Source organism: Solanum verrucosum, unplaced genomic scaffold, assembly GCF_900185275.1.
Source record: "Solanum verrucosum unplaced genomic scaffold, falcon-dt-bn FXZP01000102.1, whole genome shotgun sequence".
Classification (NCBI taxonomy): Eukaryota; Viridiplantae; Streptophyta; class Magnoliopsida; order Solanales; family Solanaceae; genus Solanum; species Solanum verrucosum.
The window spans coordinates 3,533,096-3,658,241 of NW_026019930.1; the positions used below are offsets into that span (position 1 = coordinate 3,533,096).

Genomic DNA, 125,146 nt, shown 5'->3' on the forward strand with positions numbered 1-125,146 from the left:
TTTGTGGAAAGTTGGCAAATAACTTTTTTTTATCAAATTTATCGTCACGATAGTAAAAAAAATTGATTAAATTATATTGAAATTGGATTATTATTATTTTTTTATAAAAAAGATACTTAAGACAACAAAGAAAATGAAAAGGCTTTAAGGGTAGTTTTGTAATTATTTAATCTAATGCAAGTGTTAAAATGCTATGTATTACTAAAACCTAGAATTCCTTGGTATTAGTAATACACAACTTAATACACAATAGAGTGTTTAGTTATACATGGCATGAAAAAGTGTACCAAACAACGTACTACTAATACACACACCTAATGCATGCATTATGTTTTCTAATACACTCTACCAAACGACCCCTTAGAATTTACTTGAAGCAAAATGAAACAAATGTTTTTTTTGTCTTAAATATGACTAAGTAGAGACAACTTCTAAATATTTAGAAATCAATTGAAAAAGACAAGTATATACATATTTAGATACACTTTAGTTTGCAATATTACGAATCTTACCGACTAATTATTTAGATATACTTTAGTTTGCAATATTACGAATCTTACCAGATTTAGTTACATTCAAATACGTCAAGATACATGTAGCTCGGAATACATGAAGTTAAAATTAAGTGTAATTTATTCTGGATAAATTGTATCCAAGTGATATATATCTGAGATACATAGATAATATCACTCGCCTACTTATGTATCTTGTATACTAGATATATGTGAATCACACCATATACTTATATCTAGTGTGATTCACATGTAACTGGGATACATGACTATCTCCCTTCTCATCACGTTCGTCCCCTCGTAATCTCATTCATTTCTCTCTATTTAATATATCTAGTAGGAAAAATACATATATATTTAAGTATATCTTCGTTTATATATATATATAACTCTTAATTAGTCGTAAGATATATAGTTATTTAAAAGTGTAGATAAAATTAATATATATATATATATATATATAACTCTTAATTAGTCGTAAGATATATAGTTATTTAAAAGTGTAGATAAAATTAATATATATAGGTATGAATGCATGTCTAATAAGGTAGTTTTCCTTGGGTGATTTGAAACTAATTTTTTTATATATAGAAAAATCAACCGAAATATCCTGTGTGAGTCGGATCTTAACGACCAATGAACCGGATCGCATTTCGGATCCGAAAGTAGTTTATCATCAGAGTCTCGTCCACACACTTCTTATCAGCCACAACAATGGCTCTCACAGGAAATCGAATTCTCTGCAACAGCGCATCAACAAAAATACCGTTTACCCAATTCCCTCTTCGCCGTCCCTTCTTACTTCCATCTCAGGGGAGAAGAAGTCAATTCACTGTATTGGCTGCAAAGAAGTTCACTTCAGGGAAGAACAAGAGAAGTTCAATTTCAACTAAAGAGCCAGTAAAAGAAGAAGAAGAAGAATTCCAGACGATCAATATTCGTATTGGTAGTGAAGATAGGGTTTCTGCAACTACAACAACTGGTGATGCTTTTGTGATTCCGAAGCTTCCTGGAGAGGAAACTGACTTTTGGGAAGGACCTCAATGGGATGGATTTGGATTCTTTGTTCAGTATATGTGGGCTTTTGGCGTTCTCTTTTCGGTGCATCCTCAACCCCTTTGCTAATTTATCTTCGTATAATGTTGGTTAAAAGTTAATGTTGATTGGTATTGATTTATTTGTGTTGAATATGTGTGAATTAGGCGGAGCCAGGTTTTGAAGTTTATGCATTATGAACTTGCATGTTTCATGAATTTCCTAATACTAGTGTCTAAGCAAAAGCTATTGGGTTCGTGCGAACAGGTAATTAATACTCTAGCTCCACCTTGGGTGAAATAGGTGTTTGGTTTGTATTCTACATGACATACCAAAAATTAGAGAAAATATTATAGCTGAGTTTATGTCAATAGGTTATAACAGATCAAATGACTATAAAGAACAACTTTTTCATGTTCAAAATTTCTTTTCCCACATTTAGATATTCAGATGTTCCACAATCTTGTTCACACTCACTACCACAGTGCATAAGATACCAGTCCCCGGACCATGCTAAAGTGGGATGCTTTGTGCACTGGACTAACATTAACTTTTATGAAAGGTTAGGATTAAAACTAAGTGGTTTCTTTTCTATTGTCATATATGCAAAACATGATATTTTTGTAAGATTTTTCGATATGGACAATATTATGAGATGAAAGGGAATAATGGAAAGCTGAAAAATTACATTGACCAGGTGAAGTTACCATTGGTTCATTCTTGATTGTGTAGTTAGCTTCCTCTATAAATTTTTTTTTAAAAGATTGTGTAGTTAGCTTATCCGACTTTATCGGGTTATTTAATGATTGGTGCACTACCCATGACGACTTGCTGTTGGTCATGAAAGTTATAAATAAGTCTCTTGTTTCTTCTTGTTGCTACTTTAGATTAGTTTGGATTACCAGCAACAGTTGTTTCTCTCTGACCAAAGAAGACAACCAAAATGATGAGCCATGTCATTTAATATTTAGAAATTAGGATGGGTTTTGGTGTAATCTCAACTAGAGGAAGCCTATGCCTGTTTTCCATAATGGTTCTGTTTGGGTATCACAACCATGGAAATGGGAAAATGGAACAACTTGAGACACCTTTTGCAGTATGTTATGTATTGAGAAGTAATGCAGGGAAAACTTAGTATTTGTTTTCTATTTTTGCATCTTCTTTTTCTCTAAGGTGGTGTTTTTAATATCCTTTATAGGGTTCTTACCCGTTTGATTTTGGCATCTTTATTGGCAGCTAATTGCATGTGGTATTGCTGTGGCCACATATAACGATGGAGCTACAGATTTCAAGGCTACTCCTGTGTATAAGGAAGCAATGGAATCACAAGAACTTCTTGAAGAACCAGAGGCTTCTAACTCGGATGTGTTCGAGTCAAATCCAACTGAAGAGGCACCTAGTTTGGAATAGATAAGTTTGCTAAGTTCACTTCTAATGAAGAATTACGTCTTCATATTGTGATAATTATGGGTAAAACAGAAGTCCAGCTAAGAGTGCCCAACTTAGATTCAAAGTTACTCTTACAAGCTGAAATGTAGACGTTTTTATACTTTGTATCCATGTGGAATTGTAGTGCAAAATATACTGATGAAAGTATGGAAGTTGATTCTTTATTTTCAACTACAAGTCAAAAGAATGCTCACAGAGTGATTCTCATGCAATTTTCGTTTCATCTTTATACAATATTGTGTTAGTTTTAAGACTTTTGTCGCATGGATGAGTTGGATCATGTATATTACTGCAGAAAATACCAAATTGTACGAGAAAAGAACCCGAAACACCTTATTTCCAGGTGTTTGTCATGCTGAAGACATGAACTATCATTTATTTCAACAAAAAATTGTACTCACCATGGTGCTTTAAGAAGTGAATTCGATTACACTTGTTGCTTTTGAGCTAACAATGATCGATGATTTGGGGTGATTGCTTCCCCGGAGCCCTTCTTTGTCTATAGGATATTGATGGAGGAAAGGGATAGACGATTGCACTTGCAGGATATCATGTTTAACACTATGTTCAATTCTTTGGTGTGCTTTTTATTTCTGGTACTTTTCGAGATTATAGTGTGTCTGAAAACAGAAGATTACTAGCTTTGTAGCATTTTTGTGATGTTAGTACAGCAGAATACATGCATCAATGTGTAGATGCAGTCTTCCTTCAGTTAGGTAGAACTTGAGATTACATACCTGAACAAGTAGAAATGCCAACCTGCATGATATATGATAGTCCTTTGCGTCGATAAATCACTCAATGTGTTTCACCAACTCGATATACATTTACACTTTAACTATCAGTAACCGGGATAAATTTATCAATAGACAATAATCACGCAAGATAAAAGGAAATATGATGATAGTCCTTTGCGTCAATAAATCACTCAACTTCACGCAAGTATCAGAAAAAAGTCACTATGAGAAAACAAAATACATTTTACTTGGGCAAAGTTGAAAGCTTCTTGGCCACAAAAATAAAAATGTTTGGTGACCTTTGTGATACTTGACAAACTTCACCAGTGAAAAATAATTTAGTGGCTTCCCAGATTAAAGCAAACAGACTCTTTGGTAGGAAAAAAACAATTTATTGATTTTGGTGCAATAAATAGAAGTTGAGTGACCTTCCTGAAATTAATACTTTAAAGTTTAAATTGCGATTATAATTTATATATATACTTTTACTTTCTTTTATGAAATTAAACTAATTATTCTTTAAGATTAATAAAACTTGTCAAGGAATGCAAGTCAAGTGGGGATATACATTACCTCATTTTCTGCTTACGGTTTTTTTTCTTTTTTTGGTCGCTATCTTGGGTTTCTCCATAATTTTAATGTCGTTTTCAAATCAACAATAAAGAAATGTACAAAAAAGTGAAGATACGGGAATAAAACGATGTTCTTTGCTCATTTACTAAATCAAATTAATTGATCGTGTAAGTTTGATGCAATTTCCGGCAACTAAAAATAATTGTATTCAATCAACTTACTTCAAGAATGTTCTTTCTTAAAAAAATACTGACGATCATTTTTATTTATATAGTTCAATATACTAAAAATATATATTCAATTTTAATTGTTTAATTTAAGAAATTAAAAAATAACTTACTACTTACACCATGTTATTTCCAAAATTCATTTTAAGAAACATTAAATTTAGTATATTTAAAGAACGAATGACATAACTCATACAATAAATTTATAAAATAAGAAACAAATTAATTCTTACTAATAAAATGTACTGTGTGTTGATTGGGAATGACTTGAAATATATATGATTTGGTTCATTCCGTTGGTAAATATTTATGCACAAGATATATTTATAATAAATTTAATATAATTAATAATTTAATGAGATGAAAATCTATACTCCATTAATGTGAGTTTTTCTCTTTCGCTTTCTTCTTCTTTATTTTGGTCATTAGTAATTTAGTAAAAGAGGTTTTCGGTATTAGGAAGTCATTAAATAATTAATTACTCTAAATAAATAAATAAAAATAAAGGGAAAGAAAATATAAATAATTTAAAATCCCAAAAATGCCAATAATAAAAGGAAAAAAGGAAAGAAGAAGAAGCCAAAAGCACCGGAAATAGCAGATCCTTCTCATCTTCTCCGGCAATAGATCAGTCTTCTGATCAATTTCTGTTGCTCTCATTCCGTCTATTGCTTCTCAGGTACGAATCTCTCTGTCACACACAGAGAGGATACAGTCTAGATGCCTCGGCTTTGATATCTCGGTTTTCTAGAACCTTCTTTCCCTATTATTTTCTGTATCTTAAGGTTCAAGCTTTCACTCAACCTATAAACTAGACAGACACATAGTCGCTAAAATTATGTTGATTTTTTCTGTACGCTATCGAAGTCAGTTTTCATTTTATCTGAAAAAACTGCTTCATAAATATGCGCATTAATTACAAGTTACTTTTATGCTTCCGATCACAAATGTAGAGTGGAAAATGCGAAAGATCAGTAATTTGACCGATTTTTTTTTGTTGTCAGTTTGATTAGTTAATTTCTTCTATGGTAAGTTGTTTCGATCAGATCACTTCATTATTCATGCAAATCTTTCATGTCTTTAATTTATAAGTGAGTAAGATTTGTTATACCGATGGAAATATTGTTTAATGTTAAATAGTGCCAGCCATAGTTAATTTACTGATGTGAATGAATATTTTTCCGGACATTTACTAATTGTCTTCTATTAAAAATAATAAAAGAATGAAATCCCAGCTATTGATCTTTCGAAATATCTATTGTTCTTGTACAGTTAAATAATTTGAGTTGTCATGAATATATATAGACAGGTATTTTCACATTGCGAGAAACCATGTCGGGTATTGATGAGCCATTGTATCCTATTGCTGTTTTGATTGATGAGTTGAAGAATGAAGACATTCAGCTAAGATTGAATTCAATCCGGCGATTGTCTACCATCGCCCGTGCTCTTGGTGAGGAGAGAACACGGAAAGAGTTGATTCCATTTCTAAGTGAGAACAACGATGACGATGACGAAGTTCTTCTTGCAATGGCCGAAGAGTTGGGCATGTTTATTCCATATGTTGGAGGAGTTGAACATGCGCATGTATTGCTTCCACCCTTGGAAGGTCTTTGTAGTGTTGAGGAAACTTGTGTTAGAGAAAAGGCAGTTGAGTCATTATGCAGAATTGGGTCCCAAATGAAGGAATCGGATTTGGTGGAGTCATTTATTCCACTTGTGAAGGTTTGTCGATTGTCCTAATATCTTTGAAATGCTGCTTGACTCTATTTCTATGTTTGTTATACAGCTCTACAAAATCTGTAAGATTGGTAACTCCTATATTCTAGTATAGCTGTATAGGTCAGCCTGCTGTAAAATAGGGTTATTCCTTTTTCTCATTTTTGGTTGGTATTGTGAGCTTTTGAGACCTTAAATTAAGGCTGCTGCAACTTCAATATGGTAGGTGCTGATTTCAATTAGTTTAATAAAGAAAACATATCTAACCTTTTCAGTTTTTTTTTTTTTAAAGAACAGAAAAAGAAAAAAAAACACATATTCTCCGGCTAGTCAGAGGATGCTGAGATAAATGCTGAGCTAACGTTGTTCTTGGTATTTCATTCTCTGTCTCACGTTGACTATTGCAAAGATGGTAGAAAGAAATGAAGGTTCACGGTTCATTATATGAGTCAGCAGGAGAGATCTTGTAAATAATCCTTGAGCTTTTAAAGATGCTCCCTTCAGGTTATCCTTCTCTAATGAGGTGCAGAATTTGAGGAAACATATAAATTGGTTACTATATTTGGTATGCACTGTCCCTTAGAATAGTTTGAATTGGTTATGAGCTAAGTTGCTTGGACTCGGGTATGGGTTTCCGATATGGGTATGGATAAGGGTGCGGGGATTCGGCATAAAATAATTCCAATATCTAAAAATAGAGTTATAAAACCTAAATTATGAAATATTATGTGGAGAACATGAGGAGAAATATTGATCAAGAGGAGAATCCCGAAAGGAGATAAAAGGAAAGGGAGTGGCAATAGAAATTTATTTATAAAAGGTATTTCATTTTCTTCAATTTCACCTTAGTTTTTGTTTTGATTATAGAAATCATCGAATCTGTCCGGATTTTCTCCCTCGAATTTGGTCAAAGTACCCAAAACTAGTTGACTAGAGCGGGTATGGATCCCGCACCCACACCCACACCCACATCGTGTCGACACAGGTGCGGCACCCAAAGTGAAGAGTCCGAGTAACTTAGGTTATGAGGAGGATATTGTGTGTGATTCAAACTTACGATGTAATTTACTTGATGTAAATGTTAATTCTGGGAATAGATAATACACCACCTGGTAAAAAGTTTTCTTATCTTGGCTTATATGAAAAAGAAAGGTCACATAAAACAAGAGCGCTTATGTATTTATTGAAGATATCGCCTAAATACAGATGGTGCACGCGTGTGTGTTAGTTTAGGATCTTGGGACACCTGAAATATAGCCAAGTCCATGCTAGATTATTACTGCTTGTGTTTAATTTTGTAGTTCCTTCATTGGTTGGTGAAATAATAGATCAGTGCTCGTATCATAGATATGATCCTTCAAAATTGATCTTTTGAGATAAAGTTACCAAGTTCAAAAAAAAAAAATTTATCTTTTGAGACGTAGTGTAACATCTCTGTGGTTTCTTGTAACCAGAGACTGGCTGCTGGAGAGTGGTTCACTGCTCGAGTTTCCTCCTGTGGATTGTTTCACATTGCTTATCCTAGTGCTCCAGAGCCATTAAAGAATGAACTGAGAACCATATATAGCCAACTTTGCCAAGATGATATGCCTATGGTGAGGAGAGCTGCTGCTACAAATCTTGGAAAGTTTGCTGCGACTATTGAACAACCCCATCTGAAGACTGACATCATGTCAATGTTTGAGACCCTGACACAGGATGGTATGGTATTTTCATTATGTACTCTTTGTATTTTATCTTTTCTTTGGAATGTCGAAATTTGCTTTCTGAAAGTGGTCTCTTTTTGGAGCAAAAATCTTTCTTGACCCTGGAGTCCTTGAACTCCTGTTAATTCTGTTTGGCTCTTTATGGTTCTCTTTAGTCTTTAGGTTAACATAGTGTTTGGGGATAACTAGTATGATTTTTGAGAATTATTTTGGAATGAGCATTTCCAAGTTGGCTCTGCTTTGATGTTAGGATTGGTTCTAGCACTTGGGCTACTCAATATGCTGTCTGAGTAAATAACAGTTCAGAATTATTTTACTTCATCATTTCTGTTGACTCTAGTAGCACAGCTCATAATAGTGTCTAGGTATGAGAGAAGTATTGGAAAGAATGGTAAAAGTTAGTGTTGATACACCCATCTTTATTCAACAGTTAAATGAACATGCAAAAAGGTCAAAGTCATTTGAAATACAGCACACGTTTGGTGCTCTTTATCTTACTAAAATATACCTTCTCTCAAAAAATTCTCTGATTGAGGTTCTTTATTTGTGTGCATGTTCTGGTACATCTTCAAGGGTCCTTTCTTGTTCATTAGATTTGAGTGCATACACTCATCTGAGATAGAGGAACAATTATCATAGTCTAATTACTTGGACTGTTTCATTTTGTCTTAATATATCAGTTCATGAGTGTGGGTGATACTTCAGTATACACTAAAACTTGATAAATGTTGAAGCTATCCATTATCAAATCATGTCTACCCTCCCCTTTTCATAGGAAAAATTTAACCTGATCAATTTCTATTTGTCAAGGACTAGCCTGACATGTGCGTTATTTAAGAATTGTTCGCTTTCTGTTGACCATACCAATATTCCATTAGTGGCTAATATTTGATGTCTTTGTTGAGCTCTATTTGGTTTACTTAATTTATATCAGTCTGACTAAGGAGGAATTGGTTCTATTCAGATCAAGATTCTGTCCGTTTATTGGCTGTTGAGGATTGTGCTGCTTTGGGGAAGCTGCTGGAGCCTAAAGACTGTGTAGCACAAATTCTTCCCGTCATAGTTAATTTTGCGCAGGTTGGCCACCAGCTTTACATTGAACTTTTATTTGCATGCAAATGCAGTTTATGAAGATTTCTGCCATGTGGTCTTTCTGGATATCTTATAGTAATATTGGTGCTGTATTTCGTTTGTCCCGTGTGACTGTAGCTTTGCTCAGTCCTGACACTTTAAGCTTGACGAGGTATTAGGCGATTGTCTGGGAGTTCTTTTGCTGTTTCACATTTCCCCAACACCCCAACTATAGCTGGAGTGAAGCTTAAATTGTTAGCATGAGCTTAAAGTATATTCATATTGATGCATAGGCTGAAAAAATCCTAATAAATCCTTTTTTATCCATTATGAGTTGTGCAGAACTAAGTTTTTGCTCTGCCATGGAAGGTAGTTCGAAAGGATGCAAACTGTTTCAGGCCTTGAAGTTGTAGAAGAGGATTTTAAGTGCTGAACTAAGTTTTTCCTTTTTGCCATTCTTTACCCTGACATAATCGATGGGGTGAGGGGTGGGGTTAGTTATTGTTTTGTCAGTGAATTCCAACAAATGACATTGATGATATAACCCCTATGCTGATCTTTTCTTTTTTCCTTTCTGGAATTTGGTTCTTTTGCTTATTTGTATGATCAACTAATGTGATATTTTCATGCAACCAAACAGTGCTGCTTTGTCAGTTTATAGTGTCATACTGACGGTAGTTACTGATGTTAATTACCTGTTTATCCATTTGAACAGGATAAGTCTTGGCGTGTTCGTTACATGGTTGCAAATCAACTTTATGAACTTTGTGAGGCAGTTGGACCGGAGGGTACCAGGTAGATATTTGTGATACTGTTCATTTCTCACGTTCTGTAATCTGTGTTACGGTTTACACCTTTGATAACTCAACCTTGCCAGTCAAATGAAGCATGTCTTTTTCGTTCCTGAATCTTCTGTTCTTTCTTTTTCATGCTCGGAACTGAACATGATGTGGATATGAATATCACAAATTTTGCTCACCACAAGGATTTCTTTTTCTTTTTCTATTTTTGGTTTTCTAGCAAGTTCTCTCCCTTATGACTAACTTATGATCATCATAAAATTCATCAGGACGGATTTGGTCCCTGCCTATGTTCGGCTACTTCGTGATAATGAGGCTGAAGTGCGTATAGCTGCTGCTGGCAAGGTGACTAAGTTCTGCCGTATTTTGAGCCCTGAGATAGCTATCCAGCATATCCTTCCTTGTGTAAAGGTAGAAACTTTATGAAGTTCCTTCTCTATTTATCTGTCCCATATTCCTATCTTTTGGTTTCTACAGATAATGTCTCCTTGTGTGATTCCTTTTCCTAGTACATTTAAGTATCAATCATCGAATGATCCTTAATGATTTTTGTAACTTTAACTAAAGCACATTCTTTTTTCATAGGAACTATCATCAGATTCATCCCAGCATGTTCGTTCTGCTTTGGCTTCAGTTATCATGGGATTGGCGCCTATTTTAGGAAAGGTATAAATACCCTCGTCAGTGCACCAAAATATTGAGTTTGCTCTCTAATTATGGTATATATTAGTACAGTAAAGTTCAGGTTCTGTCCAGGTTGCTTCTTATTGTTGTCCTATTATAACATGCTCATTCCCTTGTGCTTCTGTCTGCTTAGTCCTTCTTTAACTTTTCTTACCTTTTCTCGAGTCCAAAGTTGGAAACATATTTTAGCAGTATGTTATTGATTACTGTAACCACATGATTAGCAGCTTATCCTGAAGAAATTTTTCCTCGGTCTTACAGCCAGTATGGCGTTTATGTTTTTTTGACTTTGATGATAGTCATTTACAATATCGTTCTCAATATAGTTTTTGAACCCAAAATAATACCTTTTCCTGGAATACGCTCGACTTTCTTTGCGGCTTTGTCCAATGTTTAGTCAATTATGTCTCTAACAGGAGTTTAATGTTACTGTACTTGTTATTATAGGATGCAACTATCGAGCAGCTTCTCCCAATTTTCCTCTCTCTTCTGAAGGATGAGTTTCCTGATGTTCGTTTGAATATTATCAGTAAGCTTGATCAAGTGAACCAGGTTAGCTATAATTAATTATTATAACTCTGTACTTGAAGACACTTTGCCTTATTTGAGGCTTGATGGCTTCTGAATCTACGTACCTATATCACGTTTTTCATGTTCTCCTATTTCAAACTAAATCAATGTATTGCAGGTAATTGGAATTGATTTGCTCTCCCAATCACTGCTGCCAGCAATTGTTGAACTTGCAGAGGATAGACACTGGAGGGTTCGGCTTGCTATAATTGAGTATATACCTCTATTGGCAAGTCAGCTGGGGGTCGGTTTTTTTGATGACAAGCTTGGTGCTCTGTGCATGCAATGGCTAAAAGATAAGGTTTGTATGAAGCTTTCTGTTACTTGTTATGTCTGCTGATGCTTTAGAAAGAAAGAACTGTGAATATTCTAGTTTATGTCTGGATAAAGTGATTGTAACCAAATGCCTGTTCCGTGGACTGTGGTATAAAAGCATAAAAAATCACTATGGACTGTTTTCTGGGAAGCAGCATATGTTTTGGAAGAAAGAAAGTCAGCATGTCAGTAGGAATTGGTCACATGATAGGCATATCCTGACAATGAGAGACACATTAATGTCGTAAAGTTATAAGGAGCAATATTACATGACATTTTTTTTTAAAAGTTGCTATTGAGACTGCCTCTTTAAATGGCACTTCTGGAAAGAGTTCTGATGTGATGTCCATGTTAGACCTTCGCATACATGGATGGAAAGCCATTATTCGACAGAATGCTACATGATATGAATTATGAAATACCATTTCTTGATGTCCTGATGGAGGATGGGATTTTGCTCAGTCATAATACAGGGAACTTGCTTACTCAGGAAGGATCTATATTTTAGGTCACTGGCTTACAATGATGGAATAGTTCTGCTATCCTGATTCTTTGGTCTCAATTCAACCTTTTGAGATCATATCTTATGCTGCTTCTTGTATTGGCCACTTAGTATCTTGAATATTACTTGTGCATCCTTCCTGACTTCTTTCAGGAGATACCCAAAATGAAACAAATTGCATGGCGTTGTGCAACTCTTTGTAATGTTCTTGTATTTCTCTTTTATGTCTTCCTTATTATCACTTGTCGACTTGCAGGTTTACTCTATTAGAGATGCAGCAGCAAACAATGTTAAGCGCCTTGCTGAGGAATTCGGTCCAACATGGGCAATGGAGCATATAATTCCACAGGTTTTGCTATTGCCTTTAATAAGCTGGTTGATAGTTGGTGCTGCGATAATTTAGCAGTTTCTTCTTCAAGCAAAAAAAAATTAATGCTATTGTTCTCTATTTCATACATTGTTTATCACTGATCATGAAGAAATCATTTCTTGGTCTGTTCTTTGATGAGTCGTGATATGTGGAATATCTTTTCCAGAATCAGTACATTGCTGTACAATGTTCCAGAATCAATATTTTTTAGTGGACATTATCTGACTTCAGTTTCAACTATTAGACCCTTTCACATTTCTTTTGGTTGGGGGGTGGGAGTCTTAGGTTTTCCTCTTTAAATAACTTGACTGATTCATATTTCAGGTGTTGGATATGATCAATGACCCACATTATCTTTACCGGATGACCATCCTTCATGCAATTTCTCTTCTTGCCCCTGTCATGGGCTCAGAAATTACTTGCTCCAAACTTCTGCCAGTTATAATTGCTGCATCAAAAGACAGGTTAATGTTCAGTATATTTATGATCTACCATTTTGTTGGGTAATTGTTACACTTACAGGTCTAACTTATATGTTCCAGGGTACCGAATATCAAGTTCAATGTGGCTAAGGTGTTGCAGTCTGTTATTCCAATAGTTGAACAATCTGTAAGTGTCAATTTACTTCTCCCTGGTTTAAAGGCTGACATGCGTGTATTTGTGTATTTCATGCATTTCCTTTATTTTTGTAAATTAGACCGTCTAATGAGCAACTCCACCTACACTAATTAGCCTATTTGAACTCCGTATAACTAGTCCCAAGTCCCGACAAAGTAGGAGAGTTATGCTAGGTTGAAGGTAAGTATAAAAATAGGCAAATTATGATGATTGTTTGTATTAATGAATGCATTTGGTCGCACTCCGCTTGGCACGAGTTACATCAGCATCCAGGTATAACAATAAATGAACAAAATGGACCCGTCCGAATAGAGCAGAATGGAAAATAAGGATTTATAGCCTATCCAATCATTTTGGGATGATGTATAGTTGATTGATAGACTGTCTACTGAGCCTTAGTAATAATGTAATGACTAATATATTCATGAAAGTTAAAAGTGAAGATTTGGCTTGAAATGCTTGATAGGGGCCTTTTTTTTATCACCTCACGAATTCTGCGAGATGAGTTTTTATTGCTGGAAGTGTGTAAAGAACAGAAATTTGAGTGATGACTTGCCAGTCAAATAGTTTCGCCATTTTCTTTTCTGTCAAATTCTAATCTGGTATGATAATCTTGGTAGTGTACGTTTAATAGTCAATCAACTTCTAAACAGTGAAATTTTTTATTTTAAGGGGGTGGGGGTGGGTTTGCAGGAGTAAGGAAAAAGAGGAAATCAAAGATTTAAAAAATGAAAGAAAAAGAGGAAAGTTTGGATTTCTAATTTATGAGTCTGCCAATATTAACCATGAGTCTTTATGTACAGGTTGTGGAGAACACAATTCGACCGTGTTTGGTTGAACTTAGCGAGGACCCAGATGTTGATGTTAGGTTTTTCGCCAACCAAGCCCTACAAGCAACCAAGTGATGATGTTGTCTAGGTTAAAGGAAATTGAATAGTTCAAATGTAGTTTTCTCCTTGTCTATTGTCAAGTGTGAACGAAGATGTACAAGAGCTTTTGTCGTCTTTAGATATCAAATATCATTCTTGTCAAGCATATTTGGACATCGTCTAAGAAAAGTTACTTCAAGGTATGACCAGCATTTTTCTTTCAACCCACCATAAAAGTAAATACAATAGAACTTCAGCACAGGTTTTATGTTGTGTTGGTGGTTTCTCAAGGAAATTGCTCATGAATTAGAACTAGTAGTATTGTGGAATCTGGAGAAAGAGTGACTTACATATTGATTAGAGTTGCCGAGGACAGATTTCTCTGGGAAAATGAGAAGGCCAACAGGGAAAACTTAAAAAGTAGAATGAGAGGCAAGTGTTGATGCATATGTTTTCCCCGTCTTGTACACATTGACTGAAGACATTAGCACCTCAATTATTCTACTCAACTTACACGCATCTCAATTATTTGACTAAATACCTTCAACAGTCCACCAGCACAAGTACTGAGTAATTTTGTCGCTAAGGTGACAACCATTAGGAAGAATTCCCCCCTTCCCCCCCCCCCCCCCCACCCCTTTTTTTTTATCTCGGCTAGAATTTGAATCTATGATTTCCGCTCTTTGGTGCTTACAAATTGTCTTGAGGTCGCCACAAAGTACATTACCAACGTACACCTCCCAGCCAAAAAAAAATGGAAGATAACATTACATCCGATTTCGTCTAGTGGGGCAGTAGTATTATTAATGCGGTTGATTAAATTGGAGAAATGGGATTACGTGTTTTACATGAACAATCTGGTTTTAAATGGTACAATTAGTGGGATAACTTAATAGACTGCTCAAAACATTTGGTTGGACTGTTCAAATTTTGTACTACAAATACTCGCGATTTCATTACCATTCCATCAAATAGAAGAAAAAAATGAAGCTTAAAATTGGATATGCACACTATGACCATAGCTACATCAGAAAGCAGAATAAATATATACAGCCTCTTCCCAAACATATAGAATAGGAAGATTAAGAGTGTGCGATCACTGCAGAAATGACGTTATACTGTTCTCTATCAAAAAAATGGAGGGCTGGGAACTTTCTCTGGCCGTTCACAATTTGATCTAATCCACCCAATCTTCTGGTTAACGTTGTCATACACAAACAACTGGCCACGTAGTGAAATATCTGCAAGGGGTGACAGAAGTAACGGAATAGTTTACTTTAGAAGAATCAAATGATAGCTATAGTTAAAACTCAAACCAGAGCACATGAATTTCCTATGTTCAAAGCTTATGGACTTTTGTCATCAGATTCATTGGTTGTGCAATTACCAGGAGGCTAACAAGTCAATAGAAAAAAGCTTTCATCATAACTTTTTAATGGCTCAAATCCATCATAGTCCATTAAAACACTACTGATCATATTCAGAAAGGATTATATATATATATATATATATATATATATATATGTCAAATCTAGAAAAGCTCCAAGTCCTACTGACTAACGAACTGCTCGTGAACATCTATTCAGCTAAAATAAGTCTATAATGACCTTCGGTCAATTTAGGAAACAATACCTCCAAGTATTATAGCAGAACCATCGTGAACGTTGCTTCCATCAAGTATACCTAAGCACACATTACCCTTTTCCTGCAGTATAATAGTTCTCCATTGTTGGGTGAGAGAGGAAGCAAAAGAGGAGGGGGAAGGGGACGGCAAAGTACCAATGACCTAGAAAAGTAAGACGTTTCTCACACTTATAGTCAAAAACCCTTCTGCCGGAATCCAAAGCTTAGTGGACACGATACGCCACTTGCTTCCGAATTGAAGGTTCAGAGGTTTGAAGAATTGTCTAACCTCTTCAATGGATCTGCATGCAAATAACAAAATAGAATAATTATACAAGTAATGAGTCAACAGAAAAAGAGAAACGGGAATGAAGAAAAGGGAATTCTTCTTTTTCGATCAACATTTTAGAGAACAAAGCAGATCAATACTGAAGCTGGCTTGTAAATGTAACTCAGGCTTCAAGCAGAAATCATTTCCATTTAGATTTGGTATCAAAAGTTACATCACAAAGTGAAGCAAAAGGTTTTGTGCTGATTTGAGGATCTCTCAATTAATATTATTTCCTGTATCACTGTGCTAGCCCTAGAAGAAAATTTTCTTGAAAACACTAACAACTAGCATAAACAAACCAGAGGAAACACTGAAAAGTACTATAAAACTTCCGAATTTAACTGTCAACTCCGCCAACCAATCATTAATTAACAGGTATTATTGTTCTACCTTACTGGAAATTTAGCTCGCCAGCAAATGGGTAATGTCGTATCTGATGCATCCTTGATAAGATCTTCACTGGAAATCTCTTCAAGCTGCAATCATCGTGAAAAATAGTGCAAATAGTTGGTGAATAATCATCAAAGAAATTTGTGATCTTCTGAAGGAATGGATTTCTCAGCCTGACTTACCATGGAAATCAAAGCTTTGTATGCTTGATCTGTAAAATATGTATAAGTACTGCCACTGTCAAACACTACTGTACCTTGTCCATAGCTTGTGCTGCCTAATCGAAGTTCTTTGCCTCCATAGTTCATTTTCATCAATTGTGCTTGATAAAGATTACTGAACATAAAGGATGAGGGTTAATAAGGACCTGAGAATATACCCTTAGTCAGGACACATACAGGGGCGAAAGTAATCAGAACCTACAGAAACTGAAAAGAAGATAACTCAGACAAGTAAAATGATACAAGCATGATATGGAAGTATTTCTGTCATTCTTTTGTTTAGCTTTTTATAGTTTGGACATTTGTCAGCATCTCTTCTTAAGTAGCACCAGAGGATGACGAAAATTCCATATACAGAGAAAGCAGTTTGCAACCTTTAAAGCTTATGTGAAGAAGAACCAGATATATAAATTGGCGATCTTATTATAACCTAAAGCAAGCAAGAAATAGAACAAATAAGGCATCTCAAATACCAAAAAGACAGAACCAGACCTTAATTATAAGCAAAGCTAAAGGAGGAGTAAATATACTAGTACTGAGAAGGAATAGGACAGCCACCAAAATACTTTACTCACGGAAAAGGGTTATTCAGCATAGAGACCCATGACATCCGCCACTGTGGGACAAAGTCATTGCCTAAGAACAAGTAGCCCCCATTTGTATCAGTGCGAAGACAATGTCCAATAACATTGTTGATTAACCCATGACTCGCTAGCTGAGAAGGCAAACTGATTGGAGCTCTGCTAAGTCCAAGGATCCCATCAGTGCTTGCTAAAGTGTTGAGAAGTGTGCCTTGCTGATCATATGCACAGCTGACAAACACAAACCAAAACTTACAACTTTATAAAGAAGTAGTATGGCCAAAAAATAAAGGGTCTGAATTAACGTTTACCCGAAAACAACATTTCGCTTGGTTCGTGTCCCATTTGCAAGCACCAATTGAAGTTCATCCTTTGCAAGAACCCCAACAGAAGAGCTGCGGTCAGCGTATTCTATCTCATAATCACATTGATGGCAGTTATCACAATACTTGGATTTCAGATTCTCTTGAACCTCAACACAATATGGGTTTTTGGGAGGTATCATATTGACATTTCTGGGCTTGTACAATGGGTGGGCTCCCTGAGAAAGCTTGTAACGTTAGAAACTAATATAGGATCACAAGTTTGAAAATAAAGAGCAGACTTTCCAACTATGCTTGGGCAACTCAAGTGGTGGAGAAAGTGTGATTGGAGAGGCCAAGTACCCCGTCCACCACTACCTAGGTGCAATATTAAGGTGTATAAGGCATGTCACACTCATCAACCCCTTTCAAAGGGTCCACAAGTAAGACATAGACAGATGATTTCTGACAAGAGCACTTCACCGCAATGAGAGGACTAGACCTCAGAAAAAGGAGGGGCGAGCATAAGATGGGGACTCCAAGTTCAATACCAATAACAGAACAACACACTTTTATCACATCATCATCCTTCATAATGAGCTTTGTTTCTGAACCAATAAAGACGACATCAACAAGAAGTATAAAAATACGAAAACATTAGACCATTTCTCACTTGAATTAGAATATCTTAAAACTTTGACCAAAACTCATCTGGTTATTTGGGAAAAGGACGTGTGGTCTTTAGAGCAATAACAATCTGCAGTGTGTCTGACTAATGCCATGGTATATGGAACTACATGTCATTATTAACTAAAAGCATCTTTGTCAATCTTGTTTTCCCCATCTCCCTATCAAATAGTAGTATCATAGCTTGCACCTTCTGGTTATGCTAGTGATAATAAGAGGAACTAGAAGAAGCAACTAGTAACAACACAAGCAAGGTCTAGGCATCACCTTGGCACAACTAGTGCATGGAGCATCACATTGGATCCACATCAAGTCACTTCCCGTATCAATATCAAGAAAATAAGGCCTAGGAGGATTCCCAACACGCATACATGTGTAGTACAACCTATACAGGAAATGATGTTAAAATCAACTTTGTACTCCAGTTGAACAATTCATGACCCAATTACGGCTTATAGCAACAAAATCACTTAGAGTGCACTGCAAATTTCAAAGATGAAGAGTACGGGGAATTATTAATAAATCGGTTATTCAATTAGAGAGACCTGGCATCCTGAGTTTAACCTTTGAGATGAAAATTCTATAGGCACTTTGGAGAGTCAAGTTATCATTCCTGTTCTCCTTGGCAGGCAACAGTTGAGCAAGTTAAAAAAGGTTTAGACTTTAGACTGAGAAGAAAATGTCACTATAGGCTGATAAGGAAAATGTGAAAACCTCTCTCATGAGTTGTGACTCAAGCAATATATAATCTATGAATTTGAAAGACTAACTCATATGATCACTTTGTCAACTAATGAGATTCCTATCATCATGTTCTACAAGTCCTAGTCGACTACAATAATTTGACTTGATCATTATACAGATGCCATGAGACAGCAGCTTTTCCTTTTTCGCAATGCGCCCTGATATAATTCTGCCAGTAAAGGGTTATTAACTCTTTATCTTGTTCACATGTAGAGTGTTGACAACCAGCTAAAAACAGTCAAATTGTGTGACAAGACTCTAAATATGTAAAGGACCTTAATGCAATGGAATGGATATGGAGAATTCACATAACAGGCACCGATTAGTTAATGACTTCAGAAATAATCATGAAATCAAATATACAAAAGGAAATTCAGTTGGAAACTTACCCTTCTGAATGAATATTACCCCTAACAGGAAAATTAACAGAAGAGTCCAACTTAGTTGCAGCAGAAAGAGACTTGGCAATCTTTTCTTGATCCATAAAGATATCCGGTTTGAAATCCACAAACCTCCCAAGTTTGATTTCATCATCCGTCCTTGAATTCCAGGCACCACCACGCTTAGGATACAAAGGAAGAATAAACGAACTGTTGGAACTCTTATGATCGTGTTCCACATCACGTAATTCGAAAACGGTCTCTTGGGTAAGTGAAGACCAGAAAGATAAGGCAATCAGAGAGATACCCAGAAGTCCAAAAACGATTTTTGGGCGGAAAAAGAACGATCTTTCTAAAGAAGCACGAAGAACGCCTGTATTTAAATCTTGGTTATGCGGTTGGCTTTGTTGTGGTGGTTCTTCTTCTTCTTGTTGCTGATGAGTGGGTGAATCGGAGAGTGTAAATGCTGTTATGGTTTTGCCATAAGAAGGGTTGTCAGGAGGTGGTAGTGTGATTATCACAACCCCCTGTATTGGAGGAGAGTTTTTTGTCTCCTCCATTACTGTACTGCTCTGAAGATAAAGAAAAGTGTCCTTTTTTCTACCTGCTCCAGTCTGCTGCTAGCTCTATATGGAACACCAAGTCAATGAAACTGAATAGAATAATGGATGATGACTGACGACTGGTGAAACAGTTAATTGGAAGATACCAAGCACTTTCTGGGAATATGACTTTTTCTTTTCTTTAATGGGAATAAGATTGCTCTTTGGATTGGATTAAAAATTGGTCAATTTTTTTTATTTTTGGAAGTGTTTGATAAATATAAGAATAATAATTTAAAATAAGTCACAAATCATAAGTAGGTTTTTTCTATTTTTTATTTTCTGACTTAAAATCATTTAAGTTTGACTTTTGATTTTTTATTTAAAATTATTTTTTTAAGTCAATCCAAACGGGCTCTAGATATTATTATTATTATTGTTATTGTCGGGATCATTAGATATTATTATTTTGTAAAAATATTACTATAATTATGTTTTCGACATTTATGAAGCCTCAAAGAATTTAAATGGATCCATCTATGAAAATGACAATTATGAATTTGAAGTCATGAGTAATGATTTCGATTACCGCAATAAAGTAAATATCAATAATCGATTACATGTTTAGAAGTCACGGTTTAAAAGAAATTGTAGATATCATAGGAGAAAACAATATTATTGATAAAATATTTTTGAAACCAATTACTCGTAAATAAGTATTTATCGCATGTAGAACTCTTCACTCAATTACTCGTAAAGAAGTATTTTATCGCATGTAGAACTCTTCACCATTTGTTTGTGCAGTATGAGAAACAAAACCAAAACTTTTAAATCCAATAAGAAAATGTCGGGATGAGCTTCAACTAGATTTAAATTTTAACATAAAACATTAGAATCATATTTTATTAAATTATCTTAGATATATTTGTAATTTTAAAGAATTGTTAATTTATAATACTAATTGGACCACATATTTATATAGGGGCTATCATTGGCCCAAATCAGGACCGGAGAAAACTACTCTTATTATCTTAAAGTGTTTATTATTTTACCAAATATTAATTTAGAGAAGTTCTATTGTATCTTTCGTCCAAAATGAGGGGAATCTTAACAAAAATCACATTTATTAAAAACTCAATAAATATAATAAGTGATTTATTAATTATCTATTTATTAAATGTCTCATGAAAGTTGAGCGTTATTAAGAATATAGAATATAATAGTATAGTGGAAAAATAAAACTAATTTTTGTTTTAGACATCTATCAAGGGATTTTTTTTTCTTAAGATAATACTTATTTTGGGATGAAGTGAGTACATATTTTTATATAGTTTAGCCAAATATTATCCCTGATGGCTTACCTAGACAAATTTGATTCATTAAATATTTTTTTTGAATGTATATATTTTTTTAATTTATTACAGTGGAGCAACTTTGATTTAACTGGTAGAAATGAACTTAAAAGCTAATGACAATTATTAAAAAAAGCATATCAATAATTGATTGGAAAAATCATTAACTTTCGGACTGATCATAGATTGATTTACTTGGCCGGTTTATTTTTTTGATTGATAATCGACTCAGCTCAAATAAATTTTTGGAGCTAAAAAGTGGAAAAATAAAATTTGACTGAGCCAAGTGAATTCTTCAATTAGTTTATTTGAAAATTAATGATCATAAAGTGGATCGAGCTCTACCTGTTTAAAAAAAACAATTTATTTTTTAAATAAAATTGATTGAGCCTAATTGGTTATACTAATTGCCAATACATATTTTTTTAAATCACTCTATCGTGATAAATTTATCGATTTTGATTTTGATGCAAGTATTTGATGTATTTAAAAAATGAGAAGCTTTCGCATATAGCCAGTAGCCACTCAAAAATAGCCCAATTACGCTCCATAACTATAGTTTGTTAATTATGATTCGTAGCTACGTGTTATAGGGAGGAGAGTGGCGAGTGAGATTGGAAGAGGGAGGAGAGAGGCGAGCGAGAGAGGGCAGAGACTGGGAGAGAGGTGAATTGTATATGTATATCGGTTAGATAATTGTATATTATACATATGTATTTGTATGGGTGTTCACGGTTTGGATAAAAACCGATCCAAACCGAAAAACCCAACCAAACCTATTAAATGAACCGATTTATTTAGGGTTTGGTTTGATTTGGTTTTTAGATTTTAAAAAAACCAATAGTATTTGGTTTGGTTATGATTTTGTTCGAAAAAAATCGAAGAAATAACCGAACAAAACCGATAAATAATATACATAAATTTTATTATTATACATACATAATATACTATTGTATAAACAATTTTAAAAATCTTATATATGTATTCATCAAAATTTTATTTATAATTTATTTATGAAAGTAAAAAAGACCAAGGTAAGAACATTTATCTTATTGGTTTCATGTATATGAATGTCTATGACAATTTTTTGTAGATTGAAAATATCAATGTTTCTTCCTTCTAGGACAAAAGTAATGAACTTTGAAGCTTTATTCATTGTAAATTCAATGATCGAAAGTTTCGTAATGTCAGTCATTCTAACTATTTTTCATTTTGAATTGTTGTCACTTTTTTTTTCCACATTTTGAATGAATTATTTGTTTTAATTTTATGTATATGGTTAATAACCGAACCAAATCGAACTGAAACCGATAACAACCAAACCGATAAATGTATATTAGGTTTGGTTTGGTTTGGTTTTGATAATTTTAAAACCGATTAAGTTGGTTTGGTTTTGGTTTTGACCAATAACCGACCCAAACCAACCGGTGAACACCCCTATGTATTTGTATATATGACAAGCGAGATTGGGAGAGGGAGGAGAGAGACGAGCGAGAGAGGGCAAAGAGTGGGAGAGAAGTGAATTTTATATGTATATCAGTTAGATAATTGTATATTATACATATGTATTTGTATATATGGCAAACGAGATTGGGAGAGGGAGGAGAGAGGCGAGCGAGAGAGGAAAATAATTTGTATAATTCACATCTCTTTTGTATAATTCGCGGGCACGTTTGTATAATTCACGCGTTTTTGTATAATTGAGTAATTATAAAGTCTGAAATTGTATAAATATGATAAAACTCGAAATAACGAATTGATACAAACATAAACATATAAACTTTAAATAGTTATACAAATTACATTATATAAATTATATTATACAAAACTACACGTTTATACGAACTTTAAAAATTTATACACAAAAAGATTGAATGTATATGGTGACAAAACTGAAAAATCAAAGGAAATCATCGTCATATACAAATACAAACCATCATATACAAATACAAATCAAACGAAGAACTGTTAGTTGTGAATTATACAAATGTGGCGAATTATACAAACGTGACTAATTATACAACTCGAAGTCAGCCCACGTAATTAATAGTAAATATTAGTCGTAAGTAGTAATTATAGCAAACTATAGCTATGATGAATAATTAAGTAGTATAAGTTTGTTTAACCAAGTAATTTTCCATTAAAAGAAACATATTTATCATGCATCAATCCATAATTTCCTTCATTTAACTAAAATCATTTTCTGGTGATTCCTCATCGTTTAGTTTTGTAATTATTCAATGTTTTAATTCCCAAAATTTTTTACTTATGTACCAAACAAGGTCCGGAAAAAGACCCGATGAAAAATCTGGGTGACCCGGAGCTGTTTCTCCATCGAACTCCCGTCTCTCTTTCATCATATGCTGCAACAAAATTAATTCCGAAGGAACCACAAAGCTCGAGATCTGTGATCTATCAAAACCAGTAGAACTATCGTTTCGTAACAATTTCTTCTCATTGAGTAGAGAAATAGACAGATTGAAGTTTTTGTAGAGCAAAAGCTGAATTTGTGGCGGATCAGCAATGGATTCCCCGCGAGGAGGACCGGAGAGAGACAAGGCGAACTCAACTTCTTCGTCTACTCCCCTCGCTGCCGTTGCCAGCTTCTGGAAAGGTATATCTCCGGCTGCAATTATCAAGTCATAATCTTACTCTTTTTTTCTGCGAATTGCATATCTGCTGTCGGTTTTTGTTGCTGATTATCATCAAAAGTAAAATCAGGAAATTCATCACTTCAATATGTCTCAAATGGAAATGTGAGTTCACCTTTCATTTCTAGGAGTATAAGTTTGGTTTATTTTCATTTTGCAATCAGATTTTTAGGTTCCGAATACTCAATTTCCACTGCAATATGCAGATTGAGTTATTAACACCTGCAATCTAGCAGTGTGGATATTAGTTACTTTACGATTTTTTCACTATAGCATTTGAAAAGTCAATATGAAAACCATGTGAGGAACTTCATTTATGATCACAGAATAGTAAGTTAATAAGATGACCGATAACATGCTCCATTTAACAGTTTGAGATTATTATTCTCTTTGCTATATTTCACTCTAGCATTTGAAAGAGCTAATATGAGAACCATTGAGTGTTTGAGAGGTCTTTGATTAATGATTACAACCAGGATTGTTAGTTTCTGTATACTTAATTTATATAAAGTAGCATATGGTTTGAGATACAAACCAAAGAAGACCACAAAACTTGACTAATTTCGTAATTTACAGTTATGTAACAGAAATACGCGAGCCTGAAATATGTATTGTACTTCCGTTGCCAATATGATCAATAACTTTTCAGCAGACTACTTGAATAAGCGGTTTACGACGAGAAATTGGTAACAAGATGTAGTTGTATATTGTACTTCCGTTGCCAATATGATCAATATCTTTTCAGCAGACTACTTGAATAAGCGAATGTAATCCGTGACCAGAAATTGGTAACAAGATGTAGTTGTAGGCATTTTTCTTTTGGAATAGCATGTCTGAGCAAATTCTTATATAATGAAAACTCTCCCAATCTTCTCAGACACTTAGTATCAGCGAACTAGTTGGCTCCTTTTCAGATGTAGAAGCTATTGAATACAAGGGACTGCATGGCTGTGTTCACTGTCTTTTGCTGGTTGGCTTTGCTAATATGTGTTCTTAAGTTCTGTTGAACTGATTGGTCATGAGGAACACCTGTCTGTGATAGAATCCCTCACCGGTTTATTACTATTCAATTGACTAATTATCTAGATAATTTCCATTGGACAAGATGAAGTAAAACTGTGGGTATATGGAGAACACAACTCAATCTGCTTTACGTGCTTCATTGTGAATTTATTTTTGACACGTTTTTCATGAATTCTTATGGAGTTAGTCCTTAGCCTAGAACCTTGTTTAAAAAGATTGGTCTGTGTATAAATTTATTCTTCTCGTGATATCTTTTGTCTTGTCTAAGAAAATTTAATTTTTTCTACACATTTAAAGTGTATCTGATTTTTTCCTTCCAGACTTTGATTTGGAGAAAGAAAGGAGTACACTAGATGAGCAAGGTCTTAGGATTGCTGAGAATCAGGAGAACAGTCAGAAGAACCGACGAAAACTTGCAGAGAGCACGCGAGGTGCGATATGTACCTTTCCTTCTGCTGCTGTTTAACATTAATAGTAAATTGCATTTACTTCGACTTCTATTTAACCATTTATTTTAAGCTATGTCTATCACCTCTTGACAGATTTTAAAAAAGCTTCAACTGAAGACAAGTTGAGCTTGTTCAACTCTTTGCTCAAGGGCTACCAAGAAGAGGTTGACAATCTTACCAAGAGAGCTAAGTATGGGGAAAATGCTTTCCTTAACATTTATCAAAAACTATATGAGGCACCAGACCCTTATCCAGTCATTGCTTCAATTGCTGTAAGTTCAACTTTGGCCTTTCATATGATCACCTTTCTTACAGAGTTGTGGAGTAACTGCATTGGTGGCCCATGGATGGTTTCAGCATGCATGTTAACTACTATTAGTGTAATTAGTAGTAGTTAAGAATAATGGTAACTTCAAAGAAGATATGTAATTATCTACACCACATGAACTTTGGGATATGGCGTCAGATTGTGGTGTACGTGGACTGGAAATGCTTAAATCTTTTGCTGATTAGCAGTAGGAAAGCTTCACATTCAGATTATCCAGACATTACTTGTCAATTTTAAGGGAAAAGAGGTAGTGATTCAGTTTAAGAATAACGGTGACTTCAAAAAGCTGTATTCCGCAATAAGATGGTTAGGAAAAGAGAGAAATTTAAGACGTTTAGGAGGTTCGTTCCATGTTATCATTTCTTTGTTAGGATTTTTACTAGATGTGCTTACACAGCCAACTAGGAGTTTTGCAATTTACAGTTGCACTCATTGCAACTGCAATTTGTGAGGCAGATGGACCACCTGGAAGAAGAATGCTCTTTCTCATAGGTTACCTTTGACATATCATGCATGATAGCTGCTTCCACCTAAAATCTTCATGGAATGTTGGTATCGAGACTTATCCAGCCAGATATTGCACAATTGTAATATGCCAAGTTAAATGGAATTGGACAAATAATGAAGAGAGGGAAAAAAAGCTAGTTGGTTTTTAATAGTTTGTACCTGATAAACTTGTTTCTTTGAATTTCTTATTGCTGAATGGAATTGGAGTTAAATGTCCATTGATAAACATACATGAAGTGGCAGTGCACGGGTGGTTAAGGCCTTGAACGTGAAGATCACATTTCTGAATTACTTTCGCTTCATATGTAAATGTCCATCTATATACATACACGGAGTGTTGTATATTGGATAAGATCTTTCATGACTCATATGAAGCTTGTGACAAAATATCGTCAGATATGAAAGGGATTTGCGGGTCTATCTGATGAGAAACTATTTCAATATAGAGAATTTTCAAGATGGCGTTCCTTATAAAAAAATGGAATTTTCAGGATGTTGTGTTCAAAGCATATATGTGACGTTCCACTAGAGCTCTGGAATTGGATTTCAGCTCAAAAGCATGTCTAGGATATTAAGTTTATCTTTTTCCTTCAACTTTTAGGTTCATTTTTTTCGTATCTGATTGTTCATGTCACTTTACAGGAAAAGGACTCAAAACTATCAGAATTAGAGTCTGAGAACCGAAAAATGAAGGTTGAACTTGAAGAATTTCGCATGGAAGCAACTCATCTGAAAAATCAACAAGCGACAATAAGAAGACTTGAAGAGCGGTGCCGCCAGTTAGAGCAACAGGCTAGTATATATTGTAATTCCATCTATTTATCAGTGTGTGCACATCAAGTGTATTCCCTTCAAGAATGACCCGAGAGAACACTGACAGTAATTTTGTTGAATCTTCTGCTGTCCCACTTCACTATTTTGGTGTTTAAATGTGATATGTGAAATTGTTAGATTCTCTCTGTTTCAATACTCTGTAAACGTTACATTATCAGGTTGAACTAGATGAGTGAAACCAGGCTGAGCAGAACCAATTCCATCCCTGGCTTATACTGGATTTACAAACAAAATGGGAAGTTCAAGCTTGGTATTGCTGCAGTCCTTACAATTTTCTAAACCAGAAATGTTCACAAGGGAATGGAAAATTCCATTAGATCTGACAACAGAACATCCTTCTTTTCTGTTTCAAAATTCTAAAACAAATAGTCTTAAACTGCCATTGATATCAGAAGCTAGAGACTAGTCTCAACTCTCAAGATATTTTTCCCCTTAATTGACTTAGGAGCCTTTGTCGAAGATGTTTTAGTGGTGGTTGTGGCAGGTGGTGGCTAGGAGTAGAAGAAATAGCTGTGCAAACCAGCTTGAATTAGAAGGGAGATGGGGCTTCAAAAAACTAAAAAGAGAGAGTTTGGTGATGTAAAGGCATAAAAAGAGACATGCAATTCATTTTGTGTGTCTTTTAGGTTATGCCAATGCTTACTGATGTGCAACAGAGCAAAGCAGTTATTTTATTCTTTAAGTCACTATGGACAAACACAGATGCAACTGTAGAATCTGACGAAGAGCTGGGTAGTCATTTGCTTGAGCTTGGCTCATATTTTGGTTAAGCTTGACTCAAACTTAAACAAAAACTTAGCTGTGTCAAGCTGGTGTAACTGAGGAATAAGTTTCTCTTGTGGTCACCCCTTTGATAAGTGGTTTTTAACTTTGAGCCAATGACCAAATTTCTCATCCTGTCCATGCTTCCTTTTTCTTAAAAAAATATTTCTGGGAAAGGGTGCTGAGGCATTTGAACTCTCATATGAGCTTCTCCAAGCACTGACTTATGGAGAAAAGTGCATTTTAAGTTACGCTGAAAGTTTGAAACAGATAGTTGACAGGTTCATTTTGGTTTCTCCTCTAATGTTTCTTCTCTTGTGGTTTAGATGGAGGAAAAAGTCAAGGAAATTGTAGAAATCAAGCAACGCAGTTTGGCAGAAGAGAACCAGAAAACACTTGAGGTTTTAAAAGAAAGGTATTTTACATTCTATTGGCAGAAGAGAACCAGAAAACATTTGGTAGTTGCATGTTTTTAAAAAATATAAAAATGAAATATACACTTGGTAGTCGCGTGTTTTTTGCTACGTTAACATAAAACTGTTTATGTCTTTTCAGGGGGTATTTATTGTGTTTTTAAGAAGTTCAAGGGGGTAGTAGGTCCCACATAAAGATAACGTGTCAATTAGGAATTCACTATAGTTCAAGGGGGTACTTATGCAGTTATGCCTTCTCCCAAAATATTTAGCACAAAGGCTGTGCTAAGAGCCATCTTTACAACTTACAAAAGCCAACCAAAACTCCGAAAGTATATTTTGTTCTTTTATCTTTTGACAAGGAAAAGTAAATCTTTGTTCTACTTGCAAAGATTCTATAATGCCTGCAGAGATTCTGTGTCACTTAAAAAATCGCCATTCCACCAAAAATAAACAACTTCTTCAAGACATCTGGAGTTCCTTTCCTTCCAAATTATCCACCATATGCACCCACATATGTTTTTCCACTATCTTTCCTGATTTACAACTCCTCCATTGAAATTCCAACAAGCTAGTAAGTCTCCAGATGTCTTAGGCATGACCCACTGTAAGCCTTTGATATGAAGAAACAAACTCCATAACATCTCAGTCATTTTACAATGAGCAAAAGGATGATTATTTTTCTCTGATTCTGTCCCACATAAATAACATTGGAACAAAGTTGCATCCCTCTTTATTTTAGTATATGTTTGTGGTGTAGTATGTGTCCGGATGGAATTGGCATATCATGATTTGCAGTGCTTCTTTTTGATGCAGGGAGCAATTACTGCAGGATCAATTACGACAAGCTCAAGAAAGTGTTTCTACCATGCAAAAGTTGCATGAACTTGCACAAAGCCAGTTGTTTGAAGTTCGTGCGCAATCAGGTGATCTACTATTCTGGACTTATACTGTTGTTTGTTGATATCATGTTTCTGGAGTAAGTCTGCAGCTTTAAATAAAATTCGCTAAGAACTTTTCTCTTTGCCTTTTCTTTAACCTTCTCATAAACATATTGATCTCCTTACTTGATTACTCTTTTGACTTCTTAACTCATATGATCTTCTAGACTTCTGTTCATGGAAACACTTTTTATGAATAACTTTACCCTTTTTATTTGTAATTTAGAGGAAGAGAGAGCCGCAAAGCAATCGGAATTCAATCTCCTAATGGATGAAGTTGAACGGGCTCAAGGTCGCCTTCTTAGTCTTGAAAGAGAAAAGGTAGGAGGATTAAATTAGCCATTACCTTCCATTTTATTTTATTTTTAAAAAAAGGCCCTTACCTTCAGTATTCCCCAATGTCTCACCTTTATCCTCCACAGAGAACGTTTTAGCTGCAGATACTTTTTGGACATGATTTTGCTCCAGGCTAAACCCGGGACAACCAAAAAAAGGATCTTGAACTTAGGATTTATATGGAAAAATGTTTGTGGGTTAAAAAGCTTATTTAATGTATTAATAATCCTTAGCTTTGTCTTATGTAGGGATTGTTGCGCTCACAATTACAGACTGCAAACGAAGATAATGATCACAAGAACAGGTGTCTTCTCTAGTTTGATAAGTTGATCTTATTCCCACTGACCTCTTAAGTATGTATATTTTATTTTTTTTGAAACTGGTAAGGTTGTATTCTTCAGCATTAAGGGCATGCTGGCCACCACCAAAAAGTGTCAATTACAAACTTCCTATCAAATCTACAATCTGATCTGTATCTACTATACACAACTGTTTACACCAAAAAAGTAGAGATACTATACAATTCCATTTGACCTTGTGTATGGAATTGGATCTATTGTCAAAACATCTACTGTTCCTTTCCTTCCAGATTGACCACCATATACATGATGGTATTAACCTCCACCATCTCTTCTGGCTCTTTGTACCCCCTCTTCTTACCCAGCTCTTCAACACGTCTGATGTACGTTCTGGCATTGTCCAATTCAGATTTGAGATGCTAAGGAACAAATTCCAGATTTGAGCAGTGTAATTACAGTGCAAGAAGAGGTGGCTGTTAGTTTCACTTGTCAAATTGCATAAAAAACACCTAGGGACCAGCTGTCTACCCTTCTTCTGAAGTACTTCTTGTGTTAAACAAGCTCTCTTTATCACTAGCCAAGTGAAGCATTTCACTTTTGTAGGAATATCCCCCTTCCAAAAATAGTTCCAGAGGTGTGTTGGTCTCCCTGCCATCACCTGGAGACCTCTTCTGTAAGCACTGTTGACTGAGAAGAGGCCATCTTTGCTGTGCTTCCACAACATCCTGTCTGTGGCATTTGCATTGATGGTCACTCCGCCTAGCATCCCTAATATCTCAGCCACCCTTTCCACCTCCCAATCATTGAGAAGTCTTCTAAAAACTAGATCCCAGCCCTGTTCAGTCCAGCAATCGCCAACATTGGCATCAGGATTTCCACAAATTTGAAAGAGATCTGGAAAGAGATCTCTAAGAGGGGATTGGTCTATCCAAACATACCTCTTAAGTATGTATATATGCACCTATACATCTTGTGATGGTCATCTGAGTTCATTCCTACTGACCAATGATCTCTAGTAGTCAAGCTTGGACATCTTTAGCATTAAGTGGAGGCTGGGGAAAAAGATGTTCTTGGCTTGCCATATAGTCTCCTTAGAAGTTTATAAATGAAATTAGGAAAGGAAAAAGAAACTTGTTTCACATAATTGAGTACAGTTATGCTTTTATTGAAAAGAAAAATAGAGTACAGTGATGCAGTTCAATCTGACGATCATGCCAAGCAGAAGGCAAAGAAAGTGTGAAATTCTGTGTAGAGCAAATGAGCTTGTGATGAAGAGTAGCCTAAATACTTCACTAGCTGAAAACTCAAGTCCTATTGGAATATTTTTTAAATTGCATGCAGTATGATGACAATGACACACTTCCATGTTCATCGTGTATCTCTGTTATTCTTTTACCCTTTTGAAATCTGTCATATATTGTTTGTGCATGGTTTTAGATATATTGTCCAAGTCTAAACCGTTTGCTTTCAGTGATAATCTGGATGCAGATAGTGCTCTTGAGAATTCTCTGTATGCCAAAGAGAAGATAATCTCTGAACTAAATGTGGAACTTCATAAGTTGGAGAACACCTTATCAAATGAGCGAGAAGAACACATCAATGAGATAAAGAAGTTGAATTCTCTTCTTAATGAAAAGGTATATTCTCTCAATATTCGTTAACTGATAGCATGGAGGATGCACAAAAACGTTCTCATACTCTTTTTAACAATGTAGATACATCTTTGTCGTCATAATGATCTGTTAAATAGCACCCAAAGGGTGTAGCCTAGTGGTCAATGACTTGTATTGAGATCCATGAATTCCGAATTCATATTCCAGTGGAGACAAAAATACCGTATGATTTTTTTCCAACTGTCCAAGCCTTCGTGGACAGAGTTATCCAGTATTTTAATTGGTGGTAGGTAGCAAGTAGGCGGTAGAAATAGTCGAGGTGTGTGCAAGCTGGCCCTGACACCATGGTTAGGAAAATAACATAAAATAATGATCTGTTAAATGAAAGTGAAGACAATTTTTTCTTGGTTAGATATTGGTATAAGATGCCTATGCTTACTTTCTTATGTGTGAGAATCCGTCCTTCATTGATTTTACTTATCAAAAGGTATACTTGTGTTGTCTTTAACTAATGAATGTAGGACCACTTTCTTAGTGCCTGCTATTGTTTTCTCTCTTAAAAAAAGGATATCTGCAGTACCAAAAGAATATGGAATGCCCCTTAATGAATATATCTTGTGTTGAAGTCTGTAATCATATCATCTAAAAACTTTACACACTTCAACATGGTATCTAAAGCAGGCACAGGTCCAGGGGTTGAATCTCAACATCACCCATCACCAAAAAGAATTTCCACATACTTAGGCCACGAAAAAGATAATCAGGTCTGCATGTGATGGGGCGGTTGAAAATATAATTAAATAATAAAAATGTGCTCTCTCTAATAGTTTAAGCTTTTAGATGAGATGGATACACACTTCAACATTCTAAATTTTGTTTTCTCAAAAAATGGTACTCCTTACTGTTGTATTATTCCCTCTATTTATATTCACCAAAACGATATATTTTTCAATAATCTAGACAACAACAACAACATACCCCGTGAAATCCCACAAAATGGGGTAATCTAGACTGCTCTGAATTATTTTTCAACATTTCTTCTATCAAGTACTAGTAACTTCCTTATGTAGTTATGCCACAAATTGAACTCAGAACTTCTAAGAGCCTTTATGCTGAGAATTTTACACTGGTGATGCTTAAAATCTGGTGACATTTCTGGTTTAACTCCATAATCTTGCAATAGACAATGTAGTTGTGTTTTTTGTTGGGATCCTTTCAAGATCTTTCTTCTTTTCTTTCCCCTAATTTTTCTAGCTTATTTACATACCTCAGGAGGTTGCTCTTGAAGAACTAAAGAAGGAGCTTCAAACACGGCCTACAACGAAGCTGATAGATGATTTGAGGAAGAAAGTAAAGATCTTACAGGTATGTTTTCTCCCCCTGTGTCCTCATTCCTAGATTCAATGCTGGCTCTACAGTTATTTGTTAATCTTCTATTGTCTAACTTCTCAAAAATAGCACAGAAAGCTTTAGAACTGATTTTGGATGTTCTAAGATCCTCGGCTCCTTCCCTTTTTTTCCTTTTCAGTATTATACCAATTGTCTCCAATTAATCAGACTCCTTTTCTTTCTTCCTTCCTTTCTTCATGAGTTCTTTGTTTTTTGTCCCTCCATGATTCACAATGTATGTCAAGAATGTTTCTGGTGTGTCTTCATTTAGTTCTTTTTTTGTTTTACGTAGGCTGTGGGTTACAATTCAATTGAAGCTGAAGATTGGGAAGTTGCTACCAGTGGGCAAGAGATGAGCAAACTTGAGTCATTACTTCTTGACAAGAATCGAAAAGTGGAGCATGAGCTAACACAATTAAAGGTAATTAGTACTTGTGCCCTAATTATATGTCTGTTGTCATTTATATTCATGGAAAATTTTTGAAGTTACTCGGCTGATCATTGATAAACAGAGTATGATGATTTAAATTCATCATATCAGAGAAGTTTTACAGAATATGCTCGAAATAAATCCATTATTGCTATAATTTGTATACTATTTCATGGCTTTCAGGTCCAACTTTCTGAGAGGACTTCTTTGCTGGAATCAGCAGAAGCAAAGGTTGTAGAGCTGACTGCCAAGGTTAATGACCAACAAAGATTAATACAGAAGCTAGAAGATGATATTCTTAAGGTATGTTCAAAATCTCTCTCTCTCTCTCTCTCTCTTGTTTGCTGGAACATCTCTCTGCACATAATCATTGTATGTTTTTGTAGTTATATCTAGTGCAGAAAATAGTTATATTTCTCTGATGGTTATTGAATATGAAGTGCCTGAAACAAGATAAATGTTGATCTGAACTTGCCTAAGTAAATCTGTTTGCTTTTCTTGAATAGGTGGATTTTATGGTGCAGTTTGTTGCTAAATTAATTTCACTTTAACTTTTTTCAGACTAGTTTTCTTGTTTTTTACACAGGGATATAGTTCTAAAGATAGAAAAGGTACTCGATTTGATGATTGGGATCTATCAGAGTCTGGTGCAACAGAGCCTTCAGAGGTGAGTGTTCTTCCTTTCTTGCTTCCTTATGTTTCTGCCTCCTCCTTATAAACAAGGTTGTTGATTCGTTGGAAGTGAGTCCTTGCTCCTGTATATTGCTGATCTTCCGTCAGAACATCTTTATCCTTCATTGCTGAAGTTTCCAATCTTTCAAATATTGTAAGTGGTAGAAACTTACAGTTTCGCAGGTGGTGATTCTCCATGTTATCCTTCAGCCCAGGGATTTGTTACTATATCCCTGCTGGCCTGCCAGTAGAACAATTAAAAGAGGAAACAATGATTTAATAAAATGCTGAATTTTGGATCAATATTTTTTGTCTAACACTATCTGAAGTCTAACTTTTGTGATTGAACGAAATCACTTCTTTTCCATCATTCAAGAGAGAGGAAGATTTTCTGAAAATGAGGAAACAACTGGTCATATTCTAAAATCTCTGTTTTTGGAGCATATAGCAACATGTAACTTGTACAGAAGAGTTTCATGTGTTTTGAGCTCCTTAGTGCTGTGATGGTAAAGTTGTAGGAAAAGATGTATAATGTATATTTCCCTTGGGGTAAAATTCTATTTATGAGTACATGATGACTTTGTTGAAAAGAAAAAAAAGCAACTGTTCATCATCTCAGAAGTCCCCTGGTGTAGAAGTAAGTCATGGAATAACAGCTCTAAACCATAAATGGTGTTTGTTTTAGCAAGTAAAATCGGTTGGGAAAGCATACCAGATACAGATAATTTAGACTGAATACAAGTGTTCAAATATACTTGCCTTTTGGTTTGAAAATGTGTATGAAGGGAATGCGCCGATAGATTTTGTAATTTCACTTCTAGAATAGTCTGCACTTGTTGATAGATTTGTAGTCACAAGTGTGGTCTTGGTGTTGGGACTAGATTTTATAAAAAAAAAAACTCTTAACCTTCCCCCCAAGTAAAAAAGAAAAAGAAAAAAGAAAAAAGAATAACAGATTTAGTAGATTAAATCATCATCTGTTGATAAGTAACCATTGCATTTTGAATTGACTTTTCAGTAGATCAGTGCATCCAGTTAGTATATTTGAAGTTCTAGAAACATTTTCGTATCTCCTGTGTTTTTTATGAATATGAGTTTTCTAATGGGAGACATCCTTTGAAATAGAATGAAGAGCAGAGGCATGTTTCCTCAGACCAAGATCAAAGCTCAATGCTTAAGGTGATCTGCAACCAAAGAGACCGTTTCCGTACCCGTTTGCGGGAGACTGAAGAGGTTTTTCCATTGAACTGTTTTCTCTATATTTCTACCTACCCACAGTAAGACCTTATTTTGCACGTCATTTTACTGGCAAGAGTACGTGATTCTTGAATTGTTGATCTCTCTAGGAAATTAGACAGCTGAAGGAGAAGATAGGATCACTGACCTCAGAACTTGATAAAACAAAAGCAGATAATGTCAAACTTTATGGGAAGATCCGTTATGTTCAGGATTATAATTCTGAAAGAGTGATTTCAAGAGGATCAAAAAAGGTTGGTCTATCAGGCTCTGTTGTTGATTAAATAGTTGCTCACTTTTTATTGTTCTCAAACCCCACCCTCTGGCTCTCAGTATGTAGAGGATTTAGAAGGTGGTTTCAGCTCTGATGTGGAATCCAAATACAAGAAGATGTATGAGGATGACATAAATCCATTTGCGGCATTCTCGAAGAAGGTTCCAGCTCTTTTGCCACATCCTTAATTAAGTTTCTTCTCAGTCATTTACTTCGAAATTGGGATTAGATACTTCAATAAATTTCAACATATGCTTCTCCTCGGTTTTGCCAGGCTATTAGGCCTTCAAAATTCCATTTTCAGAGTCATTAATTGTGCTAAGAGGAAAAACTATGCATGTTCTGTTACTACCTTTAACTGAAATTTTATAGACATCTAACTTCAATCTAAATTATTTCAATACATTCTCATTTCTTTTTGTTTTCCCTATATTTTCATTTTTAATATGGATCGATATCTTTCCTCTGTAGTTTTCCGTGTTACTTTTGTTTTGATTGCTGAATCTGTAAACACGCCTGCCTGTGTCTATTGATATTGTTAGATATCGTTGATCCTCATTTTACCGAATCTTTTTTTCCCTTATGACAGGAAAGAGATCAAAGATACAAGGAATTAGGTTTGAGAGACAAGATTACTCTCAGTAGTGGCCGTTTTCTTCTTGGTAACAAGTAAGCTTCGTTATCATGGTTTCTTTTTCAGCTTGACATTATTTATCTATTCAGGCTGGAATTGTGTTACTTCTGTTCCATGATAATTTAAGACTAATCTCACTGATGCAATGCTTTATCTAAGTCATCTTTATTTCCTTTAGCAATCATGCTGATCGTTAACTTGTTTTATGAGTCGCTTGTTTTACTAAGGATTAGAGTAATTTTGTGACTTACATGCAAGGCCGTCTTCAATCCCTTTTCACATGGGTCCATACATCGTATGTAGGAAACTTAGCTACTGTTACTTAACAGCTATCACGAGTTAAAAGAAGAAGATAAGTTACTGCTTAAAACAATGATATCAGACGGATGTACCAGCTTTCATCTTGGTTCTTAATATGGACCTCTTAACACCTTAGAAATTGCATTTCTGAATCTGATGAAACCAATGAACAATATAAAGTGTAGTGCTAATTAAGCCTGGAGATGAAGACAGTCAAGTTGCATTTTCTTTGATTGAGATGATCAAACTATATCTCAACCCCAGTAGCTAGGATGATTTGATCTGTTTAGATCTTGTGTTTCTTGCAGTTTATTGTTTCTCTGCATAGATTCATGAGTTGCGACCATATTTTTCTATTATTTCTTTCTGCCATATCCTTAATAGCAGGTTGGTTACACCTACAACCGAAATGGAAACTGAGGGTTTTCTTGTTCAAAAATGCTGAATCTCGTCTGAATCATCATTTAGCCTATGCATTTCACGTCTTTAAAACAGTAGCTAGTTTCAGTATGCTGCGATCAGTAGATGTTGTGATAAATAGTCACTGTAGGTGCCACTTTTTATCCAGCACAAAAGGATTAAACATTTGAAGTGTTTTACCTATGAAAAAACTATGATTAAAAGTGAGAGGGTCCTCCGGTTTAGAAGAAATATGATGTACAATATGTACCTTTAAATAACAATTACACACTTTAAAACCAAAATTTACATGAGCCTGTCAACTACTCTGTTGATTGGCCGTCTTGAACTTCTTCATGGGTTTTAAAACTGTAAGCAGAGCGCTCTCTCGCTCTATAAACAATATTTTCTATACTTGAAATGTCATCGGGTCTTCAATCAACTCCCCTATATGAAATAAACTGAAGCGATACTTGATGTTGCAGATATGCTCGGACATTTGTATTCTTCTACACCATTGGATTGCACATTTTAGTATTCACCTGCCTATACAGGATGTCAGCGTTGAGCTACCTCAGGTACAATATCTCATACCCCCCCCCCCCCCCTCCATCTGATGTGAATTTATCTTGTACAGTGTTAACTAGTTCATATGAGATGTTTGTTTACTAGCTTGAGTGAATTTTCTGCAGCCATGGCGAAGAATCTCTTGTCGGTGATAAGAATCTCAATCTTCCTCATGCACTGTAGACTCCTTCATTGTCTCAACGTTTTTGCTAATCACAACGGAACAACTCAACCCTCCAGATGATGTAAATAGTTGGAAAACAATGCATTGGTTGTTTCATTCAAGTTTGATAGTGCGAAGAAAATATAAAAACTATTTATCATAGGGTTTCTTTCCTTGTTTTTACTATTTTTGTCCCTTCCTCTGCTGGTGGTTATCCCAGTTTATGCGCAATATACAATTGAAAGGATAATGCGAAGTCTGAAATATAGACATTTTCTTTGAATTTCAAAATTCATTTGTCCTGTATACTTGTTTGTCATTTCCCTTTTTTTTTTTTTTTAATCTTATTATTATTCAACCCACGATCGCGAATACTCATCTTTATTTCGATTAGGGGCGTGCACTATTCGGATTAAACCGAATAACCAAATCAAATCAAATCAAATTTTTATTTGGATTGGTTTTTTGGTTTTTCAGATTGGTTTTGGATTAATAAATTACTTTGTTTGGTTTCGGATTTTAAAAAATAAAAATCGAAAAAACCCGAATTACATCTATAATAGGCAGGGGCGGATCTATTAAGGCCCGTGGGGTGCCACGCCACCCACAAACTTTGACGGAAACTCTATTTATATATAAGTATTTATATACAATATATGTATAAATAAGAAATGTGCCACCCAGAGAACAAAAGTACTCTTTGGCGCAGTGGTAGACCATCTACATAATGGATCTTAGTTCGTGGGATCGATTCCAGCTAGCAGTTTTGTTTTAATCTTTTTCAACTGCTGGCTGCCTTTTTCTGGTTTTAATTCTTCTTTTTAACTGCAGGCAGCGTTTCTTTTTTAAACTACAACACATTCTCTTTTGTTTTTTTTTTGTTTTTTTCACTTGTTAACTTATTATTAAGTATTAATCTATAATTATTTGTTAACTAATTTAATTCAACTCTTTGTCTTTTCTTTTATATGATTAAATATGGAAAAAAAAAAATCTTCACCGTTGAAATTCTGGCTCTTCTTTTAAATTTTTGAACAACAAAAATATGTCATTAATTAAAGCTTCAGCCTTCCGTCCGTCGCCCAATCCCGCTCTCCCATCCAGCCACAAGACGAATAATTCTATCTGAATCTAAAATTGATTTAATCGATGAGTTTACTGGGCATTAGAGGCGAATTCAAAATTTAAAAATTTCGATGCACCAATACTATCTTAATTTAGGTAGTTAACGAAACTTTACTACAATTAGCGAATAATGTAGTATTTGGTTGGTAACTAATGGCACAAATATGATTTCTAAGCTAAACTTAAAATAAAAATAATGAAATAAGACTCTAGCTAGATTTGAACCGTATTCTCGCGAGTGGTTCCTCTGGCTTGTTCCAACTAAACAAGGGCACCCCTACACTTCTTATGGGTGCACTGTTGATTATATCTTACTTTATGTCAGTTTCTCACGATAAATATACATATATACACATGATTTTTTAAAAAGTTAACGGATGCACGTGCACCCCTATCAAATCATGTGGGTCCGCCTCTGCTTGGCACCCAGTGACTCTAAATCCTAGATCCGCCTCTGAATTAATAGGTATACTTATAAGTATTGTGTTTTAAGTTTTACTTATGATTTATATTAGAAAGTATATTTAAGGGATTAAATATTATTACTTTGGTTATGTTATTAATTATTGACATAACCGAATAACCAAACCGAAAAAAGTTGAACTGAAAAAAGCCGAACCGAATAGAGGAAAACCAAACCAAATCAAATTTATTTTGGATCGGATTGGGTTACACTTTTACAAAACCAAAAATCGAAAATTCCAAACCGAAAAACCGAATGCATACCCCTAATTTTCAATTATTATGTGTTTAACGTTATAGAGAAGTCGGTTTAAAATAATAGATGGTTCAATTGCGAGATCAAGCTTATTTGTAGTTTTTTGCAATTCTGCATTCCATTCTAGTGGAATACTTCCTTGCAGTTTGTCAGAAAGTAGTCAAAAGTAAGCTTACACTTCTAAGCCTGATATTAAATTGAAATAATAATTATTGTTGTGTTGAACTCACTAAATTAGTCATTTGTCAAAAGTGTTCTATAAAATTACTTTGTTGGTAAATTTACGGTTTCTGAAAACCATCTGTATATTTTTATTTATTTTTCAATTCTTTAACTTAAGCAAGCTCCCCATGTTTATGTTTTGTGATCTTTCAAGTCTTAAAATTCGTCAATCAGCCTATGTTTGGAAGCTGAAAATTAGAAGAAAAAAAAAAGGAATGTTGACAAATGAATAACTACAAATGCTTGTACTTAAAAGATGAACTTTTGTATAGCTTCGACTAAGTCGATCTCGATTAGGTAGATAAACTATTATCGATAATACTAGTTTTATCATTGGAGAAATATATGGAAATCAAGCTTAAAACTGATTTATGGTATAATAACTAAATATAGATCATGTAATAATGACATCTAGTTTTTCCCAGAGGCGTATCTAGAGGGGATGTCGTGGGTTCACGTGAACCCATGCTCCCCTCTCTAGATCATGTATAGTAGTGTTATATTTTTTATAAAATATTTAAATATAGATGTGTGAACCCATGTTCAAAGTATATCATATAATAATGCGATGATGATTGGGTGCACCTTTCTAAGTGAGGATATAAATTTAAATCTTATATCTATCTTGTCTCTGTGAGTAACACCTTTCCAAGTGGTTATCAGTTACACTTTTGACGTTTCAGCTAATTTTGCTTTTGTTTTTTTCCTTTAATCCTTCAAAATTTTCAAGTGTGTTACATTGAAAATTCCTAAAAAATTTAATATTGTAAATATTTGATATAATTAAATCAAATGTGTATATTAAAATTTAAAATTAGTAGTATTATACATTTTGAACCTATAATTTTTAAAATTTAATGATTCATATACGAACTAAAAGTCAAATTGATCAAATTTATATTTAAAATATATTTTTTCGTAATCGTGCACCCATCTAGCTGAAATCCTAGATACGCCTCTGGTTTTTCCTACGAAAATAGTCGAAAGTCAAAAGTAATTCAAATCTTCATTAAGTAAGTTTTTCTCTCTAAAAGAAGTATCAAAGAAAATAGATATGCCCAGCTCACTCGTAGTTCAATCATGTCTTCCTTTTGAGGAAAGGCATAATTGTCTTTGAGCCATTTTGAATAAATTCATGAAGATAATGCTTTTGGTATTGTCTTCAATAAGTTATCTACTTAAGATTTTGCTCTATCACCTCTTTCATAAGCTCTCTGGTTTTTAAAATAAGATTTGGTTTCATAAAAACTACTATCACTTCACGATCGATTTATCGATTTAGTTAGGGTTATCTTTTTTAATGTCATAATGCATAATACCCCTATCCCATAAGCCTTTCACTATCTCAAGTACAACAATTAGCATTTTTAATATTGTGGATCCAGAAAAACTAAAGTGATATAAAGTTTTGGTGTTGTTGCATGTTGAAGACCCAACATTAAAAAAAGCTGACTACGTGTTAACAAGCAAGTCGTTGTAGTATAGTGGTAAGTATTCCCGCCTGTCACGCGGGTGACCCGGGTTCGATCCCCGGCAGCGGCGTTCTACTTTTTTCCTTTTGTCAGCTGTTCCAAAATTTATGACCAGCCAAATTTACATATTTCCACACATTCAAGTTAGGAAAAATTATCTAACTACACACCATTTATTATTATATTTTCTTATTTTCTCTATCATTTCAAAAAATATCAAAAATTCCCACTTTTGCTCCCAATAATCCATTTTTGAATTTCAAATCTTTTCTCTTTCCAATTAATGATTTCAAGTTATTCAAGAGATAGATTTCTTTCCATCACTTCAATTTTCAATTTTTATTTTTTTTTAAATTAGTTTTTTTTTTTCATCTTAAAAACTAAAACTAAAATAAAATAGTGATTGATTAAGCATTGACAAAAGGATCTCCTAAACACATGTGACGAGGAGATGTGGGAAGGTAATTGTGATTGCTAACATAATGCTTTGTTGTCAGTTTTTCATCTGTTTATTGATCATCAATCTTATGACATAACTCACAGTTTTTTTACTGGAAGAGGGGTGGAAAACGTTGCTAATGCAGAGAGTTCATCTTGGAGTGCATTTGAAATTGTTCCAGGAATTTCTAATGGCGATCTTGATACACTTCATTCCATTGGTTCGATCTTTCAGTATTGGGCTTACTCAATTCGTTGCTTTCCATTGATTAGATTGTTGACTTTTTTTCGATTTTTTGGTTGTTCATCTTTTCTGATACATATAGGTTCAAATTTTTAATGTATCTAGTTGATTTTGTTTCTTAAACTAATGTATATTGCCTTCTTTTCAATATCATGATACATTATAATTCTATCATGCACAATGTATCGTGTTCAAATATTAGTTTTGATACATAACCTTAATTAGTATTGATACTTGATACAAAAATTCTACCAAATGTATTATTTATCATATATCAACCTTTTCATCTACATATTCCTAATACATATGGATTCTGCTCTCAAACAAAATAATTTACATAAATAATAATGTATCATGCACTATTTTTTTATGCATGATACGTAAATTCGAATATATACTAAATCTATTTGATACATAACAATTACCAAACAGTAATGTATCGATCTTAAACCTAACATCTTATGGACAACAATTTCTTATTTAATGTAACTAGTAGAAATACAACACTTATCAATTTAAACAGGATACATAAATAGTAATATATTGATAAATCTATCAATCTCGAAAATGAAATTCAAAAAACGATTTCACAACATTATAAAAGGTATGAATGATCTATCAAAGTTATGCATCTCTTCAGCCTTTTTGTTTGTTGTATCAATGCATAACGGATACATTAAAAATCCAAACTCTTGTTTCTTCACCTCAACAATGTATCAGAACTCCAATTTTTTTCTCAACTCATCGATCTCTAATTCAGTTGCAATGACTGATTTGAGATTCACAAACTAATATTTGACCAACAACAATTCCATCACTTTTGTATCGTTCATACCTCACCTCACTTTCTCAGATTCTGGAATGTCTCAACAAGATCGACATGTTCATGTTGTATTAGTACAATTTGTCGACAAGTTTGATTTAAAAATTGAGAATTTTTTTGAAAGAATGGCAAGAAGAATTTTGGGATCTAAAAACACATTACATAAACATCAAACTAGTAATGTATCACGACTTATATATCAATATACAAATTAAAAAATTAAAAAACAGAGGGTATACATAGCAAATCCAAACAACTTGAACCAAAATTGAAAACATCTTCGATGACTTGAAGATTCAAAAGGAAATCGTTTGTCCAACAACAATTTCATCACTTTTGTATCCTTCATAACTCACCTATCTAACCCATAATTTCGACAAAGTTTTTGAATCAAATATGAAAGGTTTCTTCGTTGAACAGGGGGGAGCAATTTCAAATTTTGAATTTCTTCGTTCTGGATTTGCCTATGTATGATTGAGAGTAAGAAGAAATGGAAGCGTAATTTATGGATTTAATTAGATTTTCAGATTTTATTCCCTTTTTAGCGCAACAGAAGGATTCTTCTTCTATTAGAATTAATGTATGCGGATGGTGAATTAAAATTTATGACCAGCCAAATTTATATATTTCCACACATTAAAGTTATAAGTTCGAGCCTAGTTCATCACACCAACATGTTGCGAGTTTAGCCAGTCAAATTCATATATTTTTATGCATTGAGGTTGAGTCTAGTAGCACACCAACATGTTATGAGCCTTGCCAGCCAAATTTATATATTTCTATGCAATGAAGTTAAGTTCAACGCTAAATATGAAGAAAATTCTATTGAAGTTCACCACACCAATATGTTTTGTAGTATCGTTAAAGTTCAAGCTTGGATATAAAAAAATTCTATTAAAGTTTATCACACCAATATATGTTGTGGTATATTTAAGTTCGAGCTGGGAGTTGTTATGCCCAGAAACCTAGTCATCACACCATTCAGATGATAACAAAATTATAGCACACCAAATATTTTATTGGGATCAGTTCTTCGTCTGTTTTCCTCTTTCTTACTTAAAAAAGTCTTTTTATTTTAATGCAGCTTTGCCACTGCTAACATTTATCAAGACTAAATCCAACAAGGTTATTAGTCAGGTCATAACTGACACGTGTCCCCTGCTGCTGTACATTTCCGATTATCGATATTGATTCATCCGTCGGAGCAAACGCTAAGCAGTACTTCCCCGACGAGTCTATCGGGACCACGGTATTCTGCGCGTGCAACGGCAGCGTTCGCCCACCGGAGAAATGAAACGCCACCGTCGGAACGTTCGCCGTACTCATCGACGATAGATCAAAGCAAGTATCAAACAACTCGAATTCCCCGGCTGACGGCAAATTCTGAGCATACTTCACGAACGTGTCACGTAAAGCATTGTAAGCACTGCTCTGCAAACGAGTCACCGCTGTTCCAGAATCCACGATAATTCCTCCCCTCCCATTATCATCCATCTGGAAAATACTCGCCGGAACCTGCAACATCTCGCCGCCGACGCTGATTCCTTCGAGACCTACGTAGAAAAAAGTATCCCTCCTCGAGTTACGAAGCAATGGTGCAAACACCGAGTCACTAGGTCCGGCGGAATTGAATTCCAAAGTCGATGAAGAATCAGAATCACGATCTACAAGGCAGTAGGAAAACGACGTCGCTTTGACTTGAGATGGAAGAGATAGTGAGCCGCCGCCGAGACCTAACAACCCAGCTGACCCGGTAAATAACCCTTCATTATCATGGCCACATCCTATAGCAACATTAGGGAACGATCCAGAGTCTCCAAACGACACCGTTTCAGTCGCTAATTCCCCTTCTGTAAATGAACCATCTCCATAGGAGACTTGATACATACAATTATCGGTATAACAGCCCGAGAGTTCAAGTGCCGCACACACCGGTGAGTCGCATGAGAGCTGATTGTATGTGGAGGAATCAGACGGATTGAAAATAGGATCAGTTTGTTGGTAACATTCGTCACAGGGCTCACATTGAAGCCAATTAATATCACTGCCAGTATCAATAGCCATGTAAAATTCCTTCGCAGGTTCTCCAACTCCTAGCCGAGCAAAATACTCGCCACTGCCTTGACTTGATCCAGATATAAGAGGGGTCTGAAATTCTTCAGGTCCCGACATGGTTCTAACCGATTTGAGATGAGAATAAGTAAAATTAGAGGGAGAAAGTTGAAGCATAGCATTGAGTGAGGACACTCGTGCTGAATCACGAGCAAGTCGGGAGATAGTGAGAGATGTATAGTCTGTGTGTTGGGGTTTCACAATAGAAGAGCGAGGATAGATTGATACAGAGAATGCAGAGGAAGACGAATAAAGCGGTTGTTGTTGTTCTATTGCTTCTTGTTGTTGGAGAGATTTGATATTGGGAGAGAGTACTTGAAGAGTGTTCTGAGTGGATTTTGAGACATCGAGGATTTGGGAATGTGGAAGCGAAGAAGTTATTGATCGACGACAGAGAGCATTAGGAAGGAAAGAAACAGAGATGATGATCAAGGAAAGGAAATTGGAAAATGACGAGGCCATTATAGTTTGTTGTAAAGAGAAATGATGAATGTAAGAAGTGAAGATAGGAATGGATATAAATAGGAGGAGAAGGAAAAGGCGAAAGGTGAGAAAAGAGAGAAAGGAAAGGAGCTCACGTATAAAGTTTGAATAAGAAACCATGCATTAATGGAGGGAAGCAAGCTTTCATACATAGCACTCACCGGTAAAAACTAACTCCCACTTATTTGTTTGTATGTATGTATACCCCTTTACCTTTTTAAAAGTCGTGCAAAATTCAAAATAGGCAAGTAAAAGTGAACGAAAAATAGTACATACATTTTTATCACCTAATGACAAGGGTACGTAAAGCTTGATTGTTTTTTTAAGAGAAAAGGATCAAAAATGCCCTTAAACTATGTGAAAGGAACAAAAATTCTCTTTGTTTATAGTTTGGTCCAAAAATGTCTTTACTGTGTCAATACTTTAGTCCAAAATTGCTCTTGTTGTTTAATGGGTCAAAAATGCACATTTTCCAAATAAATATATTATTTGTTTTCTTTTTAACATATTTCTTTTTCTAATAATATTTTTAAAATTAGGAAATGTTTATCTTACTTCAATTCAGAAAAAAAAAAAAAAAATATTTCTTCTTATATAAATATAAATTAATGATGGATATATTATGATATTTTATATATGACATATATTATATGTCGAAATGGTACACAAAATTATTATATTTTAATTGATAAAATGAGATTAAGAAGAAAAAAATATTTCCTACATTTTTATTTGTTAAAGTGATTTTAAAAGAAAGAAAACGAGAACATGATTCTTTAATAATATTTTAATTAAGAGGACGAGATGTTTAAAAGGAGGGGAAGAAATATATTTATTCAAAAAAGGGCATTTTTGATCCATTTAGTAACTATAGGGGTATTTCTGAACCAAAGTATTGACTACAAGGCATTTTTGAGCCAAACTATAAATAGAGGACATTTTTGTTCCTTCGCATAGTTTAAGGTCATTTTTGACCCTTTTCCCTTTTTTTAATATATAAATAAAAAGTAATTTACTAAATTATTTAATTTATTAGATTTTTTAATTTTTTTTTAGAGTAAAGCCGTTTTTAACATGAAAGCACTTGACAAGAGGGAGTTGCTCGGATGGTAAACACTCCTCACTTTCAATCCGAAGATTGCGAGTTCGAGTCATCAAGGGAGCAAAAGGGGTGGGAGCTCCTAGGGAGGGTAAAAAAAAAAAAAAAAAACATGAAAGCACTTTGTAAAGTAAAAATTATTTTGGGATAAGATTTTTGAGTTAAAACAATAGTTATATGAGAAGTGTAGGGAAACAGAGGGACTTGTTACTACAAGTGGCTTTTCCCCTAAGTATATATCTCCAGTAATCACTCATTGTGTAAATTCTTCTATCCGAAAATTTTATCTAATTAGATTAATTAAGAATAAAGGCAGATAAGTGTATATTATTAACATTTGTTTGTAAGGGAAAAATGGATGAATACTCTTTTAAAACTGGTCAAAATTAGGTGTGGGTGTTCGGTTCTTCAGTTTGGTTTAATCAAATTTCGGTTCGGTTTTTCGGTATTCGGTTTTAGAAAAGTGTGCACCATATTTCAAATCAAACTAGATCGGTTCGGTTCGATTTTTTCTACTTCGGTTCGGTGTTTTTAAATCGGTTTTTCGGTATCAACAAAAATAAAGAGAGAATATGATAAAGTAACAATTGTTATTCACTTCAAACTTCAAAGTAACAACTAACCGTCTAACAATAAAAGGTAAGAACATCAATTTGTTGTTCTCACTTCAAAGTAACAACATAAAATGATAAAATCATAAAGTAGAAAGTAGAAACACCAAGTTGCTGCTCAAACTTGAATTAAATTGAGTTTTGTTTAGTTTAGATTTTAGGTCTTTATGGTTTACTATTTTGTTGTTAAGATTTTTGCTATTTAAGTTTAGGATCTAAATATAAAAATTGAAATGGGCCAAGTAAAGTTAAAAATTAAGTAATATAATAAATACTTTTAAATTTATTTAATAAAACTTCGGTTCTTCGGTGCACCGTAGTTTCGGGACCCTTACACCGAACTCCGAACCGAAGAACCGAAGTTCCGAAAAAAAAAACCAACACCGAAGAACCGAATTTTTTCGGTTCGGTTCAATTTTTCGGTTTTTCGATATTTATGCCCACCCCTAGTTAAAATTGCACCAAATAATGTTATCTGAAATCATCTGCTCATTCTCTAGATCTTTCTTCATTCTTTATTATTTTGACAAAGGAACGGAATGAGAAAATAAATTTTAATTCTTTGCTTTGACACGAACTTCTTTTTTTTCCCGTTATTCGGTACTTCCAACGTTCTACTTTGTTTAATATTATTTTTTTATTAGTATATTATAAAAAACGGTACATTCTTCTTCTTTTTTTATTTTCCACCCGATGTCTGGAGCCCACATTGAAGCTCCGATTAAATTCGGATCGCGCTCTGCAGGGCTCATTCAAGGGTGGCGCTCCCAACAGGATTTTCTCAATACCCAAGGCTCGAACCCGAAACCTCTGGTTAAGGGTGAAACACTCTCATCAGTGCACCACAACCCATGTTGATGGTACATTCATATATTAGTATGATATATTTAAGAAAATATATTTCAAAACTCCAATTGTCTTCTATGTTTATTTGGTGTGGCTCAATCAATGCTTCATTACAAGATAATCTATCAATTTCCTACCAAATTTTCAACAAGGAATATCTGATTTAATGCCTCAAATCTCAGTGACCTTTTCCTGTCAAAGTCACAGACAGAGACATTTTCTTCTAGGATTTAATTGCATTATTAAATAATCCATAAATTTAGTGGCACATTAATTATTTTCTTCTCCTATTACTTTTCCTATCTTCTTTCTCGTCCACTATCTTTTCATTTACAGAAGGCATTTCTTGAGTTTTAAGAAAAGATGTTTTTTCCCTCCCCTGTATTTACTCTTCATTTAAAGGTTAGTACTTGTTTCTAGTGGGAGGTGGGAAGTGACAGGTATTTCGTAAAATTAGTATAAACTGGTGCGGAAAAAAGACTTCACACATGGAGTATATTTCTTTGGTTAGTTGCAAAATTAATGTCAGGATATTTATGGTATTGTGGGTAGTTTAGAGCAACAAAGTAAGAGTTGACCTGCACTTAATTAAATACTGGAGTAATGGTTCCAGGTGCAACAAAGACTTAACTACACTAGAAAACTTACTTTTTTCTTGTGTGTTTATTCAACTACCAGTCAAATTTATGTCCACTTATGCTCTCTCTGTAAATACTACTCTATTTCCGAGAGGGGTTGGTTTCCAAGTTCACAGTTATGCTTAAATTTTTGTGCAAACAAGAATGGAGAGAAAAAAAAAGAGGAATTTCAAAGTCTGACATTAAATTCAATATATCACCGAACATTAATAGTGTTCTTCATAAGAAAATATGTTTATAATATTATCTCTCCTAAATGTTTCACTTCATTGTTCTATTTTGCCAGAATTAGATGTAATTGGATTTGATAACATGTTAAATATGAGCTGAAAGTAGTTAGCTAGGCTTGTCCAGCCTAAGTTTGGATACCGTCTGAAAGAAATCACTTAATCTCTAATATTACAGTAGTAAATAAAAAGAGATGCTAAATTTCAAGGTAGAAAGCATGAGTTATTAAATATGATAGGGATCTTGATCATGTTGTCACAAAATGTTCGATAATTTAAATGGTAATGTCATGGATGCTGGATCTTCTTGTACCGCCATTGTTGGGGTTTAACGTAATTCTTTTGGATGACCATAACATAACATTTACTATAAATAACACAGGGTGCATACAAAAATATACAGAGGATCATGTTCGGGGGTAAGGATTTAAATACAGCTTCAAAATTTGGCCCAAGTTATACACACAAAACCAACAGTATTGTTTTCCCACCCCAGGCTTCATAGAGTAGAAGATAGTTCTAATCTGAAGAACTAAAGAACTGCTGAAGCCACTGACTGTCAACTGCATTCTTCTCAAGGTCGGTCTTCATTTGGCTCAACTGTTGCAAGGCCTGCTTTAGATCCATCTTATCCAGAGGCAACTGAGTGAAATCCTGTAAGAATTGACGAGCTCGGGCAGTACCTCTAGACACATCATGTGGGTCAAATTCCCTCTTCCGCTTTGAGACTGCCTGGAAGAACAAAGACAAGATTATACATCCACAATAACTAAAAACTTGAGGGTAGTACTCTCGGTTGGTATTTGAACTAAAATCTGGTTACATGTCCCCTGCCTCGAAGAAGACATGGGGAAAATAAAGTTACATGTGATAGTGCCACTATATTGTTTTCCAAGAGGATATTACAGCATGCAAGTGCACAAGTGCACCCTAATACACACACCTAAAAGCAATAAGCAACAGAGCAGAGCAAGATGCCATAGAAGTTTTACTATGACACCATTGACCATTCAAAAGCATCAAATGAGATCTGAATGATTAAGATCACCAAAAGCTTAAATAACAGAACGACCATTTTTACATTATCATATAGGTAGACCAGACCTATTTAGCAATCTTGCATATGATTTTGAAACAAAGGAGATTTAAGAATGCATCTAGGCAGGGTTGCCAACAGCCAAACATGATCCTAAATTTAAATGAAAGGACACTGATTTTTTAATGATATTTGTGATGAGCATAGGAAAGTAACCAAAGGAAAATACCTCTTTACTGTCAGTTGGCATCATAGCATTAGGAGAGAAATCCTCCAACTCAGAAGCCTTTTCTCTGGCCAGGGCCACAACACTTTGTGGAAAATTGGCAAACTCTGCAACGTGAATACCAAAACTTTGATCACAAGCACCGGGTTGAACCTGGAAGGGCACAACAATTAGATGCTGAGCAACTGCTCAAAATCTAAAAAGCGCAGGAAACTAGTTTTTCAGTCCATGTTTACAAGAGTTCTATATTAAAAGTTAAAAGTTGTGAAATCAACTACTTCAAGTGATGTTTTGGTGCGGTCATCAAATAAACTTCAGATTGCATGTGAAGCCATAACATATATAAAACAGATTCTGACATAAATAGGGTACAGAGATATACTAACTAAGCAATTAATGGAAAGTGCTCACTGATCACCATAAGCTGAATTCAATCAGCTATGAAGCAATGTTGTGAAACCACATGTTTATAAAGCATAACAAGTGCGTTTTCTATCATTTTTTTATGATATCCATATTAGCTGCTACTCCACTTATGTGAGTGATACAAAAGTTCCCTGGTTATATATTAAAAATCATCCTAAATAAAGATCAAACTTTCTCAAACCTGACAGTTGCAAGTTGATCAGGAAAGAAACTGTTTTAAAAAAATTAAATTTAACTGAAAATAAACTACTCATAGCACATCAAAATTATGCGATGAAGATGGTACATGTTGTTTATGCGATGGACAACTGATAGAAACTACAAAGCATTTATTTGTTGAGAGTGACTGATTCAAGCAAGTGAAAAAATACTGACATGGGCTGATGTGCAGCAACTAGCAGGTGAAGTTAAGCAAGTGCTGAAAACTGAAAAGTAACAAAGCTAAGCATTGGCAGCAATTCAAAAAAGAGATAGTGGCTGCTATATGGGGAGCTGTTATATATCACACTTGGAGAGCTAGAAACTCGAAAAAATTTAAGCATACAATTGTACAGGCAGACAGTGATAGTCCAGATCAAGGAAATTGTAGAGAGATTAGACCTTCTTAAGTTGTCTAGGAAAGCTCATAGGTGTCGAGGATACATACAGAAATTGACTTGTAATTAGTTTATTTGATTTTGTTGAGGCCCCTCTATCCTTTACACCCTTCCTAGAAGGTGGTATTGGTTGTTAGGTGCTCTTTAGTGTGTATTGTTACTTTGTTGGTTATGGTAAGTTTTTCACAGTTTACCAAAAAAAAAAAAGGCACTTCAAAATTACTGGGACAAAACGAGAATGAGCCAGAAGTAGCCAGAAAGAGAGGAAGATAAACATACCTTGTAAAGCATAGTTAGCTTGCGACTAGAAGAGTCAATGTGTGCACTGACATGAAAATTTGCCACACCACCAATTTGCTTATGTCCATTGTTTCCATTCTCATTGGCCAATGCAGTCAGCTCATGAAAGTGAGTTGCAAACAATGTTGGTGCTTTAATTTCTTCAACAATGTGCTCACAAATAGCCCAAGCTAAACCTGATAATGTGAGTAAAATACACGAAACAGTTATGAAGTAGTGGTGAAACAACCTGATGACTTAACAAAGTTGCCAAGGAAATAAACCCAAGTTCAGTAATGTTCACTCTCCAATGCAATCCTACTATTTCAAATGTTTGTTTGCATTACCTTTGCTAACGTGCATCAGATAGCCAAAATCACATTTTAGTATAACTCACTTTAAACTTCAATAAATCACCAAATTATAGATTTCTTGCAGACAGATTATGAGTACTGCCCTTATTCCATGACAAGAATATTTACCAGAAAGCATATTGGGAGACGACACATATAATGGTTTTTACTCTGCTTGTGTATTCTTTCCCATGTGGAAAAGGATGTTTGCGCAAAAAATCTCATACCAATCAAATTAAAGGGGAAGCTTCACATGGGTTACATGACAGGTCCAGGACATCTATATCATGTAATGATGCAATACAAGAGAGCAAACCAAGTCCAGAAAATACAAGTGTTGAAATTTCTAAGAAATGATGTTTATATAAATTCACAAATTAGAAACTCACCAAAGCCATCATAAGTCGACGTCCCACGGCCCAACTCATCAATTATAATCAATGATCTATTAGTAGCTCCTTTCAAGATCGATGCAGTCTCAAGCATCTCTTGCATAAAAGTAGAAACCCCCTTCAGCTGATTCAAAGAGGAAGAAGGAAAAACACAAGTCTCTTAGTTCCTTTAGTTATTCAGGAAACCAACAGAACAAAATAGTGACAACTATTAAATAAACGAACAACACATAAAAGAATACAATTTATTTTTGGGCAAATGGAAGATTATGAAATACCAGCTGTTTCTAACCTAAATATCTAGTCCCGAACACTTCGTGTATGAAGAGGCAGGGAAAGACATTGGTCATTCTACTACAACATCAAAAAGTAGGACAAATGTGGTGAAATTCAAGGCATTATTGTCCAATTGGTGTGGCAGGTAGGATCGACACTATACCTGATGTACTGATGTTTAATGTGTTTAGTATGAGTGAGCTATGCAACAGGCAGTTGAAGATGTGTTTTGCACTGTTGCAGCAAGTAGTCAGAAGGCTTAGGTGTGGATTAAACCAGTGGCGAATTTAGAGCCAAAAAAAAGGGCAATCGCACCCGTGCTCTCTTCGTAAAATTAGATATTTTATATGTATATTTTTTAAGATTTTGTATAATATTATATTCTTGCACCCGTACTACAAAAAGTCTAAACGGTCCACATGGTTAAATGTTGAGCTTTTGACCTTGAGGATTAGGATCAATTCTCACTTCAATACATTTTACTTGGTGCACCCATGTTCGAAAAATCCTAGATTCGCCTCTGGATTAAACAACACATTGATAGTTCCCGCATGCATAGTATGGGACTATTTGGAGGGCAGAGGTTGTAAAACTTTAAAGAAGCTGAATAAATTGAAGTTCTCCATTCCTTTTGAGTACATAGGAGAGCCAGGAGCGCATTTGATGAGATTGTGGAATCAAGTACTTACTGAAGGCAAGACCATATACAAGGCTTCCCTTTTCTTTTGGAGATTAAGATCACTCACTTAGTAAGGAAATACATAATTTTGTTGAGCAGTAACACTGAATGCAATTCAACTTTATGTGCAAAGACTTCAGATTTTTTTTTAAAACCTATGCAGACACAACTTCAGCTCCATAATCAAGCACAGCCTTTTCACTAAAAAGGCATAATACCAAAAGAGAAGTAGAAAACATCTACAACACAATGAACAAGCCAGTTAGATGAAACTTATTTAAGCTAATTTAACATGTAGATCAACTATTTTTGGAAAATGAGACACTTAATCAGAACTAGAACGGGGTGGACTTTTAAGACATCAGTAGATACTTTAGTATCTAGATATTCAACAAGGATATGTTCTCACCTGGCAATCTCCAGCGCCAACACGAGCAAAAATGCAATCACGAATAGAAATGGTAGCATTGTCACATGGAACAAATGAGCCAACTTGGGCCATCAGGACATTCACACCAACCTATTGGTGAAATTTGCCAAATAATTAAGGTACTTTTTAGAGAGACGGATTTAATATAGGAATAACGCATGAATACTCAATACAGAAAAATACTGGAATACAAATAGAATCAGATCTTCAAGCAAATGATTATGAATTCTGTAAATAACTGAATATACAGAAACAGCCTCACAAGCAGGAATAGCCAAAAAGCAATTCCTAGTTACATCAACATTTATTTGATGGACAACTTGTCCCTCACATACCTAGTGAGATTGTAAATAAGGCAAAACGAAGTTTCAGCAAAATACTGAACTCACACCTGACGAATGTAGGTAGACTTTCCACCCATGTTAGGGCCTGTGATAATCTGAAACCAACTTTCTCCCCTAACCTGAGAAGACCAGAGAAGTATGTTATAATGCTGTGAAGAGAAAATATCAGAGACCAGAACATTTCAACACTATAGGACACATACTAGTCTACAGTCATTAGGGATGAAGTTGACCCAGTCTTGAGCTTCCACACAAGGATGTCTACACCCTTCAAGTATAATATCTCCCGTATCCTATATGGCAAATCACCAAATTTAGCTGTATATAATTTATTTAACATGGCATCAGTATCATCTTACACAGGAAGAGAAAAAAATGTCCTTACTGGTGGACTGATATTTGGTCTTGAGTAGGCAGTTGGGCAACTGGAAGCCAAATCTGCAAAACTCAGTAGCACATCCAACTCAGAAAGTGAACCAGCTAAACCTTCAAACACCTGGAAAGCCAATACTTGGTAAACTCAGATAAATGCGCTGGGGAAGAAGAGGAGGCTCAACAAAAATATATCAAATATATACACACCTCGGAGAAACTCGCAACTGTTTGAACTACCCGAGCTACCAGTTCTTTCTGACAGCTCTTATACTCATCTAAGATCTTCTGGTACCGATCTCCTAGTTTTTTGAGTTTTGTATTGGTGAACTTTACCCCATCCTTACGTGTTTCAAGAACAATGTAGTGAGAATTAAGCTGTCTCCTGACTTTTGGTTCTTCTTTCTTGGTAATTCTGAAGACATGTCCAAATTGTGTTCCTTTATCTAATTTAAGAGACTTATCAATAGGTAGATCAAGATCATTGGCAGTTTGTTTGTGCAAATTATGAATCTGTTGCTCTAATGTCTCTTGCTCATCCTTCAGAGCAGATAAATTTGAGTCATATGCAGAAGAAATCATGTATTCTCCATTCTCAAGTTGATCAAGGTCAACAGCAGTTTCCACAAGAGCAATGAACTTATTCAGATGATTATCATCACTCCATTTCTCAAGAGAATCAATATACCTTTCCCTGATTAGTGGTGCAAATTGCCCATCATAACGTTCCAAAACACTTTTGATATATGGTATTCTGATGCCTGACTGCACATGAAGAAAAGAAAAAGTTATGCCAGAACCTGTGCATTATTTAGCTAAGAAAAGAGGGGATTAAAGCCATTTGTACTTCTCTCTGTGTAGCTGATTGAAAACTACAGAGTCAGGCGAACAAGAGGGAGATGGAGAAAAGGAGAACAGAAAAAGAACCTGATAGAGTTTTACAACGTGCAGTAAACTGGCTCTTTTCCTCTCAAGATTGTGTGTCAGCCGCTCAATATCTGAAATTCTTTTCAGATGCTGCCTCAAATCTTGGCGAAGTGCAGCATCCTCCACAAATGCTTGAACTAAATCCAGTCTACAGTTAATCTCATCTACATCTAGTAACGGCTGTTTCAGCCACATGTGCAATAACCTTTTACCCATTCCAGCAGTACAGGTTCTATTCATGAGACCAAACAAGCTAAAATTTTTATTAGCATCTGATTTGCTCTCCATAACATTCAGTGCTCTCATAGCAGCAGAATCTAATCTCATGTAACTATTGAGGTTGTATTGTTTGACTGTGAAGTTTCCATAATTGCTCTCATCCGCAAGTAGTTCTGCATAGGAAAGTATGCACCCCAAAGCACCTGCTGCACATTCAAAACTAGAGACTAGATCTCGAACAGGTTCTACTGAACCCTTGACAAGCCTACCAAGATCCTGTACCAAATCCCTACCTTTAAATTCAGTTTTCTTTCTTTCAGTTACCATCACCCCGCATCTCGATATTGCATCATATAGAGGCCTGCTCTCACTGGATTTCCCAGTCTCTGTTGGTACAAGACATTCTCTGCAACCAAGAGCAACCAAAGCAGACTCCAAATTGGTGAAGTGGCTATCATCTAGAAATTCTGCTAAACCAAGGACTCTCTTAGTAATATCAACATAGCCTAACCCAACTGTACATCCATTCTGATCAAATTTTGGCGCAAGAGCAACAATCGCAGGAGAATCTTGCATTTCATTATTAGCAAACAGAATATCCTCAAAACTTCCAAAATTTCCTGGGGTTCCACTTTTGACCAGTTTCCAGTTTGAACCACTTCCCTCATACAATTCAAGAGTACGATCCATCCTCTCCAAGAGAATATCACGAGCTATTGTTTCAAACATGTTTCTACTCACACTAACACTGGAAAGAGCACCAACTCCACTACCCAACTGCCGTAAAGCAGTTGTGGTATGGTAATATGTCTTTGCAATGAAAGTTGCATCATCTCCATGGGCAGTATAATAGTCCTAAAAGGAAAGGATACATTATATTTTATGACAGAAGAAAATGCACACTGGAACAAAAACAAAAACAAAAAAGGGTTTCTGGTTAAACAATGAAAGGACCAAAGATCACACACATGCATGAAGGTTTAGACTTCACAGAACAAATTTCTAATAGCACCTAATTACCAGACATAAAACAAGACACAGAAACAGAAAGAAGTTTTAACAGGCTATTCAACCAGCCAACAAAAACTATAGGTAGCAGAAAAGACGGAATGTTTGGGAATGCTGCACAACCTTAAAGGCATAGTATGGCAAGCATATAAAAAAGAGAAGGAAATAACTATCAGTTAATGGAGATAAGAAAGAAAAAGTGAGACCTACCTAATTCAGATGGAACTATTAGCTTAAACAAAAAACATACTATGACAAGCACAAATGAATGTAGTCTAACAATATAGTTGCAAAGACAAATAATAATGGCACAAATGAATGTAGTCTAACTATATAGTTGCAAAGACAAATAATAATGGCAAGCACCAAGAGACCCAAGCTAAAAAAAACCAAGGAGACGACACGATTATTCCCTAAAGGCTTCACGACACTAAAAGTATCCAACACCTTATAAGTAGCTTACTTTCTTTTCAACTACCAATGTGGGATTTTGTTCATACACATTTAATAAAATTGTGTCCTAGTTGAAACATAGACCACAAGAGACCAGGGTTAGAATCACATTAGAACCAAAAAAAAAAAAGCTACGCATTTCTTTCCATCTACCTAAACCACGGAGTGCAAGTTGGTCCCGACAGCACAATTATTGCAAAAAGAGAAAAAGAGCGCAGAGATACGAAAGAAGGCTCACCCGACGATCGAAGAGACGAACTGCCCTAACATCCTGCAACAAAGAAAATAAGAGCTCTCCATTAAGCGAACCCTCTAACCATACAAGCAGAATAATTTTTGTTTCTGCTAAGGTAGAAATAATGAACAATCTGAATAAACGTTTACCTTGGGTAGGGTTTTGAAGAATGAAAGAAACCCTTGAGCTTGCCTCGCATCTAAAACGAAACCATTCACATTAAACACATATCAATCAATCAAACTAACTAAAATTAAAACCCAGAATCACTATCTATTTAATAACACACATGATGGAAGATTTAACAGATTAGGGTTTTACCAAGTTTAAGCTCGGGAAGCTTGCCCTGTTCCTCAAATTTTTCATCCATTTTTTCTCGAGTAAGGGAGAGATGTAGATTGGCGGGAAAAAATAATGGCGGGTATCCAGATTCTAGACATTCTTTATACTAGTAAGATGAGATTCTTGATTCTTGAGCTAGGTTTATATGGGCCAATATTCTTTCGAAGAGATGATATACATGCGGATGGCAAGAAGGCCCAAAAATAATAGGTTGGACGAGACTTTCCTTTTTGCCCTGGTCTATAGAAGTGTGCATTTGGGACAAAGACTACGGATCAAAATACTTTGATCAACTAGTTTTTAAATGGGAAAATCTCATATAAAGCAAATAGATTTTTTTAAAAATAATGTTCTATGGGTATAATTTATATAATTACATTTCATAGGTATGATTTAGTTTGCTATTAAGCATTTATTTTGTATATAACATTTTTTTGGTTAAAAATTTATACAATATTTTATTTTTTAAATAAATTGAATCATGAACGCTAAAAACGGCAACAAGAAATTTACATAATCCTATGATTTAAGCTAAACGTCCAAAATCAAATATTTTTTTTCAAAAAAGAATTCTACAGCGATAGAAAGTCCATAACATCTTGTCTCCTCAAACGACTAAAGCATCCCCTTAATCAATAATTTCGTATATTCAACGCCAGGTAATCGTTTCTTTCAAGGAAACTTCATGTTTTGAAGCGGCAAGAAAGTATACGATTGATTTATATAGTATATAATTAAAATTTTGAATAACGAATAATTTTTGTTTTATTGATTCGGATGTTTCGCAAAAAATTGTATTTGTTTATACAATATTAGAGAAATCGTATATTAACAATTCTATTCTTTTTTTTTGTTTGAAAAAAAGTTGAATGATACGATTTGTATATATGTATTGTATATGATTCGAATGCAATTGTGTTTTTTAATGCGAGTAATTTTTTATACTTTTATACGATTAGTTATATGTATACATATATACTTCAAGCAAATTGTATAAATACATATCAATAAACAAGTGTGATTTAGGCAGAAACTATACATAGACTTTCAAAATAAAATTTGTATATAACTAACAAAATATACAAATATCAATATACAAAACTGGATATTTGCGCATGAATCTAATTCCCTATAAAAAAAATTAAAGATACAAAATGTTTCAGTTAAGTGTTGCACACTATTTTATGCTTTTAAACAAAACTAAAACATTTGTATAAATAAGCTATATTTGTATTTACATTTTCTTTGTATGTTACTATAAATTTATATGTATATGAGTATGTGTATATGAATATAGTACTTAAATATACAAATACCTCAAGCAATATTTGTATATATTAACTCAATATACAAATCATTATATGCATATACTTCAAACAATTTATATAAACACAAATCAATATACAAATGTGATTTAGGCAGAAACTGTACATAGACTTCAAATAAAAATTTGTATATAACTAACAAAATATATAAATATCAATATATGAATGTGATTTACGCAAAGAATATACATATATACTTCAAGCAATTTGTATAAATACATATCAATATACAAGTGTGATTTAGGTAGAAATTATACATAAACTTCAAAATAAAAATTGTATATTAACAAATTATACAAATATTAATATACAAAATGTGATTTAAGCAGAAAATAAACATACACTTCATGCAAATCATGTCCTGATGTTCTTCCGATTTGTCAATTTCTGATAAAGCAGATCCACTCTCCTCTGAATTAATGTTTATGGCTTTTCTCTTAAACCCATTAAAAACGAAGGTGGGTCGTCAACAACACTGACATGCAATGACATACCTCTCGTAATCCTCATAGATGGAGATGAATCATCTAATTTGATTTTGAAAAACTTATAATCTGATAAGTAAGAAAGATTTTTTTTAAAAAAAACATGAAAAAATAACAAACATAATACATATACAATTGTTGAAGAAGGAAAAAAGAAAAAAAATTGGATCACCCACGATTTTGGTGGTTACCTGAGAAAAGTGAAAGCACGACTGGAGGGAGAAGGCGGAATTCGAAATTCAAATTAGAAGTGGAAGAGTGATTTTAGGAGAAAGTTATGGAATGGGGATAGGAGAGATAAATTTGATTTTGTATAAAATTATATACAAAAGCATATCAAGGACTTTGTTGGTTCGGTATACAAAGAGGTGGTGGGTCCCATTAATTATGGCAAAAAAACTGAAACTATATTTACTGACTGTAACTAAATTAAACTATATCCTATTAACTAATTACTTAGAGATGTTAGCCAACTCACGTAATTTTTTCTTTCTAAATTTGTATATATACATAAACACAATATATACAATCAATGCATGTGTTGATATTTCAAACTAGTTAGTCGAATAGTATATATTTGTAATTTTCCAAGTTTATAAGTATGTTCACTTTGAAATAATTGTAGATATGCGGTGTATGAGATTAGGCTTGACAAAACACAACTTTAGGTGAAATGCCTAAAGTTTCATATGATTGAAGTTCAGTTATTTTTGGCTAAATTTATACGTACATTTGGTTGAAGTTCAATTAATTTTTTCCTTGCCAAAAAACTATTCTTTCTAAACTTCGGGCACATATGGTTAAAGTTTAACTTTATTTTGATTAAACTTTAGTCACACGTTGGTTAAATTTGATCATTTTTATTTGAACTTTTGTCATATAAAATTTCAAATACTCCATATCGATATAATATTATTCAAAAATAAATAAGTATGCGAATAAAATAAATATATATATAATAACAATGTCCAAATAAAAAACCCCTAAAAATTCCCGTGCAGTACTTGGATGGGATTTTAGTTGAATTTGAAAACACTGATAATAATTGGAACATCTTTCATTTTGGGGAAACAATGATTATATGTATAGAAATGAATTCGTTTACTTTTATAAAAAAATATTTAGTGTAATGAAATATTCACCTGATTTAATTGTCTTTCTTTCAGTATGGTGTAGCCACATTAATGGGAATTATAGGTTAATAGAAGTCTGTAATTTTAGCTCAAATCTTGTGTTTTTATTAAAATAATATATATATAAAATTTATTCAAAATTCAATTAAAAAAATTATAATTCAAAACTTCTAAACTAAAAAAATTCAACTCGTCCACCTTTGAATAGTTACTTTTAGTAAACGTATATTGAAAAATACATATCAAGCGCACATTATACAGAAGAAGAAAGATGACACGAAGTTTAGGAGGTATGTCAAATATATGGATTTATTTTTGTGCAAAGAGCAAGAACAAACTCTACTGTGAATTGAAAAAAGTCAATAATATTCCATAATCACTAAATAAAAATACAATTGAACTTTTGGATTGAATGACAATTCGAAACAAGTCACTTTAAAAGAACTATTAGCTAGTTTCATAATGTTTAATTTACTTCTTGTCATTATGCTGCAAATTAAGTAAATTATTATTATTGATATGGATTGAAAAGAAGAAAAAAGACAAGGATAGTATAATCATTCTTGATCAAGATGGCTGTTAGCAAAAGGTCTTTTTTTCTAAAGTACAATATCACTATAAAACAAAAGAAAAGGCTGTTAGAAAATGAACAACTGCTTTCCTGTATATACAGATCAATATGTTGGACAGACAAACTAATTTATATCCTTTTTATAGTCTTCTTTGTTTTTTCAGGATAGAAATCATAATCGCTATCATTTGAGTGCACACATGGTAAAAACTAAAATCCTCATTTTCTTTGTAATAGTGTGCAAACCACAAAAGAGAGGTTACTCGCAGTAGGCAAGCCCTATGCAACAACTTGTTTTTTTTTTTTTTAATTTCTTCTTCTTTTTTGTTGTAAAAAGCACACAACAGTAATTTGAGGAAAGATCAAATGAGAAATTGGAGAACCTTGTTAAATAGTATAGCTATCTATCCCCTTTTTGGGGCACATTTTATTACACTTAATTTGGACGTACAACTTATTGTTTGTTGGCTCCGTTAAATTTAGGCAGAAAAATTTAAAGTTACTTCATATGTTTCAGTCTATGTTGCACAAATTGATTTTTGAGAGTTGATCTCCTTTGCAAATATTTTATTAGCTTACTTTATATGTCTTAATCTATGTGATATCGTCTGAATTTTGAGAGTCAACCTATTTTTCACTTACAAATATTTTATGAGTTGTCAACCGTTAATAACTTTAAATTTAATAGTTGAGATTTCTATACAATTATGTTTTAAAAATTAAACACTCCCTCAGCTTTGATTTAGCCAAAGTTGAATAACTATTTAAGCTTCTAACTCTATTCAACTAATTATATTTTAGGAAGTCATTTTTCTTCTGGATTTCAAATTTCTTTTAACAAAAAAGTGGTAATGACTTTTGAGATAATAATTTAGTTGAAATCAATTCTATATATTAGCAACACTCCGTTTTCTCTTTGTGCTCCTTATATGATTAGTCATTTTCTAAATTGAGCCAACTCAACTACAGCACTGCAGCTACAACAAATGTTTGAATGTGCACAAAAACCAAGAAAAATGGCATATATTGACCAATGCTGTAAAACAATAGTAATATATACCAGGTCTTCTAGCTGAAGAAATCTTTTACGTGTGAAAAAGAAGGATATATAAATAAATTAATTCTAGACAATATTGAGCTGACAAAAAAAAAGATTATTATTAAAAGCCACTCCATTTATTATCTGTTACTATTATGAAGCACTAGAGTATGAGAACACTTAAAAATATATGGACTTTATTAAAAACCATATGTAGGAAATGTAGGAGACGTTTGTGGAAATTTTTTGATGCCTTATAGATCATCATCTTCAATCTTTATATACAAGTATTCTGTGCAGGAAAATAAGAAAAAGGAAAATACAGAAAAATCACAGCTATACACTTGTCTAAATCTTGTAGAAATATTCTAACAACCTAACTAATTTTATTCCCCCCTATGTTGATATAGTGTGTTGCTCACGTGCTCTTCTTCATTTCTTTCTTTCTGCCACTAATAGATGAGTGGAAATTATGTTTGCCAACATACCCCCTCAAGTTGGAGGGGAGAGAAGAAACCCCCAACTTGGATAAAATGCTATGATGGGAAGTGCCAGAAAGAGGCTTTGTGAAAATATCCGCGAGTTGGAGCTTTGAAGGAGCGAACTGAAGAGAGATCAACCCAGATGCATATTGTTGTCGAACAAAGTGACAGTCAAGTTCCACATGCTTTGTCCTTTCATGGAAAACAGGGTTGTGGGCGATATGAATCGCAGTTTGACTATCGGAGTTAATAAGAACATGTAATGATGGTGGGACTGAAAGATCCTCTAGTAAACAGATGAGCCAAGTTATCTCGGCAGTGCCTTTTCTCATGGACTTGTATTCTGCCTCTGCTGAAGAAAGGGAAATAGAACCTTGCTTCTTTGATTTCCATGAGATGGGGAACCACCAAGGGTAATGAAGAATCTACTAATCGACCGACGAGAATCCTTACAAGATGCCCAGTCGGCATAGCAAAAAGCATTCAGAGATGGGGAAGGAGCAGACGATAAGAGAATCCCTTGCCCTGGACCCAAAGCCAGATATTTCAATACACGAAGAGCAGCAGAGTAATGAGAGTGGCATGGCCGCGACATAAATTGACTGAGTTTCAACATTGGGAAAGCAAGGTCTGGACGAGTATGTGTCAGATAATTCAATTTCCCTACTAAACGTATGTAAGTGGTAGGATCAGAAAGAAGTATGTCAACATCTGCATGTAGTTTGATAGAAGGAACCAAAAGAGAAGTAACGGAGGAAACATTGGAAGTATCAAATTCTTTGAGAAAGTCAAGAGCAAATTTGCGTTGACTGATGATAAAACCTTGATTCTCTCTAATAATTTCCAGACTAAGAAAGTAATTAATGTCCCTTAAATCCTTTACCCTGAATACAACCTTGAGAAAATACATGATTTCAACAATTTCATGAAGATCATCACCAGTTAAAAGAATATCACCCACATAAATTGCAACAATAAAGATAAGGCCTATGGATTTTTAAAAAAATAGAGAGTAGTCATTCATAGATGAAGTGTACCCCTTGTAGCTTAGAGCACCAGCAAGTTGAGAATACCACTGTCGAGAAGATTGTTTCAAATCATACAATGATTTTTAAGGAAGACAAACATGGGTAGGTGATGGAGGAATAATCCCGGGTGGGAATTTCATGAAAACTTCTTCCTCTAATAAACCATGTAAGAAGGCATTATTGACGTCCAATTGTGAAACTTTCCAATTAATCTTTCTTTACTTCCTCTGCTAAGAGACACTTGATGGTTGTCATTTTGACAACAGGAGAAAAAGTCTCATTGTAGTCAATTCTCTCTCTTTGAATATCCCCTCTTACCACCTATTGAGTTTTAAATCTTTCAATTGAACCATCAGAAAGAAGTTTAATCTTGTATACCCATTTACAAGGTAAAGCCTTCTTTCCTAGAGGAAGTGAAACAACTTCCCAAGTGTCGTTGAGTTCTAGAGCTGCAATTTCTGCAGCCATAACAGATACCCATTCAGAGTGTGCAACAGCTTGAGAGTAACTAATGGGTTCAGTAAAATTGGTGCTGATTAGGAACATACAGAGTATTAAAAGAAATACTTGAGTAGGAGGAAGGGAAGAAAAGCACGAGTCAGTAAGATTAGAGAGAAAAACACTATTGCATATGAAATCCTTAAGATAACCTGGTTTGTGAGAAAGCCTTTTCTGATATTCTAGGAGAAGGGATATGAGGGATGACAGGGTCTGGTGAAAGAGGATGAACAATGTTAGAAGAGGAAGGTGGTGGTGGAACAGAAGAAAATATGTGATTATTGAAAGTGAGAGGAGAAAAGGGTTGATCTAGAACATTAAAATAAGAGGGAGACGGAGTAAAAAATTGAGAGGATGAGGTAGAAGATGTAGCAAAAGAGAGCTGACTTTCATAAAAAATGACATCCCTGGATACAAATGTTTTCTTAGAGGTGAGGTCCATGACTGTGTACCCCTTTTAGGAATGAGGGTAGCCTAAGAAAACACATTTCGTAGTTCGGGGATCAAATTTACTCCTTCCTTGAGATAAGGTGGAACAATAACAAAGACAACCAAAAGTTCTTAAAGAAAAGTATGAAGGTGGCTGGTGAAAGAGGATTTCATAAGGTGTATTGCCATGTAAAACCTTTGAAGGAAAAACGTTGATTAAATGTGTAGTTGTTAGAACACACTCACCCCAATAAGAAATGGGAACATGGGATTGAAAAAACAGACCTCTAGCAACCTCCAAAAGATGTCTATGTTTCCTTTCTACCACCCCATTTTGTTGTGGGGTGGCTACACAACTTTGTTGATGTAAAATGCCATGTTCTTGCAAATAAGCAGCTGCGAGGGTTCCTTTGCCAAGTTCCAAAGCATTATCAGACCTGATACACTTAACCTTCTTGTTAAACTGTCTTTCGACCATGGATAAAAAGGTCTTTAAAACCGGAAAAAACATTGTTTTTAGTGCTCAATAAGAATGTCCAAATTCCTCTACTATAGTCATCAACTATGGTAAGGAAATATTTGTAACCATTATGAGTAGCATGTTTATAAGGACCCCAAGTATTAATGTGAATTAAGTCAAAAGTTCCTTTAACTTTGACTGAACTAGTTGGAAATGAGGACCTAGTTTGTTTAGCTTGAGGACAAATATGACAAATAAGAGTAGAATCAGAAGAATGCTTGATAAAATTAAACAATTTCATTGCTGATAGGGGAAAATGCTCAAGTCTCATATGCCAAAGGCTTACATTTGAAAGAGCATCACAAAGAATAGGACAAGAAACATGAATAAAACTGGAATTGCTTCCTTTTGAAAAAAAGACAGATTGCTTGACAAAATTTAATATGACCTAAAATTAATTGGTTGTAGAAGATATAATCCTTCTCAAAGTTCACCAAAAGCTACCACTTTCTTCATTAGAAGGTCCTGCAAGAGACATGCACTAGAAGTAAACAACACATTCCAGTTGATTTGATCACACAACCTATGTATAGAATAAAGATTATATTTAAAATCAGGAACATGAAGGACGTTGGTTAGAGTAAGGTTAGGCAGAATAGAAACACTACATATATGTGTGACAGTTACCTTGAAAGAATTAGATAAACTAATGTTAATGGGAACAAAAAGGGATTTCATAAAGGAGAAAGAAGAAACTTCAAAACACATGTGTTCTAATGCTCCTGAGTCAATAATCCAAGTTGCAGAATTAAAAACTGAAAAACATGTGCCTGAGTATTTAAGGATGGTACCAACTACACCATTGACATTTATCTATGTTGAAGGCATTAATTGAGACATCTGCATTTTCTTCGCCATTTGAGTGATTTCTGCCATTTGTTCCTTAGTAAAGTGTTGAAAGTTAGTTGTCCCTCATTCCTTAGAAGACTGATAAGAGTTGTCCTCTCCTGCAAAAACTACAATCCCTTTGATCATAGAGTTTTTCCCTTTAGTGAACTCGAAATCCTAAAGGTACCCATGCAGTTTATGGCAATCATCCATGACATGTCCAGTTCTGAAGCAATATGTACAGGTAACATTTGGGTTGTACTTGCTTTTCTTCCCTCTGGTTCTTTGTGTATTGATGCCAGATCTTTGAGAAAGAAAATCAGGTTTCTGAGGATAGACACCAGACTTCTGACCACTATATCCATTTCTAAAATTCTGATTACCATTTCCATTTCTAAGATTTGGAGAACCAGAACTATGATTATGATTTCCATGATTTACTGCAATGAAGGAAAATGAGTCTGGAGCAGTTTGAGTATGTTGATAGATTTTCCTCTGATTTTCATCCTGTAATAACAGAGAATATGCAAGATCCATCCCTGAAAGTGGATTTATCATTAGAATGGTACCTCTGGCTTGACCATAGGTGTCATTTAGACCCATTATGAACTGACTAAGTCTTTGATCCTGTAAAGACTTAGAGATTTTGGATTTTCCATTACAAACGCAGACACAAGAACATGTAATATCTGCATTTAAAGAGTCCAACTCATCCCATAAATGTTTCAATTTAGTGAAATAACATGATATATCAGAATTACCTTGCACTAATCCATTAAGTTCCTTTTGAAGGTGAAAAAGCTTAGTACCATTAGACTTTCCAAACCTTTGTTCGAGGCTATCCCAAAGTTCCTTAGCAGAGTTGGAATAAATGACACTATCTTCATTCTCTTTAGACAACGAGTTGAGTAACCAAGAGGTTACCATGTCATTACAACAATTCCATTGAGAAGAATCAGAAGCATCGGAAACTAGTGCTTGACAGGTGCCATTGATGAAGCCTAGCTTCCTCTTAGCTGAAAGAGCTATCAAGATCGATCTCCTCCAACCAGGAAAACCTCGTCCATCAAACACAGTGCTTATGAGGTTCATTCCAGGAGAATCAGAGGGGTGAAGATAATAGGGGTGACTGGAGTCCATAGCAGATGCTGCAGGTGCAACAATGGTTCCAGAATTATTAGAGGGTGATGAAGAATCTCCCATTGTAGATGATGAGTGAATGAGAATTGGACCGAGCTTACTACTCTGATACCATGTAGGAAATGTAGGAGACGTTTGTGGAAATTTTCTGATGCTTTATTGATCATCATCTTCAATCTTTATATACAAGTATGCTGTGCAGGATAATAAGAAAAAGGGAAATACAGAAAAATCACAGTTATACACTTGCGTAAATCTTGTAGAAATATTCTAACAACCTAACTAATTTTATTCCCTCCTATGTTGATATAGTGTGCTGCTAACATGCTCTTCTTCATTTCTTTCTTTCTGCAGCTAATAGATGAGTGGAAATTATGTTTGCCAACACCATACATTTAATATCATCTGTCGCTAAGCAAAACTAAAAATCCGTCGCTAAGTTTATTTATGAATGGATTAGCAACAGATTATCAAAAACTCATTTTTTTTGTCCTAATGTTTATGCTATTTTTTACTTTTTAGTCGGTTAAAAAAAACATCTTTTAATATTTAGTAACAATTTCATTTTAAATTTCTTAATTTATGCTTAATGAGATTATTTATATTATATCTACGTGATCTATCACTTACTTTAGACCAAAAAATCTTTAAATCTTTCCTTTTTATTCTATGTCAATAAAAACCTTATTATTGAGTGTTCTAGAAGGATGCAGAGTGTGTATTTGTCAGGTTAAATTTACTATTTTGCCCTTGATCGTCCTAGGCTTCATTCTTCTATAGAATAGAAATATCAGTTGAGACGGAATAAATATTAGCAATAAGCTATTTAGCGACAAGTTAATGATAAATTTCACATCAAAAGGGTGGGACATAAATTAAAGACAAAAGTAGAGCCGTAGACGTATGTCTCAAAGCAGGTACTAATTCTACACCAATCAATATTGGCTTTTGGTAGAATCTAAGAGCAAAAGAAAGGTACTATAGTCTACAGTAAATGTAAAAGAACAATGCTATTTTAAGTTTAATTTATTTCTTTATCCGTGGAAATGAAAGCACTAAAGGGTATTCTCTATCGTTAATGATTATAGTTAGGTAGGTATTAATAATGTAAAGAATAGTTATGAAGGGATTTGCTATGCTAGATTTTAAATAGCTAACCAAACACTATATTTGTTGTGTTTTTTTTTAAATTTATAGCAACAATTCCAAACATGGTACATTAGAATTTAATACATGAATAAATCATCTTCTAACCAGCTATCAAGCGACCTCTAAATATATATATATATATATATATATAGGCTTCATAGGCTCTCATTGTCACGCCAGTGCATTTCATCTTCCTCATTTTTTTGTTCATAGTTATCTTAAATTCTGAACAATAACCCCACATTTTCTGTGGTCCTATAACTGCTGATCAATACACATATACTCTAAACTATAAAATTGGACAAATAAAAACCCTTCCCCTGGTCTGCCCTATTTTGGGCTTGTGTGAAAAGCGATGGAAGTGTTTACAAATGCGGCATGTATATATGGAAAGTAGAGTTAAAGACACCAACATGGTTGTGGTCCACTGGTGAAAGTGTTTCACCCTTAATTAGAGGTTTTGAGTTTGTGTTTTGGATATGGAGAAAATGTTGTTAGGAGCTCTACCCCCGAATGGATCCTGCAGTGCGCGATGTAAATTTAATCGGAGTTCCAATGTAGATTCCAAACACCAAATGGAAAACCAAAAAAAAAAAGAGTTCATGCCGTGCTAAATGGATTCTTACACTTGTGGAAAGGACTTTCACCATTTGAGAAAGGACTTATTGGTTAGGGTTTCAAAGGACGACTTGTAAACATCTTTGACAAGTACAAGCACAAAGCAAATTGATGAACAAAAAAACAGTTTTAAGTTAATTATCTAGTTAGAGATGTACGTCACTGCTAAAAAAATCACCATTTTCCTTCTGCAAATGGTTCAATGGCAATTCCTACAAATACTTTAATTGAATCGGTAGGAAAGGAATAAAAAAAAAGCAATGTTTTCATATGAAAAAATTAGGAAGATTTTCATTATTTTAGTAAGAATCTGTTTTTTTATCATGCATTTTCTCAGAAAGCTGATTCGGTGGGAAAATCATGTTTTATAGCACAAATTTTTAGGTTGCCGATCCAGAGAATTTAAATATTAATGTTGTGAATTCTAATACTCCACCTGTTTTAAAAAATGATCTAGTTTGACTTGAAATGGAGTTTAAGAAAAGAAAGAAGACTTTTTAATCTTGTGGTTCTAAATTAAAGTTATGTCAAATGTATCAAAATACCCTTTAATCTTGTGGTCTTAAACATGTCACGTGAAAAATTGAAGTTAAAATGTTGTCAAAAAAGGAAAGGAGCCATTCTTTTTGAAACAAACTAAAAAAAAAAACTATATCATTTTTTTTTAAACGGAGAAAGTATACTAAATTTATATATTTGGTTCTCGCAAACCTGCAAATAAGGGCGGATGCACAACAGAAGTTACGAGTTTGATTAAATCTACTAATTTTAGTTTAAACTTTGTATATATGTGTAGAGGAGTCATAAAGTTCAAATACTGAATTTACTGATTTTATCAAAGTTGTGATCTACTGCTAATTAAAGTTGAGTGGGCAGGTGGGGATGCCCGGTATTGGGGAATGTAGTATACTGTACATCTAAAAGCAATTTTGGCAAAACCATCTCTGTCACTGATCTCTCACTTCACAATACTAACATATAGAGTTGGGGCCAAAGAAGTCATGTAGTTGATGGGAAGAGATAGTACGGAGGAATGGAGAAAAAGGTAGGTGGGTGAGTTGGGGGAAGAGATAGGGTTCTCTTTTTAGTGAAAGTGACATGCTCTAAGGTCAAAAGTTGCATTCTTCTCAAAGGGCAATTCAGACCTTCATCACTCCCTAGTGAGGGCGCGGAGCTAGATATGCAAAGGGTTTATATAAATTTATATGTGATACATTTTTTTTAGTTGATCTAAAAAAAGAATAAAAGTTTTTTTTTTTACCAAGATTAATTTGAAATCACACAAATATTTGTGAATTTAGATCATAAATTTCAAAAATCTTTTAATAAAAGGTTAGCTTCTGTTCTTGGCCTTTTAGAGGTTAGGTACATGCTCCATCCCCTCCTTTCTTGTTGTTACTATTTGTCATGGCCGGTAGGGATCAAGGTCAAACCCCAATGCATCACAAGTCAGTATAGTCCGACCGTGACAATTTTCTATGGGGGATTGTGTAGAATCAAATATCTATTCATAAATTGAGACATTGAGACGAATATTCTTCTTTACATTATTGAGACGAAAAAAATATTAATTTTTTTTAAAAATAAAAATCTTAGCTCCCCACTATTTAGTCTAGGTTTCATATTCAATGAATTGCTGGGGTTTATGTTATTACTCAACTGAAATAAAAAGAGAATTGTCGTTATCCAGGTTAGACAAAAGCACGTGTAGTTTCAAACGCAGTAGCCATTATTCTCCTCTCCTTTACAGGTGAGATTCAAGGGCAGAAAGGTACCATGCAAGCTGTTATTTAAATTTACTTATTGATTATGATCGACGACTTTGACAGAAAAATGATGATGCTTTAATTTTGCGACCTAGCCTTTCTTTTTAAGAAGAATAAAAAACATACCTCGATTTGGTATAAATCAATAGTTTCGTCCATCTTAAAAACATTCTTTTACTTGAGTCACTAAATTTAGATATTTCTTTGATCTGCCACATAACATAACAAATGATTTCAAACTCTTGTCGGAACATATGACTCTTAATAAAAGGTGGAGAAGGGTTGAAAACTTTACTAAATTTAACAAGATCTTAGGTGTGTATTTGACTCATGTTGCAAGATTGAAGTGTATTTAAGTTTAGTTAGTCAAGTAAAACGGTATTTTTAAGAATGTCAATATATAATTCGGAGATAAAACTAATAATTCACACTGAATTTAGGGAGTGTTTTCAATACCTTTCTTTTGTTTCATTTCTTGAGTTTAAAATTAAGTTGATATGAAACAACAAATAAATTGTGATCCCAAGTTTTATATGAGCAAAATAAAATCAAGCATTGTATATCTCTCTTTTATTTTTCTCCCTGGTGTCCGCATTGGAGTCCGACTATATTCGAATCACACTATAGGCTTCATTTTTTTCATACTCAAGGCTTAAATCTGAAACCTATGGGTAAGGGTAGAATATCTTATATCTCTTTTTTTTTTTTTCTTTTGGATTTTCCATCCAACGTTTGTTACCCACATTGAAGTTCAGTTAATTCAAATTTGCGCCGAATAGGCTATGCGGTTCCTACCAATGATCTTTCCATACTCAGGGACTCGAACGCAAAATATTTATTTAAGAAATAAATTGTCTCATCCGCTATACCACATCAGTTGATAGTGTGGTATATCTCATTAAGATACCACATTATATCTATTTAAGGGGGTAGGGGGGATGGGTCTAGCTAGGGTTGTGGAAATGAGGTTAGAGAGAGGGTGGTTTTTCAGTGTGTGTGTCAGGTGAAATCACGTGAAGGGGCACGATAACAAGTTGTTCATATCCATTCACTTCCAAGAATACCGCTACGTACAGTCACTACTGCTTTCTTCCTATCCCCATCTTTGTCAAATTTCCTTTCCTTTTCCAATTACTTTTTCTTTAATAGACATGGACGCAATTCTTCCTTCCTTTCCCCTTCCCCTATATTCTTCCTTTATCTCTCTTTCACAATAATAGCACCATGCCTGTAGCTTGATGCTTAGACGGGTGCACACGCACTCTCACTCACACAGCTAGAATATATATATATATTATATATATTCATAGTTAGCAGAAATACTTATCATATACCAAAAACCACACAAATACATTGTATCAAGTGCTGTCATACTCAAGCAAAAAGAAAGAAAAGAACAAGATATAGTACTACTGTTTTCATCACCATTTTGGTCAATCATGATGATTCTGAACAAAGATATAGTACTAGCTAGGTAGAAAATAAATCTACCAACTTTAATTTTCTTCTTATTGCAGCTAGCTTTGCTTAATTAGTAGCAAAATCAAAAGAGGTTTTAGCTGTGTTTATACTGTCTTTCTCAAGATCTAGACCCACCACTTAGACCATCTCAAGCTACAGCTACTGCGCAAATGTATCCTCCAAGCAACAATAACTGCAACTACAGCCCAATTTTGTCTTCTTTCATATGCCAAAATATTCCATCTTCTCCTTGTATGCAATACGAACACGAACTATACTTTCAAAACTTCAATCATGATGACCAATATTATTTTCAACTACAGCAACAAGTTCCCTTGATAGATGACCTGAGTCCTCACGTCTTAGCTGACAGCTGCACTGAGACTGTTACTAAGCCTTCAAATTGCAATCACGTACTAGAAGGAATGGAAGAAGGCCGAGGCGGAAACAAAGGAGATGATGTTATGAGTAGCAGAATTAGTATTATTAGTGGACGGATCTCGAAAAACAATAAGAGATCTTCCAATAAGGATCGACACAGCAAGATCAACACGGCTCGTGGTCCAAGAGATCGAAGGATGCGACTTTCACTTGATGCTGCTCGCAAGTTTTTCCGTTTGCAGGACTTATTGGGATTTGATAAGGCCAGCAAAACTGTAGAATGGTTGCTTACTCAATCAGATTCCGCAATTGAAGAGCTCGTCGCCGTTAAAGGCAATGATGCTCAGGTTCCTCAGCAAACTAGCTGCAATACCCCCACTACCACTACTGGAATTGGTGCAATTTGTGCATCTAATTCTATTTCTGAGTCATGTGAAGTTATATCAGGAACTGATGAAACATCCTCTAATGACAAAAACAAGGAAACTACTGCTAAAGATGAGAAGGAGAAAAAGAAGAAGCCGGTTAACACAGCTCGTAGAGCTGCGTTTGAACCTCTTACAAAGGAATCAAGGAATCAAGCAAGAGCCAGGGCTAGAGAGAGAACAAAAACAAAGAAAATGAGCCAAGTTGGAAAGTCCAAATCCCCAGCTCATGATTTGAACCCTTCAGGATCTCGGAGGCCGGCTAATAGAACTTGTGAAGAACCTGGTACACATGAACAACACACCTTCCATCATGTTGATGACAGTAATTTTGTGGTTAATGGAAATTGGAATCCATTTACAATCTTCAGCTCTCATGAACAATATGCTGGAATTTCCAATGAGGTGAGGGCTTCAATAATTAAATCCAGTAAACTTCTATTTATATATATATTCTTATCAGCTTCTGATTTTTTTTGAAAAAAATTTCTTATTTCTCTGCAGCATCAATTAGTTACAGACTTGCAATTTTATGGAAAGCTGTGGGAAAGCTAGGGCAAAGAAATTCGAAGCGGACAAAGTTCCTTCTTCATTTTGTGCTTACTCGGCCGAGCAGAAGAACGTTTCCGGCCTGTATCTGTTGGTAAATGTAACATACATTTCTACTTTTTAAGTGTGTTTTTCTTTTGTGAAAGAACTTCATGTGCACATAGCCTATGTTTTTATTTTTTTGAATAAAACTATGATGGAGTTCATTAAGCAACATATTCGGGAGAAATGAGAGTGTCTCAATTCTTTAATTTTTTCCAGCCTTATGGCGGTGTTGAATTTCATACCAAAAAGTTCAATTACAACATAAGTATAGAAATTATTATCCATTAAAAAAAAGAATGGGACTAATAATAATATGATAACTTTTTCATTCAAGTCTTGGCACATCATCTTTTGGTGTCGTTGTCCTATAATCTTCTCGTCGATTAATTAACTATATTCATCTAGGATATTATAAGAATTAATTTCATTCGAAAAAGAGTTCAAAGACTGTTTCATTGAACGATCATCTTCTACTCTATAGCCATATATATCATGGTACGTATGAAAGGTGGTGATGATACGTTTATTAATCTCTGCTTGCTTAGTATTCTGTCTAAAAAAGGCTTCAAGTATGCTTTTTAACTTCACCTTCCTCCTCAGCAGGAGCACAGGTAGGCTTAGTTTATGAGTTTGCAGAATTCAATAGTTTTGACTCATATTTTATATTTACGTTTGTTGAAGAAGTCCAGTTTCGGTGAGATGTGTGGTCTTTTTATATGAATTAGACAATTCTAGCTTCTTGAACTAATTTTTGGAGTTGAATTAGGCCCAAGATTTATTTTATTAGCTGGTATGAGAGCATGACTCATCTCAAAAATTCCCGTTCACTATGTTGGGATATTAAAATTATCCACACTCTAGATATCTAGCCCCGGGCGTGAAGGTGTGTTATGAAGAGTAGTCCCATATCAGACAATTATGGGATGGGTGATCTAGGTTGAACAATCCTCAACTTTTTAATTCTTTTTTTGTCCCAGACTATCTGGGAAATATTATATATCATGAGGCAAATACAAGAAGAAGGGGTTTTTGGCCTTACTTCCAAATACAACACAAGGATAAAACATATCCTTAACAAAAGGAGGAAAGGGAAGGCAAACATAGACATTTCAACCCTCGCAAAAAATCGTCAACTCTTGAACTAATTTTTTGATTGTTTTAAGCCTAAAATTCATTTCTTTACCATGTTAAAGAATTTATTAAATATATACAAAATTAAAGTTAATATTCAATAGCTAGCTAACAGTACTTGAGGTCATTGACCTGAAATTTTGAACCCATAAAGTTCAAAATTTATAATCCGTCTGGTGTTCCCCGACACTCCCCTATCCGAACCCTGTTTATACATAACTTTATTAATTAAGAACCACAAATCGTTTATTTTTGATGTCTAACCCTGTTCATTTTCATAGTTAATTAAGGGGTGTCCGAAAAATTGCTATTAGATTCATTTTAGTGCACAAAACTGCTGAGGCATATGTGCATGCCTGAGCCAAACAATAATTATACAGAAAATAAAAATATAATGCAACAAAATGAAGTAGAAAACAATACAGAATTTTATATCAAAATTATTTGCATATAAGCAAACGAGCCATAACAGTTTCACCAAAAAGAGATTTTTGCCATGGAAACCTATGTTTTGATTTTTGCTTCTTGGACATGGCAAAACAACTATCTACTTCTTTGTTCGTTGTTTTGGGCCCAATTTTAATATGACTGTGAAAACCCTAGCTAGCTCATCCATAAGTTTGTAAGAGATGCATTTAACATACAAATTAAGAAAGGTTTTAGGACCACCAAAGGATGTGGTGCAACAATTAACAAAGCTACCTTTAATCAGAGTTCTCGAGTTTGAGCCAACTTTGGTATGAATCACTAACATTTACAATTAAATCCCATGCAGAAGAAATGAAGGATGTGATGAATTTATTTTTTTTACAAAGAGCTCAAACGTACGTCCTCTATTAAGGGCTTGGGACATAACTTTGTGAAATATTACAATGCGAAAATATAAATTTGTGACTCACAAAAAAGTTATTTACCAGCACAAAATAGAGGCAAAAGTGCAACTGAACCTGTACCTACTAGCCAGTAATCCCCTTCCTCATTTCGTTCTCAGCTTGATTTGGTCCACTTAGATAGATAATGAATTTTTCTTTTTAGGAAAATTTTGGTGCTAATTTTGTATCGAAAACAGGCCTTAAGGCCTTGAAACGCTGTTGTCGGTCTTTGTCTAAGTCAATTTACCTAGAGAATTAATCTTAGTAGTCACAAAAAGAATCTTAGGTAGCACGACAAACAAAACAACATGAGTTCTGTAGCTTGTAATGACACACACACACAAAAAAAAAAGCCACTCACAAAAGCAAGAAATGCGAATAAATTAGGCGGTCCTTCAAATAGAACCCAAGTAATAAGAATATAGTATCTGCAAAAATGATTTCCTTGAAGGAGCGTGAGTGATGAGAAAAAAAAGGGAGACTCCTAAGGCATGTAATATATATGATGGGCAAGTTAAATGGGCCTATAGAAAAATAGTATAAATTAAAGTGGGAGCAAGAAAATGAACATACACAAGCAGAATAGTTCAGTTGATTGGTCATTTAGAAATTGTCCGCGAACATTTGATTCTCTTGTAGTCCACTTCCCTACTTATCCTTTCTCTAATACCCCTTTTTTTTTTTTAAAAAAAAGAACATATTCACACAGGTTTCATGTTACTAATTGAATCTTTGTCACACCTACTTATATAGCTTTTAATAACTCTGATTCAATCCTATATAAGTTAGGTAATAAATCTATATAAATCCACATTAGTCCCCACCATCCTAATCATCTTATTCCCATTCATTACAATTTTGATTGCTTTGACATTTTTTTAATGATGAGGGTTCTTATATTTTTTAGTGACAAGTTAATCTTTTTATATTTTATTTTTTCCAATTCATATTTCCTCTTCTCAGTTATTTTCTACTTGGAATTTCATACCCGTTCCTTTGTTTTTCCTTGTTTGAGTTGTGGGGGATGGACAAGTGAATTTATCTGAATGTGGTCAAATCCGTTCATTTAACATCCTTACATTTGTGTGTGGGACCTTGAGACAAGTTATATGTCCAAATAACAATATAGATATTTTGTGTGTGAAAAATGTATATGGAAAGTGTAATAATAATAATGTATATAATGTGTATATATTTTGTGTGAAAAGTGAATATGAAATGTAGGATGAAATGTCTAATAATAAAAACATATATAATGGGTATTGTGTATATATATAGTATAAAAAGTGTATAGATGAAGTATATAATAAATGTACATATAAAATATATTTTCAACTGGTGCATTTCACATTTTAAAAAATGAATAATGATACATATATCTTGGTTATAAAATGCCAATAAAAATCTTATGATCAGCTTTTGGAGTATTCATAATTTTAATAAAAATCGATCCAAATCGGAAAAAACAAATCAAACAAATTAAATAAATAATTTTTTTTGGTTGGTTTTGACATTTTCTAAAAATTGATAATAATTGATTTGATTTTGACTTTTTCAAACGAATGGAAGAAATAACTGAACTGACAAATTATATACATATTTTTTTATATAATTATATATACATAATATATTATTTTTATGAATAATTTTTTATTCAAAAAATGCAACACACTAACGAGTCTTTTATTTCTGTAACAATATCGATAGCTTATGCATTTTTTCAGTAAATTTATGTTGTTTAGTACATTGAATTAGCTAAAAATATAATTAAGCAAGACGGTTAAACATTATTGAAGTCCTAATATAGGAATTGCAAATGACACGAAGAAAATTCATTTCCTTTGAATGAATTGTAGTACGTTCTTTTCTCTTTTGAATTAATTCTTTATTTTATTTTTGTGTATGGTTAAGAAGTAACAGCCATATCAAATCTAACCGATAATAAATAAAATGATAAATGTATATCATATTTAATTTGATTATAATAATTAAAAATCAATTAAATTAGTTTAATTGTAATTTTAACTACTAATAATTGATCCAAAACGACCCGTGAACACTCCAAGTCAGCTCTACATTTGGCCTAGAGGCCATTTGTGTACTTGGCCTTAAAAAAATTATGAAGGAATTTTTACCCCCACTAATTACAATGACTCCTGCAAATTTATGAACTATTAACTGTTGAGCAATATATATGACTTTCATGTTCCATGTTGAAACGAACAACGAAAAGAAACTTCAGTAATAATATTACAGATTATTCCTTAAAAAAATAAAGCTTGGACATTTATATATTTAAATTTAAATATATAAGCTGGACTTTCCGAAAATTTAAAGACTTACCAGTTACCATAGAGAAATGATGAGAGAACACATCGTACTTGACACCATTGCCGGCACACATTATATATTTTCTAATGAAAGGATAGAATGAATCGAGAGTTTTTGAGGAATCTCAATGGCGTAGGCTCAGATGGTTGACTACGTGAACTTTAATGAAGAGAATTCGATTCGCCCTGATTCCTTTTTACCTACCCCTTTTAGAAAGGAAAGAAAAAAAGAAGAGAGAGTCAAGTTTGTGTTGATTATTTGCTATACGTATGTATCACTTGGAAAAACATATACTATATAGTTTGTTTAATAAAATGGCTAAAACATAAAACATTAATTACTTATCTGACACATTATATTAATAAAAATATGGAAGAAGAAATTTGTACCAATGAATCCTTCATGGTCCCCATCGTCCTGAGATGGTAGCAGCGCAAATTAGGGTTTTTTGACCTATGAGTTTTCCCTCTAGGGTTACTGTACTCAAACATGCGCAATGCTTTTCCTTTCTTCTTTTCTGTGGTAAAAATTAGGGAGTCTAATATTATTTGAGTTTGTTTGGCGGCTAGTTAGAATTATACAGATATTAATTAGTAATGTAATTATTGATTATGTGGATATAAGTTATTTCATTTATTACCCCGCATAAAATGCAAATTCCATCCTAGTTTGTACATGATTGATATGTTATGTCGATTTTTAAATTGAAAACCAAATGTTATATTAATTTTATACTTTGATAACTTACTTCCTAACTAGCTAATAAACGGTATAACTTCTACAAAAATGAATATATGAATAAATTACCTCTTACTAGTAAGGGGCCGTTTGGTAGCTAGTATAGTGGGTACGCAAGTTTTATTAATGAAGAAATTAGTTATGAGATGATTTATTTATTGTTTTATATGTGAGAATTAGTTATACATCTATTAAGAGAAAATACATAATTACCCTATTAAAGTAAGACCTGTTTTATAAAAAGACACTTGAACTTTGCGCAGGTCCTGTTGCCCTCACTAAACTACTTTCAACCAAGCTTAATACGTCATTTTCACTTATTTTTGCACCTGTTATGTTCTCAAATTGCAAGAGCGCGTGAGTAGTTTAAAAACAGCCTCTAACCATTATAAAAAAGCCACGTGACATTTCAAATTGAATTCTTTTTTAAAAATAAAGATTCATCTTCCCCAAATCAATTCAAACACCATTAACAACTATGGAAGCTTGTTGGAGTGTCTATGGCCGAGTTAGCACTATAGTATTTCTCGAGGTTCGATTCACTGTCACAAGACGAGTACTCCGTTAAGTCATCCTCAATTCTGAACTCGTCATTTGCTTCTCGTATCTTCTTCGTCATTATGATGGTACAATTTATCATCGTCAACATTTGATATTTTTGACGAAGATGATGAAAAGATAACAAAAGTGAAAAGTAAAAATGAAGAGAAATAAGGTCATTGTTAGTCACCATTTTATCTGACGAAAAAGCATTTTCTGACGATAATGACAGATTAATGGTGGTTATCCATGGTTGCTTCAACCATCTGAGGCGAAAGGCCTCTTGGGCTAATAGAAGTATTTGTATAGTTCCAAGAATAAAGGAATAGAATAAAATGATGATTGTTTTTCTAAAATTACAATGATAATAGCATAAAAATAATAGATTGATTTTATTTACCATTTCTAATTGAAGTTAATTGTCTTTTTTTATTTGATGAGGGAAAGGGGAGAAGTAGATAGGAATGGAGAGGTGTTGGAGGGAGGGGAGGAGTATTTTTCCCTTTATTTATAATAAAGAAAATTCTGTTTTCATATTTATTTTATAATTTATGACATTTAACATGTGGCAATTTGAGATTGAGGCGTGAAAATCACACATTTTCTCACAACTGGGTTTAATCGAAAAATGAGGCAATGTTATTACTTTCAAATTGTTTAGGGGGGTGTTAGGACCCCGCAAAGTTTAAGTGTCTCTTTACAAAAAGAGTATTAGTTAAGGGTGGACTTTATGTATTTTCTCATTTATTAATAACATAGATATAGTCATAACTTATACATGTATATATTAGTTATGTGGGACTCTAAATTACAAACCAATATTGTATTAATTTTTATACATAAATAACTTACCTCCTTTTTGTTTTCCTCCTAAACAAGTATCAAACATTGTATTACTTATGCAAAATTAAATACCTGAATAACTCACCTCTAAATTAACTACCAATTAACTGGTCCCTTTGCTTCCTCACTCACTATGTTATGAATATTTTTTAATCGTAAAAGAGCCAAAAATACACCTAACGTATAAAAAATGGCTCACAATACCCTTTATCGATTTATCTCCGGGCTATTTGTTTGGCTCAAAATATCCCTCAAGCTCACACCTAGACTTGATGGTTTTTTCAATTTTAAAACATCATGTCGTTTATTATGATTTACCACGAATATTATTTAATTTAAAATTAAACTCACCCTTTTGGTAGAGTGTATAAGACTAATGGAAAATATAGTGTGTTAGTAATGCTTGTATTAGTAACGCTTGTATTAGTTATGCTTGCATTAGTTATGATGAGAATTTTTTATGCAATGTTAGGTTTGGTGTACTAAAAATATAATGCATTACATAATTTTTTTAGAAAAAATATTTGTTTACAAAAGTACCCTCCACAAATAGTGGAAAGGATGTAAAAAAAGTTTTTGAGGGAAATTGTGTCTTTTTTAATAATGTTAATGCATGCATTAGAACCCATTGCATTACTAATGCATAGAAATAGATGGTATTAGTAATACACTCTTCAATACACAATAGAGTATATTAATAATACAAGCATTAGCTATGCATAGGTTATAAAAGTGTACCAAACAAGATACTACGAATACATCAAGCTAATATAAGCACTATTTTCTCTAATACACTCTACCAAACGACCCCTTAAAAGTCTAAAACCTACGGACCCATTTCTTTTAAGAAGAAAAAAATGATCAGAGAAACTACAGTTTGTTGTCAGCCGTAAGGAAATACGTACATTTAATATGTGCACTGTTTATCCTCATATATAAGCGAATCTATTTCAGGTAATTAAGTTTCCATTAAAATGTTAGAATAATAGTTAATTACTGGTAATTAGAAAAAATAAGCCCTAGGAGAAATTAATGATATATATATAGTACCAAGATTTATATAATTAGGAACCTCAAGATGACAAGTTGACAAAAGGAGTTTCTCTGGTAATCAGCATTCTCACCCTCTAACTTTAAAATTATTTCGAATAATAATAATAAAAAACTTCGCATCTAAATGGTGGCATGTTTAATTTCTTCTCAAATTGTTATGATTAATCCTGAATTACCATATGGGCTTTGATATTTTAGAGTTACTATCTATATCTATATTGCTCGGAGTCTTGAAAAATGTCATCGATTACGCCAACATAAGTAGTGCTGCCTGAACATGATCTTTACTCTTTAGCAAGAGTTAGGATTTTTTATGTTGGGCCAACATCCCAAAATTTACAAAGGCCCAAGTCTACGCTTGGGCGGTATAGGCCCGACAGTATAGAGCAGTTCTTCTCATGTTACTGATAACTAAAAGTAGTCACGTCTTCTTCCCCCCTCCCCCCCCCCCCCCCCCCCCCTTTTTATTTTATATTTTTTATAAGGTGAAGAGTAATAATCAACAACATATTCTGTGTAATTTTATAAGTAACGTTTGAGGAGGGATAAAATGTACGCTGACTTTACCTCTATCTTTGTTAGATAAAAAATGTAGGGAAAAAGGACAAATATACCCCTCAAACTATCGTAAATGGTATCCAAATACCCTCCTTCATACTTTTGGGACATTGGTGCCCCTGCCGTCCAAAAACTAGAGCATATATGCCCTTCACTCTAACAAAAGACTATATAGGGACAGATGGCGTAATCTTATCTGTCGATCCGATATTTAATAAATGTCGGGTTGGTGAATAAGATTATGACACGTGTATATCCGTTAGTATAAGGGTATATATGCTCTAGTTTTTAGACGGCAGGCCACCAATATCCCAAAAGTATGACGCAGAGTATCTGCATACCATTTACGATAGTTCGAGGGTATATTTGACCTTTTTCCCAAAAACATATCCTTTGATGGCTGATGCCACGAAATATATGTTTTTGAACAGTCAACTAAATAGAAATGTAGAAAGCATGCATGCGCTAGGTTTAGGCACCCAAATAGCAGAAAAAAAAGATGGAAGAGTGAGATAACACTGAGCTGTCTGAAGCCACGCACGCTTGCTTATTGCTGATCAGTACAATAATCTTTATTTCCTTGTTGATGAGTTATTGTGCTAGTTGCAAGTTTTGGTCAAAGTTGGAACGTACGTTAGGAGGAGTAATTGATAAGGGGACAAATCCCCTCAAAAAAGATTATATCAATCAGCTTTCTGCATCAGTCCCCCAGCTACCAAATACTATTGTTTTGCCTAATATCATATCCTAGTATTCAAATCCATCTTGATATACACTATTGTCTTTTCCCCCACATCTGTCAAAGATGAAATAATTATTATAGTATATATTATTGCGATTAGATACATGCAAAAGATTTTAATACCGGATACATTCTAAAATACATATAAATATGATCAGACGAGCGAGAGAGTTAGTGTATCTCACATATATGCGAATAATCCACTTGGATGATATATATATATGAATCACTTTTATATCAATAAATCACTCAACTAAATTTATCATTAAGAAAATCTTGAAATAACAAAATAATTACGTATTTTTTAATGTCATGATCATGCAGATTGAAATAACAAATGGCTAGCTCAAAGTTACTATATCGTTATAAAATATACAAAATTCAAGATTAATGTTATATATAACACAGTTTATTTTTATAAATTATCAATAAAACGTTATCTCAATGTCGACTTAATTAACGTCTGACATATATTATATTATAATATAATATGCTCGTTGAACTCACTCAGAAAAACTACTCAAACAGTAATATGGACATATGCATGAATGTAAATTGCATTAAATTGTAATATATGTCATAGACTGCAATTTACTATAAGATCTGGTAAAAGACTGAATGCTCTTTGAACGACATACATCTGCAATTTACATACTGCAATATATTGTAAAAGGCTGAATGCTCCTTTGAACGACGTCTGCAATTTACATACAATTACAGCTACAGTACTGTTTGAATAGTTTCATGAGTTTAAGGAGCTTATTATATATAATATATGTTGTACGTTAATTAAGTCTATTTTGGGATAATATTTTATTGATAATTTATAAAATGAACCGCGTCATACATAAATTTATTTTTTATCTTGAATTTTATATTGTTCTATAATGAAGTAGTAATTTTGAGCCATTTATTTATTATTTTTAATCATGAAACAATTTATTTGATCATGTCAAGATTTTATATGATAAAATTTAGTTAAATAATTTTATTGATACAACAATCTAAATTGAATGATATACCTAAGAAAAAGAAAATACTCTAAGAAAGGGAATAAAATGCCAAAATAATGCTCCTCTTATAATTTTATTATTGTTGGCCGCATTCACCATTAATTATGTGAAGACCAAAATAAATAATTTTAGAAAATGATTGGATGGAATGATATAGACATGACGGGAAGTCAGATACCACAAGTCCACAACCCCAAGTTCTCTTACCAACAAATTCAGTTGTCTTCAATTCTTAATTTGAAGTTTATTCGAAATATTAGGTAATTTGTCCGCGTTTTGTGCGGTCATAAATAATAATTGCATTGAACTTGCAAATAATCCTTGACTAATATTCATACATTAAAAATAAAAATAGGATCTTAAAAAATATTAACAATATTCCAACATAAATTTGATTAGTTGTCATTATCACATAACTCAAGAACCTTTAATGGATGAGTTATTCAGGAAATAGTGCTGAAAACAAGCTATTTGTTCTGAAAGAAAAGCAAGCTAAGACGCTTTTTTCGCGGCAAGAGCGGTGTTGTAGCATCAACAGGAAAGTTATTTGGCAGTTGCTTTAGCAGCTCCTTCTCTAAGACCGTCTTCAATAAATCTTTGGTTCTTTAATCAACATTAAAAAGAAAATAAAGAAGAAAATAAAAATATATATACAAAGACATTTCGTAAGAAAATAACGCATTAAAGTTGCATAGATTATACAATTGTGATATCTGTCTCAGGGAAAAATTCAAAAAATTTGTTAACAGATTCAAAAAAGAAATTACACCTGAACATGAAAGCAATTATAATTTTTGAACTATCATAATGAATTTCTTCAATTGGTAAGTGAAGAAACTTCATATCTATGATAAAATAGATAATATGTAAGCTTATATGTAGTCCTTTTAAGTCATAGAATTTTATATAGAATATCAAAACATGAATTCTTGGAATTGAGTACAATAATTATTTTCTGCACAATGAATATACCTACAATATGTGTATATGTTCAATATAATCGGAGATAATAACTTTGCAGAAACATAAACAATAGAGTTTAAAACAAGTACTCAAAAACAACAATTAACGTCATAAGCATAAATTAATGACTGTAAAAAAATACCAGGATATGTAAAATTAGAATGAAATAGAAAGGAAAAAATCGAGTCCACTAAGTGTACAGTGTTCCCTTAAGAAAATTATTCCCCTCTAATACATGAGGTTTAAAGAATTAGATCCTCTTAGGATGGAACGATTTTATTCACCAACGTATTGATATAAAATAATGGTGTCAGTAAGCCACTCAACAGGAGCAAAGTACATGAATATTTAATTGTACAGAAGAAGAAGAAGAAGTTCAGAATTTTCATTGTTTTAAAATGAGAGAAAATTTCTCTATCTACAGACAACAATGGGTAGTGTGAACAAATACTTATTGTGTCTTATCGGAAAGGTCACAACTCTTTGGAACTGTCACAACCTTTCGGAAAGATCACAACCTTTCATAAATGTCACAACCTTTTATAAAAGTTGCAACTCTTCATAAAAGTTGCAACTTTTCATAAAATTCACAAATTTTCATGATATGTGAAGGCTAGTTTTGGAAATAAATAAATTAAAAGAAAATTATGGTCTGTGATGGCGCCACATAGGTGGCCCTAAGGTTCTCTTTTATATATATACTAGATAATGTTGCCCGTGTTATGCACGGGCCCAATAATATAAATGGTATGTTTGGGGCTAATAACGGAGTTTTTGAAACGATTGTTTGCATGGATAAAAGAATAAAATTTTTTATCACAAACCTGTACTTGCTTTGACGCTATTCAAGGCACATTAAGACTACCCACATACAACATTTTTGAAATATTTTATGTTGTCAATTATCATGATTTATAGTATTTTTACGATAGATTCACTTAAAGAATGAGTGGAATTTTTTGTATTTTTTTCAAAACATATTTTATGTGTCAATTATCATGATTTATAGTATTTTTACGCAATTTTTAACTATAAAAAAATTTAAGACAAATAAATTAAAATGGACGCAATATATGTTATTTTTGTTGTCTCAATTTATGTGACACAAATGAAATTTGAAGAGTCATCCAAATTTGCATTTTAAAACAAAAAATGTTTTAAGTTATTAATTATTGTGATTTATAATATTTTTATGTAACTTTCAAATAACCTACATTGATGGTCACTTTGTCCTAATTTATGTGATATGGATAAAATTACAAAATTAACCCTTTAAAATGTCTTTCAGATATTTAAAGTTGTTAATTATTATTATTATTTATAATACTTTTTTGGTAATTTTAAAATGATATGTGTTATTTTTTCTATCCCAATATATGTGAGCCTGATAGAATTCTGAGAGTGAACCTATTTTATTAAATAGCTTTTAAATGATATATGTTGCTTCCTTTGTCCCATTTTATATAATATAAATAAAATTCCCAAAATCAACTGAATTTTTAATATATTTTAAAAATATTTTAAATTATTAATTATTGGGATTTATAATATTAAAAAAAATAGAAAATGTACAAACCTTGTATCAGCCTAAAAAATGAGCACGATAATTCGAAGCCTACAGAAAGCAATATGGTTGTACGCAAATTTTAAATACTTAATATATATTACTCCGCTTGTCTCAATGTATGTAGCATAGATAAAATTTCAAGAGTCAATCAAATGTTGTTAATTGTTAAGATTTATAATACATTTTACGTAGTTTTCAATAATTTCACATTAAACAATACATATTACTACTTTTGTCTCATTTTATGTGACATTGATAGATTAATTTTAAGAATCGGTCAATTTATTTTTTTCTGCTTTTTTAATAAATATTTTAAGTTGTCAATTATCACGATTTATTGTATTTTATACATAATTTTTTACGATAGATTAATTTCAAGAATCAATTAAATTTTTTTATATGTATTTATTTTTGAAATATTTTATGTTGTCAATTATCATGATATATAGTATTTTTACGATAGATAAAACTTCAAGAATCAGTGCAATTTTTTGTATCTTTTTCAAAACATATTTTATGTTGTCAATTATCATGATTTATAGTATTTTTACGCAATTTTTAAATATTAAAAAAACTAAAAAAATAAGACAAATAAATTAAAATGGACCCAATATATGTTACTTTTGTTGTCTCAATTTATGTGACACAAATAAAATTTGGAGAGTCATTGAATATTATATATTATACTTGAGCATAAACTCCCTTACGCACGGGCCCAATAACTATTATTTTTTGTCCTAATGTATGTGACACATATAAAATATAGTGATTTATTTAAATTTAATATGATTTTTAAATATTTTAAGTTGTTAATAATGTAATTTATAATATTTTTACATAATTTGTAAATACTTAATATATATTACTCCGCTTATCTCAATGTATGTAACATAGGTAAAAATTCAAGAGTTAATCAAATGTTGTTAATTGTTAAGATTTACAATACATTTTACGTAGTTTTCAATAATTTCACATTAAATAATACATATTACTACTTTTGTCTCATTTTATGTGACATTGATAGATTAATTTTAAGAATCAGTCAATTTCTTTTTTTGTGTTTTTTTAATAAATATTTTCAGTTGTCAATTATCACGATTTATTGTATTTTATACATAAATTTTAACGATAGATTAATTTCAAGAATCAATCAAAAAGTTTTATATGTATTTTTTTTTGAAATATTTTATGTTGTTAATTATCATAATTTATAATATTTTTACGATAGATTAACTTCAAGAATCAGTGCAATTTTTTGTATCTTTTTCAAAACATATTTTATGTTGTCAATTATCATGATTTATAGTATTTTTACACAATTTTTAAATATAAAAAAAAAAACTAAAAAAATAAGACAAATTTAAAATGGACCCAATATATGTTATTTTTGTTGTCTCAATTTATGTGACACAAATGAAATTTGAAGAGTCATCCAAATTTGCATTTTAAAACAAAAAATGTTTTAAGTTATTAATTATTGTGATTTATAATATTTTTATGTAACTTTCAAATAACCTACATTGATGGTCACTTTGTCCTAATTTATGTGATATGGATAAAATTACAAAACTAACCCTTTTAAAATGTCTTTCAGATACTTTAAGTTGTTAATTATTATTATTATTTATAATACTTTTTTGGTAATTTTAAAATGATATATGTTAGTTTTTCTGGTCCAATATATGTGACACAGATAAAATTTTGAGAGTCAACCTATTTTATTATATATCTTTTAAATATTAAATATTTTAAGTCATTTGTAAATGATTTATTATATTTTATATATATATATATATATATATATATATATATATATATATATATATTTATTTCTACTATATAATAAAAGGGAGTTTATGTATATATTATATTATATAAACTCCCTTTTATTATATAGTAGAAAAATAAATATATATTATATATATTATATAGTAGAAAAAATGATATATTATATTATATTATTATATTATATATTATATAGGGAGTTTATGATGGGACACATACAATGTCCCATCATAAACTCCCTCTTATATAATAGTAGAAAAAATATATGATTTTAGGCAAAAAAATCTATTTTTTAAAGAATTTCTGAATAGTAATGTGTTTGGATAAGATATTCTATTTCTTATTTAGTTACAAGTAATACGAAAATCTTTTTTTTTTCCGAAAATATTTAGTTAAAACCTCGTGTCCTTGCCCCAAAAAAAAAGTTGTCGCTCCTAAATAGGTGGGGGTTCGTGGGTTCGAACGAATTCAGTAGCTTTTTCGTAGACCCTATATTTGTACTAAAATATTAAATAAATATATATGTGTATTAACTTGTGAATCTCTACCAAAATTGATTGATGGTTTAGTTGTAAGAAAGAGACGGTAGAAATATTTTTCACACGAGTTGTAGATTTGAACCCTTCTCTCCGCCTCTGCTTGTTCGTCAATTTATTACTCATTTAATATTATCAAGAGAGAAGGATCTAAATTTCTTTAAACTATTGAAATTGATAAAAAAAAATATCGTTAACTCATTGGCCATGAAATGCTCTTGAATTAATCTTTGTGGTCCTTTTATACCCTTATCACAAATAACCCTATTAGTTCAATTAATTAGTTTTCTCGTTTAATCATTCAAAATTTTAATTAGTAGGCGTTTGGCCATGCGATACCATATCACGATATGGTGTCGTGAGATGGAATCAGCGTTTGGACATGCGATTTTACGCTGATTCCATCTCATGATTCCATATCATGAGAGGTGATACCATATTCTCCAAAAACCATGATATGGAATCACCATGTGATTCCATATCATGATTTGAGATATTTTAATACAATAATTGATCCATGAGTTTATATTTTGTTAAAACAACCCCACATTTATATCTACTAACCATTTGTTTCATATGTAAATAAAATTTATAATCACATCATTACTTTATAAAATTTATTATTCTCACCAATATAAAATTTATTATCACTTTAAATTTGGTGAATATAAATGATAAAGTAGAAATTCATTTGGTGAATATAAATGAGAACGAAGGGAGTAATACTTTTTTTATTTTTCATAATAAAAAAAAACGTCTTAATCTTATGACTAAGCATAATATTGATAAACGACAATTTTCATTGGCGGTGCCGCACTTTCTTAATCTTAGTATTTGCAAAATGTCCGTTCACATGACTGAAGGATATCAAGTCCAATTGATTGAGGACTTGGGAAAATTTGATCAATTAGTTATTAATATTTAGTCAAGTGGACTAGTTATAATTTTTTTGATTAAATTTTATTAGAAGTGTTTTTGACTCAAACTTGTGGTAACTTTTTAAAATTTCGTTATTCAATAATATTTAACTATTGATTTTTCTTGTAAATAGATAGAAGTTAGTGATGTTTGTTAATTTTTATCTTAGTGCATTTAACTTCTAAGTTAATATTTACTCACTAATGTATGTTTTTTTTCTACTTTATAGGTTATTTGTAAGATTAGTTGAGAGATATGAGCATATCAAGTACAATTTATGTTCAATTTTTTTAATTAAATTAAAGTTAGATGAAACAATTATTTAACTGAAGAACAAATAACTTTGTAATAATTTATTATGCGATTATATAATTTTTGTTTATTTGATAAGATTGAATAAACAATTGGGGCTATTTTAATAGTTTTACAACTTATGGGATTTTTATGTTTATGAGAAAATATACAACACAAAAATTTCATATCGCATGTCCAAACAAACCTTCAATTTCATCTCATGATTCCATATCATGATACCATATCATGATTCCATATCATGATACCATATCGCATGGCCAAACGGGCCCTTAAACTAAAACTATTTTAACTCAATCCAAACCCAAATCCACTTATATGTCACATGATAGAGGTTTAGCCAAACTCTCCACACCCAGAGCCTCAAAATCTTTTGGTGATGGCTTTTGAAAACGAAAAAAATGTAATATTACTATGGATTTAGAGCTAGTTTGGATTGGCTTTAAAAAAAAGTAGTTTTTAAGTCAAAAATACAAAGTCAAATTTAAATGACTTTTAAGTCAAAAAATAAAAAGAAGATGCGAGACATACGTTTAGCATTTTAACTAATTTTATGTTATTTTTAACTTTACCAAACACTTCTCAACTTATTTTAAGACATTTTAAACTTATTTTATGTTATTTTTACATTTATCAAACACTTCATAAATCAAAAACTAACTTAAAAATAGATGTCAGACCAACTTTTAACACAATCCAAACACCCTCTTAAGCTACATGTATCGACTCTTCTTTTTTTAAAAAAAGAAGAAGAAGAAGATGAAAAATCAACTATACTATGCTGTGTTGGGTCTGGGCTACATCTAGAACTAGAAGTGATGGTCCAAGTGGACTGACCCGTTAGGTATCTCATTGAGGGTCCAAGACGCGTTGGCCCATATCCATTTTGCTTTGAGAAGTCGTTTGGTAGTTGATTAGTGTTATATAAATATTAGTAATATAGGGATTCATTATAAATGAATTAGTGTATTATTTTATATAGGATATTAGTTATGTAAAAATTGGTCATTTATGTATTAGTTATCCACCTTCTATCTTGCATAAAATAATATATAAATTCCTTCATAACATATACATGTATTACTTATGCAAGTTTTTAAATTGTCAACCAAACATCGTATTAATTTTATACATGAATAATCTATTTATAATATCTACCCATCAAACATTGTATGAGTTATACGACATTTAATACATGAAAAACTTGTTTCTTTTATCCAACTATCAAACGACCCCTAAAAGTCTGATTAAATGGACTTTTAATTTATTTTTATCATTTTAGCTTAAACAAAATATTTATAAATATTTTTTAATTCACTCAAAGACTTCACAAGTACTTGAAAATTAATTTAATTTAAAAAACACTTAAAATAAATCAAAAAGATGTTCTAAAATAACCATCTTTGATTATAATTGACTGACATGAAAAGAAAATACTCAAAGATTGGGATATATTGCCAAGATAATGATCTTTGACTCTCTTTTTTTAATTGTTGGCCTAGTATTGAGCATTATCCATTTATCTAAAGACCAAAATAAACAATTTTAGAAATGATTGGATGAAATGATAGAGACATTATGGGAAGTCAGAAACCACTTCTCTAACCAATAAATTCAGTTGCCTTCAATTCTTAATTTGGAGTTTATTGGGAATATTTTAGACAAAATAATAATAATTGCTTCTTGAAGAATTTCTAAATAGTGATGTGTTTGTGTAAGTTTCTTATTTAAACTACAGCCTACACGTAACATGAAAAATCTTATTTTTCGAAAATATTTAGTCAAACACAAAAGGTATATTATGAGTACTATATTTACAGAGTACTCAACTAGTTTGTACTTAATTTACTTCAATATCTTCAAATATTATTTTAATTTTATAATTATAAAATAGTTATTTCTAATACTTTTAACTAGCTTCTTTATACGTGTATGAATTTCATTAACAAAAAATAAAATCTACGTTTGAATTCGTAGTTTCGTACTAAAATTAGATTTATAAGAAAGGATCCATATATAGTCTAAAATCTTAATGCAGTGGATAATTGACCAAAACCTTTATAAAATCATTTAGAGACCTTTTTATTATATGGAATGGAGGACACTATACATATATATTCAATAATCAATCAAAGTTATAATGAAGTGTTAAGAGTGTTTTTTCATTTTTTATAATAAGATGTTTTTAATTTGAGTTTTGAGTATAAAATTATTTTTTAAAGAAAGTACTTTATACCTTAATACGAGAATTTTTTGCAAATTCAAATTTAATCAAAATTTAATGTAAAACCTAAATATATAATTAGAGCACCTACGCAATGATAATTTTAGTTCAATGTCTTTAGATGATCTAGTCCACAAAATAATAACTATATTGATTTTGTATTTAAATATAATATATATAATTAATGTATAGATCTTTTATATTTCAATCATATTAACAAATAGGTTAAAATAATTTTGGTTGAACGATGCATTGCTAAATTTTCCTTTTATAAATTCTATTTGTGTCCTGTTATATGACCCTAAATAATGATGCATGGAGTGTTCACGTAAGAAGTTCATTTGAATTCAACATTTTTTATAGAGAAGTGTAAATTAATATATTAATTAATTAAAATTATAATAAATAACTTGTCTAACACTAATTATTTTATTTCAAAAATATAATATGTTTAAACTCTATAAAATTAAAATCTTAAATTTATCTTTTTAACTCAAAATATAAGATAATTATATAATTGGTAAATACTTTCTAGCATAAAGTGTTTATCAATCGATTTAACTTTAACAATAATAACCATTTTAAATTTTTTATCAATTAAAGTAGTGGTACTTTCCCTTTCTTATTTTACATGGAATACTTTCATTTTTAATTTGTCCAATGAATAACAGTGATAATATTTTCTTTTTTCATAATTTTACTTTTAATACACTTGACTTGTTTAATTTAAACTAAAAAAAATTCAAAAATCCTTTTCTAAAAATATATTCTCATAGTCAAACAAATATCATTACATAATGAAATAGAAGAAATAATTAAGCAAATATTTTGTATATGAAAAAAATATATGTCTAGCATTTATTGATTTTAATATATAAATATTAAGTGTGAATAAGTATTTATTCCCCATTAATTATAAATATCATACTTGAAAACCTCTTTTCCTTTTGATATCTAAGGAGTGATTACACATGAAATGGGTAAACTTCTCATCAAAAATATTTTGGAAAATTAATATACTTTTCCGAATAAGTTAATTTTATAAGTTTGACCAAAAATATTTTGGAAAACTGATATAAATTTTCTAATAAGTTTAATTTCATAAGTTTGACCAAACAATCTATAGTAAATTAAATTTCCCTATAAATTACCTTTTTTTTCCTTCAAATATCAAATCTACAGTCGAATCATATTAGTTTAAGCAAATCCCTTAATCCATCATTTTGTGTTAATCAGTCTCTTTTATAAAACTCCTCACACCTCTAAGCACTCTTAACAAATTAACAATGGTTCCCCTACCACCTAACGCTACTTCGGCCATCAGCTCCACCGCTCCCGCCTCCTCCGCCGCTGCTGCCACCTCGAATGGGCTTGTTGTCGCCTTAATGGGCCCAGTGAATTCCTTTTGGGCTATGTGGAGGAAGAAACCTAATCATCGAAGTAACAAAACCAAAAAATCAGGTGAAAATTCATCGCTAGCGAAATCGAAGAAATTTCTGGCGAAGATAAGCGGTAAGGCTACTAATTTTATGCGTAAGAAAAAAGCTAAGAATGGGGAAGGTGAATATGGTGAGGATTTTGGCGATGGAGGGCTGTGGCAGAAGGAGATTTTGATGGGCGATAAATGTCAGCCGTTGGATTTCTCCGGCGTGATTTATTATGATCGGAACGGGAAACAATTGGCGGAGGTGCCGGTAAGATCGGCGAGGAGTAGTCCTTTGCCCTGTTATGTTAACGGATCATTCAGAGATTAATTAATTAATTAATTAATGAGTTAATCAGTTAATTAGTGATAACATCATGCAGCTTTTTCTGTGGGTTCTTTATGTGATTAGGGAATTAGGTTGATGTTTGGTTAGGAGTCAAAGCTGCAGAATTTAAGTCGTTTGAATTCTCCATTTAATTGGAGGATTTGTTGATGAATTTATGGGAAAAAATATTAATTTCAGCTAAGTTGATTGTTATCTTAATGAACTTTCTAATAATTCTATTTCTATTTTAATTAAGTTCTAAAGAGTAAAAACGTAAAGAAAATGAAATGAATATTGGAGTCTTCTTAATTAATAGAACTATTCTTATTTAATTAAGTCCCCTCAAATTAATCAAACTTTTCTTTTTTGGTATCACTAATAGGCCTAACGACATATAGAAAATAAAATGAATATTGGAGTCTTCTTAATTACTTCTCGATCCCAAGTTTTTTTTGGATCATTTTTCAAGCTATTAATAAGCCACTGAAAAAAGATCCAAAGAAATGAATTTATCTAAAACAAAACGGGAATAGTTAATATTTTTACGATTTTAGATATGTAATAGTTATTGAAAATAAAACATATTGTATTGAATGTTTTTTTTTAACATTTATATTAAAAAAAAACATTTAATATAATATCTGTTATCTTCAATCACTATTACATGTTTATCGTAAAATTTAAAATTATTTTTTAGTATGTAATTTGTATGTGTATATTTTTATATGGGTATGCTATTTGTATGTGTATATTTTTATATAGTGGTGAGGTTATAGTTACCGATTGTTAAGAATAAAGTTTCATTAAAGAGTGTTTTCGCATGGTAGAATTTTCTCCAAAAACATATGTATAGTAAGGGGCTGTCTGGATTGGCTTTTAGCTTATAAATTATAAGCCAAAAGCGATAAGTTAGCAATCCTAACTTATGACTTATGACTTATTTTGTTATTTCGGCTTTAAAGTGTTTATAAGCACTTTTAATAACTTTACTTAAAAACTTCAAAACTACTTAAAAGCTATTTTGATTTAAAAACACCTAAAATAAGTCATTCCAAATAAACACTAAAGTAAGCATCTGGTCACAAGATTTGGGACCTCAATTTGAAATTTTGATAAAAAAATCAGTGTTTAAAAATAATATTAAAGAATAACTAGTTATTGTTATTATTGATTTTTTGAATAAATAAATCTTCATAACTCGTGTTTATAAAAGCTCATAATAATATATAATCACAAATATTTATATATAAAAAATATGTAATTTATTAATATAACGACTTCCAATATTTTGCTACCTTATTTATGAATTATAATTCAAATTTACAAAACGGGAGAGGGAAAAATAAGAATAGAGACCAAAGAATTAAAGGAAATGACACTTCTATTTACTCTCTCAAGTCAAAGATACTTAAACGTTCATATCCGGTCAACACTGTATTTAGATTACATGTTTACTCCCTCAAAGAGACTTTAAATTAGTAAATTTAATTTTCTATAATAGATAACTAATTTCCCTTTAGTTTAATTTAAATTATTGTCTTTATAATTGGTATTTATGCACTTGTTGACATGCATTTAATACTATATTTTTCTATTTCCTGTAGTGCTTTGATATCCTCAATATATTATAGAAGTATCTATTGGAGTATTATTTTCATTATTATTTTTTGTCACATTACAAACAAGTTACTTATTCAATTTAACAACTCAAAATTCCACAAAACTACAAAAAGTCATATAATAAGGTTAAAATCTAACAAAGATCAATATATAATTAATTCCTACAAAATATCATACCAAGGAAAATGAAAACGTTACAATAATTTGATCGCGACTTTAAAAAAAAAAGGACAATGTTACATTCCAATTAAACAGCAAAAGCCCAACGACAACAACAAAAAATTAAAAAGAAGAGGTGAATGCGACAATTAACTCAGGTGTGAATGGAAAATCTCGTAGTTTAGTTGGTTAACTATTTGAATCTTCGATTTCTCACCTCGTAATTTCCACCTGTTTTTCCCAAAATTAAGCACCGGGAGCTGTATCCTTCATGACTTTATAATACTGAAGGTATCCACCAAATCCTCTAGCGTAATCCTTCACATCGGCGGTATCATCATAATCGTCTACCATTGATCTCCTGGTGCTGAAGTAGTTGTACACCCAAGTTACAGCGCCCAATGCTACCGCGCCGAATCCGCAGAGGGATAAAAATCCAACAGCGGCGATGAAGAGTGGGATCCAAATAGGACTAGTGATGAGGATCAATGGAGTGAAGAAAATTAACCCAAGGATTATGGTCGTTATAGTGATGCCAGTGAGGAGGAGCAAAATTCCTCCGGAGATAACAAGGGTTAAAAAACCCATGAGTTGATGAGAGGAATTAGGGATGTGAGGTTGTAGCAATTTGTGGAGGAATGAGGGAACGTATGTGGTGCGAATTGGCCTTAGAGGTAGTCTAGTTTGAGTATTATTGAAGAAATAATTGGGTGGCCGAGCAGCCATTGTTGCAGCCACGGAGGAGGAAAGTGGAGTGAATGTGTTTAAGTTAATTTTGAGGGGAAAATTAGAGAGTAATTAAAGATGGAGTTAAATGACACGTGTAAGGAGATTGTTTAATTTTCTGCATGTAACATGCATGGACACACGTGTCCCTAGAAAAAGATGAAAGAGGTTTTGCAGTTTATTATAGCCGAATGCGGAACCACTGTTAACAGTTTGGGGATTCTAATTTTTCTCTTTTTCTTATTATTAAGTTGTTAATCAGTTTTGTTAAGGGTTCACAAGTTATAATAAATACAAATATAAGATCTACAAAAAAGCTATTGAATTCGTTTGAAATCACGAATCCTACCAAGCTCCGTCCCTAAATATACCAAATAATCAAATATGAATCGTCCGACTCGACTAAATCAGTTTGGACGAATTACTAGTGACAATTGACATGTATATACTAGATTCTAGAACAAATAATAAGGTCACCAACAATTTTACCAACAAATAAGAGTTGGATGAATTAAATTTAGCTCATCTTAATTCAATTTATCTCAGCCTAAGTATAAATACTAGACAGGCCAGTAATGAGTTAGTATTTATTTACTCAATTTCATTTTAATTGTTCAAGTTCAACCTAACTTACCTATTTAACTCCCTTACATAATATTTCCTCCGTTTCACAAAGAATAACTTAGTTTGACTTGACATGAAATTAAGAAAATAAAAAAGACTTTTGAATCTTGTGGTCCTAAATTAAAATTATATCAAATGTACAAAATTGTCCTTTAATCTTGTGGCCCTAAATTAAAGTTATGTCAAATGTACAAAATTGTCCTTTAATCTTGTTGCCTTAAACATGCCACGTGAAAACCTGAAATTAAAATGTTATCAAAAAAAGAAAGACGTCATTCTTTTTAAAACAGACTAAAAAAAAAATGAAGTCATTTTTTTTAAAATGAAGGAAATACTTAGATATTGTTGGTGAGTAATTAACTTTCTTTCTTATTTGAATTACTATTACTCGTATCGATGACAACTAATAACACACTTTCTATTTTATTTTATATTATGATATTTGATTATATTCAATTTGTGATTTACTTCCTTTTGAAAAAAAAAAAACTAATAATACTTGTATCTAACATATTGCAGAATTTATGGAGTGAAATAGACTTCCGTTGAACACAAACTTATTGTATAGTGTCAGTGGCAAGTTGAATATCTTTTTACTGAAAAATTATACTCTCTTCGTCCATTTTTAATTGTCATAATTTATTTTTTTAGAATTAAATTATAAGAACTTTGACTGACATTTTAAGATATATTTTATCATCATTTTAATATGCAAAAAAATGTAATTTATGGTACTTTTCGCATAGTTTTTAAATATCTAAACTTTTTATTTAAAATATCAAATTAATTTAATCTTATTTAACTTTGAAAATCAGTCAAATTGACTTTCGAAAAGCGCAACATGACAATTAAAAGTATTAAATATATAAAAATTTATACAAAATATATATATAAAAAATTATTTTTCTTATGTCCATATTAAAATTGAATAATCATTAACTAAATTTGTAGATGTGCCCCTTGCATAGTATAATAGTAAGGGAAATATCATAAGTTATTGATCAAACTCAAAAGCTTAGACAACTGCTCTCATTGAGCTAATGACCTGGGAAAATTAAATGATACCCCAAACTAACATTCGTTTCTTGAATTTTGTATAACATTTTCACTCTTTTTGCTTAATGCATGTTGTGTGGTGTCAAACATAAAAGGTAGAATCATTTTTGTCATCGCATAATACAATATGAGAAAATGCACATATATATTCCCTCATCGAAATGACAAAATTATTCAGAATTTATTAGTTTCTTCTTGACCATCGATCTTCTTGATCTCCAAATGATAGAATGACGATCTGGACAAATATGGTATGGAATTTTTGGTGGAATGACTTCTGGAAAACTGCATATGTATCCCACAATTCAATAATCAGTTTTTTTTTTTTTTGGTAACTCGTGCACATATGAGAAGAAATCACCTAATATTTCTATCTAGGATGAGACGACTAAACTCTACTTTTGGTGCCACAAGAAAATTAAAAATGATTCAAGTAGAAATGACAAATTTCCATGTTTTTCTAGTTATATATATCTTTTGCCTGAATTGACTGGTGACAAACTCAGTCCTTTCTTGATCCCTTTTGCCTGAAATGAAAATCCTATCTTTTCACTACTTCTCTGTAGAGCTGTAAATATGAACTGATCCACTTCATCCGGGTTAACTCATACAGACTTTAAAATTTAACGGATTACGTTGAGCTAGCCTATTTTTTGTGTGGGCCAGAAAATAGTTGGCCCATCCCACAAGTACGTGGGCTACGAGCTTTGTCGGGCCAGTCCTTTTTTCTTAAAAGTATATTTTTTATAATTTTTTAAAATTAATTATAATTTAAAAATATTATCATAAATATCGACAAGAAAATGTTATATGGTGTTAGTGTTACTACTTATTAATTAAATACACAAATAAAATTATCTTTATAATATTTATTAAGCTTGATTTCAAGTAAAAGCATAAATAAATAGCTAAATAGAAATATTAAACTAATTATTTTCCAATGATTATAATAAAACACAAAAACTATGACAATATTCCATAGACTATGACCTATGTAGTAATTCCCTAGAAATTTTAGGAAATTGTTTTATGTAGTACATGTTTTATAAACATAATTTGTATTTAAATTGTAATATTTCAATCTTTAAACAGATTTTGAGTTTAGACTTTTATTATTTTTAATACTCTATTTTATTTTTATTTGGCCCATGGGCTGATCCTATTTATATTTCTCAAGCCCCACAAATCGGCAGACTTATTTAGACCGGGATAAAAAGCCCTTTTCTTAAATGGGCTCCAAAAATCACAATCCAACCCTATCAAATCACGGGTTAAACCAGACCAGCCCAACGGACCTAGCCCATATTCACGACTCTACTTCTCTATACAACTGCATATCCTTATTCAATTGGATTTAAGTTGTAATATAAAATCTTTTAAAAAAATAATCATTCAACTACTATCATTTTTAGAATTTAACTTATATACATGGACAGTGTACATAAATTTTCCATTATCATGACGTTTTTACCTTTTGTGTCGTATTTTAGAGATAATAAATTTCACATTTTATAAAGGATTATTATTAATAGATACACTTTGAATTCTCAGAAGGTCACTCAATTTATAGTTATTATCTCAGAAAGTCACCTATTTTTTCTTGATTCCAATTTTTTTTCAACAAAGAAGTAACTTTTGAGATATTAACTATTAATTGAGTAACAATATGAGAAATCAACTCGTTATAACTCTAGTTACCTTAAAACTCTAAGTCAGTTTGGTAAAATGGCATTTCATTTATTAGAGAATTTTCTAGCTTAAACCACAGCTACAAACAAGATATTCTGCATATATTATCCCCTGCTAGAGGAAATTAAAGTAGAGAAATTAGAGTACCATTTAAAAAATTGTCTGGACTACAAATTATATATTTAGTACATGGAGCAGGTAAGTGTCAATAAAAAAATCAATAATATTATCAGATGCTTCGTATTATGAAATAATCATATTGTTACCTCAGTGCGTTAATTTCAATTTGTGAGAAGTCCATGTTTGTTGAACTATCTTGGAAACAAATGGTCCTTGTCTTTGTCCTTGTGCCTGTGGTCATCAGTGGGGTTGGTTGCTTGATGGCTAATACTTTACAATTCAAATTGCTAGCAATGTGGTTGTGGGACATGGCCAACCTAAATAAAAGGAATACTTATTTTAGTTCCACCATACATGCATGATAAAGTTTTGTCAGGAGAAGCTTTTGAGGTTGAGTTAGATCAATATTCATTTTATTTTTTAAATGATCATGATATTGAGGCAGATTCATCTCAATTCATAGTTTACTCGATACCCTATGTTATATTATTCACACTTCAATTGCAGGACTGGGCATGTGCGAGTATTGAGATTGTCTTTCATTGGTTTTGAAATGAGAATTTGGTCGCTCCTTATATAATCTTGGACAATCGTTACTTTTTTACCTAACTTTTAGGATTGAGTAGATCAAAAATTTGTTTTTACCGCTCTTTTTCAATGCGTGAATGGTGTAATTTGGGGTACAGCAGAGTTGGTTAGCCAACCTAGTTGATATCAGCCTTGATGGAATATAACCCTTAATTTCCTAAAGGGGAAAAATGAAAAATATACTTTCGAACTATCGTAAATCGTATGCAAATATCCTTTATCATACTTTTGGGACATTGGTGCCTCTGCCGGTCCAAAAACTATAGCATATATACCCTTTATACAAACGGACATACACGTGTCATAATCTTATCCGCTGACCTGACATTTATTAAATATCGGATCGACGGATAAGATTATGACATGTGTCCCTTTTTAGTCTTCCGTTAGAGTGAATGACATATATACTCTAATTTTTAGACGGCAGGAGCATCAATGTCCCAAAAGTATCACAGAGGATATCTACGTATCATTTACAATAATTCGAGATATATCTATCCTTTTTCCCTTCCTAATATGTAATGTATATTCCATCAACCAACCTAGTTGATATTGGCCTTGATGTTGCCATGGTAGTAAAGAAATGAATATTCGATTTAACTCAACCACAAAAGCTTTTTTTATCTAGAATTGTTACTCCGTATCGCACGAACTTCTTAACCTTTCTCAATTGTACAGTGGATCGATTCAATTCACAAAACCTTTACTTAAATCATATTTATCAACTACTGACACAGAAGATTTGCAAAAGTAAAAGCAGATGAAGAATAATAGTACCATCTTTGTTAGTTAAAAAAACAAAACAGGGGACTGCTACTTGTAACTAAAAAGAAAAGAGGGGGGTGTGAAAATCACCTGTAAAGAAAACTCTGTTCATGAAGTCCAGCAACAAGAGTAGAAGCCCCAATTTCTCTAACCATAGCACCAATCTTTCCACCATCTTGATCCCCTTGTGTCACCACAATCTCTGTCTTCGTCTGTAACACAACCCTTCTATCATATACTCCATCAGTAACATACAAATTAAACTAATACAAACTCAAATAAAAATAGAAATTAAAGTAGTAGCATACATTGAAAAAATTGTTGCATATGTCTTGAAAAGAAAGAGCCAATTGGAAACCTTGGAGGCGTAAAAGCCTGAGTTTCTTCTTGCTCTTGGATCTTGTGATAGAGAATATGTGGAGAAGAGTAATTATATCTCCGTATCTCAACAGATTCTGAAGAGTCCACTGAAGTGCAGTTCTTGCTATCTCCACATCTTCCACTACTACCACAATTTTCCTTACATCCATGTCTATAGCCTCTTAGCTAGCAATTCGTTTAATTCCTCTGTTTTCTTCGATTAAAATTGAGCTTCGTATCAACTTTTAGGTCCTTGGTGAGCTACAGAGTTTTGACTACTCTCTCTAGATGATTGCAAAATGGAGAGTAGTTACATAGGAAGGAAACAGGGACCGAGTCTTTCTGCTTACAAATGGAGAAGGAAGTTTATATCAATTTATGACGTGTGATACAAGGGGCCCAATCTTTCCCTTAAATTAATGGTTAAAAGAATATGATAATTAATTTTGGCAAATTTTTAGATAGTACTCATAAAATTTCCAATAGTTCTAATTTGGTAAAATTTGCGTGTCTAATATTGGTTCTCAATTCTTAAAATATCAGAAATGTTCCTATAGGAGGTCAAGTTGAAGCAATCAATTTGCACACGTTATGATTAGCTGTATGAGTCATCCTTTTTCAACTTTGCCCTATTCACACATATTTTGTTCCACACACATAATGCTATTTGAGGGGACAGGGAGAAGGGGGAGAAACTTGGGTAATAATGCGAGGAAGCGTCATCACGCATTCACTTTCGCCCTTTTCAATACTGGAGTGACGACAGGAGACGGCAATGTGATCACACAATCCTACGTTTATGTTTGTCATTTTTTTGCAACTTTTATTATTCTTTCTTTCTTGGTTTATGCCCCGCGTCCGCTTATGACTTATATTGTAGTGAACACTCACTTTGAGGAGTTAGTAAGACTGACCAAGGATCTACAATTCATTCCTTTCTTCTAAACTTTTATACAAAAAAGAGGTGGGGGCTTCTTTTTGCTCTATGTGAAGGAGAAGCTAATAGAACTCACCAGAGGGTAGAAGAATACAACCATGGGTATAAGGTGAAAGTTTGTTTATGTTAGGAAGCTGAAGGGGAAATGTATAGGCGCTGACCATACAGAATACTACTGCAGGTTAAATCTAGCTTGCCACACAATTAAAAACATGACACTGCAAAATGTTTTCATGTCGATAATTTGTTATTCACAAAACTTCATCAAAGATTTTATTCAAGGAAGCTAAACTTACTACTTGTTTCTCCTAGTACAGCAAAGGTGCTTATGTATCAGGGTTATCAGCTGACTGATTACATACTCTTACAATAACAGGACTCCAAGTCCTACCCACAGCTCATCTTTATTATATATATATAACTAACCATAATGCCAAGTTAAACCTGACTAGAAGTTTACTATGACTAAATACTAGATAATGCCGGGTGATGTCTACTTCCTGAACACCATTCACAGGTACACATACAAGCTCTTTTCAAGTGACACGACCCCAAACAGTTCTTCCTTGGCCACGGCCACCACGTGCATTGTCGTATCCTCTTCCACGGTAGGATTGTTGAAATCCCCCTGACATGCGAGCTCCCTGACCACGACCCCGTTGGTTTTTCTGAATCTCACCAAATGTCTAGAAAACACATAAAGAAGTCTCGTCAGAAATAAAATTAAAGAGAAATTCTAAAGCAAAGATTTTTAAGATTACCTCGACATCTTTTTTCCTTTGTTCGGAGAACTTCACTTTCCCAGATTCACGATCAAGTGCATGGCAAGAAAGAGAATCAAAGAAGTCCTCCTTACAATAGACAGGCTGTAGAACAAAACGTTATCAACAGCAAATTGAGGAATACATGGAGAAAATAATGAGTAAGGCAAATATAAATTTTTTCCACCTGCAGCTTACCTTGTTATCATGTTTTGCACTTCCATCCCCTGTTGCATCCTCTACATCACTTTCATCCATCTCTTTCTCATCCCCGACTCCTTCATCTGATTCAGCTTTGTTACTTCTGCCTAGAAAATCCCATACCTCTTTCTTATTGAATTTTTCGTTCATTGCCTCAAAATCGAAATCCTCGGAGAATCTTTTAGCCACTAGGGGATACTGGAATAAAAAAAAAGGTATGCTCTGAGTACAAAGAATTGTGTTAGTTAACACTTAACAAACAGACAAGTAGTTTTATCTTTGATATTTGAGAGGATATGTTTCCATCAGAAGCAGGTCACTCTTTCTATTTCCCAATGATTCAGAAGGGGAAGGCAAAGTTTGCCAAGTTATTAGTGTATCAAAATGGGATAGAAAGAGAAAATGTCAAGAGGCATGCATTCCTTGCAGCTTGTTCAAATCCAGCCAACACAATTATCATCATTCAACACTCCCCAAACTATGTAATACTGGAAACAAGCTAAGGCATATTTATGGGACATTTATGGAAAGGCAAATTTATTACAACATCTTGAAGACTTATAAATTGTAATTCTCAGAGATTTTGCATCCAAGCTAAGGCATATTTTTGGGACATTAATTTAATTGAGGATATTTAGCTATTTCCATTTTTTTCTAAAAAAAAACAAAAAAACATCAAAACACATTAATTGCAATTCCAAGTTTCATGTGTCTAAACTACGCATTGGCTATTACTCATCAGATGACAAGAAAAATCATCTCAGGAGGTGATGCAAGCTTTACCGTGATAAAAGAACTAGGAGGGCTATAACAAAGGCATATTTGACAATAGTGACCTCCACAGTAAGTTAATGGTGAAGGCAATTTCGGAAAAATGAGAAGTAGGTAGAATTTTGCAAATACACCAAACAAACACAATCCAAGAATCACAACAAGACTTCAATGCCTCGATGTAACTGAACTAATATACTGAGAAGGAAATACAGCTACAAAGAATTGACAAGGATGTCATATGTCCACACAAGAATTTCAAAGAGATCCAAGTGCTAAAAGAATAGTTACCTTAGCTCCACGTCCCCGAAAATGACTTCCTGTGTTGCAATGATTGTGTTGAGGAACACCATCCCGAAATTGAATTCCTGTGTTGCGATGATTGTGTTGAGGAACACTATCACGAAATTGGATTCCTGTGTTGCGATGATTGTGTTGAGGAACACCATTTGGCTGCAACGATGTGGAAAATAAGTTAAAGAATGTGGTAGGCCATAATAAGAAGAATACAAGTACTCAAGTAGATAGTTTACAGAATCAAAGGACAAACCAAAATTTGGCAGTCATCAGAAGAAAGGGAGAATGAACTACTAGTGGAAAGTCTTTGCAATACTGAATTTATCAGAGAAAAGACCAATTCCAAAAAGAAACATAGAAAAAGCATGAAAATTACTTTAGAATATAAGCACGAAAAGATTAAAAAGCAACGGAAAACTAGCCAGCTGGATTACCACTTTTCCTCTGCCCATGCCCATATTACTCTGACGAGAATGTAGAGCAGCTCCAATAACCTGAAAGGTCAAGAAAAGTGGAAATCACTTCCTTGCCTACTGGTTAACGGTAAGATATGACATAGTTCAATACTTAATTTAGCCAAAATACATATAAAGAAAAAAATAATGGATCACATGCTCTAATTAATTAGAGTTACCCCATTTCCTCTTCCTGATGCATGTTTCCTGTAACTTTGTTGTGCATAAACAAGACCTCCATTTGGCTGAAACAAATTATAAGGAGCAAAAGGGCATATGTCAGAATGCATACAGAATAGAAACTTCTCTTTTTCGGCTTAGGGCCTTGAGGAGGCAAGGGAACAAAAGTAAGGAGTTTGCCCTAGGCACACAAATAAGTCAATTAGATTACCGCATTTCCTCTGTGTGCAGGGCCTCTACTGTTGTGATGAGTGGATGAAGTAACTTGGTGTGCCTGAATGAACATAAAACAACCCATAAGGTAAACAACAACACCATTGAAGGCTCAAATGAGAATAAAAACTACCAAGTAATGCTGAAAATTACCCCATCTCTTCCCTGAGCATAGTAACTTCTATTGTGATGAGATGATGTAGATCCACGTAACTAGAAAGAAAGAAAGGATGGTGTCAGCACGAAAAGCATACATGAATCTCCAAGTTATTGTATCAAATACAAAATTCATGAAATTCAGCAGTACACAACAAGTGAGAAACTGGAATACATAACGTTGCAAACATAAAAAGAAGATGGAGGAAATTATGCAATCAATAACATAACAATTATATTTAAGTACATAACAGAATTCGTTCGTAATCCCTCTTCCCAATTCATATAGCACACTTCCCAGAGAATCCCCATTTCTATATTTAGAAACAATTCATCTTTAAAATTCTCACTTTACATTTAATGAGATGATTTATATCCACATAAATGTACAAGGCTTGTTTTAGACCACAAGTTTCAAAAATCTTCTTTCTTTCTTAAAAGTCCGTGCAGAGTAAAACAGTGCTACATAAATTGGACCGAGGGAGTAAATAGGGAACATAAAGTCGGTTTACGATGATATTCATGTGCATTTATTAAAGGGTTAGAGCAAAAGTATTTTAAATTGGTAAATGTGAGTAATCCTGGCAAGAATATGATTAACAATATGATTCACAGAGTGTTGGTGGATTCGGTTAAGGGTCTCTTTAATATATTTTCTCTAATGCCATTTAAAAGTAACTGCAACAATGCCAAGCTGGTTACTTCTGCACAGTCTAAAGAATTTAATTACTACTCAATAACAACAAACAAAGTGTAATCACGCACACAAACATCAAAAAATATAAAAGGAAAGATATCATCAAAACACAGCAACAGTAGGTTCCTAATTTAACATCTAAGCTAAAATATCAGTTGTTTACCATTAATGGACACATCACAATATATGAGAGAAGGAATGGAGGAGAGAATGAGGGAGAGCAAGCTTCCATACTATTTTAGTTGGTGATTTTGGTAATGACTCCCGGGTTTCCTCAATACTCCCTGATGGCAGAGGTTCTGATACTGATGCTTGACCAGTGTATACATCAAAGTTTGGATTTTGCATTGACCGAGATGATGAGGAATCCTCCACTCCTGACTGTACCTCTGGTGTCAAGAGGTATAGTCTTGACAGATTGCTGAGAGATGCACCTTTTGTGTCTACAATAGATGACACAGTTTGCGAAAATGTTGGAAAAGAACCGGAAGTGCTAATGACGGAACTTGGTTCTTTCCTCACTGGAGCCAGATTAGCATTGGCATTAAGTTCCGCTTCCAGAGAAGACACAGTTCTTGGGCAAGAATCCACTGCTACAGTTGAAAGAGTACGCAATGCATCATTTGGCATTGGAATAGATAACAAATTAAAAGCCGGTTTAGCAGGCTGCCTGGGATTGGATTGCCCAGATGGAGACGGCACGGCAGGAAGTAAATTAGGGGAAGTAGTACTAATAGGCATCAGCAATGGGTGATGTTGTGCAGCCAAACTAGATCCTCCGGCTAATGCATTCACATTTTGGTGTTGCGCTTGCTGCTGAATGGGAAGGGATGCAACCAAACTTTGTGGTGGCGGAGGAAAACGTTGCTGTTGATAATGAGATACTCCTCCTGAGGACCCAACTAATCCTGGCCAATAATTAGGCACAGCAGGCCCACTGATATTTACAGGTGGAGGAGGAAGTGATGAGCCCCAAAGGTTAGAACTTGGTAGCAACGGATTTGGGGGGAGATTCAATAAGAAAGGTGCAACAGGGAGCATGGACGGTGCACTGGTACTAACATCTGCTACTTGTGCAGCACCAGGAGATGTCATGCCAATGGTTGGTGGTGTTGGATTAGGAAAATGAGTCTGAATAATTAACATTCACAAAGTTGGTTAAATTTATATGATGCAACAAAAGGATAATCTACCATATTAAAATCAACATACCTGTATTATGGCAGGATCATCAGGAACAACTGCTGTACTTTGAGGGGATGGTGAAGATATAACCTGCAGATCCTGTGAGACAAAGGAAAAGAAAAGGAGATAATTCAGAACGAGTCTATATTTACAACAGAAACAAAACCCTCAGATGAATGGGTCTAACATTATTTCAGCTGTACTTCATCAGACATACACTATACAACATTACAGGAGAAGTCAAATGTAAGACCACTTCTCCAACTGAAAAGAGCAATTCCCCTTTTCCCTCCGGCCTCCACATGGCTTCTTTCTTGTTACAAGCCATAAAATTGATATTGCTTCAATTAAGGCACCAGGATCCATCTAAACATTCTTAGAATTTTGATGCCAACCCTTTAATACCACTCTCTAAACCACTGGATCTGACAAACTAGAAGAGTTCTACATTGTCTAGTATATTGAAGCTTTAAGGGAAACATAAGTTACCCTGTCGCTTAAGCCTTAAACCTAAAAAGGAAAGAGATGTTGGGAACCTCATATGTCTCATTTTTTTTAAAGAAAGGTACAGAATCTACTGATGAGCATCCACGGATGCAAAATAGTAGAAAAGAAATTAACTCCTGTCCCTAAGCAGTGGCATTTAAACTCCTAAATAAAAATTCAACAAGCTAACAAAATCTATAAACTATCGTGCCAACTTTTCCAATTAGAGGAAATAATAACTGCTGCAGTGTGAGCTTAGCAGTAAGTAAAAGTAATCTTACGTGGTCAGAAAATACTTTATGGGTATTGGCATTCACTTTGAGGTCTCTTTTCAGAGGAAAAAAAAAAACTAAAAACATACCTTGTACATACGAGGATAACAGTAGAACTAATATGTTTTTAGCAGTGAGTTACCTTATCAAAAAAAATATGTTTTTAGAAGTGGCAGACTCTTATCAAATTAGCCAGCTAGTCTTGAACATAGGCTGAACGAGAAGCTACTGGGACTGGGCATCCTCTCTTACACTATTTAGTCTGTCGGGATAAGAATTCTCACTATTGAATCTATCAATCCAGCCTCATCTTACCCCATGGTCATAGAGGTTTTTAGCAACTAGAAACAGTTGGACGCGAAGATACAAGTAGATCAGCATGTTTAGTAGTTATTGACTATTATCACATGCACTCTAATGATTAACCTCCAAATTGATTCTGAAAGAGTACAGTTTTAAAAAGGTAACAGGAACGACCATGTAAGACACTAATCAAGAAATAATTCAACTACCCTTGCATGGTCGCTATGTGTAGGTGTCGTGAAGATGCAAGCAAAGTCTGTGTGTTACGTAGTTATTGACTATTATCACATGCACTCTAATGATAAACTGCCAAGTTGACTCTGGAGGAGTACAATTTTAAAAAAAGGTAACAGGAACGATCATGTAAGACACTGAACAAGAAATAATTCAACTACTCTTGCATGGTAGGTGGTAGCTATCTGTAGGTGTCAGGAAAAGGTCAATATGAACTATGAAGAAAACAAAAATGACAGAATGAAAAGTTGGTTTTTGTCTTACTGTGAGCTGCTGTTACTTTGGCATATGATTTCTATCGTCAATGGACACTCCTCACGAAAGCATGCATGAGATGATGTACTTCTTCCACAAAAGTAGAAGGATAGGAGACATGGAAGAAGAATGAAGATGAAATAGTCATCTTCAATTATTAATACACTAAAACCAAGATCCTAGTTGCTTAACGCCTTAACCAAACTTCAAAAAGCATCTGAAGAGCTGGATGGAAAAAACTAGAGTACTAGCTTTTGACCGTATTCGCAAAGACAGACAGTCTAAAGCAATCGGAATTACATAAAAGGTACAGCGGCAAAATTTGTTGGAATAGACAAAGCAATATTTCTGCATCTCCGCTGCCCCTCTAAAGGACCCTGACCACTTGGTAACTGATGGCGATCAGTTTCTTGAAGTTTTAATTACAATAATCCAGTTCCGATAAAATTACCAAGCACACAAAGTAAGCAGGTAAAGACAGAAGTAGATCTCACCTTTATATCACTACCACGGAAGAAAATGTACTCGTATATTTTGTCACTAGGAGATATCTGAGGTCCATCCTTCTTTCGTCCTTCTGACCCATAAGATTTCACTGGACCACAAACAGATGACTCAGGTGTCACTAAATGTACACGTTAAGAAGCTAAGAGTTCAAGACGAAACAAGTAAACTATACCGCCAAACATCTAAACATTATTATTAATTTAGCCAAACAACTCAATAATACAAAAAGGTAATAAGAGAAGGGAAAGCCATAAACTTCAGGAACTGGAAAAGTCCATCACATTTGTTATGACACGAGGAGACACTAACCACAAGATTCTCTAGTTTATCCATGTTAAAAAGGGAAGAGCTTAATCTTAAAATACATGTTAGAGAAGTAAATTATCTCTTTGAAATTTTTTTCTTAAAATTCAAATCGGACCTTTGTTATTATTATTTTTTTGATAAAATACATTCAAGTCTAGCCTTTATTTTTTATAAAAAAATACTTTTGATAACTGTGGTGTCCAGAACAACATCCATGCGCCTCGGCTAATTCCACAGGATACCTCCCACCTCCCATCAGGGTAATTCTGTCCACTAAGGCTAAGAAAAATGAGAAGAAAACACTTAGTGTTTTTGTCTCTATTGGTATTTGAACCTAAGGCATCATGGTTCTTAACCCACTTCATTGACCACGATGCCACACCTTGGTTGCAATTCAATTCTAGCCTTTATATCAACGGGAAGGTTACTGGACTCAAATACGTTTCCTTCTGCGCACTTACTCAAGAGACCAGCTATATTACAATAATAAAAATTTACGAGGATTCAGCATCTACTTACTATATTAGGGCACCAAAAATAGGATGTACGATTCAACAAGACAACAACACACCTAGACATCAATTCTTGCAACAAATCTATCATTTTTATAAACCATTTCCTCACATGTGGCATGTGCATGCATGGATCACTCAGAACTTCAGGGTGAACAAAAAAAATAAGAATTCTCAGATGGTTACACAAGTGACCCTCAGCTGTTCATATTTTCCATTCAAAGCGGAGCTACCAACTGGCCCGCTTTAAGTTAAAAAATTCTTTTCTTTTTTTTTTGGATAAATCAAAAGAGACCATTTATTATTTCACCAAGATGGCACCATAAAATCCTTTGCACATCAAAATCCTTACACAATCAGTACAACAAAACCACCTTTTAGCAGCAATAAATATATACATTTACAAAGAGTATTAAAGCCTTTATCGGCATTAGTTAATTGTCATTAGATCCAATGTCGCTAAAGGCTTTAGGGACATATACAAAGAGTGTTAATTGCCGCTAAAAGTACATATTTAGTGGCAATTAAGCTATTGCCGTTAGTTGATTGCCGCTAAAGATCATTTTTGATTTAGTGAATCACAAACCAAAAAACAAAAGGATGCATGTTTTTTCTGTGTTATATTCATGAATTAAACTTTAACCAGCATCGACCTAAACAAGAAATCAATGGATGACACACACCAAAAACAGCATTACAAAAGATCAAAAGAAAAGGAACAACAACAGCAACAACCACATTTATGCATCAGTTCCCAGCAAGTTAAGGCAGAAAACAAATGAAACACATCTTCTAACTTTCCTTGTGCTCACTTTCTCCTTTGTCTTCATCTTCCTCCCAAACACATTTTTTTTTCCTTTTCAAATTTATTAACCCTAACACATTCTTTCAAAAACTCCTTCGAACAGATCTATATCTATTTCGCCTTTCAAGTATTAAACTCCAAACATAACAAATTAATAACAACATAAATAAGCATGATCACACTGTATAATTCAATTCTCAGTTAATACAACATGCAAACGGTTCCTTTTTCTTTGCTTCGTTCATCTACAACTCAGATAACACAAACAGGCACACACCAAAACTCTTACACATTCACAAACTAACAATTACAACATAATAATAAAATAAAAAAAAAAAAATAGAACAGAGTGTGAGTGAGTGTGTATACCGTTACGAAGACCAATTGTTGATTCAGCAGCATCAAGATGGAATAGAAATCCTTCATAGCGTATATCAGACTTTGTGATCAAGCAAATAAGACTCCCAATGTAGGAGTCGGCTGCCTTAGAGGCCGCCGTTGCCATTGCGGAATCTCTGTGTGTTGAAACTGAAACCCTAATGAATCAGTGAGAATGAATTTATAGTGCGGAGAAACCGAAAAAAAGGAAAAAAAGATAATGTGAAGGAGGAAGAATCCATAAGAAACCGCTTGATGTCACCTGGCAAAGAGTGGAGGTCGGACGCTTCTTCTTCTTTATGCCCAGTGTTGGAAAACAGTAGAGCTAATCACACGAGAATTGTATTTCCTCTTCCCTTTTAATACTTTTTTTCTGCCTTTGTCTTTTTCTTAGGGTATATTAGTATTATTTAGGGATAAAGAGTTTGAAAAATATCTCAATTTTGATCAAATTTGTTGTTGTGATACTAAACTTTCATGACCTATTAGCTCCCTAGACTAGTTAATACCGTATTTTATACATATATATTTACCCATATGGACATAACAATAATGCAAAATTATAAATAGTAATATGTCCACATGGACATAACAATATGTTTAAAATACGGTATTAAATAGTTTAAGGAGGTAATAGTCCTCATGAAAATTTAGTATTACAACAGCAAATCCAACCAAAATTGGGTATTTTTCAAACCCTTATCCCTATTACTTACTATCTTGCTTCGCCTTCTCATTCAATTCTATACCAAAAAATACATTTTCATATTTTATCCTAATATCATATTTCTTAAAAAATCATTCAATTTTATTTTATCATAATATTATTTATTATTTCTTAAAAATTGATTCAATTTTATACTAAAAGTGCATTTTATCATAATATTAATTATTATTTCTTAAAAAATCACTCAATTTTATACTAAAATATATATTTTCATATTTTATCATACCATTAATTATTATTTTCCTAAAAATTCATTCAATTTCATACTAAAAATATATTTTCATTTTTTATTGTAATTTTAATTATTATTTCTTAAAAACGTGCACAGTCCAAATTGAACAAGTAAAAAGTAAGTAGAGAGAGTATAACTAAGAATTTTAGGGAAGTACTAATATTTCATTTTTCACATTGTGTGTGATATCCGTTTTGAAATTTAATTAATCTTGTTACCGTAAGAAATTCTATTTTTGAATATAAAGTACTTCATATTATTCTAATTACCACTTAAGCAAAATAATTGTTCTACAACCTTTGATTATTAGATTCGAAATACTTGAACGCCTAATGTTCTCTTAATGCCAAAAAATAAGACAATTTGGAACTATTGTGATTTTGTTTGCAATAAGTTGCAAAAGTGAAAAGACTTTTAAATTGATTCAATTGGGATCAAGTTATATGTGAATTCTAATATAAAAAAGGATATACTAATAATCATGGAATAATTTGGATTTGTTATTGAATGTTCGGGTTTTTATTATAGAATGCATAAGAGAAAATGATTGAACAATAAAACTAATTTTTTTAGGAACGTGTAAAGTTTAAAATGAATGAATAAAAGTGAACGAAGTAAATATAGTTGTTAACTTGTTATTATATAAATTAATGCTTCTTTTTCTTTTATTTACATTCCTTTTAACTTGATGAACTGCACATATAGTTGGCATATTTTTTAAAATATTAAGAATTTCAATACTCGATCCGTTCTTGTTTAAAAAGAATTGCTCTGCTGTTAAATAATATTATGCTTTTTTTAGCAGCTAAACAATATTTTTGCTTAAGTGGTAACACTTTTTTTTTTGGGAAGTTCATTATATTTACTTGATTATTATGTCTTTCAATATAAAAGAAAAGTTACCTTCCAACGTAAGTAAAAAAACAAAGATGTCGATATGTTGATAATAGAATCTAACTATATAGAGTATCACCAAGAATATAATTGTGGTAGAATGAATATGACCTCTTCGTCATCAATTAAAGGTATTGTCACAGAAGTTGTTGTGACTGTTAAATTAGAAGTTTTCTTATTTTACTTTAGGTCCTCTAAGTATTTACGTATTTTATTCCCGTCTTCCAGTTTAGCCCCTTAAGAATAGTTTGTGGTTATTTGCATTGTAGTCCCTCTTTCTTAGGACAACTGTAGTACTATTCGTTGTCTGTAAGGAGTACTATTAAAACGATGTAATCGCATTCAGAGGGGATATAAGAAATTTATCAAATTCTCTCTTTTCTTTCTCCTCTCTACTTCTCCTTCGCTTTTAGGAATGGTATCAGGAGTCCCTCCTGTTTCAATGGTATCAGAGCCACCTGGCACCTCTACGCCGCCGGCAATGGCTTCATCCACAGCATTTCAAGCCTTACAAGATGACGTTCGAGCTGTCCGAACTCAGTTGGCGGTGTTCGTTGATGATGTTAGCAAACGTTTTGAAACTGTAGAGCTACAACCGTCACAAATTCACACTCACTTCAATGAGATGCGTGAGACGAACAAGAAACTGGAGCTTATTATTTCACATATGGGAGTACAGTCCACCCCTTCTTCACCGACGACTCCACCAACGGATTCGACTCCACTCACAACACCCATCGACACGCAGGATTTTCAGCAACAAGTGGAAACTGGAAAATCACCTATGGTTGGTTCCCATCCATTTTTCAATCAGTCTGTGTTTGAAATAGGCCAGGGTTTTACGTTTCCACCAGCACCTCTTTTCTCAAGCCCTCCTCTATTTCGAAACCCAGCTTATTCTTCAGCCCCCTATCCTTCCCAATTCGATTACTCACTGTCCTTCCACTCCGGAGTCTTCAAACCCTCAGCGAAGTCTCAAACCAAAGATCAATTTTCCTGACTTCGATGGTAACAACCCAATGAGTTGGTTAAGAAAATGTGAGAAGTTTTTTGAGCTATACAACATTTCCGAACAGGAAAAACTCAGTTACGCTTCAGTGCATTTGAGGGATAGGGTAGATATATGGTTTGATAGTTACGTGGTCAACCATCGAGGTAGGATAACATGTCAAAGATTTTGCACTGAGGTCTGTCAGAGGTTTGGTAATATCAGACCTCAAGATATAGTTGACGAGTTCAATAAACTTATGCAAGTGGGAACTATTGATCAGTACCAAGACAGGTTTGAGGAACTAACCAGTTATATGACTATCATCAACCCATTATTGAATGAAACTCATTATGTGGCAAGTTTCATTAGTGGGTTAAAGATCAAATTAAAACCGTTGGTGAAATTAGCAAGTCCTACGACAGTCTTAGATGCTTATGAGGTTGCAAAGTTGTATGAAGAATCATTTAAGGCTCTTCTTCCTTTTGTTTCAGCCAGAACACCTACAAATACTGTCTAGAGGCCTTTAGCCATAACTTATCCCAGAAATGCCCAAGCCAATCCTATTAAACCCCTTGCTGGCCATTCCTATCAGCAGCCTCTGAAACTCACCTATCTAAATCAAAGGCCACAGGGTAGAGATCCACTCAAACCAAATACCTTGCCTTCTAATCTTGAGATTTTGAGAGAACATGGACTTTGTTATAAGTGTAAAGAAAGATACTACCCTGGTCATCAATGTAAACAAAGAACATTGCATGCTATAGAAGGTGAGGCAACGGTAGAGGAAGGTGAACAACCAGACGTCTTTTTGGATGTTCCAGAAACCTTGGAGGAGGAAACAGAAGAACAAACTGGAGTATCATTGAATGCCCTATTAGGATTGAGTTCTGCAAATGGTAAAATACCCACTATCAAGATTGTGGGATATGCCGGAAAGCTGCCAATGATAATCTTAATTGATAGTGGGTCAACCCATTCATTCATTGACCCTCATATTGTGAAGTTACTAAGGCTACCAGTATGCCCCATGAGCAGACCTATGAGGGTGTTAGTTGCCAATGGCCAGTTGATGAGTTTTGAATTTGAATGTCCATCATTTGGATGGAAAATGCAAGATGAACCGTTCAACTTTACACTCAAGTTGATGAAGGTGGGTGGCTGTGATATGATCTTAGGTATGGATTGGATAGATATGGTAGCACCAATCATACTCCATACAAGACCTCACAGTCTGAGTTTCATGACTGCTGAGAGAATGGTTACATTATATGGAATTACAGATGATCCTGAGGAAATTTCAGTGGACACCAAAGCACTTAAGAGGATGCTCCAGTATGGAACTTGTGAAGTAGTGGCTGAATTGGCATGGATACATGAAGAAACGATAAATGAGCAAACAGAGAAACATGTTGAAATCACCAGATTGTTGGAACAACATAAAGAGGTATTTCAGGAACCTAAGGAGCTGCCACCAACAAGAAATTGTGATCATGTGATCAACTTAATTCCAGGAGCTCAACCTTTCAATCTCAGGCCTTTCAGGTACAACTATGACCAGAAAAATACAATTGAGTCTATTATTAGTGACATGCTGAAAGTTGCCACTGTAACACCTAGTCAATCACCCTTTGTTTCCCCATCTCTTTTAGTTAAAAAGAAAGATTCAACATGGAGATTATGTGTAGATTACAAGAGGTTGAACAATCTAACAGTAAAGAACAAGTACCATATCCCTATGATTGATGACCTATTGGATGAACTATTTGGGGCTACTGTGTTCTCTAAAATAGACCTTCGGGCTGGGTACCATTAAGTAAGGATGAAGAGTGGTGAGGAATACAAAACTGCATTTAGGACTCATCATGGGTTATGGGAGTTTAGAGTCATGCCTTTTGGGCTGACTAATGCTCCAGCAACCTTTCAGTCCTTGATGAATGTTGTGTTCAAAGATCAAATGAGGAAATTTATATTAGTATTCTTTGACGACATACTGATATACAGCAAGACCATGGAGGCTCACATTCACCACTTAGACACTGTGTTGCGATTACTAAAGATCAATAATCTTTTTGCTAAATTCAACAAGTGTGCATTTGGTCAGACTCAAGTAGAGTATCTTGGTCATATCATCTCTGGAGATGAGGTGAGTACTGATCATTCTAAAGTGGTTGTAATGAAGGAGTGGCCAAATCCAATGACATTGAAGGAGTTAAAAGGATTCCTTGGCTTGACAAGTTATTACAGAAAATTTATTAAAAGGTATGCACTTATAAGCAAGCCATTGACCAATCTGTTAAAGAAAAGAGAGTTCCAGTGGAATCCTGAAACTGAAATAGCTTTTGGCCGACTAAAAATGGCTATGTAATGACCCGAAAGGTCATTTTGGTGATTTTTCGTGGAAATGACTATTTTGCCCTTTCGGTAGTTACCCCGAGTCCCATGTTTTGTGGTTGTAAAGTTGGTTTGAGGAAAAGTTGGTAAAAAGTTGAGTTTTTGAGAAGTTGAGTTTTTTATGAGTTAAAGTTGGTTAAAAAGTGATTTTTCGAGTCATTTGGAGTTTTGGGACTCGGAACGGATTTCCGTCGATTCCGGCAGTTTTAGAATGTCGAAACGGGTCTGTGTGAAGTTACGGAGTTGAAACGAAGAATTGAGGTCCTAAGTTGCTAAAGTTGTGAAATTTTGATAAAGAGTTGACTTTGGTCAACATATGAGGTTCCGAGACTCAGATTGAAATTCCGAGAGTACCGTTGGTTTTGGGAGGCGATTCTAAGTCTAGAATGAGTCTTGATTGAATTTTTAGACGCTCCGTTTGAGTTTCGAATATTTTGGCGTTAAACTAGTTTCTTGGCATCTTATTGAATTTCAGGTCAAGGAGCCCTCGAATTCAAATTCCGACGGTTCCATTGAGTCCGGAACATCGAATTTAGTGGGGGTACATATTTAGTTTGTGTGCACGAGATTTCGAACGAATCCCGAGAGTCCAACGGGGACTTAAACTTTGGGGTTATTGCTGTGCTTCAGCTGCAACAGCAGCCCTTTTTTAAGTAAAAAATCAGTAGCTATTTTCCCACAACTTGAAAATACCCATTTCTCCATTTTTAGACTTTGAGAGCTCGAAAATAGGCGATTTCAAGTGGTTTTTCGCAAGGAATTCATTGGGTAAGTTATTTCCAACTTATATCTTTGATTTCCATCGATTATTTATGGATTTTAACATCAAAATTTGAGATCTCAACTGAAAAATTTGGGGGTTTTTGCCTAATCCGAATTTAATAGAAAATTTGAGTTTGTGAACTCATTTCAACTCCATTTTCGAAACGGTTTTCACTATTGGATTCTAAATTTCTTGGGGAACATTTTTCACTAAAAATTTCCAAATTTTGAGAATATTTTCCGGAATGAGATTTTTTGACCATTTTACCCTTTTTCTCCAAATTTCACGATATTGGTGTTGTTAGATTCGTATTGATTGTGGGATTCCATTTATGAATAGATTGTGGTGATTTGGAGCGTGCTCGGAAGGGTAAAACTCAAATTTGAGTTACTAGTTGAAGTGTTTTGAGGCAAGTGACTTCTAAACTTTGTTAAACTCTTAGACTACACATGACTACTTTCCAAATTGTGTTGGGGAGTAATGGGGATTGAGGATGGATTTTATTTGTTGATTGAAATTGTTGTAATTGAAAGATGGGGAATAAAACGAGCTAAATGTGTTATATGTGACTTGAATTTGTTGAATAAGTCATGTGATAACTGATATTGAGGGGATAGAAGAGCATGTGTAGGCTATGATTGATACAAACATTGATGTTGAGACAGACGATGTGTAATACTATGATGTGATCGTGATATGGTTGTGATTGAGACATACGATGTGTAATATTATGATGTGATCGTGATATGGTTGTGATTGAGACAGATGATGTGTAATACTATGATGTGATCGCGATATGGTTGTGATTGAGACAGATGATGTGTAATACTATGATGTGATCGTGATATGATTGTGATTGATGACATGTGCATATTCATTATTCATCACATGTGTGAACTATCTGTTGCATGAGTTCTAAGACACTGATATGAGGATGGATGGATATGAGACACAGTTGAGACTAGCTCCGGCTAGAGATATATGAGATGGACTAGCTCCGGCTAGCGATTTGGATGCCGATGGGATCTGGTTCCGGCGGTGATACATGGTCCATGTGTGGGCCCCATGGGTTCTGATTTGAGTATTCAGCGCGGTCTGATTACGTCAACAGATGTGTATCTTAGGACAGACATACATCACGACTACATGACATCATTATTGCATTTGCATCGCATTTGACTTCATCTTTGTCTGTGGTGTGTGGATTTTACCTACTTGCCCCTCTTCATGTGATATATGATCTATTTGCTCTTATATGAGGATATGAGGTTGATGTTGAGGCACTGTTGGATATATCTGTTGATTATGAATTGTGTAGTATAGGTTGTTGGTTCGCTGTTAGAATGAAGTTTCGATGGTTCGGTTGGGATTGAAAGGAGTTGTTTGTAGTTGCTAGTTTAACTTAGTTTAGTGTTACTTGCGAGTACCTGTTGCTTCTACACAGTTGTGTAGGTTGACAGCTCTATTAGATCCGGCTTATTACCCATCTTCAGATTAGAGCTTCCAGACTTACTTGAGAGGTAGCGGTTCATTCCAGACGTGCCCTGAAGTTATCTATATTTGTTGTTCAGTTCTATTCTAGAACTTTACTATGAGACTTGTATATTTTATTCAGATTCTGTAATAGAGGTTTGTACATGTGACAATCAATTCTGGGGTTATGTTAAGTTTATTTAAAGACTTCTGCTTATTTTCTATTTTATTCTTGTTTCATAAATTCTGTATCGTCGAGTTTTTGGGTGTTAGGCTGACGTGTCCGGTGGGGTCTGGGCACATGCCATCATATCTGATTTTGGGGTGTGTCAGGCTATGACTAGTGCCCAGTGTTGGCACTACCTGATTTCACTAAGCCATTTGTGTTAGAAGTGGATGCTTGCAACACGGGGATATGTGCAGTATTAATGCAAGACAAAAGACCAGTAGCCTTCCTAAGTCAATCATTGAGTAGAAAGCATCAAGAGTTGTCTACTTATGAGAAAGAGTTGATTGCTCTGTTGCTAGCTGTGGAGAAGTGGAGACACTACCTACATCCACAACACTTTATTGTCAAAACTGATCATTTCAGTTTGAAGTTCTTGCAGAATCAAAAGATCACAACAGCACTCCAACACAAAGGCTTAACCAAACTAATGGGACTAAGCTTTGAAATCCAATACAAGAAAGGGGTTGAAAATGTGGTGGCTGATGCGTTGTCGAGAAAAATGGATACTCAGGCAGTAGTTGACGCTGAACAATGCATGGCCATCTCTCAATTAAAGCCTAAGTGGATGGAGGAAATATTGGAAAGTTATGAAGGTGATCCAGAGGTGTTGAAAGCAATCATTGCCTTGAGTACCAATAGCGATGCTGGCAAAAATATGTCATTACGACAAGGAATATTGAGATTCAAGGGGAAGGCGTGGATAGGAAACAATGGTTTGTTTAGACAATAATTAATATCCACAATCCATAATTCAGGATTAGGAGGTCACTCTGGAATTTAGGCAACATACCAAAGACTTAAAGCCGTGTTTTATTGGCCTACTATGCTGGAACAAGCCAAGGTAATTGTTCAAGAATGTGAGGTTTGCCAAAGATGCAAAGATGAACAGGTTGCCTACCCAGGTCTACTGCAACCTCTGCATGTGCCAGAAAAAATGTGGGAACATATATCAATGGACTTTATTGAATGTTTGCCAAAATCTGAGGGTCAAGATGTCATATAGGTGATAGTCGACAGGTACAGTAAATATGCTCATTTCATATCTTTATCTCACTCATTTACTGCCTCTCAGGTGGCTTGAGTGTTTTTGGATACTATTTACAAACTACATGGCTTACCTAAGAGCATAGTTTCTGGTAGAGATAAGGTATTTTAAAGTAACTTTTGGAAAGAGTTATTTAAGAACCTGCAGGTGCAATTACTCTTCAGTTTTGCTTACCAGCCGCAAACTAATGGTCAAACAGAAAGGCTAAACAGATGTTTAGAAAATTATTTGAGGTGCATGAGTGGATATAAGCCAAATGAATGGAATAAGTGGCTTTCAATGGCGGAGTACTGGTACAACAGTAACTATCACTCTTCACTAAAAATGACCCCTTTCAAAGTGGTTTATGGTTATGAATCCCCTCAGCTTTCATTTGAATTAATAGTGCAGTCCAAAGTAGATGCTATTGATCAAGTGCTCAAAGAAAGGCAGATTATGACCAAGGTGTTGAAAGAGAACCTGGCTATGGCACAGAACATAATGAAAAGAAATGCTGACAAGAGAAGAACATAGAGGGAATTTGAAGAAGGAGATTAGGTATTTTTGAAACTTCAACCTTATAAGCAGACATTATTGGTTGTCAGGAAGAATCTCAAATTGGCTTCTAAGTTCTATGGACCATATCAGATCGTTCAAAAACTTGGACTTATTGCTTATAGACTCAAGCTGCCGACAACTGCCAAGATCCACCCTGTTTTTCATATTTCGCAACTCAAGAGAAAGGTTAGAGGTCAGAAAATTCCTTCCATAGATCCTCATATTTGTTCACCGGAAGGCCAGCCCTTAGTGGGGCTTGTAGTTGTACTGGACAGGAGAATGATCAAGAAAGGAAACAAGGCGGTTGTACAGATTTTAGTGCAATGGGCTAATTTGCTGCCAGAAGAAGCAACCTGGGAAGATTATCAATTCATAAGATCACAGTTTTCCAACTTTGTTGATCTTGAGGACAAGTTCTAAATTAAGGGGAATGGATTGTCATAAAAGCGGTTGTGACTGTTAAATTAGAAGTTTTCTTATTTTACTTTAGGTCCTCTAAGTATTTACGTATTTTATTCTCGTCTTACAGTTTAGCCCCTTAAGAATAGTTTGTGGTTATTTGCATTGTAGTCCGTCTTTCTGTTAGGAATAGGACAGTTGTAGTACTATCCGTTGTCTGTAAGGAGTACTATTAAAACGATGTAATCGCATTCAGAGGGGATATCAGAAATTTATCAAATTCTCTCTTTTCTTTCTCCTCTCTACTTCTCCTTTGCTTTTAGGAATGGTATCAGGAGTCCCTCATGTTACTATGCTAGGAAATAATGTCCTCCCTTCTAATGAATCTTACGAAGCGTGAATCTAAATTAGTTGCAATTTTAATACATTATCGAATACTTGAGACGAAGTAGAAAAAAAAAATCTACTAGTCATCTAGTCCAATCAAGTTTATAGATTTGATTGAATGTTTAAAGTCACACAAGCTATATTCGGACAAAGAACTAAACTTGCCAAAAACATACAAATTGCACACATGGCCCGTTAATGAAACTACTTTTGTTACATTGATGAAAATTATACTATAAACATGCAAATATATAACATGCTATGTTCTAATTTCTTTCTCATTACAAGTAATTTGATGAGTGACAATATTTTAACCACATATGTTCATAATAACTTTTAACAAGAAAAAATAGATGCTCGTAGCTCTTTAACCATCACTTTAATTTACTTTATTTTTGAACAAATGACAACTAGAAGCGAGAAAAATAGTTATTAACGTATAATTTAGGGGAAACTACATAAATCCCACTAGTTTAGGTCCTAATTACTAAGATTCCCAATAGTTTCAAATATTACTTTCTCTATCATATTTCGTGCTTAGGATACATGAGTCTGAATCCGTGAGATACATGTATCTCACGAATTTTAAAATTGAGATACATATTTTATTTATTTAATTAATTAGACGTAACATATTCCCTTAATTAGAGGAGTTATTGAGGATTTTCAAAATACATAGACAATTAATTCTGAAAATTTAAATTAATTAAATCCCTTAATATAAGGCAAAACTCAAGGATTATATCTATGCTTAATTAATTTCATTTTATTATATTGTTGATAAAAGACAAAAACATATGTATCTTGGTCATGTAATTTGATTAGTTTCATTTTATTACTCTTAAAATAATAAATTCATTAATTTGTTGTATCTATTATCAATATATAATGTTCCAACCAATTTAACAACTAAATACATGATTATCATACAAGTGCATTCATATGTGTCATAGAAGTATCTAGTATTAATTTCATATATTTATTTATATGATCTAATATTAATTTCATGTATCTATTTATATGATCTAATATTATTTCATGTATCTATTATATGTATAATTTGATGTATCAAATATCAAATTTATACGTTATATCCAAAAACATGTATCTCAGATAAATATGAAAATAGTTAGATACATTGTAATAACATAACAAATATATATGATAATATTAACATACATGATAGAAGACCATATACATATGACAAAACTCGGATACATGATAGAACAAATTGTGTCAAATACATGCGTAAATTTTCAATAATACTTAAGTCTCCAATATATTCATTAGATACATACACACTTAATAAAATACAGTGATAAAAACTAAGGGTGTGTTTGGTATGAAGGAGTTTTCCAATTTTCTCATGTTTGGTTGGGTTAAATGTTTTGGAAAATGTTTTTCAAATCAACTCATTTTCCTCAAATTTAAGGAAAATGACTTCCCTTCAAAACTTAAGGAAAACATTTTCCAAAACTCTCTTCCAACTTCCAATTAAAAAAAAATTGTTGAAAAAATCAATTTATTTGGTCCCTACCCTCAAACCAGCTCCCCCAAAAAAAATAAAAATTTAAAGTTTGTTTTAAAATTCAATATTTTTACCCTACCCCCACCCCCTACCACCACCCCTCCCAAAAAAAATATTAAAAGTTATTTTTATAAGATATTTCTAATTTCAATTTTTTATTTTTTTACACCCCTCCCCACCTCCTACCCTCGCCCCCAACCCCCTATCAGCCCCCCACCCCCTTCAAAAAGAAAAAAATTTAAGTTTGTTTTAAAAAAATATTATTTCATTTTTTCACCCTTACCCTCGACCCCCCTACCTAGCCCCCACCCACCCCCTACCAGCCCCCCCCCCCCACTCCCCAAAAAAAATTTAAGTTTGTTTTTAAAAAATATTTTCGACTTCAAAATTTCATTTTTTCACCAATCACCCCTACCCTCGACCCCCCCCCAGGCCCTACCAGCCCCCCCCCCCCACCACCCTCCAAAAAAAAAATTAAGTTTGTTTTTAAAAAATATTTCGACTTCAAAATTTTATTTTTTCCACCCCTACCCTCGACCCCACCACCCACCCACCCCCTACCATCCCCCCACCCCAGCCCCACCCCCCAAAAAAAAAATTAAGTTTGTTTTTAAAAAATATTTTCAATTTCAACAATTATTTTCTACTCTAGTAAAAATAAAAGAAATTTTTCAAAAACATTTTTCATTCATAAATCAAACACTAAAAATCTTTTTCGGAAAATATTTTCTACTCACCAATCAAACATGAAAAAATAAGTCAAAAATCAACTTGTTTTCCAAGAAAACATTTTCTAGGAAAACATTTTCCTTCATACCAAACACACCCTAAATACATATAATTGTATCTCAATAATGTATCATATACATGCGTAAATCTGCTTATTGAACTTTCAATTATGTGTCATAGAGATTGCAGTTACCTTTATTTTTTTTTTAAATTATTCTTTTCCCGGCCTTCTACTGCAAAAACTTAATTTCTCTCTCTATATATATTCTTTGCTCGACCTACTACTGCAAAAGTATTCTTTATATTAATGATACATATAACATAAGTTTTTTTTGAATAAAGTTTATTGCAATCTCCATGATAAATCTATTGGGCTTGAAATCTCTGCTTATAACGATACCTATTGTCTCTGCGTGCGAGAGGCAGTGGCGGAGCCACATACACCCCTCCGTCAGAAAATTATACTGCATAGCTAGCTAAAAATATATTTTCTTATGTATATATATTACATATTGACACTCCTCGACTTCTACACAATTTAACTTCTTTATATTCTGACACTCCTTAGTTGAAATTCTGGCTCCGCCATTGGCGAAGAGGTGTCTCCCCTTGCGAGAAAAAATGGTGGATTCGTGGGGAATTGGTTTGAGAGTGAGAAAATCAAAGGTTAAAAATTTGATGTGTATGTTGACAAGTTGTAGAACATCCTTTTAATGGAGTGTTTATTGTCAGTAAATTTTGACTCTTCAAGGGAAGTGGAAGAGAAAAAGTTTGAGTTTGAGTTTTACCCTAATTAACTCATACTCTCTGAGAGAAAGATATTTGTTTTCAATTAAAACACTAATTTTAGAGTTTAAATGTACAAATAATTAATCAATCCTAGTTTTAAGGGATATGAGTATTGATTGTATCTTCAATAATATATGATATAAAATATTAAAAGTGGTAATATATGTAATTGTTTAAAAATAGAAGTAAAATTAATATATATGATAGTGATATATGTCTAATAAAGTAGTTTATCCTATAATTTATCTGGATAAGAAAAGTTATTCAACACCCATATGATTACTAATATTAAATTTAAATTACCATTTGAATTGTGACCTCTTAATCATTGAATTGTTCTTATAGTAACTAATAAAAAAAATTAGATCACTGGAGATATAGAAGTTTTAATTTCTTCCTCCATATTCCTCTAAAAAAATTTAGAACAAGACGAAAGAATGATATACACAAGTATATGTAACATCAAGCATCAATTTAAGTTATGTTACTTGCACAATTGCCTTTCTAGCTACTTTATTTTCCCTATTTGGTCGCAAGTGTTCGATTTTATTGTTTACTAGATGTACTGATAGACGGATTTAAGATTTTAACATGATGGGGACACTAAAAAAAATGAGCTACAGCTGCAGCTCAACATGGCCAAAAGAGTATACAGAATAATTTAATCAATTTGAGTTTGTTAAATTATAACCAAGACATGATTTCTTCAAATGCTTTATCTACTTCTGGTGAATTTTGATGTATTTTTAGCCTTGGTATATGTAATGCAATCTTCTTCATTGTTATTGTTGGGTTTAAGTTGGTATGAATGGAAAGTGGAGTAATGAGAAAACGAAATTTGAACAAAATTCATTCAGTATAAAACCTTTGTCCCTCATTGATTAGAAAGCAAGGAACGAATAAAATCATTTGACAATTTAGGAATTGGAATAACATGCTATTTAATAAGTAACTCATGAATTAGTAAAACAATCAGCAGGCACAAAATGTAGTAATGTTGATTGTTGAAGAATGACAAACGTCTCACATTAATTGTTAATGAGATAAGTGAACTTCTCATAAGGCCTGAGCAATCCTTCTCTTTTCAGCTTTTGGGCGGTAAGTTAGGCCTAAGACTTAATTTTACATGATATCAAAGCAAGACCCATCAGACCGAATGTACACTTACTTTGTGTAGGGTGAGATAGAAAAGACGTCCATGTTTGACATTATATCAAAGATAGAAAAGAATGCATGGCCCAATAGTATATAAACACAAGAAAGGAAGTGGTAGTTACCATATTGGACTTGCCACTTGTTTGGTTATTTCCTGATAAAGTAGAAAAAACATGGGCTCAAAGCCCATATTTTTTATTGATAGGGCAGTAGTATTCTTAAATTGGATCTATGGGAACCACAAAGCTTTGGCATGCACTGCTAGCTTCTTCTCATAGGTGTTGACTTTTGTAGTTCATAAATCCAACAACTTTACAATTATTTTAAATCAAACAAAGTAGAGTTGCAGTACTCATCCTATGATCTATCAAGGCATATTCCAGCACACTAAAAGATTAAAAAAAAAAAAAAAGAATTAACTTATATAATCCAAGCGGTGGTTTGATTGGTGGGATAAGAATAATAATCTCGAAATATTTCATAAAAAAATTAATGAGTATTTGGTAAATGAGTAATTATTTAATTCTAAGACTATTTTATTATGTTGTTTTTGGTATAAATGGAGGGATAATAAAAGGTGCAATAAAATAATCACATGATATATTTCAGCATATCCCATCCCACCCCATCCCAAAACCAAATGACCCTTACACTTGGTTTGGAGGGTTGTTATGTATTGTTTCATAATGTATTGTATTGTATTGCGTTGTGTATTATTGTATCACACTG

At 33.4% G+C, this 125,146-nt stretch overlaps 12 protein-coding genes and 1 non-coding gene across 15 annotated transcripts; 6 read left to right on the forward strand and 7 right to left on the reverse strand.

Annotated features, from left to right (window-relative positions):
• Positions 1-1,147: 1,147 nt before the first annotated feature.
• LOC125829291 (uncharacterized) lies at positions 1,148-3,167 on the forward strand. Its single transcript, XM_049508538.1, has 2 exons — positions 1,148-1,613; positions 2,784-3,167. Exons 1-2 carry the CDS (start codon positions 1,227-1,229, stop codon positions 2,955-2,957), a joined length of 561 nt encoding a protein of 186 aa, XP_049364495.1. The 5' UTR covers positions 1,148-1,226; the 3' UTR covers positions 2,958-3,167.
• A 1,918-nt stretch (positions 3,168-5,085) lies between these two features.
• Positions 5,086-13,966, forward strand: LOC125829136 (serine/threonine-protein phosphatase 2A 65 kDa regulatory subunit A beta isoform-like). Its single transcript, XM_049508395.1, has 13 exons — positions 5,086-5,212; positions 5,843-6,258; positions 7,707-7,953; positions 8,923-9,035; positions 9,745-9,824; positions 10,099-10,240; positions 10,415-10,495; positions 10,961-11,065; positions 11,202-11,384; positions 12,157-12,249; positions 12,595-12,734; positions 12,813-12,879; positions 13,692-13,966. The coding sequence occupies exons 2-13, from the start codon at positions 5,866-5,868 to the stop codon at positions 13,791-13,793; spliced, it is 1,746 nt and encodes a 581-aa protein (XP_049364352.1). The 5' UTR covers positions 5,086-5,212; positions 5,843-5,865; the 3' UTR covers positions 13,794-13,966.
• A 788-nt stretch (positions 13,967-14,754) lies between these two features.
• Positions 14,755-19,647, reverse strand: LOC125830893 (aspartyl protease APCB1). Its single transcript, XM_049510075.1, has 9 exons — positions 19,026-19,647; positions 18,160-18,277; positions 17,215-17,444; positions 16,898-17,134; positions 16,284-16,437; positions 16,102-16,187; positions 15,568-15,682; positions 15,390-15,462; positions 14,755-14,998 (listed from the first exon to the last, which is right to left on the reverse strand). The coding sequence occupies exons 1-9, from the start codon at positions 19,574-19,576 to the stop codon at positions 14,886-14,888; spliced, it is 1,677 nt and encodes a 558-aa protein (XP_049366032.1). The 5' UTR covers positions 19,577-19,647; the 3' UTR covers positions 14,755-14,885.
• Positions 19,648-23,225: 3,578 nt separating this feature from the next.
• On the forward strand, positions 23,226-37,485 carry LOC125830871 (protein CASP). Its single transcript, XM_049510056.1, has 19 exons — positions 23,226-23,524; positions 24,905-25,015; positions 25,127-25,305; positions 26,511-26,660; positions 27,791-27,879; positions 28,694-28,803; positions 29,045-29,139; positions 29,403-29,458; positions 30,925-31,090; positions 32,339-32,431; positions 32,748-32,876; positions 33,069-33,188; positions 33,472-33,552; positions 34,683-34,790; positions 34,904-35,047; positions 35,127-35,228; positions 35,657-35,736; positions 36,886-36,978; positions 37,093-37,485. Exons 1-19 carry the CDS (start codon positions 23,434-23,436, stop codon positions 37,148-37,150), a joined length of 2,055 nt encoding a protein of 684 aa, XP_049366013.1. The 5' UTR covers positions 23,226-23,433; the 3' UTR covers positions 37,151-37,485.
• Positions 37,486-40,665: 3,180 nt separating this feature from the next.
• On the forward strand, positions 40,666-40,737 carry TRNAD-GUC (transfer RNA aspartic acid (anticodon GUC)). Its single transcript has one exon. It is a non-coding gene; the product is annotated as a tRNA-Asp (tRNA).
• A 2,530-nt stretch (positions 40,738-43,267) lies between these two features.
• Positions 43,268-44,746, reverse strand: LOC125830933 (protein ASPARTIC PROTEASE IN GUARD CELL 1-like). Its single transcript, XM_049510126.1, has one exon. The coding sequence runs from the start codon at positions 44,744-44,746 to the stop codon at positions 43,268-43,270; it is 1,479 nt and encodes a 492-aa protein (XP_049366083.1).
• Positions 44,747-48,649: 3,903 nt separating this feature from the next.
• LOC125830841 (DNA mismatch repair protein MSH2) lies at positions 48,650-56,810 on the reverse strand. The gene is made up of 13 exons (XM_049510018.1): positions 56,761-56,810; positions 56,589-56,638; positions 56,443-56,475; positions 54,525-55,598; positions 53,808-54,362; positions 53,611-53,721; positions 53,429-53,518; positions 53,273-53,344; positions 52,861-52,971; positions 51,494-51,620; positions 50,752-50,948; positions 49,454-49,603; positions 48,650-48,920 (listed from the first exon to the last, which is right to left on the reverse strand). Exons 1-13 carry the CDS (start codon positions 56,807-56,809, stop codon positions 48,708-48,710), a joined length of 2,832 nt encoding a protein of 943 aa, XP_049365975.1. The 5' UTR covers position 56,810; the 3' UTR covers positions 48,650-48,707.
• Positions 56,811-65,296: 8,486 nt separating this feature from the next.
• On the reverse strand, positions 65,297-66,322 carry LOC125831955 (uncharacterized). Its single transcript, XM_049511081.1, has one exon. It carries the CDS (start codon positions 66,320-66,322, stop codon positions 65,297-65,299), a length of 1,026 nt encoding a protein of 341 aa, XP_049367038.1.
• Positions 66,323-71,412: 5,090 nt separating this feature from the next.
• On the forward strand, positions 71,413-72,834 carry LOC125830952 (transcription factor CYCLOIDEA-like). The gene is made up of 2 exons (XM_049510145.1): positions 71,413-72,464; positions 72,564-72,834. Exons 1-2 carry the CDS (start codon positions 71,424-71,426, stop codon positions 72,612-72,614), a joined length of 1,092 nt encoding a protein of 363 aa, XP_049366102.1. The 5' UTR covers positions 71,413-71,423; the 3' UTR covers positions 72,615-72,834.
• A 19,231-nt stretch (positions 72,835-92,065) lies between these two features.
• On the forward strand, positions 92,066-92,533 carry LOC125831966 (uncharacterized). Its single transcript, XM_049511092.1, has one exon. It carries the CDS (start codon positions 92,066-92,068, stop codon positions 92,531-92,533), a length of 468 nt encoding a protein of 155 aa, XP_049367049.1.
• Positions 92,534-94,555: 2,022 nt separating this feature from the next.
• LOC125831005 (oleosin-like) lies at positions 94,556-95,035 on the reverse strand. The gene has a single exon (XM_049510199.1). It carries the CDS (start codon positions 95,033-95,035, stop codon positions 94,556-94,558), a length of 480 nt encoding a protein of 159 aa, XP_049366156.1.
• Positions 95,036-96,798: 1,763 nt separating this feature from the next.
• Positions 96,799-100,433, reverse strand: LOC125830995 (uncharacterized). The gene is made up of 4 exons (XM_049510195.1): positions 100,186-100,433; positions 99,968-100,089; positions 98,671-98,841; positions 96,799-97,000 (listed from the first exon to the last, which is right to left on the reverse strand). Exons 1-4 carry the CDS (start codon positions 100,405-100,407, stop codon positions 96,886-96,888), a joined length of 630 nt encoding a protein of 209 aa, XP_049366152.1. The 5' UTR covers positions 100,408-100,433; the 3' UTR covers positions 96,799-96,885.
• Positions 100,434-101,592: 1,159 nt separating this feature from the next.
• On the reverse strand, positions 101,593-110,520 carry LOC125830850 (protein decapping 5-like). 3 transcript variants are annotated; one of them, XM_049510036.1, is made up of 13 exons: positions 110,411-110,520; positions 110,140-110,306; positions 108,135-108,235; positions 106,118-106,189; positions 105,140-106,036; positions 104,206-104,265; positions 104,051-104,113; positions 103,839-103,904; positions 103,639-103,698; positions 103,199-103,360; positions 102,134-102,334; positions 101,936-102,040; positions 101,593-101,860 (listed from the first exon to the last, which is right to left on the reverse strand). In XM_049510036.1, the coding sequence occupies exons 2-13, from the start codon at positions 110,273-110,275 to the stop codon at positions 101,711-101,713; spliced, it is 2,073 nt and encodes a 690-aa protein (XP_049365993.1). In that variant the 5' UTR covers positions 110,276-110,306; positions 110,411-110,520; the 3' UTR covers positions 101,593-101,710. The 3 variants fall into 3 exon arrangements, with proteins under 3 accessions (XP_049365993.1, XP_049365988.1, XP_049366001.1); XM_049510031.1 differs by having other exon boundaries at positions 110,140-110,298; positions 110,411-110,504; XM_049510044.1 differs by lacking the exon at positions 110,411-110,520 and having other exon boundaries at positions 110,140-110,404.
• Positions 110,521-125,146: the final 14,626 nt, after the last annotated feature.

Bases quoted from the DNA above. Each gene is read 5' to 3' on its own strand.
- LOC125829291 (XM_049508538.1), top strand. From the start codon at position 1,227: ATGGCTCTCACAGGAAATCGAATTCTCTGCAACAGCGCATCAACAAAA. The intron at 1,614-2,783 runs GTGCATCCTCAA...CTTTATTGGCAG, and splicing joins CTTTTGGCGTTCTCTTTTCG to CTAATTGCATGTGGTATTGC.
- LOC125829136 (XM_049508395.1), top strand. From the start codon at position 5,866: ATGTCGGGTATTGATGAGCCATTGTATCCTATTGCTGTTTTGATTGAT. The intron at 9,825-10,098 runs GTAGATATTTGT...AAAATTCATCAG, and splicing joins GTTGGACCGGAGGGTACCAG to GACGGATTTGGTCCCTGCCT. The intron at 12,880-13,691 runs GTAAGTGTCAAT...CTTTATGTACAG, and splicing joins TTCCAATAGTTGAACAATCT to GTTGTGGAGAACACAATTCG.
- LOC125830893 (XM_049510075.1), bottom strand. From the start codon at position 19,576: ATGGAGGAGACAAAAAACTCTCCTCCAATACAGGGGGTTGTGATAATC. The intron at 18,278-19,025 runs GTAAGTTTCCAA...TTTCCTGTATAG, and splicing joins GGTAATATTCATTCAGAAGG to GTTGTACTACACATGTATGC. The intron at 15,463-15,567 runs GTGAGAAACGTC...ATTATACTGCAG, and splicing joins AAGGGTTTTTGACTATAAGT to GAAAAGGGTAATGTGTGCTT.
- LOC125830871 (XM_049510056.1), top strand. From the start codon at position 23,434: ATGGATTCCCCGCGAGGAGGACCGGAGAGAGACAAGGCGAACTCAACT. The intron at 23,525-24,904 runs GTATATCTCCGG...TTTTCCTTCCAG, and splicing joins CGTTGCCAGCTTCTGGAAAG to ACTTTGATTTGGAGAAAGAA. The intron at 27,880-28,693 runs GTATTTTACATT...TTTTTGATGCAG, and splicing joins CTTGAGGTTTTAAAAGAAAG to GGAGCAATTACTGCAGGATC.
- LOC125830933 (XM_049510126.1), bottom strand. From the start codon at position 44,746: ATGGCCTCGTCATTTTCCAATTTCCTTTCCTTGATCATCATCTCTGTT.
- LOC125830841 (XM_049510018.1), bottom strand. From the start codon at position 56,809: ATGGATGAAAAATTTGAGGAACAGGGCAAGCTTCCCGAGCTTAAACTT. The intron at 52,972-53,272 runs GTGTGAGTTCAG...TTTCACCAATAG, and splicing joins AGTCTACCTACATTCGTCAG to GTTGGTGTGAATGTCCTGAT. The intron at 49,604-50,751 runs GTATGTTTATCT...GTGCCCTTCCAG, and splicing joins AGCTAACTATGCTTTACAAG to GTTCAACCCGGTGCTTGTGA.
- LOC125831955 (XM_049511081.1), bottom strand. From the start codon at position 66,322: ATGGGAGATTCTTCATCACCCTCTAATAATTCTGGAACCATTGTTGCA.
- LOC125830952 (XM_049510145.1), top strand. From the start codon at position 71,424: ATGTATCCTCCAAGCAACAATAACTGCAACTACAGCCCAATTTTGTCT. The intron at 72,465-72,563 runs GTGAGGGCTTCA...ATTTCTCTGCAG, and splicing joins ATGCTGGAATTTCCAATGAG to CATCAATTAGTTACAGACTT.
- LOC125831966 (XM_049511092.1), top strand. From the start codon at position 92,066: ATGGTTCCCCTACCACCTAACGCTACTTCGGCCATCAGCTCCACCGCT.
- LOC125831005 (XM_049510199.1), bottom strand. From the start codon at position 95,035: ATGGCTGCTCGGCCACCCAATTATTTCTTCAATAATACTCAAACTAGA.
- LOC125830995 (XM_049510195.1), bottom strand. From the start codon at position 100,407: ATGGATGTAAGGAAAATTGTGGTAGTAGTGGAAGATGTGGAGATAGCA. The intron at 100,090-100,185 runs GTATGCTACTAC...GTTGTGTTACAG, and splicing joins TATGCAACAATTTTTTCAAT to ACGAAGACAGAGATTGTGGT. The intron at 98,842-99,967 runs GTGATTTTCACA...CCTTTTATTTAG, and splicing joins GAACAGAGTTTTCTTTACAG to GTTGGCCATGTCCCACAACC.
- LOC125830850 (XM_049510036.1), bottom strand. From the start codon at position 110,275: ATGGCAACGGCGGCCTCTAAGGCAGCCGACTCCTACATTGGGAGTCTT. The intron at 106,037-106,117 runs GTATGTTGATTT...TTAATTATTCAG, and splicing joins ATGATCCTGCCATAATACAG to ACTCATTTTCCTAATCCAAC. The intron at 104,266-105,139 runs GTATGGAAGCTT...CTTTCTTTCTAG, and splicing joins CAAAATCACCAACTAAAATA to TTACGTGGATCTACATCATC.